Here is a 144179-nt window from a genome sequence, read left to right on the forward strand (position 1 = left end):
TCTTGATCCATTCATCTGTTGATGGACATCTAGGTTCTTTCCACAGTTTGGCTATTGTGGACATTGCTGCTATAAACATTCGGGTGCACGTGCCCCTTTGGATCACTACGTTTGTATCTTTAGGGTAAATACCCAATAGTGCAATTGCTGGGTCATAGGGCAGTTCTATTTTCAACATTTTGAGGAACCTCCATGCTGTTTTCCAGAGTGGCTGCACCAGCTTGCATTCCCACCAACAGTGTAGGAGGGTTCCCCTTTCTCCACATCCTCGCCAGCATCTGTCATTTCCTGACTTGTTGATTTTAGCCATTCTGACTGGTGTGAGGTGATATCTCATTGTGGTTTTGATTTGTATTTCCCTGATGCCGAGTGATATGGAGCACTTTTTCATGTGTCTGTTGGCCATCTGGATGTCTTCTTTGCAGAAATGTCTGTTCATGTCCTCTGCCCATTTCTGATTGGATTATTTGTTCTTTGGGTGTTGAGTTTGCTAAGTTCTTTATAGATTCTGGACACTAGTCCTTTATCTGATATGTCGTTTGCAAATATCTTCTCCCATTCTGTCAGTTGTCTTTTGATTTTGTTAACTGTTTCCTTTGCTGTGCAAAAGCTTTTGATCTTGATGAAATCCCAATCGTTCATTTTTGCCCTTGCTTCCCTTGCCTTTGGCGTTGTTCCTAGGAAGATGTTGCTGCGGCAGAGGTCGAAGAGGTTGCTGCCTGTGTTCTCCTCAAGGATTTTGATGGATTCCTTTCGCACATTGAGGTCCTTCATCCATTTTGAGTCTATTTTTGTGTGTGGTGTAAGGAAATGGTCCAATTTCATTTTTCTGCATGTGGCTGTCCAATTTCCCCAGCACCATTTATTGAAGAGCCTGTCTTTTTTCCATTGGACATTCTTTCCTGCTTTGTCGAAGATGAGTTGACCATAGAGTTGAGGGTCTATTTCTGGGCTCTCTATTCTGTTCCATTGATCTATGTGTCTGTTTTTGTGCCAGTACCATGCTGTCTTGATGATGACAGCTTTGTAATAGAGCTTGAAGTCCGGAATTGTGATGCCACCAACGTTGGCTTTCTTTTTCAATATCCCTTTGGCTATTCGAGGACTTTTCTGGTTCCATATAAATTTTTAGCATTATTTGTTCCATTTCTTTGAAAAAAGATGGATGGTACTTTGATAGGAATTGCATTAAATGTGTAGATTGCTTTAGGTAGCATAGACATTTTTCACAATATTATTCTTCCAATCCAGGAGCATGGAACATTTTTCCATTTCTTTGTGTCTTCCTCAATTTCTTTCATGAGTACTTTATAGTTTTCTGAGTATAGATTCTGTGTCTCTTTGGTTAGGTTTATTCCTAGGTATCTTATTGTTTTGGATGCAATTGTAAATGGGATGGACTCCTTAATATCTCTTTCTTCTGTCTTGCTGTTGGTGTAGAGAAATGCAACTGATTTCTGTGCATTGATTTTATATCCTGACACTTTACTGAATTCCTGTATAAGTTCTAGCAGTTTTGGAGTGCAGTCTTTTGGGTTTTCCACATATAGTATCATATCATCTGCGAAGAGTGATAATTTGACTTCTTCTTTGCCGATTTGGATGCCTTTAATTTCCTTTTGTTGTCTGATTGCTGAGGCTAGGACCTCTAGTACGATGTTGAATAGCAGTGGTGATAATGGACATCCCTGCCATGTTCCTGACCTTAGCGGAAAAGCTTTCAGTTTTTCTCCATTAAGAATGATATTTGCGGTGGGTTTTTCATAGATGGCTTTGATGATATTCAGGTATGTGCCCTCTATCCCTACACTTTGAAGAGTTTTGATCAGGAAGGGATGTTGTACTTTGTCAAATGCTTTTCAGCATCTATTGAGAGTATCATATGGTTCTTGTTCTTTCTTTTATTTTTTTTTTAAAGATTTTATTTATTTATTTGACAGAGAGATCACATCACAAGTCGGCGGAGAGTCAGGCAGAGAGAGAGAGAGAGAAGCAGGCTCCCACTGAGCAAAGAGCCCGATGCGGGGCTCGATCCCAGGACACCGAGATCATGACCTGAGCCGAAGGCAGCGGCTAAATCCACTGAGCCACCCAGGCGCTCCAAGTTCTTTCTTTTATTGATGTGTTGTATCACATTGACTGATTTGCGGATGTTGAACCAACCTTGCAGCCCTGGAATAAATCCCACTTGGTCGTGGTGAATAATCTTTTTAATGTACTGTTGAATCCTATTGGCTAGTATTTTGTTGAGTATTTTCGCATCTGTGTTCATCAAGGATATCGGTCTATAGCTCTCTTTTTTGGTGGGATCCTTGTCTGGTTTTGGGATCAAGGTGATGCTGGCCTCATAAAATGAGTTTGGAAGTTTTCCTTCCATTTCTATTTTTTGGAACAGTTTCAGGAGAATAGGAATTAGTTCTTCTTTAAATGTTTGGTAGAATTCCCCCGGGAAGCCGTCTGGCCCTGGGCTTTTGTTTGTTTGGAGATTTTTAATGACAGTTTTCAATCTCCTTACTGGTTATGGGTCTGTTCAGGCTTTCTATTTCTTCCTGGTTCAGTTGTGGTAGTTTATATGTTTCTAGGAATGCATCCATTTCTTCCAGATTGTCAAATTTATTGGCATAGAGTTGCTCATAGTATGTTCTTATAATAGTTTGTATTTCTTTGGTGTTAGTTGTGATCTCTCCTCTTTCATTCATGATTTTATTTATTTGGGTCCTTTCTCTTTTCTTTTTGATAAGTCGGGCCAGGGGTTTATCAATTTTATTAATTCTTTCAAAGAACCAGCTCCTAGTTTCGTTGATTTGTTCTATTGTTTTTTGGTTTCTATTTCATTGATTTCTGCTCTGATCTTTATGATTTCTCTTCTCCTGCTGGGCTTAGGGTTTTCTTTCTTGTTCTTTCTCCAGCTCCTTTAGGTGTAGGGTTAGGTTGTGTACCTGAGACCTTTCTTGTTTCTTGAGAAAGGCTTGTACCGCTATATATTTTCCTCTCAGGACTGCCTTTTGTTGTGTCCCACAGATTTTGAACCGTTGTATTTTCATTATCATTTGTTTCCATGATTTTTTTCAATTCTTCTTTAATTTCCCGGTTGACCCATTCATTCTTTAGAAGGATACTGTTTAGTCTCCATGTATTTGGGTTCGTTCCAAACTTCCTTTTGTGGTTGAGTTCTAGCTTTAGAGCATTGTGGTCTGAAAATATGCAGGGAATGATCCCAATCTTTTTGATACCAGTTGAGTCCTGATTTAGGACCGAGGATGTGATCTATTCTGGAGAATGTTCCATGTGCACTAGAGAAGAATGTGTATTCTGTTGCTTTGGGGATGAAATGTTCTGAATATATCTGTGATGTCCATCTGGTCCAGTGTGTCATTTAAGGCCTTTATTTCCTTGCTGATCTTTTGCTTGGATGACCTGTCCATTTCAGTGAGGGGAGTGTTAAAGTCCCCTACTATCATTGTATTATTGTTGATGTGTTTCTTTGATTTTGTTATTAATTGGTTTATATAGTTGGCTGCTCCCACATTGGGGGCATAGATATTTAAAATTGTTAAATCTTCTTGTTGGACAGACCCTTTGAGTATGATATAGTGTCCTTCCTCATCCCTTATTATAGTCTTTGGCTTAAAATCTAATTGATCTGATATAAGGATTGCCACTCCTGCTTTCTTCTGATGTCCATTAGCATGGTAAATTCTTTTCCACCCCCTCACTTTAAATCTGGAGGTGTGTTCGGGCTTAAAATGTGTTTCTTGGAGGCAACATATAGATGGGTTTTGTTTTTTTATCCATTCTGATACCCTGTGTCTTTTGACAGGGGCATTTAGCCCATTAACATTCAGGGTAACTATTGAGAGATATGAATTTAGGGCCATTGTATTGCCTGTAAGGTGACTGTTACTGTATATGGTCTCTGTTCCTTTCTGATCTACCACTTGTAGGCTCTCTCTTTGCTTAGAGGACCCCTTTCAAGATTTCCTGTAGAGCTGGTTTGGTATTTGCAAATTCTTTCAGTTGTTGTTTGTCCTGGAAGCTTTTAATCTCTCCTTCTATTTTCAATGATAGCCTAGCTGGATATAGTATTCTTGGCTGCATGTTTTTCTCATTTAGTGCTCTGAAAATATCATGCCAGCTCTTTCTGGCCTGCCAGGTCTCTGTGGATAAGTCAGCTGCCAATCTAATATTTTTACCATTGTATGTTACAGACTTCTTTTCCCGGGCTGCTTTCAGGATTTTCTCTTTGTCACTGAGACTTGTAAATTTTACTATTAGGTGACGGGGTGTGGGCCTATTCTTATTGATTTTGAGGGGCATTCTCTGAACCTCCTGAATTTTGATGCTCGTTCCCTTTGCCATATTGGGGAAATTCTCCCCAATAATTCTCTCCAGTATACCTTCTGCTCCCCTCTCACTTTCTTCTTCTTCTGGAATCCCAATTATTCTAATGTTGTTTCGTCTTATGGTGTCACTTATCTCTCGAATTCTCCCCTCGTGGTCCAGTAGCTGTTTGTCCCTCTTTTGCTCAGCTTCTTTATTCTCTGTCATTTGGTCTTCTATATCACTAATTCTTTCTTCTGCCTCATTTATCCTAGCAGTTAGAGCCTCCATTTTTGATTGCACCTCATTAATAGCTTTTTTGATTTCACCTTGGTTAGATTTTAGTTCTTTTATTTCTCCAGAAAGGGCTTTTATATCTCTCGAGAGGGTTTCTCTAATATCTTCCATGCCTTTTTCGAGCCCGGCTAGAACCTTGAGAATTGTCATTCTGAACTCTAGATCTGACATATTACCGATGTCTGTATTGATTAGGTCCCTAGCCTTCGGTACTGCCTCTTGTTCTTTTTTTGTGTTGAATTTTTACGTCTTGTCATTTTGTCCAGATAAGAGTAAATGAAGGGGCAAGTAAAATACTAAAAGGGTGGCAACAACCCCAGGAAAATATGCTTTAACCAAATTAGAAGAGATCCAAAATCGTGAGTGGGGAGAAAGGGGATATTAAAAAGAGGTTCAAAAAGAAGAAAGAAAAAAAAGAAAAAAAAAAAGAAAAAAAAAAAAAGAAAAAAAAAAAAAAAAAAAAGAAAAAAAAAAAAAAAATTTTTAAAAAAAGAAAACACCTAAAAAAAAAATGTAAAAATATATATATATATATTAGATAAACTAGTAAAAATCGTTTTAAAAAAGAAAAAAGGTAACAGTTAAAAAAAAAAAATTTTTTACCCGAAGGCGAGAAAAAAAAAAAAAATGAAAAAGAAAAAATTAAATTAACTGCAAAGACTAAAAAAAAAATCACAGGAAAAAAAGCCATGAGTTCCGTGCTTGGCTTTCTCCTCCTCTGGAATTCTGCTGCTCTCCTTGGTATTGAAACCGCACTCCTTGGTAGGTGAACTTGGTCTCGGCTGGATTTCTTGTTGATCTTCTGGGGGAGGGGCCTGTTGTAGTGATTCTCAAGTGTCTTTGCCCCAGGCGGAATTACACCGCCCTTACCCGGGTCCGGGGTGAGTAATCTGCTCGGGTTTGCTTTCAGGAGCTTTTGTTCCCTGAGTGCTTTCCGTAGAGTTCCAGAGGACGGGAATACAAATGGCGGCCTCCTGGTCTCCGGCCCGGAGGAGCCAAGAGCCCAGGGCCCCACTCCTCAGTGCGCCCTCAGAGAACAGCGCCCAGTTACTCCCGTCTGCCTGACCTCCGGCCGCGCTCCGAGCTCACCGAGCCTGCGACCGGTTCAAGGTAACACGGAGCTGCGAGCTTACTGTCAGCTCTGTCTCTGTAGCCGGCTTTCCCGTTCCAATACCCGCAAGCTCTGCGACACTCAGACACCCCCGATCCTTCTGTGACCCTGCGGGACCTGAGGCCACGCTGACCCCGCGTGGGCTTCGCCCTGGTTTAGCCTCTGGAGCGATGTCCCTCAGCGGAACAGACTTTTAAAAGTCCTGATTTTGTGCGCGGTTGCTCCGCCGCTTGCCCGGGAGCCGGCCCCTCCCCCCCCGGGGTCTATCTTCCCATCGCTTTGGATTCACTTCTCTGCCGGTCCTACCTTTCAGAAAGTGGTTGTTTTTCTGTTTCCAGAATTGCTGTTCTTCTTCTCTTCGATCTGCCGATGGATTTTCAGGTGTTTGCAATCTTTAGATAAGCTATCTAGCTGATCTCCGGCTAGCTGAATCAGTCTCAGCTTGCTACTTCTCCGCCATCTTGACTCCTCCCTGGAGACATGTCTTGAAAGTAGTTGCTGTGGCTGATATCGAAGAGATTACTGGCTATGTTCTCCTCTAGGATTCTGATGGATTCCTGTCTCACATTGAGGTCTTTTATCCATTTTGAGTTTGTCTTTGTGTACGGTGTAAGAGAATGGTCGAGTTTCATTCTTCTACATATAGCTGTCCAGTTTTCCCAGCACCATTTATTGAAGAGACTGTCTTTTTTCCACTGTATATTTTGTCCTGTTTTTGTCGAAGATTATTTGACCATAGAGTTGAAGGTCCATATCTGGGCTCTCTACTCTGTTCCACTGGCCTATGTGTCTGTTTTTATGCCAGTACCATGTTGCCTCGGTGATCACAGCTTTGTAATGAAGCTTGAAATCAGGTAACGTGATGCCCCCCTTTTATATTTGTTTTTCAACATTTCCTTAGCAATTCAGGGTCTCTTCTAATTCCATACAAATTTTTGGATTATTTGCTCCAGCTCTTTGAAGAATACCGCTGGAATTTTGATCAAAATAGTATTAAAATCAACAACAAATCAAACCAAATCCACACATAAGAAGGGAAATAATCAAGATTAGAGCTGAGATCGATGAGGTAGAAACCAGAGGTACAGTAGAACGTATCAATGAAACTAGAAGCTGGTTTTTTGAAAGAATCAATAAGATTGATAAACCATTGGCGACACTAATCCAAAAGAAAAGAGAGAAAGCTCAAATACATAAAATTATGAATGAAAAGGAGAGATCACATCTAACACCAAGGAAGTAGAAACAATCATCAGAAGTTATTATCAACAGTTATATGTCAATAAGCTAAGCAACCTAGATGAAATGGATGCATTCCTGGAAAACTATAAACTCCCAAAATTGAACCAGGAAGAAATTGACAACCTGAATAGACCAATATCTAGTAACGAGATTGAAGCAGTGATCAAAAACCTCCCAAAAAACAAGAGCCCCGGACCTGATGGATTCCCTGGGGAATTCTACCAAACTTTCAAAGAAATAACACCTATTCTCCTGAAGCTGTTTCGAAAAAATTGAAGCAGAAGGAAAACTTCCTGACTCTTTCTATGAAGCCAGCATTACCCTGATCCCCAAACCAGGCAAAGACCCTACCAAAAAGGAGTATTTCAGACCAATATCACTGATGAATATGGATACTAAGATTCTCAACAAGACAAGATCCTAGCAAACAGGATCCAACAGCACATTAAAAAGATTATCCACCATCAGACCGGAGGAGTCAAGATGGCAGAGAAGTAGCAGGCTGAGACTGCTTCAGCTAGCCGGAGATCAGCTAGATAGCTTATCTAAAGATTGCAAACACCTGAAAATCCATCGGCAGATCTAAGAGAAGAAGAACAGCAATTCTGGAAACAGAAAAACAACCACTTTCTGAAAGGTAGGACCGGCGGAGACGTGAATCCAAAGCTACAGGAAGATAGATCCCGGGGGAAGGGGCCGGCTCCCTGTAAGCGGCGAAGCAACCGCGCACAAAATCAGACTTTTAAAAGTCTGTTCCGCTGAGCGACATCGCACCAGAGGCTAAACCTGGGCGAAGCCCACGCGGGGTCAGCGTGGCCTCAGGTCGCGCAGGGTCACAGAAGGATCGGGGGTGTCTGAGTGTCGCAGAGCTTGCAGGTATTGGAACAGGAAAGCCGGCTACAAAGACAGAGCCGACAGTAAGCTCGCAGCTTGGGGTGACCTTGAACCGGTCGCAGGCTCGGTGAGCTCGGAGCGCGGCCGGAGGTCAGGCAGACGGGAGTAACTGGGCGCTGTTCTCTGAGGGCGCACTGAGGAGTGGGGCCCTGGGCTCTCGGCTCCTCCGGGCCGGAGACCAGGAGGCCGCCATTTGTATTCCTGTCCTCCAGAACTCTACGGAAAGCGCTCAGGGAACAAAAGCTCCTGAAAGCAAACCCGAGCGGATTATTCACCCCGGCCCGGGTAAAGGCGGTGTAATTCCGCCTGGGGCAAAGACACTTGAGAATCACTACAACAGGCCCCTCCCCCAGAAGATCAACAAGAAATCCAGCCGAGACCAAGTTCACCTACCAAAGAGTGCGGTATCAATACCAAGGAGAGCAGCAGAATTCTAGAGGAGGAGAAAGCAAAGGACGGAACTCATGGCTTTTTCCCTGTGATTTTTTTTTAGTCTTGCAGTTAATTTTTTTCTTTTTCATTTTTTGTTTTTTTTTTCTCGCCTTCGGGTAAAATTTTTTTTTAACTGTTACCTTTTTCTTTTTTAACGATTTTTTACTAGTTTATCTAATATATATATTTTTTTCTTTTTTACATTTTTCTTAGGTGTTTTCTTTTTTTTAATTCTTTTCTTTTCTTTTTTCTTTTTTCTTTTTTTTTTTTTCTTTCTTCCTTTTTGAACCTCTTTTTATCCACTTTCTCCCCCCTCACGATTTTGGATCTCTTCTAATTTGGTTAAAGCATATTTTCCTGGGGTTGTTGCCACCCTTTTAGTATTTTACTTGCCCCTTCATATACTCTTATCTGGACAAAATTACAAGACGGAAAAATTCAACACAAAAAAAAAGAACAAGAGGCAGTACCGAAGGCTAGGAACCTAATCAATACAGACATTGGTAATATGTCAGATCTAGAGTTCAGAATGACAATTCTCAAGGTTCTAGCCGGGCTCGAAAAAGGCATGGAAGATATGAGAGAAACCCTCTCGAGAGATATAAAAGCCCTTTCTGGAGAAATAAAAGAACTAAAATCTAACCAAGTTGAAATCAAAAAAGCTATTAATGAGGTGCAATCAAAAATGGAGGCTCTAACTGCTAGGATAAATGAGGCAGAAGAAAGAATTAGTGATATAGAAGACCAAATGACAGAGAATGAAGAAGCTGAGCAAAAGAGGGACAAACAGCTACTGGACCACGAGGGGAGAATTCGAGAGATAAGTGACACCATAAGACGAAACAACATTAGAATAATTGGGATTCCAGAAGAAGAAGAAAGTGAGAGGGGAGCAGAAGGTATACTGGAGAGAATTATTGGGGAGAATTTCCCCAATATGGCAAAGGGAACGAGCATCAAAATTCAGGAGGTTCAGAGAATGCCCCTCAAAATCAATAAGAATAGGCCCACACCCCGTCACCTAATAGTAAAATTTACAAGTCTCAATGACAAAGAGAAAATCCTGAAAGCAGCCCGGGGAAAGAAGTCTGTAACATACAATGGTAAAAATATTAGATTGGCAGCTGACTTATCCACAGAGACCTGGCAGGCCAGAAAGAGCTGGCATGATATTTTCAGAGCACTAAACGAGAAAAACATGCAGCCAAGAATACTATATCCAGCTAGGCTATCATTGAAATAGAAGGAGAGATTAAAAGCTTCCAGGACAAACAACAACTGAAAGAAATTTGCAAATACCAAACCAGCTCTACAGGAAATCTTGAAAGGGGTCCTCTAAGCAAAGAGAGAGCCTACAAGTGGTAGATCAGAAAGGAACAGAGACCATATACAGTAACAGTCACCTTACAGGCAATACAATGGCACTAAATTCATATCTCTCAATAGTTACCCTGAATGTGAATGGGCTAAATGCCCCTGTCAAAAGACACAGGGTATCAGAATGGATAAAAAAAAAAAAACCCATCTATATGTTGCCTCCAAGAAACACATTTTAAGCCCGAAGACACCTCCAGATTTAAAGTGAGGGGGTGGAAAAGAATTTACCATGCTAATGGACATCAGAAGAAAGCAGGAGTGGCAATCCTTATATCAGATCAATTAGATTTTAAGCCAAAGACTATAATAAGAGATGAGGAAGGACACTATATCATACTCAAAGGGTCTGTCCAACAAGAAGATTTAACAATTTTAAATATCTATGCCCCCAATGTGGGAGCAGCCAACTATATAAACCAATTAATAACAAAATCAAAGAAACACATCAACAATAATACAATGATAGTAGGGGACTTTAACACTCCCCTCACTGAAATGGACAGGTCATCCAAGCAAAAGGTCAGCAAGGATATAAAGGCCTTAAATGACACACTGGACCAGATGGACATCACAGATATATTCAGAATATTTCATCCCAAAGCAAACAGAATACACATTCTTCTCTAGTGCACATGGAACATTCTCCAGAATAGATCACATCCTCGGTCCTAAATCAGGACTCAACCGGTATCAAAAGATTGGGATCATTCCCTGCATATTTTCAGACCACAATGCTCTAAAGCTAGAACTCAACCACAAAAGGAAGTTTGGAAAGAACCCAAATACATGGAGACTAAACAGTATCCTTCTAAAGAATGAATGGGTCAACCGGGAAATTAAAGAAGAATTGAAAAAAATCATGGAAACAAATGATAATGAAAACACAACGGTTCAAAATCTGTGGGACACAACAAAGGCAGTCCTGAGAGGAAAATATATAGCGGTACAAGCCTTTCTCAAGAAACAAGAAAGGTCTCAGGTACACAACCTAACCCTACACCTAAAGGAGCTGGAGAAAGAACAAGAAAGAAACCCTAAGCCCAGCAGGAGAAGAGAAATCATAAAGATCAGAGCAGAAATCAATGAAATAGAAACCAAAAAAACAATAGAACAAATCAACGAAACTAGGAGCTGGTTCTTTGAAAGAATTAATAAAATTGATAAACCCCTGGCCCGACTTATCAAAAAGAAAAGAGAAAGGACCCAAATAAATAAAATCATGAATGAAAGAGGAGAGATCACAACTAACACCAAAGAAATACAAACTATTATAAGAACATACTATGAGCAACTCTACGGCAATAAATTTGACAATCTGGAAGAAATGGATGCATTCCTAGAAACATATAAACTACCACAACTGAACCAGGAAGAAATAGAAAGCCTGAACAGACCCATAACCAGTAAGGAGATTGAAACAGTCATTAAAAATCTCCAAACAAACAAAAGCCCAGGGCCAGACGGCTTCCCGGGGGAATTCTACCAAACATTTAAAGAAGAACTAATTCCTATTCTCCTGAAACTGTTCCAAAAAATAGAAATGGAAGGAAAACTTCCAAACTCATTTTATGAGGCCAGCATCACCTTGATCCCAAAACCAGACAAGGATCCCACCAAAAAAGAGAGCTATAGACCGATATCCTTGATGAACACAGATGCGAAAAATACTCAACAAAATACTAGCCAATAGGATTCAACAGTACATTAAAAAGATTATTCACCACGACCAAGTGGGATTTATTCCAGGGCTGCAAGGTTGGTTCAACATCCGCAAATCAGTCAATGTGATACAACACATCAATAAAAGTAAGAACAAGAACCATATGATACTCTCAATAGATGCTGAAAAAGCATTTGACAAAGTACAACATCCCTTCCTGATCAAAACTCTTCAGAGTGTAGGGATAGAGGGCACATACCTCAATATCATCAAAGCCATCTATGAAAAACCCACCGCAAATATCATTCTCAATGGAGAAAAACTGAAAGCTTTTCCGCTAAGGTCAGGAACACGGCAGGGATGTCCATTATCACCACTGCTATTCAACATCGTACTAGAGGTCCTAGCCTCAGCAATCAGACAACAAAAGGAAATTAAAGGCATCCAAATCGGCAAAGAAGAAGTCAAATTATCACTCTTCGCAGATGATATGATACTATATGTGGAAAACCCAAAAGACTGCACTCCAAAACTGCTAGAACTTATACAGGAATTCAGTAAAGTGTCAGGATATAAAATCAATGCACAGAAATCAGTTGCATTTCTCTACACCAACAGCAAGACAGAAGAAAGAGATATTAAGGAGTCCATCCCATTTACAATTGCATCCAAAACCATAAGATACCTAGGAATAAACCTAACCAAAGAGACACAGAATCTATACTCAGAAAACTATAAAGTACTCATGAAAGAAATTGAGGATGACACAAAGAAATGGAAAAATGTTCCATGCTCCTGGATTGGAAGAATAAATATTGTGAAAATGTCTATGCTACCTAAAGCAATCTACACATTTAATGCAATTCCTATCAAAGTACCATCCATCTTTTTCAAAGAAATGGAACAAATAATTCTAAAATTTATATGGAACCAGAAAAGACCTCGAATAGCCAAAGGGATATTGAAAAAGAAAGCCAACGTTTGGTGGCATCACAATTCCGGACTTCAGGCTCTATTACAAAGCTGTCATCATCAAGACAGCATGGTACTGGCACAAAAACAGACACATAGATCAATGGAACAGAATAGAGAGCCCAGAAATAGACCCTCAAATCTATGGTCAACTAATCTTCGACAAAGCAGGAAAGAATGTCCAATGGAAAAAAGACAGCCTTTTCAATAAATGGTGGTGGGGAAAATTGGACAGCCACATGCAGAAAAATGAAATTGGACCATTTCCTTACACCACACACAAAAATAGACTCAAAATGGACGAAGGACCTCAATGTACGAAAGGAATCCATCAAAATCCTTGAGGAGAACACGGGCAGCAACCTCTTCGACCTCTGCCGCAGCAACATCTTCCTAGGAACAACGCAAAAGGCAAGGGAAGCAAGGGCAAAAATGAACTATTGGGATTTCATCAAGATCAAAAGCTTTTGCACAGCAAAGGAAACAGTTAACAAAATCAAAAGACAACTGACAGAATGGGAGAAGATATTTGCAAACGACATATCAGATAAAGGACTAGTGTCCAGAATCTATAAAGAACTTAGCAAACTCAACACCCAAAGAACAAATAATCCAATCAAGAAATGGGCAGAAGACATGAACAGACATTTCTGCAAAGAAGACATCCAGATGGCCAACAGACACATGAAAAAGTGCTCCATATCACTCGGCATCAGGGAAATACAAATCAAAACCACAATGAGATATCACCTCACACCAGTCAGAATGGCTAAAATCAACAAGTCAGGAAATGACAGATGCTGGCGAGGATGCGGAGAAAGGGGAACCCTCCTACACTGTTGGTGGGAATGCAAGCTGGTGCAGCCACTCTGGAAAACAGCATGGAGGTTCCTCAAAATGTTGAAAATAGAACTGCCCTATGACCCAGTAATTGCACTATTGGGTATTTACCCTAAAGATACAAATGTAGTGATCCAAAGGGACACATGCACCCGAATGTTTATAGCAGCAATGTCCACAATAGCCAAACTATGGAAAGAACCTAGATGTCCATCAACAGATGAATGGATCAAGAAGATGTGGTATATATACACAATGGAATACTATGCAGCCATCAAAAGAAATGAAATCTTGCCATTTGCAACAACATGGATGGAACTAGAGCGTATCATGCTTAGCGAAATAAGTCAAGCAGAGAAAGACAACTATCATATGATCTCCCTGATATGAGGAAGTGGTGATGCAACATGGAGGCTTAAGTGGGTAGAAGAATAAATGAAACAAGATGGGATTGGGAGGGAGACAAACCATAAGTGACTCTTAATCTCACAACAAACTGAGGGTTGCCGGGGGGAGGGGGTTTGGGAGAAGGGGGTGGGATTATGGACATTGGGGAGGGTATGTGATTTGGTGAGTGCTGTGAAGTGTGTAAACCTGGTGATTCACAGACCTGTACCCCTGGGGATAAAAATATATGTTTATAAAAAATAAAAAAAAAAAAAAAAAAAAAAAAATAAAAAAAAAAAAATAAATAAAGTGAGGGGGTGGAAAAGAATTTACCATGCTAATGGACATCAGAAGAAAGCAGGAGTGGCAATCCTTATATCAGATCAATTAGATTTTAAGCCAAAGACTATAATAAGAGATGAGGAAGTACACAATATCATACTCAAAGGGTCTGTCCAACAAGAAGATTTAACAATTTTAAATATCTATGCCCCCAACGTGGGAGCAGCCAACTATATAAACCAATTAATAACAAAATCAAAGAAACACATCAACAATAATACAATAATAGTAGGGGACTTTAACACCCCCCTCACTGAAATGGACAGGTCATCCAAGCAAAAGATCAGCAAGGAAATAAAGGCCTTAAACGACACACTGGACCAGATGGACATCACAGATATATTCAGAACATTTCATCCCAAAGCAACAGAATACACATTCTTCTCTAGTGCACATGGAACATTCTCCAGAATAGATCACATCCTCGGTCCTAAATCAGGACTCAACCGGTATCAAAAGATTGGGATCATTCCCTGCATATTTTCAGACCACAATGCTCTAAAGCTAGAACTCAACCACAAAAGGAAGTTTGGAAAGAACCCAAATACATGGAGACTACACAGCATCCTTCTAAAGAATGAATGGGTCAACCGGGAAATTAAAGAAGAATTGAAAAAAATCATGGAAACAAATGATAATGAAAATACAACGGTTCAAAATCTGTGGGACACAACAAAGGCAGTCCTGAGAGGGAAATATATAGCAGTACTAGCCTTTCTCAAGAAACAAGAAAGGTCTCAGGTACACAACCTAACCCTACACCTAAAGGAGCTGGAGAAAGAACAAGAAAGAAACCCTAAGCCCAGCAGGAGAAGAGAAATCATAAAGATCAGAGCAGAAATCAATGAAATAGAAACAAAAAAACAATAGAACAAATCAACGAAACTAGGAGCTGGTTCTTTGAAAGAATTAATAAAATTGATAAACCCCTGGCCCGACTTATCAAAAAGAAAAGAGAAAGGACCCAAATAAATAAAATCATGAATGAAAGAGGAGAGATCACAACTAACACCAAAGAAATACAAACTATTATAAGAACATACTATGAGCAACTCTACGCCAATAAATTTGACAATCTGGAAGAAATGGATGCATTCCTAGAAACATATAAACTACCACAACTGAACCAGGAAGAAATAGAAAGCCTGAACAGACCCATAACCAGTAAGGAGATTGAAACAGTCATCAAAAATCTCCAAACAAACAAAAGCCCAGGGCCAGACGGCTTCCCGGGGGAATTCTACCAAACATTTAAAGAAGAACTAATTCCTATTCTCCTGAAACTGTTCCAAAAAATTGAAATGGAAGGAAAACTTCCAAACTCATTTTATGAGGCCAGCATCACCTTGATCCCAAAACCAGACAAGGATCCCACCAAAAAAGAGAACTATAGACCAATATCCTTGATGAACACAGATGCAAAAATACTCAACAAAATACTAGCCAATAGGATTCAACAGTACATTAAAAAGATTATTCACCACGACCAAGTGGGATTTATTCCAGGGCTGCAAGGTTGGTTCAACATCCGCAAATCAGTCAATGTGATACAACACATCAATAAAAGAAAGAACTAGAACCATATGATCCTCTCAATAGATGCTGAAAAAGCATTTGACAAAGTACAGCATCCGTTCCTGATCAAAACTCTTCAAAGTGTAGGGATAGAGGGCACATACCTCAATATCATCAAAGCCATCTATGAAAAACCCACCGCAAATATCATTCTCAATGGAGAAAAACTGAAAGCTTTTCCGCTAAGGTCAGGAACACGGCAGGGATGTCCATTATCACCACTGCTATTCAACATCGTACTAGAGGTCCTAGCCTCAGCAATCAGACAACAAAAGGAAATTAAAGGCATCCAAATCGGCAAGGAAGAAGTCAAACTATCACTCTTCACAGATGATATGATACTATATGTGGAAAACCCAAAAGACTCCACTCCAAAACTGCTAGAACTTATACAGGAATTCAGTAAAGTGTCAGGATATAAAATCAATGCACAGAAATCAGTTGCATTTCTCTACACCAACAGCAAGACAGAAGAAAGAGAAATTAAGGAGTCCATCCCATTTACAATTGCATCCAAAACCATAAGATACCTAGGAATAAACCTAACCAAAGAGACACAGAATCTATACTCAGAAAACTATAAAGTACTCATGAAAGAAATTGAGGAAGACACAAAGAAATGGAAAAATGTTCCATGCTCCTGGATTGGAAGAATAAATATTATGAAAATGTCTATGCTACCTAAAGCAATCTACACATTTAATGCAATTCCTATCAAAGTACCATCCATCTTTTTCAAAGAAATGGAACAAATAATGCTAAAATTTATATGGAACCAGAAAAGACCTCGAATAGCCAAAGGGATATTGAAAAAGAAAGCCAACGTTGGTGGCATCACAATTCCGGACTTCAAGCTCTATTACAAAGCTGTCATCATCAAGACAGCATGGTACTGGCACAAAAACAGACACATAGATCAATGGAACAGAATAGAGAGCCCAGAAATAGACCCTCAACTCTATGGTCAACTCATCTTCGACAAAGCAGGAAAGAATGTCCAATGGAAAAAAGACAGGCTCTTCAATAAATGGTGCTGGGGAAATTGGACAGCCACATGCAGAAAAATGAAATTGGACCATTTCCTTACACCACACACAAAAATAGACTCAAAATGGATGAAGGACCTCAATGTGCGAAAGGAATCCATCAAAATCCTTGAGGAGAACACAGGCAGCAACCTCTTCGACCTCTGCCGCAGCAACATCTTCCTAGGAACAACGCCAAAGGCAAGGGAAGCAAGGGCAAAAATGAACGATTGGGATTTCATCAAGATCAAAAGCTTTTGCACAGCAAAGGAAACAGTTAACAAAATCAAAAGACAACTGACAGAATGGGAGAAGATATTTGCAAACGACATATCAGATAAAGGACTAGTGTCCAGAATCTATAAAGAACTTAGCAAACTCAACACCCAAAGAACAAATAATCCAATCAGAAATGGGCAGAGGACATGAACAGACATTTCTGCAAAGAAGACATCCAGATGGCCAACAGACACATGAAAAAGTGCTCCATATCACTCGGCATCAGGGAAATACAAATCAAAACCACAATGAGATATCACCTCACACCAGTCAGAATGGCTAAAATCAACAAGTCAGGAAATGACAGATGCTGGCGAGGATGTGGAGAAAGGGGAACCCTCCTACACTGTTGGTGGGAATGCAAGCTGGTGCAGCCACTCTGGAAAACAGCATGGAGGTTCCTCAAAATGTTGAAAATAGAACTGCCCTATGACCCAGCAATTGCACTATTGGGTATTTACCCTAAAGATACAAACGTAGTGATCCAAAGGGGCACGTGCACCCGAATGTTTATAGCAGCAATGTCCACAATAGCCAAACTGTGGAAAGAACCTAGATGTCCATCAACAGATGAATGGATCAAGAAGATGTGGTATATATACACAATGGAATACTATGCAGCCATCAAAAGACATGAAATCTTGCCATTTGCGACAACATGGATGGAACTAGAGCGTATCATGCTTAGCGAAATAATTCAAGCAGAGAAAGACAACTATCATATGATCTCCCTGATATGAGGAAGTGGTGATGCAACATGGGGGCTTAAGTGGGTAGGAGAAGAATTAATGAAACAAGATGGGATTGGGAGGGAGACAAACCATAAGTGACTCTTAATCTCACAAAACAAACTGAGGGTTGCTGGGGGGAGGGGGTTTGGGAGAAGGGGGTGGGATTATGGACATTGGGGAGGGTATGTGCTTTGGTGAGTGCTGTGAAGTGTGTAAACCTGGTGATTCACAGACCTGTACCCCTGGGGATAAAAATATATGTTTATAAAAAATAAAAAATGAAAAATGAAAAAAAAAAAGATTATCCACCATGACCAGGTGGGATTCATCCCTGGGCTACAAGGATGGTTCAACATTCACAAATCAATCAATGTGATAGAACAAATTAATAAGAGAAGAGACACGAACCACGTCGTCCTTTCAATTGATGCAGAAAAAGCATTTGACAAAATCCAGCATCTGTTCCTGATTGAAATGCTTCAAAGTATAGGGATAAAGGGAACATTCCTGAACTTCATCAAATCTATCTATGAAAGACCCACAGCAAATATCATCCTTAATGGGAAAAAGCTTACGTCCTTCCCGTTGAGATCAGGAACACGACAAGGATGCCCACTCTCACCACTCTTGTTCAACATAGTATTAGAAGTCCTAGCAACAGCAATCAGACAACAAAGAGAAATAAAAGGTATCCAAATTTGCAATGAAGAAGTCAAACTCTCTCTCTTTGCAGATGACATGATTCTTTATATGGAAAACCCAAAAGATTCCACCCCCAAACTACTAGAACTCATACAACAATTCAGCAATGTGGCAGGATACAAAGTCAATGTACAGAAATCAGTGGCTAATAATGAATAAACTAATAATGAAAATACAGAAAGGGAAATTAGAGAATCAATTCCATTTACTATAGCACCAAGAACCATAAGATACCTGGGAATAAACCTAACCAAAGAGGTAAAGGATCTGTACTTGAGGAACTACAGAACACTCATGAAAGAAATTGAAGAAGACACAAAAAGATGGAAGACCATTCCATGCTCTTGGATCGGAAGAATAAACATTGTTAAAATGTCTATACTGCCTAGAGCAATCGATACTTCTCTATTCTTTTTTAACATTTTATTTATTTATTTGACAGAGAGAGATCACAAGTAGGCAGAGGCAGGCAGAGAGAGAGGAGGAAGCAGGCTCCCCACTGAGCAGAGAGCCCGATGCGCAGCTCGATCCCAGGACCCTGAGATCATGACTGGAGCCGAACGCAGAGGCTTTAAACCCACTGAGCCACCCAGATGCTCCTCTTCTCTATTCTTTATTACTTACTTCCTTCTACTAAATTTGGATTTAGTTTTTTTCTTCCATTTCTAGGGCATTGTGGTATAAGTTTAGGTTATTTGAGATCTTTCTTTTTTCTTCAAATAAATTCTTTGCCCCTTTTCTCTCTCCTTCTTCTTCTGGAACTCCTAGAATGTGAATGTTATTATGTTTGATGGAGTCACTGAGTTCCCTAAATCTATTCTCATTTTGCCTCTTTTATTCAGCTTGATAACTTTCCATCACTCTGTCTTCTAGGTCATTAATTTGTTCCTCTGCTTCTTCTAGGCTGCTGTTCATTCAAAAGTGTTTCCTCATTTTGTTAATTGAGCTCTTTATCTCTGCTCTGTTATTCCTTATCCCCGTGTTACTGGTCTCACTGATGTCCTCCACTCTTTTTCAAGTCCTGCATGTAAGCTTATGATCATTGCTTTCAATTCTCCACTAGGCATGTTACTTATATTTGTTTTGCTTAGATCTCTGGCCATGGCCTTGTCTTGTTCTTTCACTTGGGAGAAATTCCTGTCTTCTCACCTGTGTAAGTCTCTGTGCCTGCTTCTCTGTGTTAGGAAAGTCAGCTACATCTCCTGTTCTTCAGGTTAATGGCTTTATGAAGAAGTCCTGTAGTGCCCTGCAGTGTAGTGTCTGCTGTCATTGCCACCTTATCTGAGGCCTTGCAAAACTCCCAGGTCAGGAGGTGTGGTGTTGGCCGGAGTTTAGGCTGGTCTTCTGGCAGAGGGGGCTTGCCATGCTGGACTGAGGTAAATGTGACTAGAAGAGGTGGTTCCACCAGACCACTGTGGGAAGAGAGGCTTAGTGTGAGCAAGTTACGTAACAAGTGTCAGAGCTATGTTGTTTCTGTGTTGTTTTCCTGCATTCACTCGTTGTCTACTTGTGTTATCTTGAATTTCATTAAGCTTCCTTAAAATATTCTGGCTTCTTTTTCAACTAATTCACAGATCTCCATTTCTTCAGGATCAGTCACTGGAAAACTATTTGGTAGTGTTATGTATCCTTGTTTTTCCATGTTTCTGATGCATTTGTATGGATGTCTGCATATTCGAGGGTGCAGTTATCTTTTCCTGGGAAAGTACAGCAGCACAGCTCTGTGCAGCTCCATCAGCTGAGGTCAGTGTCACCACAGACTGTGGCCGTCCTCTGTCGCCAAGAATGTGCTGGTCCTACAGTGGCAGGTTTCATCACAATGACAACTCCAATTCCAGAAAGTGGATGAAGTGGAAGGAATCCAGGCATCTCCATCAGCTGGGATCAACATTGATGTAGATTTTGGGACACCTCAATAGCAAAGGTTGCCAATGGCCACAATGGTGAGTCTTGCTGGGGTTTTCCTGCTCTCCTTTTTCTTATGAGGTGAGATTCCTCTGAGGGTAGCCCTCATGGAGTCAAGCTGCTCTGAACCGTAGGACGGGATAACTCAGGTAAAATCTGTCCTGTACTTCGTATGTGGCATTCTCAGTTTTTGAGGATGTTTTTGAGCTCTACAGGATTTTTGCTTCTTCTTTGTTACAGTCTAGAGCTTTCCCTAAGCTATTTTTGTTGGTGTGTCATTATTTATGGGTTTTGTTGTTTTTATAATAGAAATAACTGTTAGGATGTTCTTGCTAATTCATTTCTTGATCACATTTTTAAAATTTTCCGTGACTTGTATGGTCATTAATTTCACATATTTTTAATTATTTAACTTTTCATTGATTTATAAGAAATTTAAGTATTGAAGATATTAGGAATTATATTTGTTACAAGTAAATTTTTTCCCACCACACTGAGTATTAGCTATTAGTAATATTGCCCAAACCTTACATTTTTTTATGCAAATAGTTGGCAGAGTAGAATAAGTACTTACTTGGAGGTTAACCACTTACCTAAATTCTGGCACAGTTTTCACCATTTACTTGCTAAGTATGACATTGAGCAAGTAAATTAACCTCTAATTTCATTTTCCTCATCTGTAAAATTAAATGTTTAGTAGATAGCCTATGGTACCTCCCAACTCTAAATTCCTGAGGCCTTTTGTGAACATTTACCTGGTGTCCAATTTCCTAGGCACTTTGGAAAACCTTCCCCATAACCTTCATATAATTAATAATGAATTTTCTTCTCTCTAAAGATGCTCAGGTATATTCATAGTATTCTAAGAATCATAACCACATTATACAACTTTCTACACTTTTTTAAAACAATTTAAAGCATCACAGATTATCAAAGCTATAAGAATCTTTTTTTAAAAAGAGTTTATTTGTTTGACAGGCAGAGATCACAAGTAGGCAGAGAGGCAGGCAGAGAGAGGAGAGAAGCAGGCTCCCTGCTGAGCAGACAGCTTGATGCAGGGCTCGATCCCAGGACCCTGGGATCATGACCTGAGCCAAAGGCAGAGGTTCAACCCACTGAGCCACCCAGGCGCCCCAAAGCTATAAGAACCTTAAAGATAATATCCCCCAACCAACTCATTTGACAAACAAAAGAATGCTGGCTCAGAAAGATTAAGTGGATCACTCAACATCACCCAGCAGTGATATCAGATTAGAACCTGCATCCTAGAATTCTTATTCCAGTGTTATTTTCACTGTACTACACATTACCTCTGCTTTGGAGCCTCACATTCTGTTATTATAGTTGTCTTTATCACTTTAATCATTATTATATATCCAAAACTACTATTAAAACTATTTCATGTTTATTTCTAGGTAAGAATTTCCAAGGAACTGGGCAGTGTCCATTTTAGAGATTGGACATATTTTCAAGAAGCCTACACTATGAAATAAACTAGTCCATTCTCTGCTTATTTATTAACCTTTAAACCTCTTTCATGATTCTAACTTGATTCCACAGGAAACCCCAAGTCAAACTTATTCCCTCTGTTTAAACAGTTATCTAGACACCTGACCATGTAATACCTGAATCTCAGAGTTCTAGAACAATTGTGATCAGCTGTAGATGTGATGTTCACAGTTAGCCAAAGGTCCCCTAGGCTACTATATCAGGTCCTATTTAAGTTCTAATCACTAAATACTCAGAGTGAAACCAAAGAAGACAGATTATATATATATATAACCCAAGGACAAATAGTACAAGGGGCCAGTTGTGATAGGATGTCTACCATGGGTAGCACTTGGAGTTAGGAATATCGAGACATACGACATATATCCTGTTCACAAACTGATCAGTCTGATGGAAAGAACCCCCAAATAAAACTAAAATCAAGTAATAATGTGATTTCTCTATGACAGAATAATAGTAACACCATGTGCTAATCTGTTAAAACATTTATGTAAAACATAAAGATGAACATTAAATTACAAATAGTATTAAGACATGAGAAGGTAGAAGCATGCTACCGTAAGGTGGAGTTCATCTCCTGAGAGCTTCCCAGATGAAGCAAAGCTTTTGTAAAAGGAAACAGATATGAATTGGTGAAGACGACTGGATAAGGAGGACAGCACATTCCAAGACAGGATAACTTGACTGCCTCAAGTCCATCTTGACAAGTGACTATAAAGAAGGGAAGGCAATGGTAGGGATCTAAAAGCATGGGAAATGAAAGAAATAACTTCTCTTTTCCCTATAGTTTTATCTCAGAATGTAAAAGCATATACCTAGATGAATTCAAATTAGTGCAAAGTCCTTAATAAGATATTCAAATATTGCTAAGGAGCATTTATCTCATAGGTGTACTCTTTAGGTGCTAGAATTTATTCTGTCATCTGTGACCTTCATTTATTTTCAAATAAACATTTGCCTTGAGACTTGTGTTTAAAAAAAAAAAAAAAACCTATGAAGTGAAGCCAAGATGTACAGTTTGAGCTTCACTAAATTTATTTAGACAAGAAAATATTTCTTTCGGGAGAACTCTTGATCACAGACACAATTAACTTAGCATAATAAAGCAGGACAGTAAGAACCCTTCAAACTAATTGAAATAATAAATATTGCAAAATCACAGTTTTGAAGTCTTCCTATCTAATTTGAAACAATTTTTTTCAAAATTGTTAACTTCTATCTTCTTTCCAGCACTATGGTGACAAAATGGACTTATTTGTGACCATGAGCAAATTGCAATGACTAACTTGGAAGCTAGGAAACTGGGAACACCAAACTTCTAGAATCATGAGAACACATATTTTGGCAACCTATCACTGATACATAGCACTCCACTCATAAAAATAAAATTACAAAATCCTCAACGCAAATACACAGACCTATATGTAAGTCAACATAAATTAAAAGTATATAAATAAATAAAATAGAGGGCACCTGGGTGTCTCAATTAGTAGAGTGTCAGACTCTTGATTTCAGCTCCAGCCATGGTCTCAGAGTAGTGAGATCAAGCCCCACATCAGGCTCTGCACTGAGCACGGGGCCTGCTTAAGATTGTCTCCCTCTGCCTCTCCCTTCCACCCCACATGCTTTCTCAATTAAATAAATAAGTGAAATAATTTCATGTGCCCTGCCAATGAAACAAGGTTGTTATCCAGAAATCCTAACCTTTTTCACATATACATGTTCCAGGTTTTTCTCATTCTCTAATGCCCTTTCTGGAACATTATTCTTCCATCTGAATGCTTCCGTGAAGCTCATGTCACTTGTCTATCTAATCCTCAACCTCTGATTTTTGTGTTACCTACCAGGTCCTCCTTCTCTACCAACCACTGAATACCTGGTTCAAAGCTTTCTTCTCCATCCCCAAGTCCAACATGATTTCCAAAAATTTTAACTTCCTCTTGGCTTATCCAACATTATGGCCTTCCAGCTCATTCATGTTCACATTTCCAGAGACCTCCATCTGATCTCCACACATCCAGAGAAATGTGTTGGCCATGCCCTAGACATGACCATTAACTGGATAGTTCCATTTCTACAAGTGTCATTACAGAGCCCTTATTTTCTAATTAAACTTCTGTGCTTCTTTCCTCTTATTTACATATTTTCGGTTCTTTGCACAGGATCTGCAATGGTGTGACCCTTCTACTTTCTCCTCTGGTCTTTAGTCTTCAATTATACTTATTGGCTGATCATTATACCATTCTTGTTAGTATTTCAAATCTCATGATGAATTATCCTTCTGTAAAGTAAACCCTGAAGTCTAAATGAATGAAATTAACTGTGTTTTTCAAACCTGTGTGGCTGAATGTTACTATACCTCTTAACATAAAATAGAAAGATATACCCCTTAACATAAAATAGAAAACAGACAAACTAATGTTACCATAAGTTGATGATATATAGCCCAAACTGGGTCCTCAGGGGCTCCTGGAAATTCTTTTTTATCTTTTCAGTTCTCTGTAATTCCATTCTCCACTATTTTTATTTTCTCTATTTAACTCAAGCCCCAAATCCAAATACCTGTCTCTTCATTCACACCCAACCTCCCGCTCTTCAGAATACTAGAAGCCTAAAGAAAGGAACCCACCTGGGGTGCCTGGGTGGCTTAGTGGGTTAAAGCCTCTGCCTTTGGCTCAGGCCCTGGTCTCCAGGTCCTGGGATGGAGCCCCACATCAGGCTCTCTGCTCAGCAGGAAGCCTGCTTCCCCCCTCTCTCTCTGCCTGCCTCTCTGCCTACTTGTGATCTCTCTCTCTCTGTCAAATAAATAAATAAGATCTTTTTTTTTAAAAAGCATTAAAAAAAAAAAGAAAGAAAGGAACTCACCCAACTTCTAGGTGCCTTCAGACTTACTTCAATCCATACCCATTCTGTCTGTTATAAAAGAAAAATTGTCCATCATCCTATCTGAAGTCAATCTTCCTGTTCTCTGGATCTTAGTCTTACCTTAGGCTCAAAGAACCATTAGTCATTGCTTTGCATGCCTTGAATTTCCTCATAATTCAATCCCTGGATCTCCATCTCTATCAAAAAAAATCTTTCAAACTCATACTCCCCTTTGGATTTCCAGACCATATATTACCCCCTCTAACAATTAAATTTTTAAAAAAGTTTTTGATACTTTGTCTTCACTTCCTTATTTTCAGTTCAGCCATTACAATCTGATTTGTCTTTATATGATTCCACAGAATCCAGCCCCAAAAGTGCTCTTAAAAAGACATCTTTATTGCTAAACTCAGTGAATATATTTTATTAATTATTTAATATTCAGCATCTCTTTTTTGCTGTTCACTTCTTTGAAACACTTTTTCCCCCTTCAGGATGTCGTAACTATAGGATTTTCTTTCTGTTTTCTTAAAGCTTCCTATCAGTTCCTTATTTGGGTCTATTTTTGCCTGCCCTTAAAATGTTCTTCCTCCATCCATCCCTCTTTTATTTTATAACTCTTTATGAGTGGCTCATCTGCTCCCATGATTTCTGATCATTTATATATGGTGTTATCCAAAATCCCTGATCTCTCCCCTCAGCTAGAAACCATATATCCAACTTTCCACTGGGCATCTCTACCTGCCAGTCCACAGATGCTTCCAATTTGAACATGTTGTACATGAACATCCCATCATTCTACCAGAAACTTCTGTTTCTCTGTTATCCTCTAACCCCATAAATCATTAGCTGTACTAGTTGCCCACACAAGAAATATGAGCATCTTATCATATGATCTCCCTGATATGAGGAAGTGGTGATGCAACATGGAGGCTTAAGTGGGTAGAAGAAGAATAAATGAAACAAGATGGGATTGGGAGGGAGACAAACCATAAGTGACTCTTGATCTCACAAAACAAACTGAGGTTGCCGGGGGGAGGGGGTTTGGGAGAAGGGGGTGGGATTATGGACATTGGGGAGGGTATGTGATTTGGTGAGTGCTGTGAAGTGTGTAAGCCTGGTGATTCACAGACCTGTACCCCAGGGGATAAAAATATATGTTTATAAAAAATAAAAAAATTTAAAAAAAAAAAAAAAGAAATATGAGCATCTTAGTGGATTTTATGCATCCCTGACTACATCCATTCTATTATCAAATCCAGTTAATACTATATCCTAAATATATCTCAAATCTGTTCAGGGCCTCTGTCACCAGAAACACTACCCTAATTTAACTCATAGCCGTCTCTCTCCTCCACTACTCCATCACACTCATCTCTGAACTTCTCTTTCTAGTCTTGGATCCCATCCATCTATTTTCCATAGAGCAACCAAGTCAAATTTTCTAAAATTCAAAACTGATCATATCATTCACTTGCTTAAAATTATTGGAAGGATCATGATTACCCTTGAGTTAAAATTCCAACTCCTTAATATAGTGTTCAAGAGTCTTCACAATATTTAACTACTCATTACGTTTACATGGTCATTGAGTCTCTCTGCCTTGTAATCTACACTTCATCCAATAATAACTCTTTTTATTTCCTCAGACTTGTCCATCTCTCATCATCCAAGTCATTATAACATGTTATTTTCTCTACTAGGAATACTCTCTCTTGCCTCTTCATCTAAGAGCAAATCATTCTCTAGACATCAACTTAATGACACTTTTATAGAAAGCCTTTATTGATCTTATCAAATGTGATTAACATACTCTTCCTGTGAGCTTCAGAACACCTCTCAAGGACAGTTATATTTTTCTTACAAACACATTTGTCACATTATAAGTGTCAAGTTGCATATCCAGCTTACCCCACTAGTGTCCAAGCTTCTTAACACCAAGGAGTCTGCGAATCTTATTCACAAATAACTAGTATAATTTTTTGTATATAATATTTGAGTGAATGAACAAATACAAAATTTTTTTTTTAAACTCTACTCTTCCATTCTAAAACCGCCAGAAGCCCACTGGTGAGAGCTGTCCCTGTGCTAACACCATTACACTTCCTTTTCAGACTGTTAATTAATGCTGTTGAAGAAAAGTTATGAACATATATGCCAGCAAGAGCCAGAAGAAAGCATCAATTAATGTAACCAAAATGAGTGGGAATATAGTAAGGAAAACAGTTCTTATCACAGGAAAAACAATGTTATTATGTATAGTGATGGATGTTAACTAAACTTATTGTGGTTAACAGTTCACAGTATATACATCTATCAAATCATTATATTGTACACCTAAAACTAATACAATGTTACATGTCAATTATATCTCAATTTTAAAAAAGAAAGGGCACTTTGAAAAAAGGTATCTTTTCTAGGTCTCCTTCCTATACAGATGGATTTTTAAAGATAGTTAGATATAAACATAATTCAACATTTTTACTTTGTCTCAACTCCCTCACAATGGGATAAGCAACATATTTTCCCCCATGTGCATAGATATAGTCATTTGCATATTAATATGTGACAGAAAAAATAATGATAAAGGAGCTGCCAAACACATGATGCTTCTGAAAACTTTATCTTCCTGATTGTCTTTGCTTAGTCTGCTCCCTTCTTGTCTTCTCACTATTGTAGGTTCTTGTTAATTCCTAATGACTTTTTACTAGTATCCCATTTGAAATCTTCATCTGTTTCTTTCCAACCTCCTTGCTGGTTCTTTTTGTATAACACACCAGCAAGCAGTTAAGAATTTTGGTAGAATTGGGGCACCTGGCTGGCTCAGTCATGGAGTATGCAACTCTTGATCTCAGGGTTGTGCGTTCAAGCCCTGTATTGGGGCAGAGATTACTTTAAAAAATAAAATCTTAAAAAAAAATAAGAATTTTGGTAGAATTTGTATGTATTTAAGAATAGACGTGCACATTCATGAATATGTAAACTTGAATGCACAGAAAAGCCAGACAGCCTGTAATAGCAATTAGAAGGGCTGTTGGGATATTCTAATACTGAGAGCCACCCCCACTATAGCACTACTTTTCATCCACTTTACGTCTCAGATGTCATTATACTAGAATACAATTCTAAATGAAAAATTCATTTGGGTTGTCAAACCTGGTCTCACTTTACTTCTCTGACTTTTTAAATAAAGTATAGCAAGGCTTCCAGACCAACAATTGGTCCAATTACTTCTGTTATGTCCAGACTTGTTCTACTATAAGGCACAAAATGATTGGCAATTTGACCAAGGCATTTTACGTCTTTTTTTTAAAATGTAGGATATTCCTGAAGAATGAAAAGAGTCTCAGATCTGTACAGAAGTAACATAAAATTAAGTCTTGGCATTTAAGCAAAGAAATCTTCAGTGCTAAATTATTACATTTAATTAGCTTTCATTCCAGAAATCACTGACATTTAGAACAAATCATTAGATAGACAATACACATATAAATGGATGTGTAGACAGATTCAGTTTTATTATTATATCTCTAAACTGACTGTATTTAAGAGAACCTCTTACTATCCACTTATTATGTACTCTTACCCAGATCTTATGCCTTTGACCTTATAATTATCAGAATCTACAGTAGGCACATTTTCACATAAAATATACCTTTAATGTTTTTCTCCATTCAAGCTAATATTAGTTAAAATTCATTTAATGCTTACTATCTGCCAGGCATGATGCTAAGTGCTTTGCAGACATTATTTTAATTTTTATACTAGCCCTCTTTTTGCTTTTCTTTTTTATTATCAAGGAAATTAAAGTTCAGAGAAACTAAAAAATTGCCCAAGATTACAAAATAGTAAGTGCAAAGCTAAGATTCAAACTTGTGTTGTATTAATTTCTCGTGTCCGCCATAACAAACATCACAAAGTAGGCAGCTTGAAACAAGAAAGATACATTGTTTCACAGTTCCTGAGGCTAGGAGTCTGAAACCAAGGTGCCAGCAGGGCCATGCTCTCTGAAGACTCTGAGGAAGGATCTTTCCTTGCCCAGTCCTAGCTTCTGCTGGTGATTGGCAGTCGATGGTGTTTCTTGGCTGGAAGATGTATCATGGTAGATGGTCTCATTCCATGCAATGCTAGTTTCCTTTCACTTAGCCAATGTGAAAAGTGAGCCCATAGCTTAGGTCTATAGCAGGAAACTAGCTCATCATGAAAATGTTGTCAATTTCTTAGAAAGTGGTCCCTCTTTTTTGATTTGGGAAATACTCCATATTCCCTGATATTGCAGGTAGAAAGTAGTTTCTTAATCCATTTTCAAAGCATTAATCCATTTTTACAGATCAAAGAATAGGTCAGTACGTCTGAAACACGGCACAGGTAATGTCCCACGCCAAACTAAAGTATTCTTATAGAGGGTATTAGAAAAATTGCAAAAGTGCAAAGCCACCCCAACCCTCTAAGCTACACTACATCTTGACCTAGAAATTGAACCAGAGGTGCCTGGGTGACTCAGTTGGTTAAGCGTCCAACTCTTAATTCTGGCTCAGGTCATGATCTCAGGGCCCTAGGATAGAGCCCCACATTGGGTTCCGCGCTCAGTGAGGAGTCAGCTTGCGGATTCTCTCCCTCCAGCTCTGCCCCTCCCCCTGCTTATGTGTGCTTGTGCATACCCTCTCTCTCTAAAATAAATAAATAAATCTTTTCAAAAAGAAAGAAACTGAATCATACTGACGTCTCCTTTTAGTCATATTAGCATTCTAGATACTAGATTTACGCTTCCTCCATGAACTAGATAATTGAATACATAAACAACAATTATTCACATTAGACAACAGGCATAAACAATAGGGCATGATCTCTGAGGAAAGTGAAACAAATGAAGCCTGCTTTATGACTGGCCTGGCTTACTGCCTAGAAGCACTTTTCAGCTAGCAACACTGGGAGAAAGAGCCCTGAGTCCTGCTGAGTTAAAGATCTAGAAATTAAGAGTCCAGGGAGCCTACGTTTAACAGAATTTGTGAGGTAAACCACCAGAGACCACCTGCACAGAGAAAACTTCAGAGATTGGAAGAAGGATTCCTTGAAGTCTTTGCTGAGTACTAATCTGAACATGCATGAAAAGAAATTTCCCAAAGCCATGGAAAGAGCCAGTGAAAAAAACCATAACCCATCAATTCCTGTAGGTCACTGAGGGCTCAGAATAGTTCACATTCCCACCAGCCAAGGTGGAAAAACCAAGTAATACATGGATTCTCAATATAGTCCTAAGACAGTATCTCTTCAGGAACAGGGATTATATCAGCCCTGAATTAAATAAGAATCAGGACCAAACAAAGTTTAGGAGTCTCAGCAAAGTCAATTAGAGGTGAATTTTCTCAATGTGACACAAGAAATCTAGGAAAAACTCAATTATCATCACACTTCATTGTGAAAGATTAAATGCTATCTCATTAAGTTTGGAACAAATTAAGGATTTTCTCTGTCACCACTCCTGTTAAAAACTATACTGGCCACTGCTATAATACAAGGAAAAATATGCATAAAGACTAGGAAAGAGACTGTCTTTTTTCCACTGTATATTTTTTCCTGTTTTGTCGAAGATTAATTGACCATAGAGTTGAGGGTCCATATCTGGGCTCTCTACTCTGTTCCACTGGTCTATGTGTCTGTTTTTATGCCAGTACCATGCTGTCTTGTTGATCACAGCTTTGTAATAAAGCTTGAAATCAGGTAACGTGGTGCCCCCAGCTTTATTTTTGTTTTTCAACATTTCCTTAGTGATTAGGGGTTTCTTCTGATTCCATACAAATTTTAGGATTATTTGCTCCAGCTCTTTGAAGAATACCAGTGGAATTTTGATTGGAATGGCATTAAAAGTATAGATTGCTCTAGGCAGTATAGACATTTGTCTTAAATAAATGGTGCTGGGAAAACTGGACAGCTATATGTAGAAGAATGAAACTCGACCATTCTCTTACACCGTACACAAAGATAAACTCAAAATGGATAAAAGACCTCAACGTGAGACAGGAATCCATCAGAACATAAGCAGTAATCTCTTCGATATCAGCCACAGCAACTTCTTTCAAGATACGTCTCCAAAGGCCAAGGAAACAAAAGCGAACATGAGCTTTTGGGACTTCATCAAAATCAAAAGCTTCTGCACAGCCAATGAAACAGTCAAGAAAACAAAGAGGCAACCCACGGAGTGGGAGAAGATATTTGCAAATGACAGTACAGACAAAAGGTTGATATCCAGGATCTATAATGAACTCCTCAAACTCAACACATGAAACAGGCAAACATATCAAAAAATGGGCAGAAGATATGGACAGACACTTCTCCAATCAAGACATACAAATGGCTATCAGACACATGAAAAAATGTTCATTACAGCCCTCAGGGAGATTCAAATTAAACCACATTGAGATATCATTTTACACCAGTTAGAATGGCCAAAATTAACAAAACAGGAAACAACATGTGTTGGAGAGGATGTGGAGAAAGAGGAACCCTCTTCCACTGTTGGTGGGAATGCAAGCTGGTGCAGCCTCTTTGGAGAAGAGTGTGGAGATTCCTCAAGAAATTAAAAATATGAGCTTCCCTATGACCCTGCAATTGCACTCCTGGGTATTTACCACAAGGATACAGATGTCGTGAAAAGAAGGGCCATCTGTACCCCAATGTTTATAGCAGCAATGGCCACGGTCGCCAAACTATGGAAAGAACCAAGATGCCCTTCAACGGACGAATGGATAGGGAAGATGTGGTCCATATACACTATGGAGTATTATGCCTCCATCAGAAAGGATGAATACCCAACTTTTGTAGCAACATGGACGGGACCGGAAGAGATTATGCTGAGTGAAATAAGTCAAGCAGAGAGAGTCAATTATCATATGGTTTCACTTATCTGTGGACCATAACAAATATGGAGGACAAGGGGTGTTAGAGAGGAGAAGGGAGTTGGGGTAAATTGGAAGAGGAGGTGAATCACGAGAGACTATGGACTCTGAAAAACAATCTGAGGGGTTTGAAGTGGCGGGGGGATGGGAGGTTGGGGTACCAGGTGGTGGGTATTATAGAGGGCACGGATTGCATGGAACACTGGGTGTGGTGAAAAAATAATGAATATTGTTTTTCTGAAAATAAATAAATTGAAAAAAATTTTTTTAAAAAGACTAGGAAAGAAAAAAATAAAATTGTTTTTATATGCAGATGACATGATCATGTATGCAAAAAAATAAAGAATCTACAAAAAAGATATGAGAATAAATAAAAGTAGAAAATCCACAGGACACAGGGTCAATATACACAAATGTATTCTATTTCTATATGAAAACAATAGGAAATTGTTTTTTTGGCTCAGTTGTTTAATCGACTGTCTCCAGCACAGGTCATGATCCCAAAGTCCTGGGATCAAGTCCCACATTGGGCTCCCGGCTCCAGAGGGAGCCACCCAGGTGCCCCCGCATATAGGTTTTATTCTCCCACCTCTGGTATTAAAATCACTTAGTGGGATGACTTCTTACTCATATTCTAGCTGCTAGAATAACTTTTTTAGCATAGGTTTTTTTAATAAGTACAACATACTATGATCAACCTAGACCCATCATTAAGTTGTGGGAAATTAGTTACATAAGCAAAATCTATTAAGCCATTCAGATAATGATTTAACAAGGAACAAATGAGCACTGCTTGTGCAAGAGAACTGATAGATAAACCCTCCTCTTGAAGGCAAAAAGAAGAGAGAGAGAAAGGAAGAGGATGATAAGAGGGAAAGAGAGAATCAAGTTTCTCCAGTTTTCAAAAAATGAAACTGAAAAATGTCTTCAGTGAGTTGTACTTTACAGCAAGCAAATGGAAGATTTGAGACTAGAACATAACCTAGCACACAAATTCAAAACAGAAGCTAAAATTTTCAAGGTATTTATTAGGCTTACTGCCTCATTAAAAGGAAAATTGGATAATTGAAAGAAGATCCTTGAACAATGTAGGAAATTGGAGTTTTCTACTTCTCCTACCCACTGCAGGAAGGAGTCCTCGGTTAAACCCAAATAGTTTCAAGGAATGAATTTAACTTAAGAGTAGAAAGTAATCAGCGAGCTACTGTTTTCTTACAGGAAGGAAATCTGTCCAGTGACCCTTTTTACTGTAGTTAAGTAGGAAGAGCTAGACCCCACCCATCAAGGAACTCGGTACTCACACGACTTACAAGCTATCCAACGAGAGGGGATTGTAAATCCAGAGTGACAAGGAGAGATTTTAGTACTTGGAATTTCCCCAAGTTTCCCATTTGCAGATAGACCCTCATGAGGCTTCCTTGCTCCCTGTGGTGTGCTTCCCTCGGTGGGTTTGGGAATTTATGAAGGTCAAAGTAAGGTGAATAAAATTAAAGGAACAAAGCAGAAAAGGCTGAGAATTTTTACTATTGAAATCAAAATGAAAAATCTTCATGTATCAGAAAACAGAAGAGGAAGAGACTGGAAAAAAAAAAAAAACAGAGAGCCCTCCTCTGAACTTTTGATTTCTAAGTCAATAAAGAGAGAAGATATATTGTCTTTGTTGATTATACTATCTCACGCCATGATAAACGGAAGCTATCTCTCAAGCCCTTCAAAATATTTACACAATAGTGCAGACACAAGATGAGGAAATGTTGTAGTTGGTCCAGAAATGTTAGCCTTGGACAGAATCTGAATGATTCCTCCCACAAGTCAACTTATCTAAGCTCCTCACTTTTCAGGTGTGAACACCTAGACTCCCGTGAAGTAAAATGAATTGCCTCAGGTAACACAAGTAATTATCCGAGGAGCCAGGACCCAAAGCCTCATCTTCTGATACCTGGGCTTCTGCTCTGCTCTAATGCCACAGTAATGGCGGTGATTAGTGTTCAGTAGCTGTGAGGGGATGATACAAATAAAAATGTTAAAACTCGGGAAAAGTAAAAATTAATTTCAAGAAGAAAATTATTATAGAGGATTCAAAAACGCACCGATATTCCTGCTTCTTTAAAAACATTATACTTCAGGGGTGCCTGGGTAGCTCAGTCTGCCTTCAGCTCAAGTCATGATCCCAGGATCCTGGGATCAAGCCCCAAGTCGGGCTCCCTCCTCTGCAGGAAGTCTGCTTCTGTCTCTCCCTCTGCCCCTCCTCTAACCCCCCACTCATGCTCTCTCTCACTCTGTCTCTCTCAAGTAAATAAAATCTTTTTAAAATGTAATTTTAAACATCATACTTTAAATTCCAATGGAATCATATGGTTAGAAAAATGTGTGCCACACAATTCTGAATTAATGACAGGGCCTCCTGACATTATTCTGCTTTCCGAGAAACACATTTTCCTCTTTGCTTCTCCCGGTGCAAAAGCTCCTTAGTTTATCTTCCACAAATGAGCTACTCGAGGCAATGAGAGTTTTGACTAAATGGTTTGACCCACAATTCCTTATGAGGACATGGTTTCGACTAGTCTTTCTTGAGCACCACTAGATGCCAGGTCTTATGTTAGATGCTTCTGCGTGCATTTTCCTTTCTGAGCTTCTGAACAACACACTCTGTACATAGATTCTGGTGAACAATAAAGCCATAATTATGAGTTCTACCTCTTAATACACTTTTTTCTTATTTTTTTTCTTAATATACTGTATTGGCTCTTCAGATTTTTTCAATCTCAAGATCACAAACATAACAGACCTGTAACTTCCTTAATTCAACATTTTGTTCAGCAGATAGTTTGTCTGAAAAGGTAAAATACGGAGAAGCCTAGGTAAGCAAAGGGAATAAGCAGAAAATGATGAATTTGTGACTCAGGCCTGTGTCTTACCAGCCATAAGGCCTCAGGAAAATCGCTGGAAGTCTTTAAGACTTAGTTTCCTCATCTATAAAACTGACCTAATAACTTCTCCTCCTGTATTACAGGCAGCCTGTGAAGCAAATAAGATCATAATAACCCACTATTCAAAGGCAAGACATAAAATATTCTCATTAGGAAGAATAAATAAATTTAATGATCATTAAGATTTTAATAAATCTGGAAAATTCTTTGCCTATTTCATAATAGATTACATATGATCAGTTTGGGGTCCTTACTGCTGAAATTTGATCTTATTGCTATAAACTTCATCTCTTTATCATTAATGATCCTTGAAGTTGACTCTATTATGCAAAAGAGTTTTCAAATGACCTAATTTTTAAAAGTAAATACTGTCAAAGTTAGCAGGAAAGTGTGCTGGCCTAAGAAAACACCTCATGGATCAAGGAAGCAAGCTGAGAACGGGACTATCTCAGCTTTTTCCATGACCTTAAAATAATATTCTTGAGAATTAATAATCACATTCTTCTTGCTCATAAGAGAACACATCCAGCTGATTACAAGCTCGTGCATATTGAACTGAGTTCTTTGAGAACACATGATGCTATTCTCAACCTAAATACATTCTGTATTTTACATATATAGAACATTTAACTATCATTTCCTCACTATTTACCTAAAATGTAACAGAAGTCCCAAAAGAATCTGATAAAAACCTGGAGGAAAACATCAGGAAGGAATCAGTACAGATGAACTATTTTTCCTGGTTGCATTGACTCTTTTCTCATTGACTTACTCAGGGATCTTAACTAAATTAGTTTGTTTGTTTGTTTTAAGAGATTTTATTTATTTATTTGATAGACAGAGATCACAAGTACACAGAGAGGCAGGAAGAGAATGGGGTGGGGAGGAAGCAGGCTCCCTGCTGAGCAGAACCCAATGCGGGGCTCAAACCCAGGACCCTGAGATCATGACCTGAGCGGAAGGCAGAGGCTTAACCCACTGAGCCACCCAGGTGCCCCCGAAATTAGTTTTCTTATCTGAAATATCCATTTTCAATCTGTATTAATTAGGATAGCTTATTCCTTATAATGACTAGGCCCCAAATACATAATGACTCAAACAGCAGATACGTTATGTTTCGTTTCGTTTTTAATTTATGCTCACATAAAAGTACTTGACTGGGAAATACCTTGGTAGGGTTGTCCTCTTTCACACAGTTATTCACTGAACCAGACTGACAAAACTCTGCTATTCTCAACACATGGCTTTCAAGGCCATGCTGGGATCATGTCCATTTCAGCGAGTTGGAAAGAGGAAAGATTATACGTGAACACACATGGATGTTTCTTATAGGCCAGGCCTGGGAGTTGAACATATTGCTTCTACCCACTTTTCGTTGACTAGAACTCAGTCACATAGCCACATATAACTGCAAGGGATCTGGGAAATACATTCTAGCTGGGTTTCCAAGGGAAAAAAAGGCAAACGCAGATTTATTGAGAAGCTGGCACAGAATGACATCTCTGATTATCTCTATGTAGGTTATCTAGATTTTTGGTAAACAGATGAGCCTTTTTATGGTTCAATACTACATGTCATTCAATAAATACTTAACAAGGGACACCTGGGTGGCTCATTTGGTTAAGTGTCTGCCTTTGTCTCATGTCATGATCCCAGAGTCCTAGGATCCAGCCTGCACCAGGCTCTCTGTTCTACAACAAGCCTACTTCTCCCTCTGCCCCTCCCCCTGCTCCTGCGTACTCTCTTTCTCAAATAACTAAGTAAACAAATTCTTCTCAAGAATACACTACGTATCTTTTCTATGTAGGCAAAGATTTCACGTTGTAGATATGTACTCCAGACTCAATGAAAAACAACCCCAACAAGTCAAATTTATAGAGAACTCAAAGTAACAAAAACTGATGTTTCCACACTGACCTTATGTTTCCTGACCAAAAGCACTTCTTAGAACTCCAGTCTGTAAGAAGTAAAAGAGATCCCTATAGGTTTCTTGTTCTATCAGAAATTGCATGACCTCTTGTACTGATCATATTCTTGGTCATGGACTCAGCCAGGGCGTTTTGAAGGAGCATGGTGCTTTTGTTTGTGGGGAGAGGGAAGAGAAGATGAGGCCATCATGGTTGTTGGATGTAGGAATACTTTCTTCATCTTAGAAGAAAGCAGTATATTTCAAATGCACACAGTGAGAGTTTCATGTGTATCAATGAAGCACAACTTTCAAGGAATAACATTTGTGAATCACTAAAACTTTCTATTTTGTTTATTAACTTAAAAATACAAAACATACTTTCCAGGAAAGATGGAGGAGCAGGAGGATCCAAAGCTCAAATCATCTCATGAATACAACCAGGTTAACAGCCACATCCCCATAAATAACCCAGAACATGACCCAAAGCCTGGCCGAACAGATTTTTCACAGCTAAATGTAGAGAAGAGGCCCCATCAAAGAAGGTAGGGAGGGCAGAGATGGGGTCAGGAGCTAAATGGACCCATGAGATTGTCCATGAGACGAATGGAAACTGGGGGCATAGAGAGGGGCAAAAAACAGACTCTTTCACCAGACATCCTAGAACATGGGGAACCCACACAGGGAAGTTGAATCTCCACATTTGCCTTTGAAAACCTAAGAGGTTGAATTTCACAAGTTCTTACAATCAGTGGGGCTTAACACCCAGAAGTTTAAAAATCTCAGATGGAAAGTTATAGCAATATAGGCCTACTTCAAGAAGTAAGAAAAATCTCAACTAAACTACCTAACCTGACACCTAAGGGGCTAGAAAAAGAACAAACAAACAAACCCCAAATGAGTAGAAGGAAGAAAATAATAAAACTAGAGCAGAAATGAATGAAATAGAAACTAAAAAAAAAAAAAAAACAATAGTACGTCCACAAAATAGGAGTTGGTACTTGGAAAAGATCAACTAAATTGGTAAACATATAGCCAGACTCAACTACAACAAAAAAAGAGGGAGAAAGAGAAAAAGAGAGAAAGCACTGAAATAAACAAAATCCCAAATGAAAGAGGAGAAATAACTGATATCACAAAAATACAAAGAATTATAAAAGGTTGTGAAAAATTACATGCCAACATATTGGACAACCTAGAAGAAATGGATAAATTCCTAGAAATATATAACCTATCGAAACAGAAGCAGGAAGAAATACAAAATTTGAACAGACTGATTACCAGCAATGATATTGAATCAGCCATTAAAAAACTCCCAACAATGGGGCACTTGGCTGACTCAATCAGAAAAGCATGGGACTCTTGATCTCAGGGTCATGAGTTCAAGTCCCAGGTAGGGTGTAGAGATCACTTAAATAAAAAAAAGAACCTATAAACATTCGGGTGCACGTGCCCCTTTGGATCACTACGTTTGTATCTTTAGGGTAAATACCCAGTAGTGCAATTGCTGGGTCATAGGGCAGTTCTATTTTCAACATTTTGAGGAACCTCCATGCTGTTTTCCAGAGTGGCTACACCAGCTTGCATTCCCACCAACAGTGTAGGAGGGTTCCCCTTTCTCCACATCCTCGCCAGCATCTGTCATTTCCTGACTTGTTGATTTTAGCCATTCTGACTGGTGTGAGGTGATATCTCATTGTGGTTTTGATTTGTATTTCCCTGATGCCGAGTGATATGGAGCACTTTTTCATGTGTCTGTTGGCCATCTGGATGTCTTCTTTGCAGAAATGTCTGTTCATGTCCTCTGCCCATTTCTTGATTGGATTATTTGTTCTTTGGGTGTTGAGTTTGCTAAAAAAATGAAATCTTGTTGCCATTTGCGACAACATGGATGGAACTAGAGCGTATCATGCTTAGCGAAATAAGTAAGCAGAGAAAGACAACTATCATATGATCTCCCTGATATGAGGAAGTGGTGATGCAACATGGGGGCTTAAGTGGGTAGAAGAAGAATCAATGAAACAAGATGGAATTGGGAGGGAGACCAACCATAAGTGACTCTTAATCTCACAAAACAAACTGAGGGTTGCTGGGGGGAGGGGGTTTGGGAGAAGGGGGTGGGATTATGGACATTGGGGAGGGTATGTGCTTTGGTGAGTGCTGTGAAGTGTGTAAACCTGGTGATTCACAGACCTGTACCCCTGCGTATAAAAATATATGTTTATAAAAAATAAAAAATTTAAAAAAAAGAACCTAAAAAAAGTTTCAAGTCCCAACAAACAAAAGCCCAGAACTACATAGCTTCATACATCAATTCTACCAAACTTTTAAAAAAGAGTTAATACTTATTCTTCTCAAACTATTCCAAAAAAATAAGAGGAAAAATACTTCCAGACACATCCTATGAGGCCAGCATTACCCTGATACCAAGAACAGATAAAGACACTACAAGGCCAATATCTCTGATAAACACAGATACAAAAATCCTCAACAAAATATTAGCAAACCAAATCCAACAATACATTTAAAAAATCATTTACCACAATTAACATGGAACTTATTCCTAGGATACAAGACTGGTTCAGTATTTGCAAAGCAATCAACCTGATACATTACACCAACAAGAGAAAGGATAAAAACCATATGACCATTTCAATTACTGAAGAAAAAAGCATTTCACAAAGCACAACACATCCATTCATGATCAACCCCTCAACAAAGTAAGTTTAGGGGAACATACCTCAACATAATAAAGGCCATTTATGAAAAACCCACAGACAACATCATACTCAATGGTGAAAAACAGAGCTTTTCCCCTAATGTCAGAAACAAGACAAGGATGTCCACTCTCACCAATTTCATTCAACAATGTCCCAGAAGTCCTGGTCACAACAATTAGACAACATAAAGAGACAAACAGCATCCAAATTGGTAAGGAAGAAGTAAAATTTTCACCGCCTATAGAACACATGATACCATATACAGAAAACCCTAAAGACTCCATGAGAAAATCAACTAGAATTGATAAATGAATTCAGTAAGATCACAGGATGCAAAATCAATACAGAAATTCACTGCATGTGTATACACCAATCATGAAGTAGCAGAAGGAGAAATTTTTTTTTAAATGTCATTTGCAATTGCATCAAAAATAAAATACTTAGGAAGAAACATAACCAAGGAGGTGAAAAACCTGTGCTCTATAAATGATAAAACACTGATGAAAGAAATTGAAGATGACACAAACAAATAGAAAGATACTGCATGCTTGTTGTGGATTAGAAGAACAAATATTGTTAAAATGCCCATGCTACGCAAAGCAATCCATAGATTTAATATAAGTCCTGTCAAAATACCAACAGCATTTTTCACAGAACCAGAACAAATAATTCTAAAATTCGTATGGAACCACAAAAGACCCTGAATAGCCAAAGCAATCTTGAAAAAGAAGAACAAAACTGGAGGCATCACAACCCAGATTTTAAGATACACTACTAAGCTGTAGCATTCAAAATAGTATGGTACTGGCACAAAAACAGACACATAAATCAATGGAACAGAATAGAAAGCCCAGAAGTAAACCTACGATTATATTATATGGGAAGACTGCACAGTTACATGCATAAGAATGAAACTGGACCACTTTCCTACACACACACACACACACACACACACACACACAACCACAGGGATTAAAAATGGATTAAGGACCTAAATGCGAGATCTGAAATGACAAAAATCCTAGAAAAGAGCACAAGCAGTAATTTCTCTGACATTGGCTATAACATTTTTCTAGATATGTCTCCCTGAGGTAAGGGAAATTAAAAGCAAAAATGAACTATTGGGACTACATCTAAATAAAATCTCCTGCACAGGGATGGAATCAATCAACAAAACTAAAAGGCAACCTGCAGAATGAGAGAGAATATTTGCAAATGATATATCCCATAAAGGGTTAGTATCCAAAATAGAGAAAGAATTTACATAACTCAACATAAAAAAAATGATCCAATTTAAAAAATGGGAAAAGATATAAACAGACATTTCTCCAAAGACATGTTTCCAAGACATGCAGATGGCCAGCACGGACACATGAAAAGATGCTCAACATCATTCATTATCAGGGAAATCCAAATCAAAACCACAATGAGATATCACCTCACACCTATCAAAATGGCTTAAATCAAAAAACACAAGAATCAAAAAGTGTTGGTGAGGGTGTGGAGAAAAAGGAACACTCTTGCACTGTTGGTGGGAATGCAAACTAGTGTAGCCACAGTGGAAAACACTATGGAGTTTCCTCCAAAAAATTAAAAAGAGAATTGCCATATGATCCTGCACTTCCACTACTGGACATTTACACAAAGAATGTACAAACACTAACTCAAAAAGATACGCACCCTTATGCTTACTGCAACATTATTTACAATAGCCAAATCATGGAAATATATATATATATATATATATATATATATATATATGGAATATGGAAATAACCCATAAAAAAGAATGAAATCTTGACATTTGCAATAATATGAATAGATCTGGAGAGTATAATGCTAAGTCATAAAAGTAAAGAAAGATGACGACCATATTATCTCATTCCTATATGGAATTAAAGAAACAAAACAAATGAACAAAGAAAAAAAGGAGACAACCCAAAAAAGAGATTCTTAACTGTAGAGAACAAAGAGAGCCTGTACTGGGCTCTCTGCTCCGTGGGGACCCTGCTTTCCCCACTCTTTCTGACTGCCTCTCAGCCTACTTGTGATCTCTGTCTGTCAAATAAATAAAATAAAATCTTAAAAAAAAAAAACTTACCAACAATTTGCCCTTTCCTTGACATTATCAAAATGACCAGTGACCTTTCCCATGTGGAGGCTCCTTCAGCTTCTCTCTGAGTGAGAACAGCGAGGACCAGATCCCCCTACTCACCTGAAATGGGTTATAACATGAACTAAAAATTAATGTTAAGACCCTGAGAGTTGGGGGTTATTACCATAGCATAGCCTAGTATATTCTGACTGATTGAAACATAATTTTCCCTTGTTGATAGAAGTAATTCTATTAGGCTGTCATAACAAAGTACCACAGACTGGATGGCTTTAAACAACAGAAACTTATTTTCTCACAAATTGGGAGGCTAGAAGTCTAAGATCAAGGTGCTGACAGGGTTGGTTTCTTCTGGCATCTCTCTCCTTGGCTTATAAAGAGGCCATGTTTTCCCTGTGTCTTCCACATGGTCTTCCCTCTCTACGTGTCTGTGTTCTAATCTCCTCTTACAATGACGCCAGTCATATTGGACTGGGATTTTCACCCTAATGACCTCATTTTAATTTGAGGACCCCATCAAAGATCCTATCTGCAAATACAGTCACATTCTGATGTACTGGGGGTCAGGATTTTAACACGTGAATTTTGCAGGGACACAACTCAGCACATAACAATAATGTCTGTCCACTTGGCCTAAGTGCATTCTTTTATATCACTTACCTTAAAACCAAGCAAAAATGTACCTTCACTGTTACCTCAAGTTTGACCAGGATCTGATAATTAATTTGAGATGATACTCCAGGTATATCTAAACCAATTTACTTTATCAGTGTGGGTCCTAAAGACATAGGCATTTATTACTCCTTTTCATAGACCATCAATATCCAATAGCTGCATCCATCTAGATCCAAAACCACCAAAGACATATGAATAACTAATCAAATAAAGGTCTTTTTTCCCCATTTCATTTAATAGAATTTAACTTCTAGGAAAGCAAGGACCTCTTCTATTTTTATTTTCATTAAACAAAGATTATCTCATGGCAGATGCTTATATGAAATAGATAAATTCATTAATGAAAACCAAAAGCTGCCACTGAATTGCTTCATATAGCCTAGGAATATTAGGTGTAACTTCTCCCAAATGATATTTTTTATCTGAGGAGTAGGTATAAACATTACACTAATATGTCTCAAAAGGAAACATCCTGGGTGCCTGGGTGGCTCAGTGGGTTAAGCCGCTGCCTTCAGCTCAGGTCATGATCTCAGGGTCCTGGGATCGAGTCCCGCATCGGGCTCTCTGCTCAGCAGGGAACCTGCTTCCTCCTCTCTCTCTCTCTCTCTCTCTCTCTCTGCCTGCCTCTCTGCCTACTTGTGATTTCTCTCTGTCAAATAAATAAATAAAATCTTTAAAAAAAAAAAAAAAAGGAAACATCCTTCTAGAATGTTAACACAAACACCTTCATGAATTTTTACCAAAGCCTCCCTATCACTCCTCTTCTACCAATAATGTGTTGGGTAACCAAGACTGTTGAAGAGACTGAAAGTATAAAAAACGTTTCTGGTTCCTGAAAGGCAGCCAAATTAGAAGTATAGAAAGAATGTACAGAAAGAAAAGGAACCAACAGTTGTCACTAGTAGAATGACACTGTGTGGTAACATTGCCACAATACATGGTACATCTTTGGTGGTTCCCAACATCCACGTACTAGCACTGAATTATGGGCATTTCTCTGACCCACCGAGTAGAAGAGGAGCAGCCAAATAGCTCCCAGCCAAGACTACCATGGGAATGTGTTGGATTTTTTTTTCCCCCATTTCAACTTTTTTTTTTTCATTTTTAAACTCCTGTTGTTTTTGTAAGTTTTAACTCATCAAAATGACTTCAATAGGGAGGAGGCATACATATATATATATGCATGCCAGGTTTCAAGAACCTGGGCTTCTGCTTTATCTCTGTGATAAATTACCTAAATAATCTTGAATGAATCACTTAACCTCTCTGGGCCCCAATTTCATCATTCATAAAACCAGAAGCTCAACCCAAGGGTTACCAATGCTCTTCTTTGGTTGAAGTAATAGGTGCAGGAAGGTAGAGCCTGGCTCTTTTGGCCTATTTGCCCCCAGATCTTCCTTCAGCATCACCAGTGTTCCATGGTGGCCCTTCTTGGAACCTGGTGCTCTCAGATCTCTGAACACAGCCTGTCTAGAAGCTCTATATGGTCCTCTCACATACCAACATTCTGCAATCTGTATGAGTTTTTCTCTTGTCATGAAGTTCCCAAGTATAAGCTCATGTCCATTTTATAGTTTGAAGAAACAAATTGGCCCACTTTTAGGTGAGACATTACCTTATGCTTTTTCAAACATTTGGACATCTATTCTTCCCTTTCCCTAAAATTCATTCTGTTCCCTTTTATTCCCCCTTGGTATAACATATTCACTATTTCTGCCAGGAAAACTCCTTTTCAACCCTAAAAACCCTGTTCAGAGTTTCCTACCTCTACAGTAAGGCTTCTCTGATTACCATTCAACCCTTTTCTGATTCTCAAACCAGCGCCTCCATTTTACTATCTTTCTTCCATGTCTACCGCTGTTGTTACATGAACCTCCCTGCCGTGTGATTACTTCTTTATATAACCACTGCCTTCCTCTGACATGGGTCCTTCAAGGAAGACACTAAGTCATATTCATCTTTATATCTTTATTCCTCACACCTAAAACTCCTCAGTGGTTATCAATATGCATTCAAAAGAGATTTATTGGACTAGAGAGTCTAGACATAAATCAACTCTGTAACAGGAATACACAGAAGCCAGTTCAAGGTGAAGTTGAGTTCCTGGAAGCCCCCATATGGAGTTGAGTTTACTCATCTAACAACCACCAGATCTGATTTTTTTTTTTTTTCTCTAATCGATTCAGCATTAGGAAAGTGGAATAGGAATGAAGGTGGGTTAAGGAGAGATTTTTTAGCATTGCTAAATCACAATGTTAGAAAGAATATCCTTCCTTGTAAGGTTTTGCTTTATTTATTTCCCTTTAGTCATTCTATTTCTGGGAAATTGAGAATTCTTATTTGAAGACTTTTTTTTTTCCTCGAGTGCCCACCATGACCTTGAGCATGATGTCCTAGAACAAACTATTCCCTGGAGAGACCTGAATGAGGAGACAGAAATGAGGTCATTTTCAAAACAGCTTCAGAAGTTAGCCTGCCTCCAAGTCCTTTCCCAGAAACAAGACCCAAAAGCTAAAAAGGAGTGATCTAGGTTAAACCACTGATTCCCTAAATGTAGCTGCAGCTCCTACATACACAATGCTCATTATTAAAATGTGGAATACACTGACTTTTCTCTCAGGGTGAGGGGGAATGGGACCATAAAAGCATGCTATTAGTGTTCATTACACCTCATTAGAAAAGCACAGCTAAAATTTAAAGTCCTTAACAGAAGCAGTTTGAGCACCATTTATTTGAGTAGTCCATGATTTTTCAGTTTTACTACCAGAGACAAGACTCAACTTGTTTGAGGATAAAATGTCAAAACTGAGAACACTGCCATTGTTATAGTCTGGACCACCTGATTTATCCATCATCCAAAAAGCAGCCCCATCCTGGCAGCAGAATTCAGATCATTTAGCGACAAAGCCCTGACTTGTCTTGGAAATTAAGGGTGATCTAACAACAACCAGATCTGTAACAAATGTGGTGACTTCACTTAAAAAGAAGTCCTTGAAGAGTGGAGGGTATAGGTGGCCTGGCGGACAATGGATTTTATTTAATTATTTTTTAATTTTTATTTAAATTCCAGTTAGTTAACATACCGTGTCATATTAGTTTCAGGTGTACAATATAGTGATTCAGTAAGTCCATACAACACGTGGTGCTCAGTATGCCAAAAGCCCTTGTTAATCTCCATCCCCTAATTTTACCCATCCGGCCACCCACTTCCTATCTGGTAACTATCAGTTTGCTTTATATAGTCAAAAGTCTGTTTCTTGGTTTGCCTCTCTCTTTTTTCTTCCCTTTGCTCATTTGTTTTGTTTCTTAATCCACATTTGAGTGAAATCATATGGTATTTATCTTTCTCTGGTTTATTTTACTTAGCATAATACTCCCTAGCCCCACCCATGTTGTTGCTATAATGGCAAGATTTCATTCTTTTTTATGGCTGAGTAATATTCCCTTGTATATAGAGAGCACATCTTCTCTATCCATTCATCAATTGATGGACACTGGGCTGCTTCCATAATCTGGCTATTGTAGATAATGCTGCTATAAATATCAGTATACATATATCCCTTTGAGTTAGTGCTTTGTATTCTTTGGATAAATACCTAGTAGTGCAATTACTGGATTGAAGGGTAGTTCTATTTTTAACTTTCTGAGGAACCTCCATATTTTCCAGAGTGGCTACACCATTTTGCATTCCCACCAACAGGGCAGGAGGGTTCCCCTTTCTCCACATCCTTGCCAACACCTATTGTTTCCTGTGTGGTTGACTTTAATCATTCTGAGAGATGTGAGGTGATATCTCACTGTGGTTTTAATTTGTGTTTCCCTAATGATGAGAGAGATTAAACATCTTTTCATGTCTGTTGTCCCATCTGCTATCTTCTTTGGAAAAATGTTTATTCATGTCTTCTGTCCATTTCTTAACTGGATTGCTTTTTGGATGTTGAATCTGATAAATTCTTTATAGATTTTAGATACTAATCCTTTATCTGATATGTCATTTGCAAATATCTTCTCCTCTTCTCCTACTCCATAGGATGCCTTATAGTTTTATTGTTTCCTTCACTGTGCAGAAGTCTTTTATTTTTATGGAAAGAGCCAAGATGCCCTTCAACAGACAAATGGATAAAGAAGATGTGGTCCATATATACAATGAAATATTACTCAGCCACCAGAAAGGATGAATACCCCACTTTTGCATCAAGGTGGACGGAACTGGAGGAGATCATGCTGAGTGAAATAAGCCAAGCAAACAAAGTCAATTATCATATGGTTTCACTTATTTGTGGAACATAAGGAATAGCATGGAGGACATTAGGAAAAGGAAGGGAAAAATGAAGAAGGGGGAAAAGAACCATGAGTGACTATGGACTCTGGGAAACAAACTGAGGGGTTTTGTGGAGGTGGGGGTAGGGGGACAGGTTAGCCTGGTGATGAGTATTAAGGAGAGCACATATTGCATGGAGCACTGGGTGTCATATGCAAATAATGAATCATGGAACACTATATCCAAAAACTAATGATGACTAATATAACATAATAATATATATTATATGTTTTTTTCATTTTATATATATTTTTATATTATATTTATATTATATATGTATTTTATTTATTTCCAATGTATGTTTCTGCTTTTATTTCCTTTCCTTCAGGAGACTTAACTAGAAAGAAGTTGCTATGGCCAATGTCAAAGAGGTTACTGGCTTTATTCTCCCCTAGAATTGTTACGGTGTCAAGTCTCAGGGATAGAACTGTTAAGGAATTAATCCAATTTTTATCTTGGATAAATTGCTTTGGAGTAAATACATTTAATAAAATTTATTTGGAGTAAACAAATTAGACTCCAAAGTCAATACTTTGCTGCTTCCACAGGAAAAATGGTAAATATTGACTTTATATAAATTTCTAAGGAACATGTGAAATGAATATTGGGAAAAATACATTTTACTAGTGTTCCAAGCATCTTAAAGAGGCAACAACATAATTGGTCATAACCACCAAAAAAAAAAAAAAAAAAAAAATGGAAATTTACTCTGCCAGTGTCTTTTAAATATGTTAAGGAGACTCAAACCATGAAAATGATGGCATTTGTTTTAGATCATGCAATGGGAATGTATACAAGGATATCATTTAAAATAGAAGAGGGTGCCTGGGTGGCTCAGTGGATTAAGCCTCTGCCTTCACCTCGGGTCATGATCTCAGGGTCCTGGGATAGAGCCCCATATCGGGCTCTCTGCTCAGCAGGGAGTCTGCTAACCCCCACCCCCGCCGTCTCTCTGCCTACTTGTGATCTCTATCAAATAAATAAATAAATATTTAAATAAAAATAGGAAGAAGTGACACCTGGGTGGTTCAGTTGGTTAACTGTCTTCCTTCGGCTCAGGTCATGATCTCCAGGTCCTGGGATCAAGCCCCTCATCAGGCTCCCAGCTCAGTGGGAAGTCTGATTCTCCTTCTCCCACTCCCCCTGCTTATGCTCTCTCACTCTTTCTCTCAGCCAAATGAATAAATAAAATCTTTTTTAAAAATAAAATAATAGAGTAGGGAAAATTTTTCCTCTCAGAAAATATACTCTCTGTGTATATCTGAAGCTCTCAGTAAGACTGACAGTAGATAGATGTAAGGGGCTGAATGTGCCCCGTCTCCCTGCCCCAATTCACATGTTGAAGCTCCATCTCCCAGTGTGGTATATTTGGTTTTTTAAAAATATATTATACTGTATATCACTATGAATGTATATATTAAATACAATATATTTATTATAGGGAATTAGCTCACATGATTATGGAGATTGGCAAATCCAAAATCAGCAGGGCTGATTTCCAGTGTGGCTGTATTTGAAGATGGAGCCTCCAAGGAAGTAATTAAAGTTAAATAAATTCGTAAGGGTGGAGTGCTGATCTGATAAGATTAGATTCCTCCTACAAAGAGGCACCAAAGAGGTCAAAAGAAAGGCCATGTGAGGACAAGGCAGCCATCTACAAGCCAGGAAGACAGCTCCCACCAGAAAATGAACCTTGCCAGATATGTGATCTTGGATTTTTCAGCTCTCAGAATTGTGAGAAGATGAATCTGTATTGTTTAAACCACCCAGTTTGTGGCATTTCACTATAACAGCCTGAGCAGACTAACACAACATAATATTTGGAGAAATCACATTTTCAAGTTTTCACTCAAATATTTTTTCTGCTAGTCAATCCTTTTGTTTGCTGCTTGCAGAGGTAGACCTTGGTAGCAAGTCTCAGAAATCTAAGAAAAAATCAAAGACCGAATAAATAATACTCTGTATTAATTCAATTTTTTCTATAATTTTGGAAAAGAACATCATGTTTTAGTTCATGTCAATAAGTTTTATTCAGTTCCCGGAATACCACTGTCTCCTAGGGGATGACCAGGACCTACTACAGACAAGAAATGTCCTCAACTTTGTTAGTTTGAGAATACCTTCTGCTATTAAAGTTTTGTGTTTTTAAATTGTTATTCATTTTTAAAATCATTTTATAAATAACCAGTATTTACTGGAAATTTCCAAGGAATAAATTCACCCTTGATACCACCATGCAGACATGTTGTTAACACTCTAGAAGAATTATAGTCAACAGATATGTATCCTGTTTATATTATCCTTCTCTACAGATACTTCAGAGCATGGGTTTAGAGAATCTGAATCCATGCTGGGTTTTGTCACAAATTCTTTGTCAATTCAAGGAAAGATGCTCCTCATGATCTCAATAGAAAAATGATAGGAATCTATATCGCCTACCAATTCCGGGACTTGCCATATGAATGTATTTTTACATGAAAGTAGACCAGGAGCTCTCTCAAAAAGGGAATAACATGAATGCCATGTTATAATCAGTACCAGGCAGCCCCTAAAGTAAGTAGAACAGTATGATTTGTGTGGAGCCCAAATCATGTGTAGGTCTAAAACAATTAAAAAAAAAAAAAAACTCAACACAATACTAGAAATTTTCCAGAGCTAAACTCCTAACCCATAAATCAGTAAGTTAGTCAACATGGATGTAGTACCAGCTGTGTAATCATAGCAACCGTATCTTACTTGGTACTATTTATGGGAATGGAAGAAAAGGAAAAACTGAGAACCTAGTTTATTGTCTGACCTACTATTCCTTATATTTTTTCTTCTGTTTACTCCCAAATTAAATATCTTTGGAATTGAAGATCAACTCAAATTCTCCCCATTCCTGGGAGTCTTCAAACAATACATATAAAGAAAAGTGTGAGTGAGAAAAAGGCTGCTCTTTACTCTAAACCTAAATCTAGGAGTCTAGGGCTAACGCTAGACCATAGGGCAAGCTCAAGGGCATAATTCTTCAGGTCTCCTCAAGGACATTATGAAATAATAAAACCTGATTGTTTCTCAGTAAGGCTATCACGGTCGCCAAACTGTGGAAAGAACCAAGATGCCCTTCAACGGATGAATGGATAAGGAAGATGTGGTCCATATACACTATGGAGTATTATGCCTCCATCAGAAAGGACGAATACCCAACTTTTGTGGCAACATGGACGGGACTGGAAGAGATTATCTTTGAAGGTATTTTTAAAAGTGGTGGTAACAAATGCTTCTGGAATACATTGTTTCCAGCTGCTGTGACAGGAAAAACTACCGCACCCCCACCAGCAGCACCTGTTCCCCATGCATGAGAGACCACAAAGAACATGCTACACTGCAGTTTCAAACTCTACAGGAAACTATAAAAGAGCCAGCTTCAGAATAGTGTTCCATCATGAATTCTCTCACTAGGTTCTAGACTTAGGGGCAAGACACTTACTATCTCAGAGTCTCTGTCCCCTTGTTGTAGATGGGGAAAACACCGTCTTGCTCAGGATAGCTATAAGACTGAGAGAAAGAATGCTCCTGGGTCTATCAGTCAATGCCTATTCAGGAAAACAAACCACTCCAGAGGTTTCGAACAGAGGGCTTTAATGCAGGGAGTTGGCTCCGATGACATAAGAAAGGTGGTAAAGGCACGAGAGAGGGGTGGACAGTGGCAACAGGGAGGGCTGCTACCACTAGTGGCTGCCATCTCCTACTACGGCTACAGTAGTGAGGAAAGAACCTGGAGACAACACTCCCACAGACGAACCCATACGCACTGTCATGGCGACTATGAAAGGCACTGTTCGGCCACCAATGAGCAAGAACCCAAGCACTTACATCACCGCTGAGGAGCTCCTCTCCCAAGTGCTTTGAAAAGCACCAGGAAAATGGCTTCCTTCTTCTTCCTGCCTACTAATCTCCTACCAAAATATCACACAGAATCATCCATCCATAAACGATGTCTCCATTTTTCTTCTTCTCCAAACTGATCAGAAGAAGCAAGTCAGAAGCTGCTTCTCAAAGGAAGAGCACTTGGTTGCAGAAGAGGCCATGACTTTGCTCCAAACTACCCAGGAGATGGGAGGCATGGTTTGAGAGATGACATAAGTAGAAGTTAAAGAAGTCTGAGCCACTGGTCATTCAACTTGTATTGTACTTTTAGGATCTGCTCAGGTCTAATCTCATATATCCTGCTTCCAGTTAATGACAGAACACTGCTACCACTCCCCTTGTTTAAGGTTTGGTAAAGCAGGTAATACCCAATTTCTAATGGGCAGCTGGGGTATCCAATGATCAAGCATTGCTTTTCACCAGAGCCCAGAAAGCAGACTAGGAAGAGTTTCTAGAGAGGCAGTGGTAGTTTGTAAACGTGGAGATAGCTTTTCCCCCAAGCCCCTCAAATTTTTCCATAGACGATCCTGTTAGAGCACGTCAGAACTTCCACAGAGCATCGTAATTTATGAAAAGACACTTGGACAATCACTGGATCTGCTGGTCATATAAGCCAAATGGCAGAGCATTGAGGCCTACTATTTGGTAGCCTTGCAGGTTGCTCAATAAGTACTCAAAACACAGTAAGTACTAAATAAGCACAAGGAAACACAGTATTATCTATACCAGCAATTCAAACGAGAACACAGTATGTTGTGTCTCTTCCACAATGGTTAGTAGCACAAGGTGCAGCAACTTGTCTTTTTTACTTGGAGGAGATACCCCACAGGACTGGACTCCAAGGTACCAGAACTTGGAATTTTCAGTGAGGCTGACCTTCTCCCACACACATGTGATCTTCAAAGGTGGTAATTCTCAAGCTTTAATGTTGATCAGAACTGCCCTCAGGGATTGTTAAAAAATAGATTACTCCACCCCTAACTTCTGACAGTCAGTTTTGGATGGGGCTGAGGCTAGAAAATTTTCTTCAACACATTCCCAGGTAGCACTGATGCTGAGGGTCCAGGGACCTTGCTTCGTGAGTCGCTGTTCTAAGTCATCGAGAGGAGTTGTTACTTCCCCATCACCAGGATCAATCAAATCTTATAATCTATGAAATGAATCATCATCATTGTTCATGGACTGTCGAGATAGTCAAGGTCCTCACAGACTAGATTATGATCAAGAGAACATGAGAATTAAGAAGCCTTGAGTTAAGATATATTCCTGTCCTTGCCAGATGGAAGTGAATTTGGCATAGAAAGGGAAAAATTTTTTTGCCAGGTCAATAATTATAGAACATGTTCCAAAGGCTATATTGATTTTTTTCTACCTCTTGTATTTATAATTTATAATTGACATTTATAGTTGAATTATTTATCACCTGATCACATTTATAGAATTCCACATTCCCCAAGATCCATCTGCCTTTTTCACAAAAGGCAATATTAATTAGGTTGGTGACAAGAATCAATACTTCTACATTTTTCAAATTTTTGATGGTGATATTAACCTCTGTAACACCCCGCATGGGTGAGATAACTACTTTTAGTTTATATCTTGGTCAGGATGGGAATTTTTAAGGGCTTCCACTTGGTGCTATCTATAATAATTGTCTCAATCCACAGTTCACAAATCTACAGTGAGAATTTTACCTAAAAAATGTCATTTCAACTATGCACATGGGAACTGTGAAAAGCACATTAACATGGTTTCACAGACTTACTAGACCCACTCTGAGATCTAACCAGCCCCAAACACCATATACTTTTACTGGTTTTTGACATACCAGGGATTAGCAATTCAGAGCCATTAACTTACACAGCTCTAAAATCTGGGTATTTCCCTCTCCTCAGTACACAGTCATCCTGGAATATAGAGTCAAATTCCCTTGGGGAAGGATTTGAAGAAGACTTACATTATTTACTTATTACAGAGTCCCAGGAAACTTCTTCAAGGATACCTAATTTTCCCTTCATTTAGGTAGGCCTGAGTCTTTGAACTGCCTCATGCCTAGAAATTGAGAGAACATGACTTTGTTTTGTGCAGACTCAAACCAGTGTTTTCTCCTTAGTCCTAGAGTTTTGCCAATTATAAGGTAGGCTGCCATTATATTTTGTACTTTGGGGTACCTGGGTGGCTCAGTAGGTTAAGCATCCAACTCTTGGTTTAGGCTCAGGTCATGATCTCAGGGTCATGAGATCAAGGCCCAACTTGGGCTCTGCGCTCAGCGGGGAATCTGTTTGAGATTTTCTCTCACCTTCTGCTCCTCCCACAACTCATGTGTGCACTCTCTCTCTCTAAATAAATACATAAATAAGTCTTTAAAAATATATATTTTATATATATGTATAATTTTTAGATTTTATTTATTTATTTGACGGAGAGAGACACAGCAAGAGAAGGAACACAAGCAGGGGAAGTGGGAGAAGGAGAAGCAGGCTTCCCACTGAGTGGGAAGCCTGAGACAGGGCTTGATCCCAGGACTCTGGGATCATGATCTGAGCTGAAGGCAGATGCTTAACAACGAGCCACCCACGTGCCCCCCAAAATATTTTTATTTAAAGACTTTTTTTAAAAATTAGCAATTGCCCTCTCTCTCTCCCTCTCTCTCAACAAAAAGGCAGGGGGAGGGGAACCTGGGGAGCTCAAGCCTCCAACTCTTGGCTTTGGCTCAGGTCCTGGTCTCAGGATTGTGAGATTGAGCCTCCCTCAGGCTTCACACTGGGTTCAGAGCCTGCTGAAGCCTCTCTCCCTCTCCCTTTGCCCCTCCCCCTCCACTCCTGTGCACATGTGCACTCTCTCTTGCTCGCTCTCAAAAAAAAAAAAAAAAAATTTTAAAAATTGCCAAGAATCTCAGCAAGCTGAAACTGATTGTCACTGTAGCCCCCCATGCAAATATACCTAGTAGTTAAGCACTGTTATAGGGCCTCTGCCTCAGTCATTTGGGTTCCTATCATCCCCACTAAACAAGATGGTCCATTAAATTCAGCTCTTTTGAGCTAGTCACTAAAAAGCCATTATCCCAATGTACTCTAGGTTTTTCCAACATAAGCTAGCAAAATGCTATCATTTTTTCAATGTTCATCCTTTGGAACATTTTGCGATCTATTTCTAATTATGGGTATAGAAGCAAGGATAACTGTTAAGGATAGATGATGAGGAGAAAAAGCAACTGAGTCCTGCGGGTTAATTGCTGGCTGTTCAAGGTAGATTGCTGATAAGGGAGGAGGAAGCTTCTGAAAACAAAGGATGCTCAGGTGTTTTAGGGATTCAAGTTTCTTAGACTCATCTGAATACTCTCCAATGTCCCCACTCCCATTCTAGTTCTCAAGGTTCCCTTCCTTACCAACCAGCACCGCAATTGTAAGACACTTGGTGAAATAGTGAAGTCTAATTACATTGTGGTTGTACAGTCCATGGGACAAATTTTGGGTCTGATTCTCAGATGCATCAGTCCTGAGTTTATGTGCTACCAGAAATAGAAGATTTTTTCTGAGCTACCAGTAAAGATCTCTGATTCTCTAAATGTGGAGCTAAGAGTTTAACCTACTGAGCTTTTTATTTTCTTTCTACAACTCTCCCGTGAAGTCAGAAGCAGCCAACAAATCCTAGAATCCTTGTCATCATTACTTCTAAGCTAGTCACAATAAACAGTCATCTTCCTAAAGTCCTGCCACTAAGAAACAATTTATCCCAGGCCACTACAAGTTACAGATTCTGAGTATTTCATTTTCTTTGTCATTTGAGGTTACTTCATGGTCAAGCACCATCAAGCCAATAACAGATTCCAAAATTCATCACTGAGGTTTTGTTTCTTAGGATCACAACTATGTAGTATATCTAGACTAGTCCAAGGACAAAACTCCCTTTAGATTTATCAAACAGAAGAAAGATTTAACAAAGGAGTTGTTTATAAAGGTATTTGGGCAGGGTTGGGAGTGGATGCCTGGGTGGCTCAGTCAATTGAACATCCTGAATCCTGATTTCAGCTCATGCCATGACCCTGGAGTCCTGATTATCAAGCCCCACACTGGGCTCCACACTCAGCACGGAGTCTGCTAGTCCCTCTCCCTCTGCTCCTCCCCTTGCTTGTGCACTCTCTAAAATAAATAAATAAAAACTTTTTTTTTTTAAGGATATTTGAGAGGATGGAAGAGCAAAAAGGAGAAAGGAATTACTTAAAGGTCAGGACACTACTGTTGCTTCCAAACATAACCTGGTATGAAGTCATTGGTACTGACGTATTGCCACAGCAAATGAAATTGCACAACCAGAGCTGAACAGGAATCCAGGAGCCTGCATTGTTGCTGAGAAGCTACACTCTCCAGGTGGCTACAGCTGTCGCCTGAGCACCACCAGAAGCAGGGAATTAAAAGGAGGAAGAGGAGGAGGATGAAGGGGAAAGGTAGACCGGGGGAGGAGGGGGATGATTTCCCCTTCCTCCCAACTTCCAGTTTTTCATTCATACCTCCCAACTAAAAGCTAGTTTGCAAAGTAGTCTTAGAAGTGGAGGTATGCTGTTTTCAGACTTCTACATCATGCCCATGCCCATCGTAGGGCAAGAGAGTTGGAAATGGAGCTGTTTAACTTGAGAGAAATGGCCAATAACACAAGAATTCTACTCATATATGTTAGCTCATATCCTTCCCATAACCATACCCATGATGGACATGTGATACAGGCTTATCTTCAACATTCTGACAGCCCCCTTGGCCTGGGGCAAGGCAGGAAGGAAGTTAAGGGAAAAGTTGACCAAGTAGCATGAAAGTATAAGATTTTTTGGTATTTTTAGAGTAATGAAATTTCTGTTTAAATGCATACCGGTAAAGAACCAGGAAAAACTCTACCAGTATCACCAGTACAATGCTTTAAATAAGCACCTTTGGATATAATGAATATTTCCTGGATATCCACTGAAGCATATTCTTCTGTTAAGTGGTGTTTTGTGACAGAAATAAAACAAAATGGTGCTATAGATTAACTTTTTTTTTAAGAAGATTTTATTTGTCCATTTAACAGAGAGAGAGAGAATACAAGCAAGGGGAGTGGGAGAGGGAGAAGCAGGCCCCAAGCCGGGAGCACGATGCGGGACCCACTCCCAGGGCCCCGCGCATGACCTGAGCCGAAGGCAGACGCCCAACGACTGAACCACACAGGTGCCCCTGTTAGATTAACTTTTATGAAGCATAAGCCTCTGCTTCAAATTCTGGTCATTAAGGTTGTCAGTCAGGCACCCCATATCCCAACTTATTTGGTTGAAAACAACACCTGACAAAATTCATGTCACTTTTGTGTGTGTGTGTGAGTCCAAAGATGAATAATACCTTAATCAATCACATTATATAAATTCTTTTCTTTACAGACATGAAAATATGATTTCTGTTCTGTGATTCAGAGAGTAAATAACTTTACAATTTAACAGGAAATCATAGATCTCTGACTCAGAATTGTCAGAATTTGCAATCAGTTATACTTCAGAGACATAAAAATAGTCTAGTTCATTGTATTAAAAGCATAGTCTGTTCTGATTAGATGAGATCAAATGGGCACAAAATTTTTACTCAAGTACCATATACAGTTTAATTGGTCAAAAACCCATTTAGAAAATGAAACAAGATGGGATTGGGAGGGAGACAAATCATAACAGACTCTCAATCTCAGGACACAAACTGAGGGTTGCTTAGGGGTGCGAGGGGTAGTGACAGGGTGGCTGGGTGATGGACATTGGGGAGGGTATGTGCTATGGTGAGTGCTATGAAGGGTGTAAGACTGATGATTCACAGACCTGTACCCCTGGGGCAAATAATACATTATATGCTAATTTAAAAATCCATTTAGATTTCAAAATCAAAAAAAATTCTTAATTTAAATTTAATTAGCCAACATACAGTACATCATTAGTTTTGATATAATCTTCAATGAGTCATTAATTGCAAAAATTTCTTACTAAAAATTCCAGGGGCACCTGGGTGGCTCAGTCAGTTAAGCAACCGACTCTTGGTTTCAGCCCAGGTCATGATCTTGCAGTTGAGGGACTGACCCCCATGTCCAGCTCCACGCTCTGCAAGGAATCTGCTTCATTTTCTCTCTCCCTCTCCCTCCCATTCACTCTCTCTCTCAAATAAATAAAACCCCCTAAAAATGAATTCCAGCATCAAACTCTAAAAACCCTAGTTCAAAGGCACTATTTCTTTCCTTTTCCCATTCTAGGAGTCGAATTTTTTAAATTCAAATTTAGTTTAAATTAAATTTAAATAAAATCCCTCTTACTTCAATCCTATGTATATATTAAGGGCCCACTGTACACCTGGCTCAGATCCAGGTACTTCAGCTTCATCGTTAAATAAAACCAGCAATGTTCCCTGAGCTCTGCCCTTGTGGGATCTATATTTCAACACAAAGTGAGACATCAAAAATGCATAATAAAGAAATATATGGTATATTAGAAGATTACAATACTTGAAGGGGGGAATAAAGCCAGAAAAGAGAGATTAGGAATATTGTTTTAAAGTTTACAACTTTAACTAGAATAGGTCAAAGAAGTCTCAAGAAAATTTTTAAAATATTTTAGCCAAATGAAAATGAAAATATAACTTCTCCAAGTTTGTGGGATGCAAGGAAAGCAGTGCTTAGAGGGAACTCATAACATTAGATACATTTTTAGGAAAGAAGGCTCTAAAATTAATCATCTAAGTTTCTACCTTAGGAAATTAGATAAAAAGAACAGTTTAATCTTCAAGCAGCAGAAGAAATAATAAAAAATTAGAGCAGAAATCAATAAAATTAAAAACAGGAAAACAACAAAGAAAAATCAATAAAACCAAAGGCTGATTCTTTAAAAAAAAAAAAAAAAAAAATAAAAATAATAAGCCTGTAGTCAGACTAACCAAAGGAAAAAAAAGAAAGAAAGTGCAAATTGCCAGTATCAGAAATTAAAGAGGGGTCATCACTACAGATTCCAGGACATTAAAAGGATAATATGCACCTTAAATACATACAATTGTGGTTGTTAATTATTCTGCAATAAAGCTTTTTAAAAAGGAATATATAATAAAGAAATGCTATGAACAACTCTATGCCAAAAATTTAATAACTTTGATGAAGTAAACCGATACCTTGAAAGAAAAATTACAAAAATTCACACAAGGAGAAACAGACTATCTGAATAGGCCTATATTTGTTAAAGAAATTGAATCAATAATTAATAACCTTCCAAAAAAAGAAAACATTTTATGTCCAGTTGATCTCACTAATAAATTCTACCAGATATTTAAGGAATAAATGATATAAACCCCTTATAGTCTCTTCCAGAAGACAGAAGCGAGAATATTCCTTAACCCATTCTAATGCTGTCACCATTATCCTGACAGCAAATTAAACTGTTAGGACTTAGTTTGCCACTCCTCCAAGGAGATCTGTAATTCGAAAATAAAGATTAGATCTCTACGAGTGTGACTATCACTGTTTGTGGTATCTGAATGTCTTTGGATGTCACAGAGGTGACCCTGGCAAAAGGCTGATCTTTGAACAAAGACTCTTCAGTAACACAGGACAAAGCTAATGAAACTAGTTTCTTGACTTCTCATTTGTTTAAATGGTGTGAAAATCCTTGGTCCATTCTTGATAACATTACAGGTATTGCTCCTGCATTTCAGCAAGACCAAAACCTGACAATAGCCTGACTCCATTGGCCTTGCTCTGACCTTCAGCCCAACATATGCCCCACCTCTCATCTCGGACCTTCATATCTCAGAAACTTCCTGCGTGTAGTCTGGTCTACTCCCTTTCTCCTATTCCTCATTCCATGGTTTCCCTTTGGTTCTCTCAGTCCTGATTCTTCTCTTTCTCCTTAACTTCTGCTGCCACTCACGGTCCTGGCACGCAGCTCACCACCCAGATGTATTATCTTTCCCATATCAAACATCCAGATATCTGGATGTCATACAATGGACTGATTTTTTTTTAATTTTCCTTCCAAGAGTTGGCCTATAATTCAGACAAATTCTCTGTATTGTCTGGATCAGCTCTGCATATTATCAAATTATTTTTAAAAACAGACATAGGGTGAGGGAACCCAGGGGGTTTAAAGAGATCACCCTAAACCTGACCTTTAAAGTCAGTTTTACTGAGATAAGAAACATGTGCAAAATCTGTATCTCCATACCAAAGTGCCTTTTGTTCAGACCCAGGCTTTGAGGGGGTGAGATCAGGGAACAGTTGGGGAATTGCTTCTCCTTTGTAATATGCTAAAAACTTCAACCCAGAGAGGGGTAGGAGGATAAACTCCCTCTTTAAAAGCCATTAAGCATATGCCTGGAAATAGCAAAAGCTCAGACTAAATGAGAAAATGTGATGAAATTCCATATTTTTGGTTGATCCTGGGAAAAACACTGATGGTGGATATAGGCAATGGATCATGTCGTTTCCATCTGACTTTTCCAAATATGTTGCCACCATAATTGAAAACTGAAAATGAAACTTGAGAAAATGCTCATCTGGGAATTACCCAAAGAAGTCATTCATGAATTTAAAAAAATAATCCTAAGAAACTTATATAAGCTTTGCAAACATCAGATTAATTCGATTCCTTGCTATTTGTTCAAAAAAAAAAAATTTATCCCTATTCTCTCTCCAAAAATCAATTATCCCACACACATACAAACAATAAAGCCATAAAACACTGAAACAATTCTTGGTATGAATCTCACAGGGATTTTTGGATTTACTGGAGCCAGTTACAGATTACAACTACCATTGCCATCTGCAATCTCCATAAACTTCTTAATTTTATGCTTTAAGTACTTGGCAATTTTACACATAAAATAAGTATCTAAATCCAGAGATAAAATATGGGCTTTCTGCTCCAACCAGTCACTAGTCTTTGTGTAATTTACATTTTCAAATATGTTTGTAAAACACAAAAACAGAATGACAAACTTCACAGTGAACTAGTGATCTTGCAAGTGGCTTAAAATTAGCAAGACGAAGCAACATGTGTTGGAGAGGATGTGGAGAAAGGGGAACCCTCTTCCACTGTTGGTGGGAATGCAAGTTGGTGCTGCTACTTTGGAGAACAGTGTGGAGATTCCTCAAGAAATTAAAAATAGAGCTTCCCTATGACCCTGCAATTACACTCCTGGGTATTTACCCCAAAGATACAGATGTAGTGAAAAGAAGGGCCATCTGTACCCCAGTGTTTATAGCAGCAATGGCCACGGTCGCCAAACTGTGGAAAGAACCAAGATGCCCTTCAATGGACGAATGGATAAGGAATATGTGGTCCATATACACTATGGAATATTGTGCCTCCATCAGAAAGGACGGATACCCAACTTTTGTAGCAACATGGACGGGACTGGAAGAGTTTATGCTGAGTGAAATAAGTCAAGCAGAGAGAGTCAGTTATCATATGGTTTCACTTATTTGTGGAGCATATCAAATAGCATGGAGGACATAGGGAGATGGAGAGGAGAAGGGAGTTGAGGGAAATTGGAAGGGGAGGTGAACCATGAGAGACTATGAACTCTGAAAAACAATCTGAGGGTTTTAAAGGGGCGGGGGGTGGGAGGTTGGGGGAACCAGGTGGTGGGTATTGGAGAGGGCACCGCTTGCATGGAGCACTGGGTGTGGTGCAAAAACAATGAATACTGGATTGCATGGAGCACTGGGTGTGGTGCAAAAATAATGAATACTGTTATGCTGAAAATAAAAAATAAATTTAAAATAATAAATTAAAAATTTTTTTAAAAAAAAGAAAAAAACAATGAATACTGTTATACTGAAAATAAATTTTAAAAAAAAGTTCTATGCTGTATCTGTTCTATTGGGTTAATATATTCTGGAAATATCATCTCAGAGCTTTTAAATTTTGTATAAGCAGATATACTTAGCAAAATATTTATGCTACCAACACTCAGAACATTTGTTCCCAACCAGAGCTTCTAGGGAAGAAGTTCTAATTTAGCTTGAGACCAATTACTTATCTTTAAAAATTCTGAAAGAATTAAATATTGCCTACTGTAGATAGATATTTCTTTTAGGTGGTTTTACCCTTAATGTTACAAAATATGACCACAAGCTAAAATCCAAAACATCGAGCATTTGAGTTTCAGGTGATGATAGCTGATACGCACCATTTCAAGTATGAAAATTAAAAGATCATCATGCCCAGAATTTGGAGGCAACTGCAAAGTCCTTGAAGTACACTGGTCTCTTTATTTCTTTTTTTGAAATTTTGTTATTTTTGTATTGTGTTTTAAAAAAAACTCATGAATTTACCATCTTAACAATTTTTAAGTGCACACTACAGTACTAACTGTATGTACAATGTTGAATAGGTCTCTAGAACTGACTTTATGACTAAAACTCTCTACCTCTGAACAACTCCCCATTTTCTGACAACCACATTCAACTTTATGTTTCTATGCGTTTCATCACTCTAAGTACCTAATGTAAGTGGACATAGGTCTCTTTTTGTAATCTTCTACTCTGTCATGAAAAGTAATATTGAACATGCACTCACTATGGTATAGTTTTAACATCAGTCGTAATGGGTATGATGGACTGGTTTGCTCAACTCTATTTCTTGTGAGATGTGTCTCATTGAACTATAGACAATAGAAAACTAAAAGCAAGATTTCTCACACTCACAGCTGAGTTCTGGAAGTGGTCCTGCCACTTAGATCCATTTATTTAAGATCTGGAAGCAGAAATGAGACAGAGGAATGTTCCTGGTGTTTTTGGAGGTTGCTTCTGGCAAGCAAAGATACGGAGACATACAGTTTTCCGCAATGGCATAGCAATGTCCAGTCATGTTCTTTTTGGGTGTTGAAAGACAGTTGTTCTAGTGCTGGTGGCCACTGGAATCCATGTTCCAGCATCCAATTGCCAACTTTGTTGTGGTCAAGAGGTATTTGGAGAAACAGGTACAGAAGCTTCCTGACCCTGGACTGCAAGTACGGAAGACTGCTCTTGAACTCACCAGTTCTAATGGGTCCTCCTGATCCTCCAACTTCCTGATTGTGGTAGAGGACAGCTCTACCAGGCAGGTAGTTACCTATTTTATTCACTGGCAGGTCAGTTACCTATTTTATTCTAGGAGTTTTTCAGAGAGACTCAGCCTACTGTACTATCCTTCAACCCCTGCCATAATTTTTTAAGCATCTGATTCTCTGTAGTCAAAGTGTTCCTTTTTCCTTCAACTGACCCCTGGATGATTCACCACTTGAAAAGATAACAGTGTGTTTAACTAGATTCAGTTTCAATGCCCCTCCCTCTGGCCTCACTTTATTAGATGAATTTGGCTTTAATTAATGCCAAGCAGAAATGGAAATTAATGATCAGTCATTTTAATGCTAGACACTCCAATTAATCTGATTATATTACTGCAGAAAAAATGATAAACTGGCATTTCAGTATTTATTCTTTATAGTTCTGAAATATTACACTAATACCAGTATTTCATTTTTTAAATATTCAGAGCTCATATTTTTTAAAATATCAGTGAAACTAAAAATATAATATATTTTAAGTAGACCCCTAACCTAAGGAAGAACATAGACATCCAGGTTCAAGAAACACAGAGTGTTCCAAATCCAGACGATGAATCCACCCTGGTACATAACAATTAAAATGTCAAAGGTTAAAGATAATGAGATAATCCTAAAAACAGCAAGAAAGAAACAAAAAGATACTAATAAGGGAAACCCTACAGGAGTACCAACTGATTTTTCAGTAGAAACTTTGCAGGGCAGAAAAGAGTGGCATGACATATTTAAAGTGCTAAAAGTAGAAAACCTACAATAATACCCAGCAAAGTTATCATTCAGATTTAAAGGAGACATAAAGAGTTTCCCAGACAAACCAAAGATAAAGGAATTTACCACCATTAAACCAGAATTATGAGAAATTTTGGAGGGATTTCTTTAAGTGGAAAAGAAATGACCAAAATATAAATTTAAAACATTTTTTAAATCTAAAAATATAAATTTAAAAAGACATAAAATATGACAACATGTGGAGAAGGGAGTCAAAAGGGAAGAAAAGATAAAGAAAAAAACCTCTTTTCTTTCATTTTTTTCTCTTTTGTTTTTTTAGAATGTGTTTCAACTTTAATAACCATCAAATCAATATAGACTCCTGTTTACTTAGGATGCTATATATGAACCTCATAGTAACCACAAACCCAAAACCTACGATAGATACACACACACAAAAAAATAAAAATAAAAAAAAAATAACGAAAGAAAGCTAACCAAAGCACTAGAGATACTTATCAATCACAAAGAAAGGGCAAGAGAAGAAGAAAGAAACAAAGAACTACAAAAACCAGACAACAAACTTTTTTTAAAAGATTTTATTTATTTATTTGACAGAGAGAGAGATCACAAGTAGGCAGAGCAGGAGGCAGAGAGAGAGGAGGGAAAGCAGGATCCCTGCCAAGCAGAGAGCCCATTGTGGGGCTCGATCCCAGGACCTTGAGATAATGACCGGGGCTGAAGACAGAGGCTCAAACCACTGAGCCACCCAGGCGCCCAGAAAACAAATTTTTTAAATGGCTGTAAGTGCATATCTATCAATAATTACTTAGAATGTAAATGGCCTGAATGTTCCATTCAAAAGACATAGAGGGCATAATGGAGTTTAAAAAAATAACAAGACCCATAAAGACTCATCTCAGTCCTAAAAAGAATACAGACTGAAAGTGAAGGGATGAAAACACATTTACTATGCAAATAGAAATGCAGGGGTTGAGGGGGAGGCCAGGGTAGCAATACTCACATCAGACAAAAAACACTTTAAAACAAAGACTGTAGCAAAAATGGCCAGAAGACTTGAACAGACACTTCTCCAATAAAGACATACAAATGGCTATCAGACACATGAAAAAATGTTCATCATCACTAGCCATCAGGGAGATTAAAATTAAAACCACATTGAGATACCACCTTACACCAGTTAGAATGGCCAAAATTAATTAAGACAGTAAACAACGTGTGTTGGAGAGGATGTGGAGAAAGGGGAGCCCTCTTACATTCTTGGTGGGAACCCTCTTACACTGCAAGTTGGTGCAGCCAATTTGGAAAACAGTGTGGAGATTCCTTAAGAAATTAAAAATAGAGCTTCCCTATGACCCTGCAATTGCACTACTGGGTATTTACCCCAAAGATACAGATGTCGTGAAAAGAAGGGCCATCTGTACCCCAATGTTCATAGCAGCAATGGCCACGGTCACCAAACTGTGGAAAGATGCCCTTCGACGGACGAATAGATAAGGAAGATGTGGTCCATATACACTATGGAGTATTATTCCTCTGTCAGAAAGGATGAATACTGAACTTTTGTATCAACATGGACAGGACTGGAAGAGATTATGCTGAGTGAAATAAGTTAAGCAGAGAGAGTCAATTATCATATGGTTTCACTTATTTGTGGAGCATAACAAATAACACGGAGGACATAGGGAGATGGAGTGGAGAAGGGAGTTGAAGGAAATTAGAAGGGGAGATGAACCATAAGAGACTATGTTCTCTGAAAAACAATCTGAGGGTTTTGAAGGGGTGGGGGTGGGAGGTTGGGGAGCCAGGTGGTGAGTATTATGGAGGGCATGTATTGCATGGAGCACTGGGTGTGATGCAACAATGAATTCTGTTACGCTGAAAAGAAATTAAATAAATAAAAAATAAAATGAAATTTAAAAAAACAAAAAACAAAGACTTTAACAAGAGACAATGAAGGGAATTATATAAGGATAGAGGGCTCAATCCAACAAGAGGCTATAACAATTGTAAATATCTAGGAACACAACACTGAAGCACCTAAATACATCAGCAAATATTAATGGGCATAAAGAGGGAAACTGACAATAATACAATAACAGGAGGGGATCTTAACACTCCACTTACATCAATAGACAGGTTATCAAGACAGAAAATCAATAAGGAAACAATCTTTCAATGACATATTGGACCAGACAGACATATACAGAGCATGCCCTCTAAAAACAACAGAATACACATTCTTTTTTTTAAAGACTTACTTATTTATTTGAGAGAGAGGAGGGTGAAGCATGAGAGAGACTCTTTAAATAAACTCCCAACCTAGCATGGAATCTGATGAGGGGCTTGATCTCCTGACCATGAGATCATGACCTGAGCAGAAAACAAGAGCCATATGTTCAACTAAAAGAACTAGAAAAGGAATAAACAAAACCCAAGGTGAACAGAAGAAAGGAAATAATAAAGATCAGAGCAGAAATAAATGATATAAAGACTAAAGAACAATATGAAAAACATCAGTGAAACCAAAAGCTGGTTCTGTGCAAAAGCAAACAAAATTGACAAACCCTTAACCAGACTCATCAAGAGAAAAAGAGAAAGAACCCAGATAAGTAAAATCAGAAATGAGAGAGAGAAGTAACAATTGATACCACAAAAATACAAAGGATTATAAGAAAATACTATAAGAAATTATATGCCAACAAACTGGACAACCTAGAAGAAATGTATAAATTCCTAAAAATGTTCAATATTCCAAACTGAACCAAGAAGAATGAGAAAATCTGAATAAACAATTACAAGTAATAAAATTGCATCAGTAATCAAAAACAACCAAAAAATAAGTCCAGGACCTGATGGATTCACTAGTATTCTACCAGGGATTTAAAGAAGAGTTAATATCCATTTTCTTCAAACTATTTAAAAAACAAATTGAAGAGGAAGGTAAGCTTTCAAATACATTCTATGAGGTCAATATTACTCTGATACCAAAACCAGAAAAAAATACTACACAAAAAGAAAACTACAGGCCAATATCCTTAATGAAAACAGATGCAAAAATCCTCAACAAAATTTTAGCAAACCACCTACAGTGATATATTAAAAAGATCACCAAAATATATATATATATATATATATATATGCTTCAGGATCAGATGGGATTTATTCCTGGAATGCAAGGATGGCTCAATATTCACAAATCAGTCAATATCATAAACCACATCAAGAAAACGAAGGATAAAAACCATATGATCATCTCAATAGATGCAGAAAAAATATTTGATAAGATTTAACATATATTCATGACAAAAACTAAAAAAAAAAAAAAAATGGGGTTAGAGGGACCATACCTCAACATAATAAAGGCCATACATGAAAAACCCATAGCTAACATCAACCTCAATTGTGAAAAACTGAGAGCTTTCCCTCTAAGGCCAGGAATAAGACAAGAATATCCACTCTTGCCATTTTTATTTAAGATAGTACTGGAAGTCCTAGTCACAATTACATAAGAAAAATAAATAAGTGGTATCCATGTGGGTAAAGAAGTTAAACTGTCATTATTCACAGATAACATAATACTATACATAAAAAATTTTAAAGATTCCACAAAAAAAAAAAAAACACTATAACAAATTCAGTAAAGTGGCAGGATACAAAATTAATACCTAGAAATCAGTAGTATTTCTTTACATTAACAATGAAGTCACAGAAACTGAAATATAAGAAAAACTCCATTTACAACTCCATCAAAAAAAAAATAAAATAAAATACCTAGAAATAAACATAAACAAAGAAGTAAAAGACCTGTACTCTGAAAACTATAAAACACTGATGAAAAAAATTGAAAATGAGCCAAACAAATGAAAAGATACTCATGGACTGGAAGAATTAATACTGTCAAAATGTACATATTACCTAAGGCCACCTACAGATTCAATGCAATCCCTATCAAGATACCAATAGCATTTTTCTCAAAACTAGAACAAATACTACTAAAATTTATATGGAACCACACAAGACTCTGAATAACAAAAGAAAACTTGAGAAAGAACAAAGCTGGAGGTATCACAATTCTGTATTTTAAGATATACCTCAAAATTATAGTTATCAAAACATGAAACAGACACAAAAGTAAACACACAGATCAGCAGAACAGAATAGAGATCCAAGAAATAAACCAACATATATATGGCCAATTAAGCTATGACACAGGAGGCAAGAATATACAATGGGGAAAAAACAGTCTTTTATTATTATTATGTTCACTTAGCCAACATACAGCACATCATTAGTTTTCTATGTAGAGTTGTATATAAGACCCAGTGTTCAAGACAGTCTTTTCAATAACTGATGCTAAGAAATCTGGACAGCTACATGTAAAAGAATGAAACTGGACCACTTTCTAACACCATACACAAAAATAAACCCAAAATGGATTAAAGACTTAAATTTGAGATATAAAACCATAAAAATCCTAGAAGAGAATAATTTCTTACAGTGAAGTAATTTACAGAGAAGTAAATTACAGAGAAGTAATTTCTCTGACATCAGTCATTCCAATATTTTTCTCCTAAGGCAAGAAAAATAAAAACAAAATAAACAAAAAAACCACTAGGGCTGCAACAAAATAAAAAGCTTCTGCACAGGGAAGGAAATAATCAACAAAACTAAAAGACAACCTACTGAATGGGAAAAGATATATGCAAATGTTTTATCTGATAGGGGTTAATATCCAAAATGCATAAAAAAATTCATTCAGTGTATCACAAAAAAAAAAGTCATACAATCCAATTAAAATATGGGCAGAGGACCTGAGTAGACATTTTTCTAAAGAGGACACCCAGATGTTTTAAAATATGCAAGCTTAAAAGACAAAGTGCAACGAGCAAGGATGCATCCAGGTGTCAGCTCTTTTGTGCAAAATATTTTAGTTTTGGCTAAAAATTCTGATTCTTTGCCTGTAAGTAGAATGCTGGGGCGATAGTGTTCTGTCAATTCAAGCATCAAAGTTCAATTTAAGCCTTTTCCATTTTGTGTGTCAATTATAGAGCCTTCTTGGTGAAAAAAATTGTAGTGGGCTTAGCCTTGGAATTGGATTCCATTACAAATGGGAATTAATAGGGCAAGACTATCCCTGCAAGCATGACTAACACAGATATCAGGAACCTGGGTGACACAGTTGGCTGGGCATCTGACTCTTGATCTCCGCTGTGGTCCTCAGGTAATGATCTCAAGGCTATGATCTTGGGTAATGATCTCAGGGTCCTCGGACTGAGCCCCAGGTGAGGCTCTGCACTCAGCCCAGAGTCTGCTTGTCCCTCTCCCTCCCCTTTCCCCTCTGCTCCTCCTCTCTTCCTTTCTTGCTTTCATAAATGAATAAATAAATAAATAAAATCTTTTATTTAAGTGTACCCTACTTATTTTTTTAATTTTTTAATGTACAACATACAGGAAAATGCACAAATCTTAAGTATACGGCTCAAAGAATTTTTAGGGAGGAAACACAACCATCCAACTACCACACAGGTCAAGATGTAGAATATTACCAGCATCCCAGGAATCTCCTTTGTACCACATTCCAGGAAATACCACTCCAAAGGAATCTTCTCATCTAATTATAATCTCCATGAGATTAGTTGTGACTCTTTTTGAACTTCAAATAAGACAATCATACAAAGTATACACACAACACGTGCTCTTAGGTGTCTGAGTATAATATAATATAAATTTGTCAGATTTATCCATGGTGTCCCTATAGTTTTCACTGTTGCATAGGTCATTTGCAGAAATATATCCAAATTTATTTATCCATCCCATTTACAAGCATTTGAGTTCCATGGGGTTATTACAAACAGTGGTGCTCTGAACATTCTGGTACTTGCCTTTTTTTTTTTTTTTAAAGATTTTATCTATTTGACAGAGAGAGAGAGATCACAAGTAGGCAGAGAGACACGTGGCGGGGGGGGGGGGGAGCAGGCCCTCTGCTGAGCAGAGAGCCTGATGCAGGGCTCGATCCCAGGACCCTGAGACCATGACCTGAACCAAAGGCAGAGGCTTAACCCACTGAGCCACCCAGGTGCCCCTGGTACCTGTCTTCTAATGCACATATATAAGCGTTTATATTAGGAACAAATGTAGGAGTAGAACTGAGTTAGAGTTCAGTTCACTATCAGTTTTCCAAAGTGGTTTTGCAATTACATTCCCACCAACAGTACACAAAAGTTCTAGGTGTTCTGTATCTTCTTCAATTCTTGGTATTTCCAGATTTTTAATTTTTGCAATTCTGGTAGATATACAGTTGTATTTCATTATATTTTAACTTACACTTCCCTGATGACTAAAATTTTGAGGGGTTTTTTTTAATGCTATTGGTCATTTGGATATATACCCCTCTGGGAAAGTTTCTTATACAGTAATTAAATTGTTCTTTCTCTTACTGGTTTGTTAGACTTACTAAGTAATTCGCAAAAGTCATCTATTGTATGTACTACATATTGCAAATATCTTCTGTGGATTGTCTTTCACTCTCTTCATGGTAATTTTTATAAAAATGAGCTAATTTTAATTAAATCTATTAAACTTTTATGGTTATTGTTACTTGCTTTCTGCTTATCAAATCTTTAACATATCTTTGTCATAAAAATACTCCCCCTCCTATATTATCTTTTAGAAGCCTTATTGTTGTGGGTTTTTTTTTTAATTTCACCTGAATTTGATTTTTGTGGCTTGTCTAAGGTGGGGATCAGTTCTTTTTTTCCACATGAATATCCAGTTGGTCCAGTACTATCTATATATGAGACTATCTGCTTCAGTAATATTTTGTTTTAATCAAGTTTCCAATTATGCATGGATCTGTTTCTGAATTACTCTGTTTTATTCATCAATTTGTCTATCCTTGGGCCAATACGATAATCTTGATTGGTATAACTCTTAAGCCCAATGCAGTGCTTGAACTCATGACCCTGAAATCAAGGCTGAGCTGAGACCAAGAGTCAGATCCTGAATGGACTGAGTCACCAGGCATCCCTCCTATAACTCTTAGTAAGACTTGATAGCCAGTAGTCTAAGCCTTCCAGCTTTGTTCACATAGGTTACCTTATCTATTCTCAATTCTTTGCTTTTTGATAAAAACTTTAGGATCTACCTTATATTTCCTCTAAAAAAAAAAGCTACTGGAATTTTAACTGGAATTGCATTAATTTATAGGTTAATATGGAGACAATGATATCATTGTAAATTTAATAATTTTATCCATGAACACAACATATTATTCTACATATTTCAGTCTTTAATTTCTCTTAGTAATCTTTCAAAGATATTATTTATTTGAGAGAGTGCACGAGAGAGAGCACAAGTGGGGCAGAGGGAAAGGGAGAACCAGACAACCCTCTGAGCAGGGAGGCCAACAGGGAGCCAACCCCAGGACCCCGGGATCATGACCCACGCCAAAGGCAGATGCTTATTCGATTGAGCCACTCAGGTGCCCCCTCTTAGTAATATTTCAAGGCTTCTGTGCTCTTGTATGGCTCCCATTAAATTTATTACTAGATTTTTGGTATTTAAATTGTTCATTAAAAAAATAAATTTATAATTTAAAAAGTTTTTGCCTCCATCTTATTATTATTACTATTATTACTATTTAGTAATACCACTGATTTTTAAATGCTGATTTTATACCACTGACCTTTCTAAGTACACTTAATAGTTCTTTTTTTTATTTAAATAGAATTAGCCAGGATATAGTACCTCATTAGTTTTTGATATAATTCTAATAGCTTATCTGTAAATTATTTTGAATTGTCTACATACATAATCATATCTAAAAATGATAATATATTTCATTTATTTTTTTCAACCTTACCTTTGATTTTGTTTTCTTACTTTATTCTACTTGTCCAGAACTTCTATTAAAATGTCAAATAGGTGGGACGCCTGGGTGGCTCAGTTGGTTAAGCAGCTGCCTTCGGCTCAGGTCATGATCTCAGCGTCCTGGGATCGAGTCCCACATCGGGCTCCTTGCTCAGCAGGGAGCCTGCTTCTCCCTCTGCCTCTGCCTGCCATTCTGTCTGCCTGTGCTCGCTCTCTCCCCCTCTCTTTCTCTGATAAATAAATAAAATCTTTAAAAAAAAATAAAAATAAAAAATAAAATGTCAAATAGGAGTTATAGACCAGATGGGACTGGGGAAGGAGACAAACCCTAAGAGACTAGTAATTTCAGGAAACAAACTGAGGGTTGCTCGGGGTGGGGGGGAGCGTGGCTGGTTTAATGACATTGGGGAGGGTACGTGCTATGGTGAGTGCTGTGAATTGTGTAAGCCTGATGATTCTCAGACCTATACCCCTGAAACAATTAATACATTATATGTTAATTTTTTAAAAATGTTAAATAGGAGTTATGGTAGCAAATCTCCTTGTCTTATATCTGATCTCACAGGAAAATCTTTTAATATTTTATCTTTAAATGAATATTAGTTTGTTGTGTCTGTAGATATCTTCTGTCAGATTGAAGAAAGTATTTTCTATCTTAATTTTCTGAGACTCTTTTTTGTAATTAATGAGTAACAGATGTTATCAATTGTTTATACATATTTAGATGTTTAGCATATATGTATATTTAGAAAGGGGGAAATATGGTTTCCTTGTTTTATCTCTTAATATGGTAATCAGCATTGACTGATTTTCATGCGGTGAACCAACATTACACTTGTACAATAAACCACCTGGGTAATATATCAGCAGATATTATTTGCTAATATTTGATTCAGTGTATTTTCATCTGTGTTCCTGACATTGCCTTGTAATTTGATTTTCTTATAATATTCATGTCAGGTATTGGTATCAAGATTATGCTAGCCTTAGAAAACAAGCTAAGAATTGTTTTGTCTTTCTTTATTCTACTGTCTGGAGGAATTTGCATAAGATTAGCATTATTTCTGTCTTAAAGGTTTCCAATAATTTACCAGTAAAGCTTTCTGGGTTGAAAATTTTCCTCCTGAGAGGTTCTTAATTATGGGTTCAATTTCATCAATAGATATTAAATTATTCAGGTTTAAAATTTCTTAAGTCAACTCTTGCATGTTATGTTTTGCAAAGAATTTATCTACTTTATTTAAATTGTCAAATTTACTGGCGAGGTGTTGCAAAAATTTATATAGGATCCAGGGATGCCTGGGTGGCTCAGTAGTTAGGTGTTTGCCTTTGGCTTAGATCATGATCTCAACCTGCTCAGGGGAAGCATGCTTTCCCTCTCCCAATATTCTTGTTTTTGTTCCCTCTCTTGTTATGTCTCTGACAAATAAATAAAATCTTTTCACTCTAATTCTATAATTAAGCTTCTATGTAATTAAAAAAAATTTTTTCTAAAGGATCCATAGTGATCTCCTCCTTTACCACTCCTGATACTGGTAATTTAATTTGTTTTTCTTTTCTTTCTGAACAATTTTTCTGGTACTTACAATTTAAACTCTTAACTTTGTTGAAACTTGTTTTGGAACACTTGAAAAATGTATATTCTGCAGGGTTTATTGTTGTTTTTAAGTAAGTCTCACATCCAATGTGGGGCTTAAACTCAACCCTGAGATCAAGAGTCATATGCTCTACCAACTAACCAGCCAGGTGACTCTACATTCTGTAGTTTTAGGTACTCCATTCCATATATGTCACTTAAGACAACAGCAATCAGACAACAAAAAGAAATAAAAGGTATTCAAATTGGCAAAGAAGAAGTCAAATTCTCTCAATTTGCAGTTCACATGATACTTCATACGGAAAACCCAGAAGACTCCACCCCCAAACTACTAGAACTCATACAGCAATTCAGTAATGTGGCACGATACAAAATCAATGTACAGAAATCAGTTGCTTTCTTATACACTAACAATGAAAAAATAGAAAGGGAACTTAGAGAGTTGATTCCATTTAGTATAGCAACAAGAACCATAAGATACCTGGGAATAAACCTAACCAAAGAGGTAAATGATCTATACTCAAGAAACTACAGAACACTCATGAAAGAAATTGAAGAAGACACAAAAAGATGGAAGAGCATTCCATGCACATGAATCAGAAGAATAAACATTGTTAAAATGTCTATACTGGGGGCGCCTGGATGGCTCAGTGGGTTAAAGCCTCTGCCTTCAGCTCAGGTCATGAACTCAGGGTCCTAGGATCGAGCCCCTCATTGGGCTCTCTGCTCAGCAGGGAGCCTGCTTACTCCCTCTGTCTCTGCCTGCTGCTCTGCCTATTTGTGATCTCTCCCTCTCTGTCAAATAAATAAATAAAATCTTTAAAAAAAAAAATGTCTATACTGTCTAGAGCCATCTATACTTTCAATGCCATCCCGATCAAAATTCCACCGGCATTTTTCAAAGAGCTGGAGCCAACAATCCTAAAATTTGAATATAACCAGAAGAGACCCCGAATTGCTAAGGAAATGTTGAAAAAGGAAAACAAAACTGGGGGCATCACATTGCCTGATTTCAAGCTTTACTACAAAGCTGTGATCACCAAGACAGCATGGTACTGGCACAAAGATATGTAGACCAGCAGAACAGAGTAGAGAGCCCAAATACAGACCCACAACTCTGTGATCAACCAATCTTCAACAAAGTAGGAAAGAATACACGGTGGAAAAAAGACAGTCTCTTCAATAAATGGTGCTGGGAAAATTGGACAGCTATGTGTAGAAGAATGAAACTTGACCATTCTCTTACACTATACACAAAGATAAAGTCAAAATGAATAAACGACCTCAATGTGAGGCAGAAATCTATCAAAATCCTAGAGAAGAACATAGGCAGTAACCTCTTCGACATCGGCCACAGCAACTTCTTCCAAGATAAGTGTCCAAAGGCAAAGGACAGAAGTGAAAATGAACTTTTGGGATTCCATCAAGATCAAAAGCTTCTGCACACCAAAGGAAAGAGTCAACAAAATAAAGAGGCAACCCACGGAATGGGAGAAAATATTCGCAAATGACACTACAGACAAAGGGCTGATAGCCAAGATCTATAAGGAACTCCTCAAACTCAACACACACAAAACAAATAATCATGTCAAAAAATGGGCAGAAGACATGAACAGACACTTCTCCAATGAAGACATACAGATGGCTAACAGACACATAAAAAAATGTTCATCATCAATAGCCATCAAGGAGATTCAAATCAAAACCATACTGAAATACTTTACACCAGTTAGAATGGCCAAAATCAACAAGACAGGAAACAACGTGTGTTGGAGAGGATGTGGAGAAAGGGAACCCTCTTACACTCTTGGTGGGAATGCAAGTTGGTGCGGCCACTTTGAAAAACAGTGTGGAGATTCCTTAAGAAATTAAAAATAGAGCTACCTTATGACCCTATAATTGCACTACTGGGTATTTAACCCACAGATACAGATGTAGTAAAAAGAAGGGCCATCTGTACCCCAATGTTCATAGTAGCAATGGCCACAATCGCCAAACTGTGGAAAGAACCAAGGTGCCCTTAAACAGAAGAATGGATAAGAAGATATGGTGCAGGGGCACCTGGGTGGCTCAGTGAGTTAAAACCTCTGCCTTCAGCTCAGGTCATGATCTCAGGGTCCTGGGATAGAGTCCCATGTTGGGCTCTCTGCTCAGTGGGGAGCCTATTTCCTCCTCTCTCTCTCTGCCTACTCCCTGCCTACTTGTGATCTCTCTCTTTGTGTCAAATAAATAAATAAAATCTTAAAAAAAAAAAAAAGAAGAAGAAGAAGAAGATATGGTACAGGTATACAATGGAGTATTATGCCTCTACCAGAAAGGATGAATACCCAACTTTTGTTTTAACATGGATGGGACTGAAAGAGATTATACTGAGTGAAATAAGAAGAGAAAGTCAATTATCATATGGTTTCACTTACTTGTGGAGCATAAGGAATAACACGGAAGACACTGGGAGATGGAGAAGAGAAGTGAGTTGGAGGAAATCGGAGGGGGAGACAAACCAAGAGAGACTGTGGACTCTTGAGAACAAACTGAGGGTTTTGGGGGGGTGGAGGGTTGGATGAGCCTGGTAGTGGGTAATATGGTGGGCACCTATTGCATGGAGCATGGGGTGTGGTGCATAAACAATGAATTTTGGAACACTGAAAAAAAATTAAATTAAATTTTTAAAAACCAGATGAATAAATAAATAAAATTCAGTTATTGAAATCTTAAATCTCCTCTTCATCTGACAGTTTGCTTGGGGGGGGGGGGTCCTATATGTTTGTTTGTTAGCATGCTAACTCTCCCACTCTAATAGTGAATTTGTGTTTTCCTTCTTTGTAGCTCGATGTCATACGTATTCTTGGTCTTTATGTCTAAATGTAGAGAGAGAGAGACAGACACAGAGAGGAGGGAAAGGGAAGCAATAGGCAACATTGCCTGGATACAGATGTGAAATTTGCTGCATCTTCCTGATAACTGACACTTTATCACTAACAAGTGTTTTTCTTTGTCCTGAATGCTAATTGGTCTTTGTTCTGTAACACTAATTTTCTGTCTCTAGAAGCAGTTAATTCTTTGGTTTTTGTCTTTTAATCCAATCTGCAGAGCTTGCCACTTTATTTAGTCAATTTATATTTAATGCTGCAACTGCTACACTTGAGTTTTTTGTCTTACATTTTACTATTTAAGTATTTGTTACCTTTATTTTATTTATTTTTACTAACATATAATGTATTATTTGTTTCAGGGACACAGGTTTGTGATTCATCAGATTTACACAATATACCCTCCCCAATGTCCACCCTCGCCAGCCACCCCACCCATCCCATCCCCCTCCACTCCAGCAACCCTTACTTTCTTTCTTATACTTGACTTGTTTTGTTTCCTATTTTAAAAATCTCTTACATCTTTTAATGAACCACTTTTATTTTTTAACTGTTATTAATGTGGTAATGATCTATGTTTATATTACTGGTTGGAGTTTACCTTAGAGATCTCAGGAGGCATCCTCCACTTAGAGTCATCTTAAATTGTACTTTTACCATTTCCTGTTTTCCTGCTCCCAAACTGGTGTTATAGTTTTCATATGCTTAAGTTCTACATATATTTGAAAGCACATAAGACCATTTTTAATTGTTTTTAAAAGTCAATATTCATACAGATTTACCCAGAGATTTACATTTGCCATTGTTCTTCATTCCTTCCTGCTTTGCTGCAATTCCCTTGGCCATAATTTTCCTTTCACATTTCTTTTAGTATGTGTCTACTAATGATACATTCTCTTAGGGTTATTCGGTTTTTTTAATTCCACCTTCATTTTTTTAAAAATATGTGTATGGCTCAGCACATTTTTAAGACCTTAAAAATTGTTTCTGTTGTCTTCAAGCTTTGAAAAATTGTGCTAAGAAAACTTCTTTCAGTCTTATTAAGTTCCTTTGACAATGTGCCTTGGTTTTCTCTGGATTGATCGCTTTTACAAATTTCCTTTTTTGATAATGTGCCCTGGTGTGCTTTTAAGTTTGTTCCCTGTAGATTTTCTAGAGCTTTTTTAATCTGTCTTGACACTAGTTTAGAATTCCTTTTTTTAAGATTTTATTTATTTATTTATTTATTTGAGAGAAAGAATGCATGAGCAGGAGGAAGGAGAGAAGGAGGAGAGAATCTCAAGAAAACTCCATGCTAAGTGTGAAGCCCAGTGTGGGGCTGGACCCCACAGCCCAAGACCATGACCCAAACTAAAAACCATGAGTCAGCCACTTAATTGACTGAGTCACCCAGGTACCCCTATCAGCCTTAGAATTCTTAACGATTATCTCTTCAAATTTGGGTATGTCTCCTTCTTCCTTTGTGGGACCCGATTATGTTAGATCTTTTTACTCCATCACATTTGTCCTTAGTTTTTCCTGATGCCTCCATATGGTTACATTCCATAAACTTATTCTCCAGTTCACTAATCATTTCTTTTGCTATATCTAATTGGTTATTAAATCCATCTACTAAATTTTTAATTTCAGTTACTAAAATTTTAAGCTCTAAAATTTTGTTCCTTTTTTATATTTTCCAGATTTCGGGCTGTAGTTTTAATATTTCCCCTAGCTTTACGAACATATTAATTACCATTATGTAAAGATCATCAGGTAATTCCAATATCTGGATCATTTATGAGTTTATTTCTACTGTATTTTTTCACTTGGCTCTCACTCATTTGGTCCTGTTTTCTGACATGCCTATCAATTTTGAATAGGGACATTTTATGCAAAACTTCAGACATGATAGATTATAGTTCCTACATCCAGAGAGGATTTAATCTTCTTCTGGAAATCAAATAGATCCTGGGTAGATTGCTTTGATCCAGTCAGGGTTTGAGATGATTTAAAGCAGTATTTCAGTTTTTGTGAGGGCTCTTCTATATACTGTTTTCCCTTACATTCCAGGCTCCAATGTTTTAAACATCTCTGTTGAATGCTCCCAGAAGTGCTCATTATGGGCAGCTCTGAAGTCAGTCACCTCCTCACCATCATGAGACTTCAGCAATGACAATGAAACTCTGCTTACAGGTTTCAGTCCATTAGCAGTACCTTTGCTTATTTCTTGACCTCTCACCTCACGTGCACATCTTAAGAGTTGGTACTTTCCTTGAAAGGAGATTGTCTAGAACGTTGAGCTTATTCCTCTACAGTTCCTTTTCTTCAAGTGTTGATTGCCTTGACAGCCTTGAACTCCAGTGATTATCCTCCCAGACCAACTAGTTTGCCACAAGCCCTAGGCCACCATTTCCTGCTCTGCTTCTATCATCCTCAATATTAACTGGCAAATAATTGATAACAGAAGGCACTAGGGCTAAAAGGCTTTTGAAATAAATATGTCTTTTCCTTGCCTCCACTTGACTGCACAAGTGCTCTCTGTTCACTTGTTCTATATCACACTTAAACAGCTGGGATGTTGCTTATGATTTTATGAATTTTATCTGTCTTTTGTAGTTATTCACGGTGGGAAGTTTGGTCTGATCCAACCTACTCTCCATTGCCAAATCCTATAATTAAATCAGTATGTTCTCTTTCCACAACATTTTTAATAGTAATAAATAGATATTTATTGAGAAATAAATTCCACATTTATTTTTAAAGAATGCATTTTATTACTGCAAGTGGAAACCTCTATATTGCTCAAATCAAGTAATCCACATTGTTGATTTTTTTTTATTGGACCACATAGCAGAGATGGAATATCAATGGGTCTAATTTTGATATAAATGCAAGTACTAATTGTCTATTTATAATATTAACCACTAAATAGAAAGATATAATTTCTTAGAATGAAAATACAGTTTGGCTGAACATTTGCTAATGTGGAAATCCCCTTAAAAAGAAACCCCCTAATAGGGCACAAAATCTCTGCCTTAATTTTCTGTAACTTTCTTCAGGTGACAGGTACTATTACAAAGACAAATAAACTAATGAAATCTTCTACTGTTTATAATTTTCTTGGAGAAGAAAAAAACAGTTGCACATGAAAAAAATCTCAAGCAAAATAAAATAAATGTACATAAAATGCAAATAAAATAAAACACAAATAAAATAAAATCCACATAAAATGCAGTATAAATTAGCACCACAAACAGAATATGAACACAATTAAGAAGACTGAGTAATAATTCACATCTTTATGAAATGTAAGGAGTTTCACCTATACGATCTCATCTGATCCTAGCAACAACCCTCACAGCAAGGTATCTTCAACACTATTATAAGATGATGAAAGTTATTGACAGAGTCAACAAATAGAGTAATGTGAGATCAAACACAGGTCATTTCATACATTCACCCAATCTCCCAATATTTAATGACTATTTACCACTGGTAGGTATTATCTGTGACAGGAGGCCTAATGAAGAGAATAAAACTGAAGTGGGTAGTGCTTTCATGGAGCTTATGGATCAAGAGGGAGGCAGAAAACAAATCAGTCACAATACAGAGTGTTCAAGTCCACAATGGGGGCAGTGTGCGGTGTTATGAAAAATTAGGGGAACAAAAAAAAAAAAATCAGATCTGAAAGACAGGTCAGGGAAGTCTTTCCAGAGGAAGAAATCTTCTTCTGGAAGAGGGATGAAATAAAATCTAGAGGTGGGAAAGTACAGCCTGTCTGAGAAACTGAAGGGAAATCATCGTGGCTCAAATATAGACTGTAGGGATCTGGTGGCCATGGATATGGCCAGACATTTCCAAGTCTGTATTGTTCCTCTATACTATAGAGGTAATAATGAATAAACTACTAATTATAACAAGTGTTTAAAAGATTTATAAGAATGCTAAGTGTATTAGATTGTATTAACCAACTATAGTTCTCAAAGCATATTTACTTAATTTCTAGTTATGCACTTATAGATAAAAATTCTAAAAGGGCTGTTTAACTCAGATGTCTTGGATGCCCTGCAGAGATTAGCAGAAACATGGAGGGGGTTCTTGATACATATTTGTGATGTTGAATTATCAGATTTTTTTAATTAAATTGATTTATTTTCAGAAAAACAGTATTCATTATTTTTTTCACCACACCCAGTACTCCATGCAATCCATGCCCTCTATAATACCCACCACCTGGTACCCCAACCTCCCACCCCCTGCCACTTCAAATCTCTCAGATTGTTTCTCAGAGTCCATAGTCTCTCATGATTCACCTCCCATTCCAATTTACCCCAACTCCCTTCTCCTCTCTAGCACCCTTTGTCCTCCATGCTATTTGTTATGCTCCACAAATAAGTGAAACCATATGATAATTGACTCTCTCTGCTTGACTTATTTCACTCAGCATAATCTCTTCAAGTCCTGTCCATGTTGCTACAAAAGTTGGGTATTTGTCCTTTCTGATGGAGGCATAATACTCCATAGTGTACATGGACCACATCTTCCTTATCCATTCGTCCGTTGAAGGGCATCTTGGTTCCTTCCACAGTTTGGCAACCGTGGCCATTGCTGCTATAAACATTGGGGTACAGATGGCCCTTCTTTTCACGACATCTGTATCTTTGGGGTAAATACCCAGGACTGCAATGGCAGGGTCATAGGGAAGTTATATTTATAATTTCTTGAGGAATCTCCACACTGCTGCACCAACTTACCATTCCCACCAACAGTGGAAGAGGGTTCCCCTTTCTCTACATCCCTCTCCAACACATGTTGCTTCCTGTGTTGTTAATTTTGGCCATTCTAATTGGTGTAAGGTGATATCTCAATGTGGTCTTAATTTGAATCTCCCTGAGGGCTAGTGATGATGAACATTTTTTCATATGTCTGATACGTTTGTATGTCTTGATTGGAGAAGTGTCTGTTCATATCTTTTGCCCATTTTTTGATATGTTTGCCTGTTTCGTGTGTGTTGAGTTTGAGGAGTTCATTATCAGATATTTTATTTTTTTTCAGATTTTATTTATTTATTTGATAGATCACAAGTAGTCAGAGAGGCAGGCAGAGAGAGAGGAGGAAGCAGGCTCCCCACTGAGCAGAGAGCCCAATGCGGGGCTCAATGCCAGTACCCTGAGATCATGACCTGAGCTGAAGGCAGAGGCTTTAACCCACTGAGCCACCCAGGTGCCCCTGAATTATCAGAGATTTTAAATGAGACATATTGAGACACACCCTGGGAGGACTAGGTGAAACTCAGAATAGGCAAGACCCAAGCATGGTACACATTTCTAGAACACTACCTCAGTCAGTCAATGGGAAATTAACAAAGCAGGCATCAAAACCCAAATTCCAGGAAGCACGGATGAAGTTGAAAAAATTAAGACTTGGACTACAAAGGCAGTTACTGAAAACAGGGACAGCCCTCTACCTCTTTATAATAAAGCTGCACTATTCCCAAAATAACTGGGTAAATCCCTTTAAGAGACTGCTTATGAATCAAAGACACCTGGCCGTCTTTAGATCCTGTATCTCAGCCACAAAATGTACAAAGGCTTTTTTGCCCATTTTCAGTCAGGCTGCCCACCCAGAGAGCTCTTCTGGTAAAAGTATGCTCCTGGGAGCAGAAAGGGTCCCTTTATTGGGCAGCTCTGGGAGTGCGTAATGCTGGACTAGATGGGCCACTTTAACCTGAATCTCATCAAGGTTGATAACCTGAAGCGAGCAAGCAGTGCTTTGCAGAGGAAAAGAGACTGTTACCGAAACAGAGAAAGGAGACCATCAGCCAAGCCCACGTTTTAAATCCTGTTCATTTACTTTACTTCATAATCTATTACCAGTTTCCATTGCTGAACAGAGCTCTTTGTGATGTTCCAATTACCTTCCAGGAAATCTGTACCAAACCTCTCCCATCATCAACCTTCCAGCTTCCCAGAATTGGTGCAAAGGTCACTAGCCATACTCTTCTTATTACATCCTAAAGTCCTAAATGTTATTCCTGAAATTTACTATGAGGTAATATATAGCTTGGATTTAGAAAATACAACCTGTTAGAATAAATAAAAACTTCAACCTCTAATTTTAGACTCTGAAGCTTATTTTAATAAGTCAAGATAATAAATGTTTTCCAAAATTTTAATTCAGCCTCACGTCCATGACTTGTAAATCACTGTAGTGCAATCTATGCTTACATCCTCGAAGCAATCAGGAGAGTTTTTAAAGTGATAAAGTAATATAAATGCTCACACAGTGAAGGTTTCATAATGCTTTTTAATTCCCTCTTGAGTGGATTTCATATCAGGGAGGTTGTGCCTGAGTGATACCTAAACAAACAACCTTCCAGTCACTTACTATCATGAACCTAAATTGTGAAAAACCAGTGAGTTGACCTCTCTGTAACAACAAGTTGACTGGTTTACTCACTCATTAAGGGTCTTTGTTAAAACACTTTCGGTGTCTATGTGAAGGTATTGGGTGCACATCCAATGACAGGCAGACTGTTATTTCTGGACATAGACAGGGGGCGTCAAGGGCACTGAGAGGCATCTTGATTTAAAGCCCCCAAGACAGCTGACGTGATTAAGTTCCTTGGGTCTTTCCTATCATATTACTCTAGTGTAGACCAGCACGGAGTCCAGCAGAGCAGATCTGAAATCTGGCTCTGTCACTTCATTAGCTGTACAACCTGATAAATTTCTTCACCTTTAGGAATCTGAGTCACTTCATCTATGAAATAACAGTGATATCAGTAACTACCTTGCAGAATGCTGGGTGGATTGAATGAGGTATCTAAGAATGCTCCAACAAAGTATTGGGTACAATATAGGGAGAAAACAACTTATTTTTTTCTGCCAATGCCTAGAATCTCCACCCTAATCTCTTCTCTTGATGCTTTCTCCACCTCCCTTGCCTTAAATACAACAAGCTCTGGGCGCCTGGCTGGCTCAGTGGGTTAAAGCCTCTGCCTTTGGCTCAGGTCGTGGTCCCAGGGTCCTGGGATCAAGCCCCGCATTGGGCTCTCTGAAGCAATGAAACTGCTTCCCCCTCTCTTTGCCTGCCTCTCTGCCTACTTGTGATCTCTGTCAAATAAATTTTTAAAATCTTTTAAAAAAATATAAATAGGGCGCCTGGGTGGCTCAGTGGGTTAAGCCGCTGCCTTAGGCTCAGGTCATGATCTCAGGGTCCTGGGATCGAGTCCCGCATCGGGCTCTCTGCTCAGCAGGGAGCCTGCTTCCTTCTCTCCCTCTCTGCCTGCCTCTCAGTGTACTTGTAATTTCTCTCTCTGTCAAATAAATAAATAAAATCTTTAAAAAAAAAAAATATATATATATATATAACAAACTCTCCCCAAAAGCCATCACTTGAATATTTATTCCTTCTTATTCCCATTCGACCTAATAAAGGGAAGAAGCGCTTTTTCCATCTTCTTACTAGGGCTTCCAGGCCTCATTCTTCTACCCGCCCTTGAAGACCTTCCTTCCCACAACTTTATCCTCTCCCTCTCTGTTGATTGATTTCCTTCATCTGTGGTCATATTCAAACATTTCTTACCATAAAAAAAAATGTCAGAAAGCATTTCCCTCGACTCTGTGTTCCTAATTACCGTAACAATCTCCTTCCTGACTTGACAAATATATTCCTTCTTCCAGTTCCTGTGCTAAAGCTGTAAATGAAGTCAGTCAGCATGCTTGTCCTCAGTGTGTTCATAGTACTGGAAATATTATCATGTTTAGTAAATTACATTGTGATTCTGTTTCCTCGCTAGTAAACAGGAGAAAATAAAGGTTTATTTCTTGCTTATGTAAATCTAATGGGGATCTGGCAGCCATCCACGGATGCCATGGCTAGGAAAGAGAAGGCACCAGGATGTTCTGGAGACCTGGTCTGCCACCAGCTTACATGGTTTATACCCAAAATCCAACTGACCAGAACTAAGTCACATGTCCCCAAACCTAATGACATGGAAATGGGAGCTTGTACTATTTATGTGTTCCAAGAGGTGGGGGGGGAACTATAATGAACATACACCATTATCTCTGCTTCATAGTGGATTATAACTTTTTAAAATACGATTTCTTTCATTAATATGTAATGACCTCAAGGATATGGGCTAACTTTAACATCTTTTTTGATTCTCTGGTTCCTTACACAGTACCCCATATACTGGCAAGCACTTAAAGTTTTGCTGAACGACTGACTCTGAATAAATGAGTTACTGACTCATGGAGAACAAATGGTTGGTTGTCTAAAGTCATATGCTAATGGTTAAGACTAGAATCCAATATCACAAATATTCCTATCGGAAGACAATCCTCCGTGGGTTTCTCATAATCCTTTTTCCCTTTTTATAATGACGTATTACTGCCATACATCATTATATTAGTTTCAGGTATAAAACATTTGTTAACATTGCAGATGATCACCACCACAAGTCCTATCATCTGTCACAATACAAAATTAATACAATATTTTTCTTACCATATTCCCCATGCTGTCCATGATATCTCCATGACTAATTTATTCTATAACCCGAAGTTTACACCTGGTAGTCCCTCTTTCCTCATTTGGCCCCTCCCCAAGCGTCAACCTCTGGCAATGACCAATCTATTCTCTGTATTGGAGTCTGGGTTTTATTTGGTTTTGTTTTGTTTCTTAGATTTCATGTAAAAATTAAATCATACAGTATGTCTCTCTATATCTGACTTAATCACTAAGTATAATGCCCTCAGGATACATCCATGTTGTGGCAAATGGCAAGATTTCATTCTTTTTTATGGCAGAGTAGTATTCCATTTTGTGTACATGCACGCATGCACACATGTGATACACACACCACTTCTTTATCCATCCATCCACTGATGGATAATATCTTGCAAATCCACATTTTCATTTTTTTCAGATAGATAGCCACTAGCGGAATTTCTAGACCACAGAGTAGTCCTATTTTAATTTTTAAAGGAAACTCTGTTTAGTTTTGCATAGTGACTGTGTCAGTTTACATTGCCACGAATAGTGCATATCCTCACCAACACTTGCTATTTCTTGTCTTTTTAATAATAGCCGTTCTGACAGGTATAAGGTTACATATCTCATTGTGGTTTTGATTTGCATTTCCCCAATGATTAGAGATGTTTAAGATGTTTCATATGACTGTTGGCCAACTGTATGTCTTCTTTGGAAAAATGTCTTTTCAGATCCTCTGTCCATTTGCTGCTCAAATTGTTTTTGGGTATTGATCTCTTTATATATTTTAGATATTAACACATTACTGAATAAATGATTTGCAAATATTTTCACCCATTCAATAGGCTATCTTTTCATTTTGTTGATGGCTTCCTTCACTGTGCAAAGCTTTTTAATTGGATGTAACCTTAATTGTTTATTTTGGATTTTGTTACCATAGCCTTTGCAGTCCCTAAATCTGGGGAAGGAAAAAGATATCCAGATCTAGGAGGCACAGAAATCTCCCAAGAAAATCTACCCAAAGAGGTACACACCAACACACATTCTAATTAAAATGGCAAAAATAGTGAAAGAGAGAAAATGTTAAAAACAGCAAGAGAAAAACAGTTACATACAAATGAAACTTCATAAGGCTATCAGCTGATTTTTTAGCAGAAACTTTATAGGCCAGAAAGGAGGGGCATGGCATACTCAAAGTGCTGAAAGGAGGGAAAAAATGCAGCCAAGAATAATCTATCTAGCTGAGCTTCCATTCAGAATAGAAAGAGAGATAAAGAGTTTCTCAAACAACAAGAAGTTAAAGGAATTCATGACCACTAACCTAACCCTACAAGAAATGTTAAAGAAAACTACATGAGTGGAAAGAAAAGATCACAAATAAGAGTAAGAAAAGTAGGAAGCAGAAAAACAACAAAATAAGTTTATCTGTAAAAATTCGTCAAGAGACCCACAAAATAAAAGGAAATAAAGTATGACACCAAATACCTAAAACATGGAGAGGAGAAGAGTAAACAATGGTCTGAAACTTAAGCAATCATCAACTTAAGACAGACTGCGATATGCAGAGGTTATCTACAAACCTAATGTAGCAACAAATCAAAAAATCAGTAATAGATATGCAAAAAGAGAGAGAGACAGAAAGGAATTCAAGTACATCACTAAAGAAAGCCAACTAATCTTGAGAGAGTAAGAGAGGAAAGGAACAGAGAAAAACTATAAAAAACAACCATAAACAAGTAACGAATGGCAAGAAATACATACCTATCTGAAAGGTCCCCCAATAATGGGTCCATGATTAAAGGAGCGAGACTGATACAAAGTGAAAGTCAAGCAAAGCTTTATTTTGCGCCAAGTATCAAGAAGCAAACCGAACATTCGCGGTCACGCCTCTTACAGAGACGGCAACCTCTCTCTGCTTTACAGACTAGCTTTTAAGGGCAAAGGCCATGTGGTTGGGCCTGGCCACACACAGGTGGCCAGTGAAATTGTAACACACAGAGAAAGCTGCACAGTTATGCTAGGTCACACAGAAGTGATCAACTGAATTACAATTTACCCTCATAGATATTTGAACTAGCCTATCACCTTGGTCAGAATTGGTGCCCAAAAGGCGGGGCCCATACTCCTTGGTAACTAGGGAGACACTATGTGCCTCCTCCTCCCACTGACTGGATGTCTCCACCTGGCCTGGCCCACCCATGTATTTGGGCTTTGTTACCTGGGACTGGTTTCTGGGACTTGTTTTTAAGTAAGTCCCCTGGGGGAAGAGGGGCAGGGTCAGTTTAAGTTTTACTACATAAACAACAAAATCACTGTTTAACCCAAGATGGAGTCCCTCTGGCTAAATAGTCCCTTTATCAATAATTACTTTGAAAGTAAATGGACTAAATGCTCCAACCAAAAGACATAAGGTGGGGGAAAAAAAGACAGAGGGTGACAAAATGGTTGAAAAAGCACGATCCTTCTATATGCTGCCTGTAAGAGGCTTATTTCAGACCTAAAGATACATGCACAGTTTGAAAGTGAAGGGATGAAGAAGCATCTGTCATGAAAATCAAAGTGAAAAGAAATCTGGAGTAGCAATACTTCTATCAGACAAATCAACTTTTTATCTATCCATCTATTTATTTATTTTTATTTTTAAGAAATCTCTATACCCAATGTGGCTCAAACTTACAACCCTGAGATCAAGAGTTGAATGCTCTAGTGACTGAGCCAGCCAGGCACCCATCAGACAAAACTTTAAAACAAAGGCTGTAACAAGTGACAAAGAAGGATGCTATATAATCATGAAGAAAAAATCCAACAAAAAGATATAAAAATTATAAATATTTATCTACCCATCATGGGAGCACCCAAATACATAAGGGAGTTAATAACAAATTTAAAGAAAATAAGATAGTAATACTATAATAGTAAGGGAACTTTAATACCCCACTTACATAGACAGATGATCCAAACAGAAAATCAACAAGGAAACAGGGGCTCTAAATGACACATTGGACCAGATGGATCTAACAGATATATTCAGAACATTCCATTCTAAAACAGCAGAATACATATTCTTTTCAAGTGCACACTGAATATTCTCCAGAATAGGTCACATATTAGGCCATAAAACAAGTCTCAACAAATTCAAAAAACTGAAGTCACACCATGCCTCGTTTCTGACTACAAAGCTAGGAAATTAGAATTTAAAGACCAGAAAAAAATCTGGAAAGAACACAAAAATATGGCGGTTAAATAATTTGCTACTAAACAATGAATGGATCAACCAAGAAATTAAAGAGGGAATAAAAAAATACATGGAATAAAAAATTATTAAAAAAAAAAATACATGGAGACAAATGAAAATGAAAATACAACATTCCAAAACCTTTGGATGCCACAAATGCTATTCTAAGATGGAAGTTTGTAGCAATACAGGCCTACCACAAGCAGCAAGAAAAATCTTGAATAAACAACCTAACCTTATACCTAAGGAACTAGAAAAAGAAAAACAAAAGCCAAAACCAGTAGAAGGAAGGAAATAATAATGATGAGAGCAGAAATAAATGAAACAGAAACAATAGAATACATGAGTGAAACCAGGAGCTGGCTCTTTGAAAAGATCCAAAAAACTGATAAACACTAAGCCAGACTCAAAAAAAAAAAAAAAAAAAAGCCACTTAAAGAAAGGCTGGCCTCAAATAAAATCAGAAATAAAAGAGGAGAAAAATAACAACCAACACCATAGAAATGCAAACAATTTTAAGAGATTACGAAAAATTAAATGTCAACAACTGGACAACTACCTACAAGAAATGCATACATTCCGAGAAACATATAACTTTCCACAACTGGATCAGAGAGAAATAGAAAAATTTGAACACACTGATTGCCAGCAACAAAACTGAATCAGTAATCAAAACTAAACAAACATCTAGAGCACACAGCTTCACAGGTGAATTCTACCAAACATTAAAGAAGGCTTAATCCCTATTATTCTCATAACTATTCTAAAAAATAAAAGATTCATTCTATGAGGACAGCATTACCCAGATACCAAAACCAGATAAGACACTAAAAAACAGAGAACTATACGGGGCTCCTGGGAGGCTTGCTCAGTAGGTTAAGTGTTTGACTGGATTTCGGCTCAGATAATGATCTCAGGCTTATGAGACTGAGCCCCACATCAGGCTCTGAACTCAGCAGGGGGTCTTCTTGTCCCTCTCCCTCTGCCCCTCCCACTTTCTTTCTCAAATAAACAAAATCTTTTTTTAAAAATGGAGAACTACAAGCCAATATCTCTGATGAACACAGATGGAAAAATCCTCAACAAAATATAAATACACCAAATTCATCAATACATTTAAAAATTATTTACCACAATCAACATGGGATTTATTCCCGGGATGCAAGACTGGCTCAATATTTGCAAACTGATAACCTAATATATCACATCATTATGAGAAAGGATGAAAACGACATGATCATTTCAATTATTGCAGAAATAGCATTCACAAAGCACAACATCTATTTTTTAAAAAATGAACTTAAAACATCTATTTTTTAAAAATTGATTTAAAAAAAAAAATGAGCAAAGGAGACCTAGAAGGAACATACCTCAACATATAAAGGGCATACATGACAAACCCTCAGCTAACATCATACCCAAAAACCTTGAGCTTTTCCCCTAAGGTCAGGAACAAGACAAGGATGTCCATTCTTACCACTTTTATTTAACATAATCCTAGATGTCCTAGCCACAAGAATGAGACAAAGTAAAGGAATAAAAGGCATCCAAACTGGTAAGGAAGAAGTGCAGCTTTCGCTGATTGCAAATCACGTGATATTATATAGAAAATTCTAAAACTCCACCAAAATACTACTGGAATTGATAAATGAATTCAGTAAGTTCACAGATACAGCATCAATGTATAAAGAAATCTGCTTCCTGTCTATACATTAATAATGAAGCAGCAGAAAGAGAAATTAAGAAAACAATTCCACCTACAACTGCACCAAAAATTACTACATACCTAGGAATAAATCTAAGCAAGGAGTTGAAAGACTTGTGCTCTGAAAACAGTAAAACACTGATCAGTAAAATTGAAAATGACACCTGCAAAGAAATGGAATGATATTTTATGCTCATGGATTGGAAGAACAAACATTGCTAAAATGTCTATACACCAAAAGCAATCTACATATTTAATGCAATCCCTATCAAAATACCAATAGCATATTTCACAGAACTGGAAGAAACAATCCTAAAATTTGTATGGAACCACAGAAGACCCTGAATAGCCAAAGCAATCTTGAAAAAGAAAAACAAAGCTGGAAATATCACAATTATGATTTCAAGTTATACTATAAAGATGAAGTAATCAAAACAATATGGTACTAGAACAAAAAATAGACACATAAATCAATGGAACAGAAAATCCAGACATAAACCCACAATTATACGGGTAAACTGCACAGTATATGCAAAAGAATGAAACTGGGCCACTTGCTTACATAAAAATAGATGCAAAATAGATTAAATACCTAAATAAAAGATCTGAAACCATAAAATCCTGGAAGAGAACACAAGCAGTAATGTCTCAATACTGTGACAACTTACAAATATGTGTCCTGAGTCAAGGGAAACAATAGCAAAAATGAACTTTCAGGACTACATCAAAATAAAAATCTTCTGCACAAGGAAGAAAACAATCAACAAAACTAAGAGGCAACCTACTGAATGTAAGAAGGTATTTGCAAATGACCTATCCAATAAAGGGTTAGTATCCAAAATACAGAAAGAACTTCTACAACAACAACAAAAATAACCCAATTTAAAAATAAGCAGAAAACATAAAGATATTTCTCCAAATAAGACATACACATGGCCAAGAGACACATGAAAAGATGTTCAACATCACTCATCAACAGAGAAATGAAAATCAAAACCACAATGAAATATCACCTCACACCTGTCAGAATAGCTAAAACCGAAAACAAAAGAAACAAAGTGTTGGTACGGATGTGGAGAGAAAGGAAAACTCCCACTGTTGTGGGAATGGAAGCTGGTACAGCTACTATGGAAAACACTATGGCAGTTCCTCCAAAAATTAAAAATAGAATTACCATATAATCCAGTAAATCCACTATTTGATTATTTACTCATGGAATATGAAAACACTAATTCAAAAGGATAGATGCACCCCTATGTTTACTGCAGCATTACTTATAATAGCCAAATGATGGGAGTGACCCAAATGTCCATCAATAGATCAATGAGTAAAGAAAATGTATGTACGCATGCGTGCACAATGGTATAGTATTCTACCATGAAAAAGCATGAAGTCTTGCCATTCACAACAATATGCATAGATCTAGAAAGTATGACGCTAAGTGAAATAAGTCAAAGAATGACAAATATCATGTGATTTCACTCACATGTGGAATTTAAGAAACAAAACAAATGAACAAAGGAAAAAAAGACACACCAAAAAACAGACTCTTTACTGTAGAAAGAAACTAGTGGTTACCAGAGGGGAGGTGGGTGGTGGGAATAAATGAAATAGGTAAAGGGGATTAAGAGTACACTTGTCTTGATGAGCACTGAGCAATGTATAGAAACCTTGAATCACTATATTGTACATCCAAGACTAATACTGTATGTTAACTATACTGGAATTAAAATTTTTTAAAAAGTGATGGGCACGGGCATCCTTGTCTTGTTTCTGGTTTTAGAAAAAAAACTTTCACCTTTTCACCATTGAGTATAATATTAGCTGTGGGTTTGTCGTATAAGGCCCTTATTATAGGGAAGTATGTTTTCTCTATACCCACTTTGTTGAGAGTTTGTATTATAAATAGATGTTGAATTTAGTCATAAGTTTTTCTGCAACTATTTTTATCCTTCATTTTGTTAATATGGTATATCGCATTAATTGATTTGTAGATGTTGAACCATTCTTGCATCCCTGGAATATATCCCACTTGATCATGGTCTATGATTCTTTTAATGTATTGTTGGATTTGCTTTGGTAATATTTTGTTGAAGATTTTTGCATCTATGTTCATCAAATATTAGCCTATAATTTTTGTACATCTGTATGTGGTGTCCTTTGGTTTTGTTATCAGGGTAATGCTATCCTCATACAATGAGTTTGCAAGCATTCCCTACTCTTCAGCTTTTTGGAAGAGTTTAAGGGTAGGTATTTTTTTTAAAGATTTATTTATCTATTGGGGGGGGTACGGTAGGAGGAAGAGGGAGAGAGAGAATCCTAGAATAGGCTCTCAGCTGAGCACAGAGCCTAATATGGGACTCAATCCTAAGACCCTGAGATTTTGACTGGAACCAAAATCAAGAGTTGGATACTTAACTGACGGAGTCACCCAGGTGCCCCAAGAAAGATAGGTATTAAATCTTCTTTGAGGGGCACCTGGGTGGCTCAGTGGGTTAGAGCCTCTGCCTTCAGCTCAGGTCATGATCTCAGGGTTCTGGGATCGAGCCCCACGTCGGGCTCTCTCCTCAGCAGGGAGCCTGCTTCTTCCTTTCTCTCTCTGCCTGCCTCTCTGCCTACTTGTGATCTCTGTCTGTCAAATAAATAAATAAATAAAAATCTTTAAAAAAAAATCTTCTTTGAATGGTGGAATTTACCAGTGAAGCCATCTGGTCCTAGAGTTTTTGTGTGTTGGGAGGTTTTTGATTACTAAGTCAATTTCCTAACTAGTATCTATTTATTCAGATTTTCTATTTTTTTATGATTCAATTTTGGAAGATTATAAGTTTCTATGACTTGATCTATTTTCTAGGTTGTCCAACTTTATTGTTATATAATTATTCATTATGATCCTCTGTGTTATCAGTTGTAACTCTCACATCTGAATTAAGTTTGAGCACTCTACTTTTCTTGTTGAGTCTAGCTAAAGGCTTGTCAATTTTTTTAATCTCTTCAAAGAACCAGCTCTTATATTGATCTTTTCCACTGTCTTTTTAGTATTTATTTCTGCTCTTATATTTATTATTTCCTTCCTTCTACTAACTTTGGACTTCATTTGTTCCTCTTTTCCTAGTTCCTTTAGATGCAAAGTTAAATTATTTGAGATTTCTCTTGTTTCTTGAGGTAGTTCTATATTGCTATAAATTTCCCTCTTAGAACTGCATTTGCTGCATCCCATAATTTGGGATATACAGTTATTTTTTCTGTATATGTCTATTAAGTCCATATGATGTAATGTGTCATTTAAGACCTATGCTTCCTTATTGATTTTCCACCTGAATGATCTAGCCATTGATGTAAGTAGGGCCTTAAAGTCCCCAACTATTATGTTGCTGTCAATTTTTCCCTTTGGGTCTGTTAATATTTCCTTGGTATATGTTGGTGTTCCTATGTTGGGTGCATATATATTTATAAATCTTGTATCTTCTTGCTTAATTGTCCTCTGTATCATTTTGTAGTTCCCCTCTTTATCTTTTATTACAGTCTTTGCTTTAAACTCTCTTTTATCTAATATGAGTATAGCTATACTACTTTCCTTTTCATTTACATCTGCATGAACGTCTTTTTCCATCCCCTTACTTTCAATCTATGTGTGTCCTTACTTCTGAAGTGAGTCTCTTTTAAGCAGTATATAGATATGTTGTGGGTTTTTTTAGCCATTCAGCCACTCTGAGTCTTTAGACAAGAGACTTTAGTCTATTTATATTTAAAGTGATTATTGATAGGTATACATTTATCTTCATTTTGTTAATTGTTCTCTGGCTGTTTTCACAGTTTCTCTCTGTTCCTTTCATTTACTCTCTCCTCTCTTATGGTTTGATGATTTTCTTCAATCTTATGGTTGGGTATTTTCTGTTTTTCTGTGTATCTACCAGAAGTGTTTGGTTTGTGGTTACTGTGAGATTCATATATATCATCCTATGTATATTAAGAGCCTTTTTTAAGTTGATAGTAACTTCCATTTTAGGGTGCCTGGGTGGCTCAGCGGGTTAAGCCCCTGCCTTCAGCTAGGGTCATGTTCTCAGAGGTCCTGGGATCAAGTCCCTCATCGGGCTCTCTGCTTGGCGGGGAGCCTGCCTCTCTCTCTCTCTCTCTCTGCCTGACTCTCTGCCTACTTGTGATCTCTCTCTCTGTCAAATAAATAAATAAAATCTTTAAAAATAATAATAATAACTTCCATTTTAACACATTCCAAAACTACATTCTTACTATTCTCCCCATGTGTTATGTTTCTGTTTTCACATTTTATATCTTTTATTTTATGTATCCTTTAAAAATTATTGTAATTTTAGTTAATCTACTACTATTGCCTTTTAACTTTCATAGTAGCTTTCTAGTAATTAAGCTACTATGTTTATTATAAATTTACTTTTTCTAGTAAGATTTTCACTTTTGGAAATTTTTTTATTAATCGGGTTTTTTCACCTTAAAGTTGTCCCTTTAACATTTTTTGTTAGGCTAGTTTAGTGGTGTTAAACTCCTTTAGGTTTTGTTTATCTGAAAAACTCTATCTGTCCATCCATACTGAATTATCATTCAATATTATCATCTTGCCAAGTATTTTTGGTGATTTTTTAAAAAATTTTTATGAGTATAGTTGGCACACAATGTTACCTTAGTTTCAGGTGTACACCATAATGATTCAACTTTTCTACATGTTATGCTATGCTCACCACAAGTATAGCTACAGCTACATCTGTCCCTATACAATGCTACCACAGTAACATTGATCTATGTTGTAACTTTTATTCCCATGACTTATTCATTTCATAACTGTAAGCTTGTATCTCCCACTCCCTTCACCCATTCTGCCCATCCTTACACCCACCCTTTCCTCTGGCAACCATCAGTTTTCTTCTTCATATTTATAGGGAGATATATTTTGTTTATTACATTGTTTTTTTAGATTCCATGAGTGAAATCGTATTTGTCCTTCTCAATCTGACTCATTTCACTTAGCACACATACACGCACGCGCGCACACACACACACATATATATCAGGTAGAGGATTTGGGGACAGAAGTACTTTTCTTCAAGCACTGTATGTCCTGTCACTCTTTTCTGCCCTGCAAAGTTTCTGTTGAGAAATCTGCTGATAGCTCTATGGGGTTTCCCTTGTACATAACAAATTCTTTTTCTCTTCCTGCTTTTAAAATTCTCTCTTCATAGTTAAGTTTCAACAACATATTTATAATGTGTCTTGGTGTGGATCTTTTTGGGTTCATCTTATTTGGAACTCTCTGGGCTTCATGGAATTCAATGTCTATTTCCTTCCCTAGGTTAGAGAAGTTTTCAGCCATTATTTCCTCAAATAAATTTTCTGTCTCTTTCTCTTTCTCTTCCCCTGGGACCCCCCTCTAATGAAATGTTATTCCACTTGATGTTGTCTTATAGGTCCTTTAAGTTATCTTTACTTTCTTAATCCCATCTTTCTTTTTCCTGCTCTGAGTTCCATTGCTTTGTCTTCCAGCTCACCTGATCTATTCTTCTGTTTCATCCAGTCTGCTATTGAACACCAACACCACCCAACCCCATAGTGTATTTTTTCAGTTCAGTTACTGTTTTCTTCAGCTGTGTGACTTTTGTCTGGGACTTTTTTATATTTTCTACCTCTTTGTTCAAGCTCTCACACTGTTCATTCGTTCTTTTCCCAAGTTCAATGAGTATCTTTATAACCACCATTTTGAATTCTTTATCAGATAGATTTATCTCCATGTCATTAAGGTCTATTTCTAATATTTTCTCTTATTCTTTTGTTTGGAATTTATTTCCCTATTCCCTCGTTTTGCTTGATTCTATGTTTACTTCTATGTAGTAGGTGAAACAGTTACCTCTCTCAGTCTCGAATGAGGGGTATTGTATAGGTGATGAGACTTCTCTTTCAACTTCACTCTTAATTTTCTCTCAAAACTTTGTGATCATTAAATTGCCTGGTTTATTCTTGATATGACTCCATTGCTGAGGGTGTGCCAGGATCTGTCCGTGTTCCAAGGTGAGGAATCTCATTTAGCACCTAGTTTCAGATTAACTGGCAGACTGAATCTCAGGCAACGGCTTTCAAATTATATAAATATCTCGATCCTGTGGGGCCACAATAGTATTCCCTACTCTGGCCTCCAGACCAAGAGATCTGGAAGTACTTCTTGGGTGACAGTTTCAAAAATCAAGGCTCCTGACAAGGGTATAAGCTCTTTTCTGGGAGGTTTTGTTGGGCCGCTGCAAGGCCAAGAGGGTGTCAAGAATGGGTTCTCCCTGTTAACATCCTCTAGGGGTGCCTCTGCAGCTTCTAGTTGTGGGGGAAACCTGAAGCCTCTCTTCCTCAAGCTGCAGTTCCAGGAATACTAAATAGGCCTTTTTTAAAAATATTTTTTATTCATTTATTTGACAGACAGAGATCACAAGTAGGCAGAGCAGCAAGCAGAGAGAGAGAGAGGAGGAAGCAGGCTCCCTGCTGAGCAGAGAGCCCGATGCAGGACTCGATCCCAGGACCCTGAGATCATGACCTGAGCCGAAGGCAGCGGCTTTAACCCACTGAGCCACCCAGGCGCCCCCTTTTTTTTTTTAATAAGAAGAGTTGGTTGTATTTCAGTACTCTTTCTGGGCAGTGCCATGAAGGTGAGAGCCTCTCAAGAACTGTCTTTCCAATTGTTACATTCCCATGGAGCTCAGAAATGCAGGCCCCCAGACTCTCTCTCTCCTATCCCTCTCAGTGAGGTCTTTTTATCCTTTGTTGTGCAAAAGAAGTACACCTAGTTTTCAGACCTTTTTCAGAGGAAAATGATCCACATATGGCTATAGATTAGGTGTGTCATGAGCAAAGACGCATCCCACACCACCATCTTGCCATCCACCCCCCACTTCCCATCTCTCACATTTCTACACATCTTTTTTAAAGATTTTATTTATTTATTTGAGAGAGAGTGGGTGAGAAAGAACACAAATAGGGGGAGGAGCAGAAGAGAGGGAGCAGACTCCCTGCTGAGCAGGGAACTTGACACAGGCTGGATCCCAAGACCCTGGGATCGAGATCTGAGCCAAAGGCAGGAACTTAACTGTCTGAGCCACTCATGTGCCCCTATACATTTTTTTTCCCAAGGCTGGTGGGTTGGTTGGTTGGTTGATTGGTTTTAGAGAGAGAGCACAGGGGCAGGGGGCAGACAGAGATGGAAAGAGAGAATCTCAAGCAGACTCCCAACTGAGTGCAGAGCCCGGACATGGGGCTCAATCTCACAACCCTGAGATCATGACCTGAGCTGAAATCAAGAGTCAGATGCTGAACTGACTGAACCACCCAGGTGCCCCATCACATTTCTATACATCTTTCAAGTGAGTCATTGTCTGCCCTTTATTTCAGGCTATTATTTCAAGAATGTTTGCCTACCAGACAGCCTTGGAAGGTAGAGATAATAACTCTCTCCAGAGCTAAGAGAAGATTTGTTCATAGCCTAATAAGATAGAGATAATGCTCTGAAGCAAAGGGCATGCATACTGTTCAGCATAATAAAAGTAGTATCTAACTTGTAATAAAAAATGAAGCATGCTTACTATTAAGGTTCCCCAAATTCAGGATTCCCCTCCTACAGTCAATCCACTGGATGTGCAGGTATCATTTGGCTTTCTTCATATGAGTCTATGGGAAAAGGCCTCGGGGAATCAGCATGAAAATGCAGATACCCCGGCCACTGCCACTGCTGTAAAGTAATAAGGCCTTCATCTCTGACCCAGGAGTCTCATGTCTTCAGCCAGCATCCATGAAGCCATATCATGCTAAATTATGAGTTTATAAGTAGAGTAAAATCTCAAACCCTTCAGTTTTTGACAACTCCTTCCAGCAAAAACGTACATTGTTTTGTATTCATTTTGCTCTTCGCTTGCTCTATTTTGCATGACCTTTGCACATAAAGCTAAAAATCCAGCTCCAAAAACAAAATGTTTTGCAAATTGATTCTTGTTTTGAAGATAAATGCAAAAGCAGTTTCCTGTATTTATTTACCAAAAAATAGCCATCTTGTTATTGATGTAAAAAAAATTGTCATGCTGCTAACAATTATATATTTTTGAGGTCTAGTAAAAGCTGTTGATGTCATTACTTCTCCCTTGCTAAGGTTACAAAGGTTCCTGTTCACAAAAGGCATTAGCAGACATTGTGATTAGAATGATCTAACATTCAAGAAGGTCTGTGAATACAAGGCATGTTTCAAGCAATTTGGAATGTTTCAGAGTACTTTTCTGCCTCCCCTTTGTTCTGGTGAACAAAATCTTTGCTAGAGTGCAGGTGTGTTCCTGATATGGTCTTCTTGAAATGAAAAAGAACTACGCCAGAAGCCAGTGGAAACATTTTTCCAATTTCCCAAAGGAAAAATCAAATGGAATGGTAAATCGTTTGTAAAGCCCAAAGTACTGCATTTAATGCATTGGGTTTATACCATTCCTTGTTCTCTTGGATGCCCACTAGTTTGTCTTTTGCCACAAACTGCCCATTGGAGCAAAAGAGTCAAGAGAATAAATAAGAGTTCTAAAGAACCAAGTGAGTTCCCATTGGCTAACACTGATAAGTCTTCGGTCTCTAGGGAGTTCATCAAAATGAGTCTTCAACACTGATTCCCCCAGAATCTTACAGAGTGAAGCCCTTCTCTGTGGTCTTGGTAGGAATGGAAACTTTCAAGCTGTTACCTGGGGAAGTAGAAGAGAGATGATGCTGTTCCCTCCGAGCCACTACTGAGCAAGACTAAAACCACAGTGATGTATGCTGTAGTTCTTTGTAATAGAAAAACAATTTCCTCCACTCAGTGGAGTATTTTTACTTGTTAATTTCCAACGATGGCAATGTTGTTTTCCTAAAAGAAATTGAATCAGAGCAGCCACAAAAAACCTAGGATTTGGGGGGAAGTTCTTTAAAAACCTTTTTTCTCTTTTAATTTAAAATAAGAATGATAAGCCTATAATGTCCAAAAAACAGTCTCAGTAAGAAACAACTAGTTTAATTTTTCACAGATTAGGTTTCTTAAGACGGTATAAGAAATCATGTTTTTATCAACTATTTTGATGCTTCAAGACCCCATAAAATGAAAAACAAGTTTATGACATACAAATAAAGACAAGCTACAGTGCTTGATCTCTGGATTTACTCTTTGAAAACTACTCAAGGCTAACCTATATGCACATCCATAAGAATACTGATCTTCCTCAGCAGGAACCTTTTAGAAGCTGACTATTGTCTCCTTCACGATCTCGCTCTGGGGTTTGGACCAAGCTGCTAGCAAGTCTGCTTACTTAATTGCTGAAAGATAATCATATTTTTACATTACTCAAGAATGCTACTTAGTAAATAATTTAAAAATTGTGTTAAGATGTCTGAGCAAACTGCCTCCACTGGCTTTCTGCTTAGAGCTTATTCTCTTGAAGGACGACCATCTCAGGGACATGTCTATACTCTAGCAAAGATTTTGTTCACCAGAACAGAGGGGAGGCAGAGATATTCTCAAACATTCCTTTCTACTCTCCTGTTTGCACAAACACACTCTTGGAGAGCCAACTGGAAACAGGGTGGTAGTATGTGGTACCAGGACGGGAGAAAGAGGTAGTTCTTCTCAGATATTCTCCTGAGGCCCAGGAGATACAGACAACTTACTGGTTCTTTTTGTTCTTTACAGCTACACTCAACACAAGTTATTTGGGGGGTGGGGTGGGGGGTGGGGGGGTCCTTTCACTTCTTTACTTATATAACAAACATAAACTTATTGTGCAATGTAAAAATATATAGAAGTAAAAATATCTGGCACCTTCTGCAGATCATTTGATTTTTCCCAGCAGCATAGACAGCCACCATGATGTGTTGGCATCATAGAGTGCTGGAGTCTGTCTGGGCTGCCAGAGTATCATAGACTGGGTGGCTTATAAATAACTAAAATTGAGGGGCACCTGGGTGGCTCAGTGGGTTAAGCCTCTGCCTTCGGCTCAGGTCATGATCTCAGGGTCCTGGGATCAAGCCCCACATCGGGCTCTCTGCTCAGCAGGGAGCCTGCTTCCCACCCCTCTCTCTCTCTCTCTCTCTCTCGTGCCTCTCTGCCTACTCGTGATCTGTCAAATAAATAAATAAAATCTTGAAAAAGTAATAATTAAAATTCACTTTTCCAAAGCTCTGGAAGATAAAAGTCTAAGAGATCAGGACGGCTAGCCTAATTGGGTTCTAGCAGGGGTTCTCTCCTAGGTTGCAAAGAGCCATTTCTTCACTGTATCCTCACATGGCACAAGGGCGCTTTCTGGAGTCTCTTGTATAAGGTCGCTAAGCCTGTTTGTGAGGGCTCCATCCTCAACCTCATCACCTCTCAAAGGCCTCCCTTCTCAACACCACCACGTTGTGGCTTAGGCTTCCGTTAGGAATTCTGCAGGAACCCATTCAGTTCCTAGCAAAGAGTCATCAAGTCTTATGTGGCTATAGAGTCGCTACAGCTGCAAACACTAGAAAATTCCAGGCCCCATCTGCAAACACACTTCTCTACTTATACACTCCCCTGATTTTCCATTTCCTTTTTCTTTCCTCAGCCCCTCAGGAACAAAGGGGAAAAATGCCAGGGAAACAGCATCCTGCTGACCCCGTGGGGAGAGCCATTTTCACTGTCATTCTTGTTGTCTCCATTGGCTCAGGAGTCTCCCCTTCATCACGCATCCAACCTAGAGATGAGAGAACCAGGCTCCTCCTCTGTGCCTAAGGGAATGGAATTCTCCTGTCATATTTAGAAGTTCGAGATTTCCCTCTGTTCAGAGATTTAGTAGAACAGAAGCCAGCCTTACATGGGTGACTGAAATGCAAGAATTTGCTGTCTGCTTCAAACTCCCTCCTGTTCACTATGAACAGACAGGTACAAACCAAGTGATGCACCAACCACTGTATCCTACAGCAAGTTTGGCTCAGAGCAGATGGTGGTGCCAGACAGGAGAGATGCATAGGTTGAACCAGCCCCCTCTGGTTTTTGGATTAGAGTCAAGTGAAGCTTGTCTTCCCATCATGATTCTCATTCTATGCCAGGTGTACAGGCTTGATTCTAAAATATCTGTTTTGTGAGCCCCATTCTTGCTACCCTTTCAATACACCCTCATTTCTCACCTCCTACTCCATCAGGGAACTTTTTTTTTTTTTTTTCCGGTTCATGTAACCGAACCAGGAGCGTTCTCGCTAGCACATAAAGCCAGGAAATCAATTTGGTTTAGGACAAGCTGAACTCAACTCAGCGCCACCTTCCACTGCTACACTGTTCTCTGCGTTTTCCATCAAAGCACACATGACAATGGATTTGCCTGTTTTGAAAATGTTTCCTGGCCAGGCAGCCCAGCTTTCAGCATCACTGACCTCTGACTAAAGACACGCATCCTTTCCCTCTTTGCTTCTTTTTGGTTCCCTCTTCAGGTCCCAGAAGAACTTCCCTGCTGAAAGTGACCTGCCTTGATTTATCCTTACAAATCAGCAGCAGCAAAGGTAACACGTTGCCCTGCTCCTCATCATAAGCTTTTCTTTGGAGCAGTTCCCGTTACATTGGCAAAGCTGCTCTGCCAGGAAGGCAGGAGACTATGCCAGGAAGTCTGAGTCCTGGACTGTGCCATCTGTCACTTTGATGCCGAAGTCACTGCAGGGGCAACAAGCTGTTCTTTCCTACTAACATTCAATATAAGGTGGCCACACTCTATGCCTGGGTATTATCCTAAAGGGAAAAAAAAAAATGCATTCCAGCCTAAGATTTCTACCTATAGAACATGGTCTTATGCTTAGAAAATATGTTATGTATTTTTGTTGACACCCCTAACAATGCATGCATCACCAACACAACTATATTGTATTGTCTACTACAATAATCAGTTTTAATTAGGCACGTTTGTACATCAACATTCTAAATACAGTCACTGAAACTGGTGGAAAACTCGGAGTTTAAACAGACCCCAAAATGTAGCTGTTTCACGTGACTACCGAGACAGATTTAGAAACAGACAAGTCCAGGTTTGGGTACCAGCTCTGCCACTCAGCTCTCGGATGCTGGGCTCGTTTCAGATTCAGTTCCCACATCTATCGAACAGGGACGAGGACAATAACCACAGCTAGCACACAGCCCTACCGCATCCCAAACACGGTAAGTGCCTGATGCCCCTCATGTCCTGTGGTCCCCGTGATAAGCCCATGAGCTGGACCGTTAAGACCACACCCATTCTACAAAGGAGGACACTGAGACTCAAACATTAAGTGTCCGGCCAGGATGAAATAAAGTGAGCCACGTGACGTACTGTTTAGGCACAGTTATCGCTGTGGCTGTTGTCATCATCATTCCTGACCCCCTGCCCAAGTCTGTCCTCTCAACACTTGAGGTCAATCGTACCCTCACTTCTCGGAGCACACTCCCCCCCTTCCTCCCTCCTGGCTGCAGCTCAGTGAGGTTTCCATTTCCCCTTCTCTGTGAAACTTCCCTTAGCTCCTTGGCAGCTAAACGTTTGACATCTATGAAACAAAAAATACAATGTGTATTCTTCAGCTTCACATGTTTTCAAATACAAGGCCCTTTCTCTTGTAACTGAATATACAGTGCGTATGGAGGCACTTAAGCTGATGCATTTTGTGTTTCCTGATTTACAGATCTACCAGACATGCCTTCGCTCGGGCAGAGTTGGCAGAGTTGGTCCCCCTGAGTTTTATTATTTATTTTTCTGATTACCCAGATGATGCCGAATTCAAACACTACAGAAATAATTAATTTTGAATAGGACAGTCTTTACCACCAAAAATCCACCTTCTGGAGATAACAGCTGTTAACAGAATGGAACGTATCCCATCCCTTCATCTTTTTTCTCTCTGTACGCCAACCTATTATTGCTACTACTTACTTCTACACAAACACCCAAGTAGAAATGTACCTCATTCTTTTAAACAAGTGTTTAGTATTCCATGGTGGGAGTACACCTAATAATGCGTATTATTATTGTGATTTACCTCTTAGGAAGCCAAGCTATCTCTGGACCTCGTGTGCGTGTGCGCATGCGTGTGCGCACGCACGCGTACACACACTTTCTCTCTCTTTCTCTCTCTCACAGGTGAAAGCTCAGAAACCTGTCACTGCTGCCAGAGAACTCTATTGTCATTTCTTTGTTATTAAAATGCCTCATTTCTGGATGTGTTCTATTCAACTGCAGGTACCCTGAGTGCTCAGGTGCCCTAGTCAGTAACTCCTTAAATGACACACTTAAAGCCTGGTGCCTGGGTAAACTGAGGAAAAGAAGCAGAAGACAAAAAGGGGAGGTGCAAAAGAGAAACCTTTACCATTAGAGCTTGTTTTCTTAGTGGTTGTTGTCACTGGCCTTATAGTCTCTTTCATATCACGTCCCTGAAACATCCGACGGCACAGGCTACAATCATCTTCGTGCATGGCTCAGCAGTGCTGCAACTCATGCTGCCTGGAGGAAATGTTTCTTAGGTGTCCCAGGACCTGGTAACCCCGGTGATTATGTGCCACCCTTTGTAAATAAACAGAGGTTACTTGGATACCTAAAACATAGTCTGAGTACCCATCGTTCAGAAAGGAGCTCGATAAGGTACTTGAGGGATGAACCATTGCCTTGACCTCTGGAACACTGTTCTCCCTGCAAATGAGCTCTTTGGCCTGAACTCTTTAAGTGAAGTTCAACTCTGTTATTCTACAACCCTTGTCTCAACAAGACAGGCAAATAGTGGAGATGTCTCTGTTGCAAAAGATGAAAGGACAGAGCAAAGCCAGTATGCCCACAATTTTCCCGACCTAAGAATCACTTCGGATGCTTTTAAATTTAGATTTCCGATCCCATCCCCCAACAACTGAAGTAGAGCCCAAAAACTCCATTTAGTAGGTTATTACTCAGTAGATAAAGATGTAGGTGATCTACGGACCATACTTTGAGAATCACTAAAGGGTATGTGCTCAGCAGAAAATAATATTAATATGCTGCATCACAAACTTGTGTCACTTTCTGATTCTGCCTATGTGGAATAACTATAATGATACTTATCCTCCCCATGTAAACACTTGAAAACGAGACAAGATACGTTAAACAACTTTTTTCTTTTTCATAAAATGAAAAAGAAGAAATGAAAGAAAAGAAGAAATGAAAAGTGCTGACCAGATAGTATGGTTCTAAGTTACCCAAGAAAAAAGAAACAAGCAAAGTGAGTCCTCTGATCATCCCAGCTTTCCTCCCAAATGCTCTTCCCAGATCACGGTGCAAGAAGAGGGCTCCCATACAAAAGTAATGATCTCCAGAAGCTGAAAAGAAGAGGCTGAGGTGACTAAATTTACACAACAAGATACCAGGGAGGAAGGCTTTATCAACAAAATGCACCCAGATCTGCACAGCATTCCCCGTGTGTGTGCTGGAGCCCAAGTCATGAGGAGTGGAGTAAAATTCAAGAAGGAAGAGCCAAGAATGACTAGGGAACAACAAGTTGGGTCATTCCCGCTGCTCATTCAGTGCTGGGAGTAGGCTGAGCAAGAGGTCTCGGTGAACCCGGAGACATTCAGTAGAAACTCCAGAAGAATTATGTCTTAGTAGGAAGACACCAGCCTAGGGGAAAACTACTTTAAACCTACCCAAACAAGCTTGAAAGTATCAAGCTGATCCAAAATTAACTCAACTGCCTCAACAGTAAAGTCCAATATGCTTTAAGAAAAGACATATTATGCCGAGCGAAATAAGTCAATGAGAGAAAGACAAATATGGTATGATTTCCCTCATATGTGGGATTTAAGAAAGAAAACGAACAAGCAAAGGGGGCAAAGCAAGAAACAGACTCTGAATTAGAGAGAACAAACTGACAGCTACCAGAGGAGATGGAGGTGTGGGAGGATTGAGGAAACAGGTGATGAGGATGAAGACAGGTACTTGTGATCAGCACCTGCTGTCAGATGGAAGTGTTGTGTGGAAGTGTATGGAAATTGTACACCTGAAACTAATGTTACACGGTATGTTAACTGGAATTTGAATATTTATAAATAAAAAAGACAACAGATTTCAGCTCTCAATAATGTAGCATCCACAATGTCTAATAGCCAATTAAAAAAATTACTAGACATGTTAAGACACAGAAAAAAGATCACCCATGCCCAGGAGAAAAATTAGTCAAGAGACACAGATCCAGGAATGACAATGACAGAAAGAGCAGACAAGGATATTAAATTCGTTATTTTAAATATACTCAACTGGTTAAAGAAAACATAAGCATAATACAGAGAGATGTGAAAGATATAAAAAATAAACCAGACGAAAATTCCAGGGATGAAAAAAAATAAACAAGCTGAAACTAACTGGATGGGCAAAACAGCAGATGAGACTGTGAAAAAACAACTGGGGAACCTTAAGATACGGGGATAGAAAATATCCAAAATAAAGCACAAAGGAAAAATGACTGAATAACAGAGACTCAAATACCACAACATCAAGCAGTCACAGATAGAGGATAAATGAAGTCCTAAAAAAAGGATGGAATAAAAATCACTCTCAAAACGGATTCTAAAACTTATATGGACATTCAAAACACCTAGAATAGATAAAACAACTCTGAAAAGGAGAACAAAAAGGCTTCATTTACCCTTTTCAATGTTTATTATAAAACTACATTAATCAAGACAGTATTGTATCAGTATAAGGAGACACATAAAGATCAAGGGAACAGAACAGAGTCCAGGAATCGACCCACATTTAAGCTGTCAATTCATTTTCAACAAAGGTGCCAAGGTAATTCAATGAGGAATGAAGAATAAATAGGAAAATGCATGATTGAGCAGAATGGGGGAGGCTATCAAACCATAACGAGGACCTGACAATCTGTCAGCCCAGCAGAGAAAGCCAGAGCAAAGGTTTTCACTGGTGGAGTCTTATGTTGAGTGGCAATAGCTATGCCACTTTGCGGAGCCACTGGTTACAGATCACCCCAAGAGGAGCATGGCCTCAACTCTCATTACCTTGCTCAATTACTGGCCAATGAATGTGGGGGAATAGGGTATTCCTTGAGGAAAAAAAAAATGAAATTTAATTCTTACCTCACACCATACACAAACATTAAACCAAATGAATCCCAATCTCAATCCTTAATATATAAACTATAACTAAAAAATGCCTAGAAGAAAAAGAAAAAGCAAATCAAAACCCTGGAGAAAGTATTTCTTTGACCACAGAAACCACAAACTGTAAAGGACAACAAGTAGAACTACCTTCATCAAAGCTAAACTTTTGTTCTCTGAGTGACACTGTTAAGACAATGAAAATATTGCATATATGCCAGAAGACTTGATGCGGAGTACATTAAAAAGCATCCAACTTGGTAATAAGAAAATTAATCAGTTCTTAAATAAGCAGATGACTTGGGGGCACCTGGGTGACTCAGTCAGTTAAGCGTCTGCCTTCAGTTTAGGTCATGAGCTCAGGGTCCTGGGTTCGAGCCCTACATCAGGCTCCCTGCTCAGCGGGGAGCCTGCTTTTCCCTCTCTGCCTGCTACTCCCCCTGCTTGTGCTCTCGCTCTCTGACAAATCAATAAATAATCTTTTTAAATAAATAAATAAAATTAGCAAATGATTTGAACTTCAATAAAGAGACAAATGGCCAACAAGTCACACTAAGAGCTGATTAATCTCAGGAGCCATTAGAGAAATTCACGTTAGAGCCCCCATGAGATGAAGCCTACTACTACATTCCCATTAGAATGACTAAAAACAAAAGGACTGAAATAGGATTTATTATCAAAGATGGAGAATGTTAAACAATAGAGCCACTGTGAAAAACAGATGGCAGTTTCCTTTTAAACTCAAACATGTACTTACTAAGATCCAGGAATTCTACTGCTATGTCTTTAACCAAGAGAAATAAAAGCGTATGTCCACCCAAATACTTGTATGCAAATGTTCATAGCAGCTTTTTAAATAATAGCCAAAAAAGTTTAACAAACCCAATCAACAGGTGAATGGATAAGCTAACAGTGGTGTGTTAAGGCAATAGAATACTATTCAGCAAGAAGCAGGAAAGAGTAGATATTGCAAAACATAAGGATAACACTCAAAATCATTATGCTGTGGGAAAACATGAGATTAAAGGAATATATATTTTCATTAATCCATTTATATGAAATCCTGGGAAAGAAAAAACTGGTCTATAATTAAAGAAAGCATATCAGTGGTTGCCAGGGGGTGAGGGTATAAGAGAATGACTTCAAAGGGGCATGAGGGAACTTTCTGGGGTAAGAAAAGTGCTGGATATCATGATTGGGATAGTAGTTAAAGGAGTAGTTATACATTTGTCAGAATTTATCAACTAGTATACTTTAAATAGATACATTTTATTGCATGTAGATTATATTTTAGTTAAAAAAAATTTTTAAGCGGGCACCTGGATGGCTCAGTTGATTAAGCAACTGCTTTCATCAGGTCATAGTCCCAGGGGTCCTGGGTTCGAGTCCCACATCGGCTCCCCCTGCTCTGCAGGGAGGCAGCTTCTCCTTCTCCCACTGCCCGCCACTCCCCCTGCTTGTGCTCATGCTCTCTCTCTCTGTCAAATAAATAAATAAAATATTTTTTTAAAAAATTTTAAGTGATGAATTCTCTAGTATTTTCTTATCATCCTGGGCTCAACTTGTCTTTGTTGTCTATAACTAGGTAAGTCAGGGGCTGCTCTATAAACCTTTTGATGAAGATTAACACAGATATTTTTATAACTAAATGTTTGTTGATAATGACATCTCTCCTCATTCTGCAGAATTCTCCTAATTCTTCCATTTCCATATACTTCACCACAAATTCACACACAGCACTTATCTCTCTCATCACCTCAAGACCAGTAGTTCTTATCCTTAGAATGTGGTCTCAGCCTTGATCTCTCCCAATATCAGTCATGAGCTTTAATACACTTGTCCTTGCCAATTAGGCAACATATTGTATTTACAAGAGGTTCACATTTTCTTGACAGAGAAGCTGCGTGTGCTTTCCCCCCAAGCTTTCTGAATACTTAGAATATGCTCTTTGTCTATCAGTCCCCTTGTGACTTTGAGATTGCCTTAAATTTATCATTTTTTAAAAGATTTTATTTATTTATTTGACAGAGATCACAAGTAGGCAGAGAGGCAGGCAGAGAGAGACGGAGAAGGAAGCAGGCTCCCTACTGAGCAGAGAGCCTGATGCGGGGCTCGATCCCAGGACCCTGGGATCATGACCTGAGCCGAAGGCAGAGGCTTTAACCCACTGAGCCACCCAGGTGCCCTTAAATTTATCATTTTATTCAGGAAGAACCGTCAGCTTTTTAGGATTAACATATTCGGTCGTCCCATCTGGGAATCTGGTTTGTCTCTCTCCTCAAGCTTTCTTTTATGTGATTTGGAAATGTTTCATTAACTTTCTTAAGTATTTTCATACATATTGCTAAATATTTTATATATTTCTTACTGCTACTGTACTTGAGGATTTTTCTATTATACTTTTGATTTGGATTTTGCTATTATGGAGGAAACTGTTGTTTTTATGCCAGTATATTCATTTTGTAGTTATTTTTTTCATAGCCTGCATCTCAGTCATATTATCTGCAAATAAAATTTTCATTACCCTTCTAATATTTAATACCTCTTATTTATCTGCTTACAACATTAACTAGACTTTCCAAAATAATATTAAAGTGATGATATCATTGCCTCTGACTGTAATGGCAATCAACGTCTACCGTGTTTATCATTAAATAAATGTTGGCTGTGAGGCCAGAGTTATTTTCCTTAACAAAACAATTTAATAGCTTACAAGGCCATTTTATCGGAACTGATGTTTTAGAAATACTGTCAGCACTCAGACAGATCACATCACTCTGGTGCTTTAATTGTTCTAGTACCTTCCCATGATACTGAGAAGAAAATCCCAAACTGCTTACCACAGTCTATACAACCTGAAGTGTTCCTAGTCCCTAACGAGCCCTCCAACCCCATCAAATCCCTCTGACTCTGATTTCATTGACTCCAGCTGACTGACCTCTTTCTACTCATAGAATGTACCAAGTCAAAGTAGCCTTTGTACCTACTATTCTCTCTGCCTCTAGCAAATTACCTTCAGATTATTTCATACCTAAATCTCTCTTTTCATTTAGATCTACTTCTAACATCCTCTACTTAGAAACAACCAAAGAAACAAAACTTGGCCACTCTTGAACACATTTACTAGTTTATTTAAGTCACTTGACACAATCTGATATTATCTTATTTATTTACATCTTTTCCCGCCCCAACAGCTTCCCAACTCCTCCCATCTAGAATATAAGTTCCAATAAGAACAGTGTAGGCCAGGGTTCAGCAAACATTTTTTTAGAAGAGGCCAGATAGATTTTGTAGGAAGTGTGTATGAGCCATGTGGTCTCTGTTGCAACTAGTTTGCTCTTGTAGCATGAAAGAAACCGTAGGCAATACATAAATGAATGGTCATGGCTGTGCTCCAATAAAACTTTATTCAAAAAACAGATGGTAGAACAGATTTGTCCCCTGTACCACAGCTTGCCAACTCCTGTCTTGTCAGTCTTGCTCTCTGCTTCATCCCCAAAGCTAGAAAAGTACCTGACTCATAGCAGGTAATCCATTCATGCTTCTCATACATTTATATTTTTACACAGTTACTTAGTCTTGCACAACCATGTACATTTACACTCTTGGTTTTAATTAATTTTATTTTTAAAATAAATTTTAACATTTTTAACATTTTTGCACTTGAAAGTTATTTTATTCTGAAAAAAATTATTTTGTATTTAATTTCAGTTTCTTTTTAATTCTTATTTATTTATTTAAGTAATCTCTATACCCAATGTGGGCTCAAACTTACAAACCCAAGATCAAGAGTCGCAAGCTCTTCCCACCAAGCCAGACAGGTGCCCCTAATTTTAATCAAGGTTTTAAAATATGGTACTGCTGTACTAAGAAAATTTGATCAAAGTATTATTTTGAAAGTGTTTAAGCAGTGTTCAGCTGCTTACAGAGTTAGCAGCTTACAACTGATTTTGTACAGAATTGTGCAAAATCACTGAGTATTTTTGAATGAAGACAATAATGACATTATTATTACGAATTAAAGTACAGCTTAAACTAGTTTATTGTGCTCATTGTGTTACACCCTGTACAAAGCAAATTACAAGCCTATCATTTTACTATTATTTGTTAAAAGCTCTTAAGAAATAAAAATCAAATTTGCTTAGTCTATCCCAGCACGGTTTTATACGTTCTGAGTAGGGTATCTTCTTTCAAGGATACCGGCTACAAATGTAATTAAAATTGATCTCTAAATGATCTCTTTTGTTCTTGAAAAACAAAAAAATATACATAAATCAATATAAATTTAGCTGCCCTACTGCTACTGTTTTGTAAAAATTAAATATGCTGAAATAAGCTAAATGGTCATTCAACTGAGGACAGACCGGAGTGTACAGTTTACGAACTATTCCGGGTCCGTCATCTCCTCCCTCCTGCTCCCTCCTTTCTCTCTCTCACCTCCTCTCCTCCCCACCCCTCGCTCTTATCTGGTTGCTGCAATTATCAGAAGAAGTAAAACATGTAAAGATAATACTAGACACCTGTCAATATGCCAATAGTTTTGACAAGATAGTAGATGGGCAGCAGCCCTAATGAGGCCTTAAATGAGATTTTATGTGTGTGCATCCCCCAGATACCTAATGTGCATTTCTATTTTCTAAGCTTACTCCATTATGAGTTGGTATGTGTTGCCAAAAGGCAAGAAAAGTATGTAATAATATATATAACAAAATGAGTTTCAAAAACTTGCATATTGCATCACCACTTCCTCGACCTGTACCCCTGGGGATAAAAATATATGTTTATAAAAAATTAAAAATTAAAAATTAAAAGTCAAAAAAAAAAACTTGCATATTGGAGTGTCTGGGTGCCTCAGTTAGTTAAGTATCTGACCCTTGATTTCAGCTCAGTCATGATCTCAAGGTCATGAGATCGACCCCTGGGTTGGGCAACACACTCAGCAGGCAGTCTGCTTAAGCTTCCCTCTCCCTTTGCCCCTCACTGCCCTGCTCATGCGCACATGTGCTCTAAAAGGGGGGGGGCACCTGGGTGGCTCAGTGGGTTAAAGCCTCTGCCTTGGGCTCAGGTCATGATCTCAGGGTCCTGGGATAGAACCCCACACAGGGGCTCTCTGTTCAGCAGGAGCCTGCTTCCCCCTCTCTCTCTGCCTATCTCTCTGCCTACTTGTGATCTCTGTCAAATAAATAAATAAGTAAATAGATAAACAGATAAATCTTTTTTAAAAAAAAAAAGTTCTTTTTAAAAAGTGTCTAAGTTTTTTTTTTTTTTAAGATTTTATTTATTTATTTGACAGAGATCACAAATAGGCAGCGATGCAGGTAGAGGTAGAGAGGAAGGGAAGCAGGCTGCCCGCTGAGCAGAGAGCCTGATGTGGGGCTCGATCCCAGACCCTGGGATTATGACCTGAGCCGAAGGCAGAGGCTTAACCCACTGAGCCACCCAGGAGCCCCTAAGTTTTTTATATTTTAATCTTTAAATTTATCAACCAAGAAAAATACTGTTAGAAAGTAAAACTAATCTGGGTACCTTCATAATACGACAAAGGAACAAAGGGCATGAGTCAGATTAGCTAGATTTGTCACTAATGAAAACTTTAATAATAATACATTTAATGATGACTAACTTAAGGGCATACAATACTGCCTATTATATAATATTTGTGTGTATATTTTAGAAATTTTATCTCTAAAATAACTTTTATGTCCTGTATAGGACCAGCAATCCTACTCCCAGGTATTTACGTAAGAACAATAAAAACTTGCTTCCATTCAAAAACCTGTGTATGAATGCTACAGTAGTCAATACACCGTGGTGCTGGTGGCAACACAGACAAATCAATCAATGGAACAGAATAGACAGCCCAGAAACACACCCACATAAATATAGTCAACTGATCTTAGACAAAGCAGCAAAGGCAATACAATGTAGTAAAAAGTCACCTCATCAGGTGATTCTGGAACATGTGGACAGCTACAGCATGCATGGATGCAAAATCAATCAACCAATCCAGACACAGACCTTACCCAAAGTGAATCACAGACCTAAATGCAAACACAAATCTGTAAAACTCCTAGATGACAACATAGGAGAAAACCTACATGATCTTGGACATGGTGATGACTTTTAGATAAAACACTGAAGACACAATCAATGGAAGAAATATTTGCTGAGCTAGACTTCATTAAAATTAACAACTTCTGCTCTGCAAAAGACAATGACAAGAGAATGAGAAGGCAAGCACAACCGGGAGAAAATATTTGCAAAAGACACATCTGATAAAGGACTGTTACCAAAAATATATAAAGAACTTTTAAAATTCAGCCATAAGAAAACAAACAACGGGAAAGAAAAATGGGCCAAAGATCTTAATGGACAGCTCACCAAAGAAGATACACAGATGGCAAATAAGCATATGAAAAGATGCTTCACATCATATGTCATCAATCAAAGGCAAACTGAAACAGCGATGCAATACCACTATACACTATTAGAATGGCCAAAATCCAAAACACTGACAACACCATATGCTGGCAAAGATGTGGCGCAACAGTTACTCTCAATCACTGCTGGTGGGAATGCAAAATAGAACAGCCACTTTGCAAGACAGTTGGGCAGTTTCTCACAAAACTAAACATATTCTTACCATTTGATCCAGCAATTGAACTCTTTGGTATTTACACAAAGGAGCTGAAAACTTATGCCCCATACCAAAACCTGCACATGGATACTTATAGCAGCTTTATCCATACTTGCCCAAACTTGGAAATAGCCAAGAGGTCTTTTGGCAGATGAGCAGATTAATAAATGGTACATTCAGACAACAGAATATTATTCAGCACTAAAAAGAAAGGTGCTGTCAGGCCATGAAAAAAACATGGAAGAATCTTAAATGCCTATTACTAAGTGAAAGAAACTGATCTGAAAAGGCTACATACTGTAGGATTCTGATTATATGACATTTTAGCAAAGGCTAAACTGTGGAGACAGTGAAAAGATCAGTGGTAGCCAGGTATTGAGGGGGAAGAGAGGGAGATGAAGAGGGAGAGCACAGGGGATTTTTAGGGCAATGAAAATATTCTGTGTAATATCATAGTAATGGATACAAGTTCTTATACATCATAGTAATGGAACCAAATTATTACACGTTTGTCTAAGCCCACAGAGGCCCCACACCAGCAGCAAACCATAATGTCAACTGTGGACTTGTGTGGCTCACCATTTGTAACACATAGTAGCACTCCGGTGAGGGATGCTGACAATGAGAAGCCGTGCATGTGTGGCAACAAAGGTTATACAGGGGTAAATCTCTAATTTCCCTTCAGTTTTACTATGAACCTAAAACTGCTCTACAAAACAAAGTCTTTTTTTTACTTTTTATTTTTTTAAAGATTTTATTTATTTATTTATTTATTTGACAGAGATCACAAGTAGGCAGAGAGGCAGAGAGGAGGAAGCAGGCTTCCTGCCGAGCAGAGAGCCGGATGCGGGGCTGGATCCCAGGACCCTGAGATCATGACCTGAGCCAAAGGCAGAGACTTTAACCCACTGAGCCACCCAGGCACCCCTATAAAACAAAGTCTTAACTGAATATAGAGAATAAAGAGAATATGTAAGATATGTAATATAATTATATATAATCATATAGACTATATTATAAATAAGTCTACATAATTATATTAATTAAATATAAAATATAATTAATAATATAAATAAGATTATTTTAGAGCAGTTTTTATTCTGTATATTACTATTATATATCATATATTATATGCAATATATTATATATTACATGTTACATATGTAATATATTATGTATAATGAATATATTTTCTGTAATACAAAAATTATATATATTTATATATAATTATATTACACATATAAATAAAATCAGTGGTTGCATGGGTTAGGAGAGGGGAGATGATGACTACAAAGAAGCAGAAAAGAATTTGGGGGTGTGATGGGATTGTTTGATACCTCGATTGTGGTGATGATTAAATGACTATATGCTTTTGTCAGACTCAGAACCATCATTAGAAAGAGTGAACTATACTGCATGTAAATTATACATAGAGCTAACTAAAAAAAATTGAAATAGTTAGAAATAATTATTAAATAATAGAAAAAATAGAAATAAAAGTAGGGCTTTTTTTCATATAATAGCTATTTACAACTACAAGAATTATATTTTGATTATAAAGCACACATATCAGGAGTTTCATTTGCTTCATCTTTGGTTGTCACTAGTATTTTTCTGCATTTCCAGATTGTTTTGAATCAATCAAATACATTTGCTCTACAAACATTAATAGCATAAAACTCAGAATAAGTCTATTTAGCTGAGTAGTGAGGAGTGAAATGAAAAACGATTTCCACAGTCAGTTATAATACATAGGTGCTGTTGGTTTGTGTTGTCAGCCAAACATGAATGTTGATTCTTCCTTTTGTGGACTGGCATAACCTTGCGCTCAGCTGTGTATGAGCTCCTCAGTCCTTCTGGACCCACATAGAACTGACAGCAATTCTCCCCTATTAAAAAAAAAAAAAAAGCTCCCCAAAGACATAGTTCAGTGGAAAGGAAAGCAGAGGAAACTTTCCAGCAGTGTAGGTTGCTGGTACTTTTCCAATGCCAAGCATTTTTTTGCACCAATAATTCTAACTACAATTGTGTATCTTAGCAAAACTATATATATATATATATATATATATATATATATATATATATTTATTATTATCGCAGTCACTGATATAATCAACTTTTGCAGTTTCATCTTCCAATCTCGGTTGCTAAAAAAGATTGCAATGGTTAAATTTGCTCATTCTATGGGATTCATCTCTAAAGTCAGAGAGACAACATAAGACCCACTGAAGACTGAGAGTTCCACACCATCAAATGACCTTGGAGTGTAAATATTGTGAACGCATGGTGCCCCCCATGATATTTCTATAGAATCTTCTCTTTACTACTGGATAGTCCTAATCCTGTTTCACTGGGAAAAAAAATAAATGAACTGCCTTGACATCCTATGTGGAATGTTTTAACTAAGCACATATCAAATGGGCTGTAAATTTCTCCAAAAACCACTAAAGAATTTCTGAATAAATCGTCTGAATAAATTCTCAAAAAAATTGTCACAAAAAGATATAAAGCTGTTATTTTGAGATAATGTCTTTTAATTCTGTAGATATGCTTCTCTTCAGGAGCACTTGTATTGCACGGCCCAGTGTCAGTTTTGTGTTTGGGTTTTCAAGGAACACCAAAGCCAACTATGTCTTCATGTCTTTACTACAGGACACCAAAACTAACTTCACAAATGAGTAAATATCATGTCAATACAGAGCCATGCTTACAGATCAATGGGACATGTGACAACAGAAAAATGCTACCTGGCTCATTGGAACCACCCAGAGGACAAATGGGTATTACCAATTTATCCCAGCAAAGAACTAGGGCAGTAGACACTCTTACCAAGAGTAGCACAGGCAAGGCTTAGACTAAAAATATGAGTAATGCTGCAGCACACGAGTGCCTGAATGGAGGTCTGAAAATGCGAAACACTGACCCTAAGTCATGTTCAACTAGAGGCTTCATTATAAGGAGTTTACTTGAGATTCTCTTCGCTATCAGTTTTGTGACCATATTATTCCTTGGCCGTTAAGGTGATCTGCACTGGCTCCTAGAGACCCAGAGGTTTGCTATTCTAAACTGCTTTTACAAACTGTAAGATATTGAAGCCAAGTTGCAAAGGAAACTTGTACATTTATAAATCTTGACCAAGTTACACTCCCAGTCTCACACTGTGTGAGATAATGATTTGGCCAATTTTTGTTCCCTCTTTCAATTTACCCAATGACAGTTCCTTTATGATGACAACAATGAAATGAAAACAAACTGAAAACGTTCACATGTTATGGACATTTCACATAGGTCACATTTTAGAGTCAGCCAAAAAAAAAAAATCTAGAGGAGATTCAGAATGCACAGTACAATGTCAAAAAGTTAAAATGACAAAAATAACTACCAATAGGCTTCACATTGACTGAAAAGGCAGTCAGTATTTTTAAAAATATTTTAGTAACATATTGGTTCGTAACTACCAATATTTAAGAATATACTGATAGGGCGCCTGGGTGGCTCAGTCAGTTTAGCATCCATGTCTTGATTTCAGCTCAGGTCACGTTCTCAGGGTCATGAGATCAAGCCCGGCTAGGGCTTCATGATCAAGGCAGAGCCTGCTTGAGACTCTCTCCCTCTGCCCCTCTCCCCACTCAAGTGCTCACTCTCTAAAAATAAATAAATAAAATTTTCAAAAAAAAAAATTTTTTTTACTTGTTTTTTCTTTCAGCTACTTCATAAAAGTGAACAGTGTTTTGTCTTTTACTAAACAAATGGAAGTTAACAAAGATCACACTGGGGTTACCTGTAAGGACAGTAAAGTATTGATTCGGTTATCTGTGTAAGAGCGGATGTGATATGCACTCTGACAAAATTAAAATGAAGCAGCTTTTCCAAACTCTACCCAAGGTCAGGTTTTCAGGGTTAGAATTCTGCTATATTCTAGGACTTCATAGTATGTTCCTAAAATACATATTTTTAAAATCTTGGCTGGCTTTTCAGTTAATCCGTTGGTTATTTCTAGTGATTTTTTTTGCTTTTTGACATTACAACACGCATCCTGAATCTCCTACAGAATTTTTTTTTTTTTGGCTGAGTGACTATTTTTAAGAATAGTCTAGTGAAAGTTCTAGCAAGGTCTAGCAGTTTATTCAAAACATAACATAGAAGACGTGACGAAGGACTGGACACCTGTCCACTCGGGAAAGACTGGAATAGGAGCCATGCCCACATCGTGGTGGGTGACACATATTTCCATATGGTCTTGGCAACCTCCAATCACAGTCTGGGCAAAGAATGACCTCCCAGGAGTCCATCTGGAAGCTGTAGCACTCCCCTTCTGGCAGGGGACAGCAATGGGGAACCTAAAATGGAGGCCAAAAGAGAAACTTGTCTTGTGAACTTGGCTCAAGACTAACTTAGGTCTTGGATGTAAGAGCACTGAAAATAAAATAGAAAGAAAGAAAGAAAAGAAAATAGAAATAATGCATAGTCCTGGGGATTTGGGCAGTTGGAAGGAAGAATGGCAGTTACGGGCAGGGTAGGGGATGATGAAGGTGGCAATGGGAAAGCTCTGGGTGAGTTCCAGCTCAGTCTCTACGGCAGTGACCTCACTGATAAGATTTAATCAACAGCATTCATTCTGTAACAAAACTCATTTCTGATTCTATTTGGTAGGTAATAAAGGGCATGATAATATAATAAAAAGAGGACAGACTTTGTAGGCAGAGAACTTGGATTCAAATTCTGAATCTTCTACTTACCAACTGTGACAAAAGATGCTGACTATTCACCAAAATCCCCTCTCTCTTTCCTGGACACCCAGCTAGGCTGAATTTCTCATCTTCTCTTACGGTTTAGTCATCACCACTTATGGCTGAGTTCTAGCTCACAGAACGGCCAAAGAAGCAATGTTGATGTGATTTTGACCAAACAAAGTTGATTAAGAATTTTCTCAGAGGGAAGTTAGGCATTTGCCACTGGTCTGTTGCTGGGCATACGCTGGGCACATATTCAAAAAAAAAAAAAAAAAAAAGGAACAACTCTCCCAGTTCTCCTGAACTCTAGGTTCTTAATCAAGAACAAGCCAGAGTACATGCTGCTCATCCCTCTTCCCACCATTAACTACTAGGAAAGAGAGTTGGTTTTTAATGTACAAATCCGTAAGAGGAGTCACCAGCAGGGATTTCTGCCTTTCTTTAATTCCCTGAAGGGCCTTCTTATCTTACGTATGGAACAGAATTAAAGAAAACAAGAATTTCAAGGCCGCATAGAAGATGATGACGAGTAAGACAGGGCCAGGTTCAAGGGTTTTCTGGTGATTAATGAGGGTACGTCAGTAGAAATAGCCAACTTCACATCATCATGTCTACTCATGAACAAGAGAGAGCCCCAGACATATCCTCCCCATGGAGGAACCAAGAATATGGGTATATGGTTCAAGAGGCAAGATGGATTCCTCAGTCTCTGGCACATCCAACAAGTTCAAAAGAATGCAGAGCCCAGTGCTTATAGTTTTTGAGGCCACCGCAACCAAAAGCCAATGATATAGCTATAAAACACCAGCCTGAACAGATTATTATGAACCAAGTCAACAACATGTATTTGAGGAAAAACTAAACATGAACTTCATTAACTGATAAAATGTGTCCACAAAAGGCCCAAAGTAAACATCATCCAATATTTGATAAAATCAGAAACAAGGCAGAAATGTTTTCTTCTTAAATTAAAACACTGCAGTGAATTGTTTTTCCTGAGCAATGAGACAATAAATGAAGAGTAGTTTTAGACTCTCTAAAATAGAAATTAACTTAAAATATAGAAGGTTCTTTTTAAGGAAGCCATAAAATTATCCAGAATGACAGAATAATCTGAAGAAATGTATTATCATTCTCTAAAAGTCAGTCTTTAATATAATCCAAATTTCAGCAGGATTTTTGAAGGAATTAGGCTGATTCAAAAATTAACCATAAGAGGGGAGGAGTCAAGATGGCGGAGAAGTAGCAAGCTGAGACTGCTTCAGCTAGCCGGAGATCAGCTAGATAGCTTATCTAAAGATTGCAAACACCTGAAAATCCATCGGCAGATCGAAGAGAAGAAGAACAGCAATTCTGGAAACAGAAAATCAGCCACTTTCTGAAAGGTAGGACCAGCGGAGAAGTGAATCCAAAGCGACGGGAAGATAGACCCCGGGGGGAGGGGCCGGCTCCCGGCAAGCGGCGGAGCAACCGCGCACAAAATCAGGACTTTTAAAAGTCTGTTCCGCTGAGGGACATCGCTCCAGAGGCTAAACCGGGGCGAAGCCCACGCGGGGTCAGCGTGGCCTCAGGTCCCGCAGGGTCACAGAAGGATCGGGGGTGTCTGAGTGTCGCAGAGCTTGCGGGTATTGGAACGGGAAAGCCGGCTACAGAGACAGAGCCGACAGTAAGCTCACAGCTCCGTGTTACCTTGAACCGGTCGCAGGCTCGGTGAGCTCGGAGCGCGGCCGGAGGTCAGGCAGACGGGAGTGACTGGGCGCGGTTCTCTGAGGGCGCACTGAGGAGTGGGGCCCTGGGCTCTCGGCTCCTCCGGGCCGGAGACCAGGAGGCCGCCATTTGTATTCCCGTCCTCCGGAACTCTACGGAAAGCGCTCAGGGAACAAAAGCTCCTGAAAGCAAACCCGAGCAGATTACTCACCCCGGCCCCGGGTAAGGGCGGTGTAATTCCGCCTGGGGCAAAGACACTTGAGAATCACTACAACAGGCCCCTCCCCCAGAAGAACAACAAGAAATCCAGCCGAGACCAAGTTCACCTACCAAGGAGTGTGGTTTCAATACCAAGGAGAGCAGCAGAATTCCAGAGGAGGAGAAAGCCAAGCACGGAACTCATGGCTTTTTTCCTGTGATTTTTTTTAGTCTTGTAGTTAATTTAATTTTTTCTTTTTCATTTTTTTTTTTTTTTTTTTTTTCTCGCCTTCGGGTAAAATTTTTTTTTTTTTTTTAACTGTTACCTTTTTCTTTTTTAACGATTTTTTACTAGTTTATCTAATATATATATATATTTTTTTTACATTTTTCTTAGGTGTTTTCTTTTTTTAAAATTCTTTTTTTTTTTTTTTTTTTTCTTTTCTTTTTTCTCTCTTCCTTTTTGAACCTCTTTTTATCCCCTTTCTCCCCACTCACGATTTTGGATCTCTTCTAATTTGGTTAAAGCATATTTTCCTGGGGTTGTTGCCACCCTTTTAGTATTTTACTTGCCCCTTCATTTACTCTTATCTGGACAAAATGACAAGACGGAAAAATTCAACACAAAAAAAAGAACAAGAGGCAGTACCGAAGGCTAGGGACCTAATCAATACAGACATCGGTAATATGTCAGATCTAGAGTTCAGAATGACAATTCTCAAGGTTCTAGCCGGGCTCGAAAAAGGCATGGAAGATATTAGAGAAACCCTCTCGAGAGATATAAAAGCCCTTTCTGGAGAAATAAAAGAACTAAAATCTAACCAAGTTGAAATCAAAAAAGCTATTAATGAGGTGCAATCAAAAATGGAGGCTCTCACTGCTAGGATAAATGAGGCAGAAGACAGAATTAGTGATATAGAAGACCAAATGACAGAGAATAAAGAAGCTGATCAAAAGAGGGACAAACAGCTACTGGACCACGAGGGGAGAATTCGAGAGATAAGTGACACCATAAGACGAAACAACATTAGAATAATTGGGATTCCAGAAGAAGAAGAAAGTGAGAGGGGAGCAGAAGGTATACTGGAGAGAATTATTGGGGAGAATTTCCCCAATATGGCAAAGGGAACGAGCATCAAAATTCAGGAGGTTCAGAGAATGCCCCTCAAAATCAATAAGAATAGGCCCACACCTCGTCACCTAATAGTAAAAATTTACAAGTCTCAATGACAAAGAGAAAATCCTGAAAGCAGCCCGGGAAAAGAAGTCTGTAACATACAATGGTAAAAATATTAGATTGGCAGCTGACTTATCCACAGAGACCTGGCAGGCCAGAAAGAGCTGGCATGATATTTTCAGAGCACTAAACGAGAAAAACATGCAGCCAAGAATACTATATCCAGCTAGGCTATCATTGAAAATAGAAGGAGAGATTAAAAGCTTCCAGGACAAACAACAACTGAAAGAATTTGCAAATACCAAACCAGCTCTACAGGAAATCTTGAAAGGGGTCCTCTAAGCAAAGAGAGAGCCTACAAGTGGTAGATCAGAAAGGAACAGAGACCATATACAGTAACAGTCACCTTACAGGCAATACAATGGCACTAAATTCATATCTCTCAATAGTTACCCTGAATGTGAATGGGCTAAATGCCCCTGTCAAAAGACACAGGGTATCAGAATGGATAAAAAAACAAAACCCATCTATATGTTGCCTCCAAGAAACACATTTTAAGCCCGAAGACACCTCCAGATTTAAAGTGAGGGGGTGGAAAAGAATTTACCATGCTAATGGACATCAGAAGAAAGCAGGAGTGGCAATCCTTATATCAGATCAATTAGATTTTAAGCCAAAGACTATAATAAGAGATGAGGAAGGACACTATATCATACTCAAAGGGTCTGTCCAACAAGAAGATTTAACAATTTTAAATATCTATGCCCCCAATGTGGGAGCAGCCAACTATATAAACCAATTAATAACAAAATCAAAGAAACACATCAACAATAATACAATGATAGTAGGGGACTTTAACACTCCCCTCACTGAAATGGACAGGTCATCCAAGCAAAAGATCAGCAAGGATATAAAGGCCTTAAATGACACACTGGACCAGATGGACATCACAGATATATTCAGAATATTTCATCCCAAAGCAACAGAATACACATTCTTCTCTAGTGCACATGGAACATTCTCCAGAATAGATCACATCCTCGGTCCTCCTAAATCAGGACTCAACCGGTATCAAAAGATTGGGATCATTCCCTGCATATTTTCAGACCACAATGCTCTAAAGCTAGAACTCAACCACAAAAGGAAGTTTGGAAAGAACCCAAATACATGGAGACTAAACAGTATCCTTCTAAAGAATGAATGGGTCAACCGGGAAATTAAAGAAGAATTGAAAAAAATCATGGAAACAAATGATAATGAAAACACAACGGTTCAAAATCTGTGGGGACACAACAAAGGCAGTCCTGAGAGGAAAATATATAGCGGTACAAGCCTTTCTCAAGAAACAAGAAAGGTCTCAGGTACACAACCTAACCCTACACCTAAAGGAGCTGGAGAAAGAACAAGAAAGAAACCCTAAGCCCAGCAGGAGAAGAGAAATCATAAAAAGATCAGAGCAGAAATCAATGAAATAGAAACCAAAAAAACAATAGAACAAATCAACGAAACTAGGAGCTGGTTCTTTGAAAGAATTAATAAAATTGATAAAACCCCTGGCCCGACTTATCAAAAAGAAAAGAGAAAGGACCCAAATAAATAAAATCATGAATGAAAGAGGAGAGATCACAACTAACACCAAAGAAATACAAACTATTATAAGAACATACTATGAGCAACTCTACGGCAATAAATTTGACAATCTGGAAGAAATGGATGCATTCCTAGAAACATATAAACTACCACAACTGAACCAGGAAGAAATAGAAAGCCTGAACAGACCCATAACCAGTAAGGAGATTGAAACAGTCATTAAAAATCTCCAAACAAACAAAAGCCCAGGGCCAGACGGCTTTCCGGGGGAATTCTACCAAACATTTAAAGAAGAACTAATTCCTATTCTCCTGAAAACTGTTCCAAAAAATAGAAATGGAAGGAAAACTTCCAAACTCATTTTATGAGGCCAGCATCACCTTGATCCCAAAACCAGACAAGGATCCCACCAAAAAAGAGAGCTATAGACCGATATCCTTGATGAACACAGATGCGAAAATACTCAACAAAATACTAGCCAATAGGATTCAACAGTACATTAAAAAGATTATTCACCACGACCAAGTGGGATTTATTCCAGGGCTGCAAGGTTGGTTCAACATCCGCAAATCAGTCAATGTGATACAACACATCAATAAAAGAAAGAACAAGAACCATATGATACTCTCAATAGATGCTGAAAAAGCATTTGACAAAGTACAACATCCCTTCCTGATCAAAACTCTTCAAAGTGTAGGGATAGAGGGCACATACCTCAATATCATCAAAGCCATCTATGAAAAACCCACCGCAAATATCATTCTCAATGGAGAAAAACTGAAAGCTTTTCCGCTAAGGTCAGGAACACGGCAGGGATGTCCATTATCACCACTGCTATTCAACATTGTACTAGAGGTCCTAGCCTCAGCAATCAGACAACAAAAGGAAATTAAAGGCATCCAAATCGGCAAAGAAGAAGTCAAATTATCACTCTTCGCAGATGATATGATACTATATGTGGAAAACCCAAAAGAATGCACTCCAAAACTGCTAGAACTTATACAGGAATTCAGTAAAGTGTCAGGATATAAAATCAATGCACAGAAATCAGTTGCATTTCTCTACACCAACAGCAAGACAGAAGAAAGAGATATTAAGGAGTCAATCCCATTTACAATTGCATCCAAAACCATAAGATACCTAGGAATAAACCTAACCAAAGAGACACAGAATCTATACTCAGAAAACTATAAAGTACTCATGAAAGAAATTGAGGAAGACACAAAGAAATGGAAAAATGTTCCATGCTCCTGGATTGGAAGAATAAATATTGTGAAAATGTCTATGCTACCTAAAGCAATCTACACATTTAATGCAATTCCTATCAAAGTACCATCCATCTTTTTCAAAGAAATGGAACAAATAATTCTAAAATTTATATGGAACCAGAAAAGACCTCGAATAGCCAAAGGGATATTGAAAAAGAAAGCCAACGTTGGTGGCATCACAATTCCGGACTTCAAGCTCTATTACAAAGCTGTCATCATCAAGACAGCATGGTACTGGCACAAAAACAGACACATAGATCAATGGAACAGAATAGAGAGCCCAGAAATAGACCCTCAAATCTATGGTCAACTAATCTTCGACAAAGCAGGAAAGAATGTCCAATGGAAAAAAAGACAGCCTTTTCAATAAATGGTGCTGGGAAAATTGGACAGCCACATGCAGAAAAATGAAATTGGACCATTTCCTTACACCACACACGAAAATAGACTCCAAATGGATGAAGGACCTCAATGTACGAAAGGAATCCATCAAAATCCTTGAGAACACGGGCAGCAACCTCTTCGACCTCTGCCGCAGCAACATCCTCCTAGGAACAACGCAAAAGGCAAGGGAAGCAAGGGAAAAAATGAACTACTGGGATTTCATCAAGATCAAAAGCTTTTGCACAGCAAAGGAAACAGTTCACAAAATCAAAAGACAACTGACAGAATGGGAGAGAAGATATTTGCAAACGACATATCAGATAAAGGACTAGTGTCCAGAATCTATAAAGAACTTAGCAAACTCAACACCCAAAGAACAAATAATCCAATCAAGAAATGGGCAGAAGACATGAACAGACATTTCTGCAAAGAAGACATCCAGATGGCGAACAGACACATGAAAAAGTGCTCCATATCACTCGGCATCAGGGAAATACAAATCAAAACCACAATGAGATATCACCTCACACCAGTCAGAATGGCTAAAATCAACAAGTCAGGAAATGACAGATGCTGGCGAGGATGCGGAGAAAGGGGAACCCTCCTACACTGTTGGTGGGAATGCAAGCTGGTGCAGCCACTCTGGAAAACAGCATGGAGGTTCCTCAAAATGTTGAAAATAGAACTGCCCTATGACCCAGCAATTGCACTATTGGGTATTTACCCTAAAGATACAAATGTAGTGATCCAAAGGGACACATGCACCCGAATGTTTATAGCAGCAATGTCCACAATAGCCAAACTATGGAAAGAACCTAGATGTCCATCAACAGATGAATGGATCAAGAAGATGTGGTATATATACACAATGGAATACTATGCAGCCATCAAAAGAAATGAAATCTTGCCATTTGCAACAACGTGGATGGAACTAGAGCGTATCATGCTTAGCGAAATAAGTCAAGCAGAGAAAGACAACTATCATATGATCTCCCTGATATGAGGAAGTGGTGATGCAACATGGAGGCTTAAGTGGGTAGAAGAATAAATGAAACAAGATGGGATTGGGAGGGAGACAAACCATAAGTGACTCTTAATCTCACAAAACAAACTGAGGGTTGCCGGGGGGAGGGGGTTTGGGAGAAGGGGGTGGGATTATGGACATTGGGGAGGGTATGTGATTTGGTGAGTGCTGTGAAGTGTGTAAACCTGGTGATTCACAGACCTGTACCCCTGGGGATAAAAATATATGTTTATAAAAATAAAAAAAATTAAAAAAAAAAAAAAAAAAAAAAAAAGAAACCTTAGAATAAATGTAACCATAGAAGTAAAGGATCTGTATTCTGAAAACAATAAAACACTGATGAACAAAATTGAAGATAACATAAAAAAAAAAAAAAAAAAAAAAAATTAACCATAAGATATCACATTTTTCAAAAGATAGATCAAAGGGGATTATCAAAATATATTAACAATGCAGGGAAAATTAAACCTGGCTAATAAGAATAGCATATCAATAAATCCAAAGAATCCAGGAACATATACATCTATATAGAAAGATTTTGTTAAAAAAAAAAATTAAGTTCATGTTTCAAACCACTGAGAAAATGATATTTTATTCCAAATGTGGGGTTGGAGGAGTTGAGTATTAATTTTAAAAAATAATAAAGGTAAGACTCTAACTCAGAAATCTCAAGAACAAGTTCCAAATTAATTAAAGAGATAAATATGAGGCAATTTTTAAGATAATTATAAAAAAATCTGTAAGCCTGGAATAAGGGAGGTCACCTTAAATAAGATATAAAAGCAAAATATTTAAGGATTAATAAATTTAATATCAAAATTAAACCTTTATCTGTGCTAAAAGGAGCATCTGGGTGGCTGAGTCGGTTGGGCACCCAACTCTTGATTTCAGCTTAGCTCATGGTCTCAGAGTGGTAGGAATGGAGCCCCACGTCAGGGTCCAGGCTCAGTGGGGAATCAGCTTGGGATTCTCTGCCCTCCTCCTTCTGGCCCTGTCCCCATTCATACATTCTCTAAAATAAATAAATAAAATCCTGTTTTAAAAAAAGATGCCATAAATGTTTAAACCAAACAACAGAAAAGGGAAATATCCTTGAACTGTATATAACAATCATAAATTAGTATCCAGTATATAAAAATAACTCTTAACAAATTTATATTTTCAGGGCCCACAAAAATGGGAAAAGAACACAAAGAGGCCACTTCAAAAGAGAAAACCTGAATACCCAGCAAATGTGACAAGACACGCAGGCTGGTCAATCAGGAAGGAAAAGGGAATTAAAATAGGTTGGGGTACCATTTTTTTTTTTAAACAATCCAATTTGTGGGGGGAAAAAAGTTATAATATCAAATGCCACTGAGGTTTAAGAGGAAAAGGAACCCTCTCAAATTGTTAGTGGTAAAGTGTGAAGTCACTTTGGAGAGCAACTTTGCAGCATTTGCTAGATTGTTGGATGCACAAATCCTGTCTTGTCACTTCTAGTCCTAGAGATCTCCAGAGAATCCCTCCAGTAAGTGTGCAAAGAGGCATGTGTGAAGGACTGCAGCATCAACCAAAACTGCTTATTTTAAGAAAAGGAAATAAGAAGCATACATCTCAACAGAGGATGGAGAATTACACCAACTTACTATATCCAGTCGATGAACTTTTTTTCCAAGATTTTATTTATTTACTTGACAAAGAGCGAGAGAGCACAAGCAAGGGGAGCAGCAGAGGGAGAGGGAGAAGCAGTCTCCCTGCTGAACAGGGAGCCCGATGTGGAGCTCAATCCCAGGACTCTGGAATCATGACCTGAGCCAAAGGCAGAGGCTTAACTGACTGAGCCACCCAGGGGCCCCAACCAATCTGTGAACTTCTAGTATACTGTGAAGAAATATAATGTGAACACAAAAATGTACAGTATGTTACCATTTATACCTTTTAAAATTATGTCCCATTTTTGTACAGAGGTATGTCTCCAGGCAGCCACATAGAAAGGCCTCAGAGCACACAACAGTGCTCCTGGAGAATAATGGTTTCTTTGAGGGGAGGGATCAGAAATTAAGTGTGATGGTAAAGTAAGTCTCGATTTTATAATATTTGCATACCTTACCATGAGAATGCGTTCATGTATTCATTACTAGCCATGTAATGAAATAAAACATTTTGGCATTTACACTCAGCTAGAATGGGTTTCAGGAGATGCCTATATCCAGCAGTTTAGATAACATAGCAGACAGCAAAATGGTCCCCCATAGATGTCCACATCCTATTCTTTACAACACATGAACATGTTACTTTATGTTACAAAAGAGATGGGCAGATGTGTTCATTTAAGAATTCTGAGATGTAGAAATTATCCTGGATTACCTGGGTGGGCCCAAGAGTCCTCAGAAGAGTGGGGTAGGAGGGTCAGCCACAGGACTATGGAAGTAGAGACTGGAAGGTGCTGGCTGCTGGCTATGAAGACAGAGGAAGGGGCCACGAGGCTATGAAAGCAGGCAACCTCTAAAAGCTAGAAAGGGTAAGAAGCCAGATTCTCCAGGATTACAGCCTTCCTGACCCATTTTGAACTTCTGACCTCCGGAACTGTGATACAAGAAATCCGTGTTTGTGTTAAGCCTTTAAAACCTTTGGGGTGCCTGGGTAGCTCAGTTGGTTAAGCACCTGCCTTCGGCCCAGGTCATGATCCCGGGGTCCTGGGATCAAGCCCCACATCGGGCTCCCTGTCCACGGAAAGCCTGCTTCCCTCTCTCCAGCTCCCCCTACTTCTGTTCCCTCTCTAGCTGTGTCTCTCTCTGTCAAATATCTCTGTCAAACACCATCTTTAAAAAAAATTTTGTTTAATTTTTAAAAAGCCTTTGTTACAACAGCAATAGGAACCAATACAACTAGTCGTAATAATAATTTATGAGTCAGTAAATAAACAGTCTCAAAAGGTAAAAAGACAGGTCACCTTAATTATTAAGTACCTTCCACTCTATCTCATACAAAAAGGTGTGCATTTCTATACACAGAAATAATACATCAAGATAGAACTAAAGAGTGAATGCAAATTATTAACATCAGCAATGGCTTCCATTAAAAATTCTCATATGTCATATTTTTATTCCTGTCAGGGAAATTTCCAGTGATGGTATCTTGCCTCTGGTCAAATTATGGGGATTTTTTTAGCACTATCCATGAAGAAGCTCTCTCAGCTCCAACAAACCTATATCTTTTTTTTTTTAATTTTTTATTTTTTATAAACATATATTTTTATCCCCAGGGGTACAGGTCTGTGAATCACCAGGTTTACACACTTCACAGCACTCACCAAAGCACAAACCTATATCTTACTTGATAATTTGTTCATCTCTTTATCAAATATGGGTCTCACTGAGATTGAGGACAAACAGGGCAATCTTTCTTCACAGGGCGATTTTTTCGACCTTCTGGCCAGGCCACTGGCACACAGGGTTACTGGGCTTCTACATGGCAGGGGGACATGGTCCTCAGCAAATCTTTTAAGTCACTCTCCATGACTTCAGCTTCTTAAATAACAGAAAGTCTAATTTTTTAAGACTTTTTTTTTTAACAGTTTCTGGTTCACAGCATCATTAAGAGGATGGTACAGGGAGTTCCTATAATATCTCTCACACACACACACACACACACACACGGCCTCCCTCATTATCAACATTGCCCACCAGGATCTTTGCTATAACCTATGAACCTACACAGATACATCATTATTCCCCAAAGCCCGCTCTCAGTGTTATACATTCTGTGGCTTTGGACAAATGTATACTGACATGTATCCATCATTACAGCATCAAACATAGAGCATTCTGCCCTAAAATCTGTGCTCTGCCCATCAATTCCTCCCTCCCCCCCCAGCCCCCCCCCCCGCAACCACTGATCTTTCTGCTGGACCCACAGTTTTGCCAAGTACAGTCTTTAAAAAAAAAAATTAATGAAAAAGACCTTTAAAATCCTGTTTGATTTTTGCCTCTGTTAAAATCCGTACAATCAACCAAATTCACCAGCTGAATTTTTTCCGCTGACAGACTTTTTCCATATTGTTGTCTCATTTATTTTCCATCATCAAAAAGCACTTAAAATGCCAATGACCCCCTCCAGAACAGGTTCATGGATAAAAGCCCAGTTGGCTCCTAATGCATCAGGTTTATAGGCTTGCTTTTTTTTTTTTTTTTTAAGCACTATTTTCAAGTCCAAGAGTTTCAAAAAGACTACTTTTTACAAAATATTTTGGAAAGTCTGGAGGTGAGGAATGCTATTTTGAGAGACAACAGATAATGAGGATAGTAGAGGTTGAAGATAATACTTTTCCATCGAGGGGATTAGTCTATTCTCATGAAATGGAAACATAAGGCAAATCACCCTCTTTTCCACTTCTGCTATGAATGTCATCTTTTCAATTTACAGCGTCTTATAGTTCTTGAGAAAACTTCTCAGCTGTCTCTCGGGCAGAAATCGCCCCAAGCATGGAGAAAGCAGGGAGGTTATGAGAATAACAGAACAGAGAAGCAGTCTGGATAAAGCCAACCTTGAGTCAGGAATATTTTTTTTTTTTAATTAAATGGGCACTACTATTTTTTATTTTCAAGAAAATTCAATTTAATCACTTTGTTGAGCTCCCCAAACAGACAAGGTTTTATTTACTCTTAACAGACTCAGCGTAAGCAGAAACGGAGAGCATATAGACGCCAGGAAGACAGAATGTGGAGTCCAGAACTTCAGATTTTTTAAATTCCATCTCCGCCAGTTCCTAGCTGACAGCCATGGACGTGTTTCATATCATCCTGTGCTCCTGTGTTTCTTCCTCTGTTAAATGGAAACACAAATACCTCCTGCACTGCGCCACGGTAAGTCTTATGTGAGATACTGTCCTCTGTGCCGACAGGCCGTATACTCAGGATTCACCAGATGACAGCTGCAACCATGTTCTTTGTATTTTTTAAATCACCACGAAGATCAGGAAAATGTATTGCTGTGACTAATAAAATCCAGTCACTCAGGCTAAGCCAATTTCTTCTTGCTTAAACATCTGCAGTCCTAGATGGAAGATACACCATGACACCTACTAACTATGCTAATTAGGCAAGAAGTGATTTAATCCACGTGAGGCTAGTCCATTCATTGATGGAACTGACTGAAAACAAACAGCTATTCTAGATGAGATGATAAATCTGGAGAAGATATCCTTACAGGTCACATTTCTCCAATACTGGAACACCCAAACTGAATTTCTATCAAGACTGTAGATTGAGAAGCTAACATTAAATTCTCTTAACTAAGCTACCCTCTGTTCAGTGACGCATTTATCCTCAAAGGAGGGAATGAATCAAAACGGACAGTACAGTGGCAGGCTCCGGGCTAAAGTACGGGTCTGTGAATAATTAGTCTCTTTTATCATTCATTCATTTAATCAGTTTGCATTTTTTGAGCAGGTACTACTTGTCATGCATGGTTTTAGGAGCTGGAAATAGAACAGAGCATGAAACAAAGCCCCTTCCCTTAAACACACTAGAGACAAATAAGCAAATAAATATCTAGGTCATATTCTAATATGTACTACTGTTTAAAATAACACAAGATGGGGTTGATACAGACTACCAACTTGGGAGAGGGGTGGGAAGCTAGACAAGGTCTTTCTGAAGTGAAAATTGAGCAGAGATCTAAAGGAGTGTTTTGTGCAAGTATCTAGAGACAGACAGCTCCGAGCTAAAATCCTTGGATGAAAACCTCTGAGTGGTTTAGTGACCATGACTCAGCTTCAATTAAAAACTTCCAGAAAGAGTGAAGCAACATTCTGAATGTATCTAATTCATGACTCTAAAAAACGTATTTCCAACTTCACAATTCAATGAGAGAAACAAATCCCCAAGAATGGAATCTTACTTAGAACATGTGTAACTGTCAGCACATTGTCATGAAACTGATCTGCACTGAGGAGTACAAAGATCAGAGGCAGACCATGCCCAGGAAGCTGTTTTACTGTGGACCGAAGAGAGGGGACTCCAAACCAGAGAACAGAAAAAAGTTCTACCGGGGCATGTAAAGAGATGACAAACTACAGCGGAGACAGGACACTTGATGTGAACCTTGAGGACGGCGCTGTTCTAGTGGAGAAAATTCTCCAGAATCAGAAAACTAAAACTAAAACGTCAACGCAAAGGCAAACACCTTAAACAGTCACAGCGGCTTTAGATGGAGCCACCACTGGTCATCCAAAATGGACCTACCACGCATTCAGTAAAAAAAACACAGCTACACAATAGTGCACAAATGCCCTTTCAAAATGCCCAAGCCCGCACACAAATTTATGCCATCACATAGGTCCTGGCCATGCACGTGATAGGGATTCAGCTCTCAATGATATAAGATGCTGCATAATATGAGACATTATGTTTGAAGTAGAAAGAACAATTTAGCCTTAACCGCCATGCAGTTTTGCTATGAGCAGTCTTGCTCTGAATCAGAAAAACTGTCTTGATGTTCTCAGCCACCATTTAACTGGAGAAGGCCTCTGTGTCTGTTTCAACTCAGGTTTAGATTTGTACATGTCCAGGTTGTATTTCAAGGGAAAACAGGTGGCTGCCCACCTAGTGGACACAGGCTGATCAGGTAACTCTACCTTAAGCAATCTGCCAATGCAAAATTTAATAATAGGACTGTGAAACTCTCCATATGTCCATACTAGAGAAGTTTTAGTTTTCTGATTCTGTACTTTCTTTCCAGGACTAATAAAACATTTTGCCTCTTTGTCCTCAGCTTCTTTCTATTCGACACCAAAGAATTATGAGTTTCTTGGGAAGGTTGTCGGGGCTGACTTAAACCATCGGAGCGATGCCAGTAGTTTCATGTTTGCTATAGATTTCCAGTTGTTGAAGATGGTACCATGCCTCTTAAGGCAGAAGTTATAAGGCAATCTATACATGACCAGTCACATGTTAAATCCAAAAAGTAGCACCTATAAGGAGCCCGGACCCGTGCTAGTAAAGAACAAAACGAGAGAGGGGAAGAAAAAAAAAAAAGCATCTCCTCTGAGGTTGACTATGTTGATTTAAACAGTTCAATAGATTCCAGCTTTGTTGGAAACCTCCTAAATATAAGTTTCGAACAACGTATTTTAAAAAACTAGGCCATATTACAGGTAAGACTATAACAAGGAGGACAAATTGAAGATGAAAGGGGAAAAATCGACGGAACGAGGCTCCTAGCCAACATATTGTGAGAATGTAAGACGATCACCAATTTCAGATGGTATTACTCTGTCAGACTTCACAGCCGTATTAAACGAGGAAGAACGGTTATCAGTGAGGTCATCTTCCATCAAACGTAATTTAGGACAGACCTAAGCATGGTGTTTGAAATTACTTGAGTTCTGCAAATTGTTCTAGTGGGCGCAAAGCCCTGGAAGGGATGGCGAAATGGTGGCGGCGTGGGACACAGGGTGTCTCATTAACCACAGACCACTTGAAGGACCTGAGAAAGCCAAACAAATTAGTGTCCTTAAAATAGTAAGATTTCCCTTCAGACTTCGAGAACATGGGCTTGTGAAGCAGACAGGATGAGGCATGTTCGAGGGATCAATTACAGAACACCTCGGACTGTCAGAGTCAAGACACCACTGCACCCAGGGAATTAATTGACCATTAAAACATGTCTGGTTCAAAATGGATTTTTTTTTTTTAAATTCATGGAGGCTCCTAGTATTGTAAAACTCTTCAAATAAAATCCAGTGAGGGTAAGTCCTACAGGAGGGGATCATTATTTAATGTAGAACTTAAGAAAACATACTTCTAAACTAGCATTTTTCCTGTCTGGCAAAAGAGGAAAATGAATTTTAAAGCTACAAACATACATACACACATCGCACCAGTCTTTTCATTTATTCAAGCCATTCTCTTGAATTATAATTCTTTTTTCTTTTTTTAAAGATTTTATTTATTTATTTCACAGACAGAGATCACAAGTAGGCAGAGGCAGGCAGAGAGAGAAAAAGGGAAGCAGGCTCCCGGCTGAGCAGAGAGCCCGATGTGGGGCTCGATCCCAGGACCCCGGGATCAGGACCTAAGCTGAAGGCAGAGGCTTTAACCACTGAGCCACCCAGGTGCCCCGAATTATAATTTTTTAACTTCAGAAATATGCTAGCCTATATTTAAAGAAACTTCATAATGCAGAAAGATTAGAGTCAGAGCAGATCAGTGAGGACTTAATCTAGAGCATCTTGTTAATCCTCACAATAAACCTGTAAGATATTACCATACCAGTCCTGTTGGATGGGTCATTCAGTGAAAATATGCTTGGCTGGAACAGCATGATTACTACCAAGTGTGGCACCTAACAGATGGCCTCTTGTATCCAGCAAGGAGCCCCTGCTAGATCGTGACATCGCTTAGTTTTACAGTTCACAGCTCAGTAAGGACGGCATGTTCCAGCAGTTAATTCCCTTCTAGATTTCTTCTGTACATGTATAATTTAAGCACTAGTATTCAAAACATGAGATTCAGACCAGGGAAAATCCAGCAATGTGAACAACGGAATGTCCGTTCAATGAAGGCAGGGACTCAGTGATGTCTTCCAGATCTCCAGGATAATACCGGCCACACGGAGAGTAGGGGCACAATAAATATTTAATAAATGAAGAAATGACAATAGAAATGTAAATGTTTTGTTTGAATGTAAAGTATTATGGTGTGTGTGCTTGGAGCGATGACCTGGATTTTTCACCGGATTCTCAAAAGGGCCTGGGAGATGAGTTAGGATCCCCTGCTCAAAGAAAGGAGGGATTCCTCTGTTAAACTACAAGTAAGATGTCTTATGACCCTCAAACATCTGATTTCAGTTAACATCTGACTTCAGAATACCTGTATTGTTACAATGTCACTATGTTTATACGTCACAGAGTATCAGCCCTGAAACCCTGACTTCTAGCTGTGAGATTGAAGGTTCTCTTCCTATAAGGGAGAATTACAAATTGTCTTGAACCAGAGGGGAGCCTGATGAAATCCCCAAAACCCATCGTAGAGGGACCTCCAGCTCTACTAATGCAGGAAGCCCCACCCTCTGTCTGTTTTCTATCAAGGTCAGGCCACCAGCAGTGATCCATGTGTTGTGAATTTCCAGAAGGAGGTGTGGATTTAATGTGCAGCAATATTTCGAGACTACTGCTTCCTGTAACCAATGACATTATTATGTACACTTCCTAAAAAACAAATTAATAGTCTACAATCTATACTTTCCTGACTTGTATTCATATCAAAAGCATACTTCACAAAAACTCCTTATTGTAAAAGAAGGCTAGATTCGTGGTGACTATAAATTCTAAACCCCAAATCTGGGGTGCAAAGCCTAAAAACAAATTTTGATTTATGAATTTTTACTTTATACTACATGTAATAAAAAATATATATAAAATGAAACATTAAATTACACCTTATGTATCTGTGTGTGCATTATGGTTGACAGGGAAAGAAGAGAAATTACAGACTGCTTTTTTCATACACATAGCTTCAAATGTTCTTCATGTGCCTGATTCTGATTCCAATCTCCTATAAAAGCTAGGGGAAGAGAAAACAGCAGGAAGTCAGGACATCGAGATTTCTCTAAAGTTTGGATTGAAAAAAGCCAGAACAATGAGCAGGACAGGAGGGAGGCCTGGGATGTCAGGCTACAGTTCCGCTAGACAAGCAAGAATTTCTCTGAACCCTCTGGCTCCAAGTTCAGTCCCTCCCTCAAGACTGGCACAGTCTCCACTGCCTCCTGGGGGGTTCCCTTCCCTCCACTGCCTCCTGGGGGATTTCCTTCCCTCATTCTTCATCTTCCCCACTTAGTTCTTAAGGAAATTTTCCTAGCCTAGCCTCAAGGTCTGTATTCACAGTGCAAGCTCCATATATACATGCGGTTCAGTTTATTTTAATCCTAGTATGCAGTCCTAGGCTCAAATTTTTACAAAGCATGTATTATTCCCACAGTGTGAAAGGAGTGTTATCCTTGAACTTGGAGCTTCATAAAAGAAAATCAGGTGAAAGGGTTGTATCTCTGTGAGTACCTTATTATCTCAGCCAAGGAAATGAGTATTTTCTGATTATTCTCTACTGTTCTCCAGCATGAAGTCTGGGTTTCATATTTATTGATACTTTTATAGTTGACCTTCAAGCTGGTTGACAGATTTCAGCCGTGATGTTTAACAATGAGAAATAAATCATTCTCCCTCCCAGCACTGTGCTGTTGATGGCTCCCGCTCATTTTCTTAGCTCCGTTATTTATTATCATCTCCCAGTATCAATAAAGAACTAAACGTGGATTAATGTGATGTCAGCCTATGAACTGTATTAGAAAAAGTGTAGTTTATTCAATATTACCGGAAAAATAAAACACTAAAGACAAGCAATTGCTTTTCTTAAATAATAAAGTATAAATCAGATGCTTCTGATTCTTTATTTAAGATTTTATTTATTTATTTGAGAGAGAGAAACAGTGAGAGAAAGCATGAGAGAGGAGGTCAGAGGAAGAAGCTCCCCGTGGAGCTGGGAGCCCGATGCGGGCCTCAATCCTAGGACTCTGGATCATGACCTGAGCTGAAGGCAGTTGCTTAACCAACTGAGCCACCCGGGCACCCTGATTTTTTATTTTCTGTTTACAGATCCCAACACATAGGGATCAGTCTTATCAATAGAGGCTTTTCTATGGCAATAGATTTTGTCATTGTTAAGAAAGCACAAATAAAGAAAACAGTGAATTTCACTTTTATTTTTATAACATCCAGGTTCTCCTAATCTTATGTTCTGCATGTATATACTGAATATATATATATATATATATATGTGCATCATCCTTTAAAAAAAATGATTTATTTACTTATTTGACAAGAGAGACACAACGAGAGAGGGAACACAAGCAGGGGGAGTAGGACAGGGAGAAGCAGGCCTCCTGCTGAGCAGGGAGCCTGATGCAGGGCTTGATCCCAGGACCTTGGGATCATGACCTGAGCCGAAGGCAGAGGCTTAACAACTGAGCCATCCAGGTGCCCCTGCGTGTATCCTCCTTAACTGTACATGTGTATCTACTAAATTCTATCTAAATTTTACACATGTGATTCTAGCATGTTTGCTATTAGAACATTTACAGAAATGTGAGTGCTTTAAAAGTTGAAAATTTAGGGGCACCTGGGTGGCTCAGTGGGTTAAAGCCTCTGCCTTCAGCCCAGGTCATGATCCCAGGGTCCTGGGATGGAGCCCTGCTTCGGGCTCTCTGCTCAGCAGGGAGCCTGCTTCCCTTCCTCTCTCTGCCTGCTGTTCTGCCTACTTGTGATCTCTCTCAAACAAATAAATAAAATCTTTTTTTTTAAAGTTGAAAATTTATTGGAAACTATCAAAATGTTACTTAAATATTCAAACTGAAGGAGGTGGTCTTTGAAAACAGTAAAGAGCTAACGGCATTCAGTTGCGTGTAATTTTGTGTGAATCCTCATGAATTTGAGTCCTTTCCTACAATGAGGATATCCTGTTGATAAATGTATTTGTATAGAAAATAAAATATGCTACACTGCACTGACATACCTAATATGCTAGGCAATTCTATTAAATTAATGATTTAACCTGGCGATTCACAGACCTGTACTCCTGGGGCTAATAATACATTATGTTAATAAAAAATTAAAAAATAAAAATAAAAAAATAATGAATTAAAACATTTAATGAAAGCATAGACTGTGGCTTCTGTGTACTTCACCAGAAGGAAGCAGAGAGCGAAGAAAAATATCTGATTTGAAAATTCATCCAAAACAGTCTAAATGTTAAAAAGGAGGAGGGATGTGAGAGACTTGAATGTCATGGAAGAAATTTAAAATTAACCAGAGCTATGACAGGTTTTAACTATACTGTTTCAATGTTAAAAATTCAATCGGTTGTTTGTTTTGTCTACTCAATGCTAGAGATGATATACAAAAGGGCTTTGAAAAATACAGCTGTATGTCTATACAGAACTTTTCTGATGGCAAAAATTTTTAGACCTTGAAACAGGTTGCCAAGAGAAAAACAGTGGAACTTCCTTCCCTGGATACTGCTTAAAGCAGAATAAAGAATAGTCCGGACCCCTTTCTGAACGGAAGGTATTCTTCTGCACGACTTTTGAGGTTCCTTTTCATTTTGCCATTGTATAAAATTTTCTAAGGCTACAGGATTAATATTGCCACTCTGCAAGCTCTCTTGACTTTGGACATTGATTTCCATTTTTTAAAGCCAGACAGAACTCCATCTAGGTAGTAAATGATAGCTTCAGGACTTTAATACTTCAAGATTTTTTTTTTCCTCTTTCTTTACTGTCTTATTGGAAGATAACGGAGCAGTGCCCCATAGAAGGAAGCTATAAGCTTTCCTGGAACAAATGAATCTTGCATGCTGTCTTTGGTATTCCCTTGCTTACTGTCTACTTCTCAAACTGCATTTCATTCAAGCCTGGCATCACAGAGCATACCTAACCCTTATAAATTCAGTATGGCTGTGATAGAGAACCATATAACCTAAATGTTCATGGGTTCCCTGACCAGGATGTGGAGAAGTCCAGCCATCATGTCCTCCAAAGAGACATAGTCTGTGGATGTGCTCTCATTCAGTTCGCCAACACAACGCAATTTCCACACATCAACCATAACTGTAATTTGGGTGAGAAATATTTAGAGGACAATGACCTTACATGGCTGGGTGTTTGGTTAGTTCCCTTTGACCACAATGACCATATAATTTACTGTCCAAATCAGGACCCTTTTGAGACTATAACAGAGGATGGGACCATTGGTAGGAATAACCCTGGGACCACAAAGACAGACAAATGTAGACAGGGACAGAGTCAGCGACTGTCCCAGAAAAATGGGGAAATATGTTTGCCCTAATTTGAACCCAAGCCCAGAGGCAGTAGCAGACAAGAAGGATTGCTAATGGAGGAACAGTGCCAGAGGGGTTCATCACTCCTACTTGTTCCCTGAAAAGGGAAACTACTAGGTGGGAAGACCTAGAACAAGTATATCCATCATTTTTCTTATGCTCTGCAATTCCTTTCTCTATTTTCACTAGATAGAATTTATAGCACTCTTAAATTTTAATTTCACAAATGCATTCCTTTTCTACAGTTAAGGCACTTGCACTTATTTCAATGGCTTTGAGTTGATCCAATGCTAACATCTTGCACAATGAACCACCGCAAATGTAGTAACATCAAACAACAGCAATCGTTTCTTATCTCTTCCAGTTCTGAGAGTTGACTGGGCGTAGCTGTCTAGTTCCACACACTTCCCTGAGGTTGCTAGCAGATGGTGTCTGGTACCAATGTCAACTCAAAGGCTAGCCACCTCACATGACTGGTACTCTTTGCTGACAGTCAGCCAAGACCTCAGCTGGGCTCCTCCACCAGAACCACCTACACAAGACTTGTGCACGTGACCCAGGTGTCCTCATAACACGCAGTCTCAGTGCCCAGCTCCAATTCCAAGAGTCAGTGTCTCAAGAATAAGAGCCAGGAGGAAGCTCCCTCTCCTTTTCTGGCCTTGTCTTGGAAGTCACATAGCATCACATCTACACCAGATGATGATAGGCACAAAGATGTAACCAGTCTCAAGGGGGAAAGGACACAGATACCACCTCCCAATGGGGAGTAACAAGGTCATATTGTAGCAAGAGCATGTGAGTTGGGAGATATTTTCACGGCCACCACTGGAAAATATACTATGGCCAGGGGCTATTCAAGAGATGCAGGAAGAAAAATAATAATAACTTGAAAAGGCAAACATTCCTGAATAGACGGAACAATAAAGTGCATATTTTTCTTGACTCAAATTCATACCCTGTAGCATTCTCATTCTATCCAAATGAGCTATTTGAGGTGGGACTATTGATAAATTTTACTTTAAGCAATATAGTTCTCAGAAAAGGTGTACAGCATCACACTAGTTCAAACTGCTTTCTAAAAATTTTGGTCTTGGTTAGCTCCAATACCCAGTGTCCTTGACTGAATTCCTGCCATTGTCCATTACCTGTAACCCTCGCTTCATGTTTCTGTCTCTGCAGCCCATTTTGACAGTGAATGCGTTAGCCTGTATATTGCAAAACACAGAAAACTCGAGTCAGGAAATATTTTATAATCAACACCCAGCGAATGAAAGTTAGTGTTTGGTTTATTGTACAACCAAAACAAATTAGAGAATGTTTTGCTTCCCTCTAAGAAACATAAAGCCCAAACAGAAGTTAAAATTGATTCAACATGCTTTTTCCATAGCCTGTAATAACTTTTATCTTCACACCTAAGGAGTCCCCAACATGAGATCCATTCATGAGTTCTCCCATGTGCCCAACCCATCGGATTAACAAAGCATTCAAAAAGAACAGCTGAGGAGCATACCTAGAGGGATTACACGAACTGAATCAACATCACGGTGCTTTGAAGATGCCCTTGGAAGAAACAAAGATTGCTGAAGGTGGCACATTTCACCTTGCTCAAGGAAGATCACAGAAATAATAGTTTGTAATGTATTCAACTCAAAACCCATGTTAATTGCTCTAGGGCAAACTTTGATTCTGACAACTAATTATAGATATGCTTTCCTAATTATAGATTTTGAAAAAACTTGTGTAACTGTTAAGTGAGGGGTGCAACATAGCATCTTTAACTTTATTAGACTTGATCAATTTCTCAGCAGTTGGTATTAAATCGTACCTGAAATCAGTGTTTAATTTTTGAAAAGTCATCACCTAAAACTGTGATAACTCTGAAAACACTTGTGCAAGGCTCCCCTTCTACATATTACACGACAAGTTTAAAGCTCAGAGTGACGGGTGGCTGGGAAGCAGGCACAATTGATGGGGGTGGGGATAATGGTGACAAAACTCTGAGGAAATGGCCTGTACATCACATGGAAGCAGGTGACTTGATGCCTGTCATCAGAGCAGGCTCTGGGGCAACAAGGGTAGACTGGAAATCATGGACTCCTAAGACCCAACAGGCTGACTGAGAAAACACGGCCCCGAAATGCCTGGCCTATAAACTCACGCTAATTTTGCCCAATCCTTGAGGATATATGAAAATAGACTGAAAAATTTTGTCTTTAAACCAACTGTTCCGCTTCCTAAATTCTAATTTGATTTAAATTGCGTACTGATGTATGAATTGCCCGATGCAACATTCTCATTTGCTGTCAGCTTGGAAATATACCATTTAGAAATTAAGTCCCTGTGCCTTTTTCCCTCATTATTTCATAATGGGAAGATCATCATTTTAATGTAAACACCTGGTCAAAAATCTTTCCAGTCTACCAGCATTCATATAGATAAATATCTGTAAAACTTGTTTGGTTTTTCCACTATTTTTTAATATAATATTTGCAATATTGTTTCTGGAATAAATCATTAATATTTTTGTTACAGGCAATATAACGCTGAGAAAGAAATTGAGTTAGAATTCTAAATTGACAACTCACTAGACATGTTCCTTTGAATAAGTTACTTAACCTGAGTTTCAATTTTCTTATATATAAAATCAGAATAACATAGTGTTTAATAGTGCTCAAAATTGTAACTACTAAATCTAGGTATTAGTGTGGTATCCTACCTTTGATCACATATGAGTCAAAGCACAGAAAATCAAAAAGTATGAAAAGCATAGAGCCATTTTCTACCCATAAACACTCAAGAGATCTGTTCTTCCAGTGGCCAGCAAGAGCTACTAAAGTCTGCTCTTGTTACCCTCTAAATCCATAAACCCAAAGCTCTTTCTCACTATTGTCCAATCAGTGAGGTTATGCCACTCAGATGTTTTTGATACCAAGTGTGTAAATCCTGAACTCCAATTAACTAAAAATGCTTTAGAAAAAGAGTAGTTCTGGGGTGCCTGGGTGGCTCAGTGGGGTTAAGCCTCTGTCTTTGACTCAGGTCATGGCCTCAGGGTTCTGGGATCAAGCCCCGAATCAGGCTCCCTGCTCAGCAAGGATTCTGCTTCCTCCTCTCTCTCTACCTGCCTCTCTGCCTACTTGTGATCTCCCTGTGTCCAATAAATCAATAAAATCTTTAAAAAAAAAAAAAAGAAAAGAAAGAAAATGAGTAGTTCTTCATATTGGTGGTTGCCAGAGAAGAAGGGTGTGGAAAGATGGGCAAAAATAGGTGAAGGGGACTAAGAGATACAAACTTTGGGTTACAGAAAAAGTAAGTCACAGAGATGAAAAGTACAGGATAGAGAACACAGTCAATAACACTGTAATAAGGTATGGTGACTATACTTGTCACGGTGGGTACCAAGTAATATATAGAATTGTTGATTCACTATGTCCTACACCTGAAACCAACATAACACTGTATGTTGACTATACTCCAATTAAAAAAAAAATAAAATGAATAGTTCTTTGTTCTAAAGATAATCTTCCTTTTGAGGAAGCAATTCTAAAGGTGAAAAGAAAGGGTTTCATTTGCAGAAGTCTGTTTAGTACGGGATAACTCAGACTCCCAGACCTTCCATTACAGAAGACTACATTCTCTTTCAAGAACTCTTTGCTAGGATAATATTCAAGATGGGCAGGGGAGGATGAGCAAGTTGCCTGATTCCATTTTCCAGGGTAGCTTCCAGTTTTTCTGAAGCCGTTGAAGCCAACCAAGCTAACAATGACTCTTCCTTCAACATTGGATCCGGGAGTCATGAATCAGTGCAGAGGAACCTGAGGTAATGATCATCAGTAATTTAGTGTATCAAGTTTTCCAAGTACTTCAGGACTAGATTTCTGCAACATATTTAGCCTGTGGCAAAGAATGGTCAGATCGTAATTTGTTGGGACTAGGGCAGGTTCAAGGTCTGAGACAGGATACACAAGACAGCAGAATGTTCCTCATTCTTCTTCCAGAGAAATCCAAGTGGAACAGTACAAAGGGAAAGGAGAATCAGGTTGACTGAGGGGAGGGAAAATGGAGAGAAAATAATCACCACACAATATCTTAAAAGGCTGGAAATTATGAATTTGTCATGAAACAGATCTCTCGTTTTCATATCTTTAGAGGACTTCCCTTCATTTCCTTTCCTTAACTGAACCTGGATCCTTCATGGGTTTTGCTTTTCCCACAACCTTGTACATGTGAAGTTCTTCCCTCAATGTCCCAGGTACCACAGGGTCCCAGTGCGCAGCATCTGCAGCCTCCCCACACCCACCTCTGCTTCCATTTCACTTCCACCTTCACTCAACACCCTCCCCTCTCCTTTGATGCTCAGGACACCTGACTATCCCACAGGTCAGTTGGATTTGTGCTAATGGGCTCCTTGACCTTGGGCCATGAAGAAAGGCCCACATTCTGCTAGCCCTGCACTGTAGGTCCCAGGCCTCTGGAGATTTATCTTCTTCCAACAAGAGCTACTCCTTTGAACCTCCTGCCTAAATACCCATTTAGCTTCTCTGTTCATTATTTCCCTGACTTATTTCTCTATGTTTGTTGAGGATTTTAGCACCTGGCATACCATTTTCGTAAGTCGGCTTCTTCCATCCTCCAGGGAGTTCTGGCTGTGGCTTGGGGTCTCTAGACTCACGGCCCTTCAATCTGCTCTACTGTCGTGACAGCAGTGATAAGTCAGTTTTACTTAAGTATAGCCCAACACAAATCTTTGTAAGAGCCTTGTGAGTAGATATTATCCCCCAACTCTAGATGAGAAAATGGAGATGAAGAGGTTTTTTGGTGGATGTTGTTTGTTTTGTTTTGATTTTTGAGATTGGACAGGTGCTAAGTAAGGACTTGAGATATATTCCCAACTCTGCTCTCAAAAGCAAATTTTTTTAAAGATTCTATTTATTTATTTGACACAGAGAGAGAAAGGGAGAAGGGGCACAATTGGGGGGGGGGGTAGCAGAGGGAAAGGAAGAAGCAGACCCCCTGCTAAGCAGGGATCCCGATGAGGGACCCCATTCCAGTGCCCTGGGACCCTGACCTGAGCCACAGGCAGACGCTTAACCCCCTCAGGTGCCCCAAAAGCAGATTTTTTTAACAACTAGACTATGCTACCCCCTACTTAATCTTTACCTGAATATAAATTTGTTTTCTTCATTCCTAGCTCCCTGTAGCATAAATTCTATCACTGTTCCATCCAATTCACTTTTGAAATACCGAACTGTGAAATCTGTAGTCTACCAACTTCTTCCTTGCCATCTGTCACTCATTCCGACTAAACCTCACTTTCAAGCTCACAATTTTTAGTTTCTTGACAACTCCCTGGTTTCCTGAACTTTCCTTTCCTTCCTTTCTACCTCATCCTGCATCTCACCAACAGAAGAATCCAGCTACGTTTTCCATCTTCCATCCCCTTACGTCATCACAACCAGTCTGCCAATCTCATCTCAACTGTCCTTTCGCTCCACTCCAGTCCCAGGGGACAAGGATGGTTGAAAGGAGTGTATGTTAAGTTAGTACATATTTAACGGGCATTTAATTAGTAGCTGCTGTAGAGCCACTAATATGTGAGGATTAAGAGACACAGTCCCAACCTCAAGGAAGAACATACAGTCTGGCAGGAAAAGGCATGCAAATTGTTAAGTGTTACAAGTCTTAATTAAACAGTTTGCATTCAGTGGAGACAAAGGTCCACTTAAGTCCAAGAAATACAAAACCATACTACTGGATAGTCATCGATGGGAACACTGAGGTCTCCCAGAAGGCCGGCAGAAGTTTGGGTGGAAAGAAAAACACAGTAAATCCTTCGTCAAAGTTCTACATGATTATGTTGGTGAATGAAGATGAGGCAGTTAGGAGGTGCAACTTCAGGATAAACAAACCTAGGAGTTACAGTGGAAATACTGGTGAGAATTATAATAGGAACCATCATTTTTCTTCTTCCAGCAACAATCTTGATATTCCTTTGGGAATTCACTCCACCACTCCCTGTCCAAAGCTGGTCCAAATGCAGTGAATGAAAGAACTCTGATAAGGGCTACCTAAAAAGAGACTCTCTCTTGCAAACTGAATTTAAACTTGAGCTACTGCAGTCATCTGACCATCACCTGAAGGCGGAGAATAAAAGCCAATGTGCCAAAGACAAGCATAATGTATCAGAGACAGAGAGACAGAAACTGAGCCTAAAATTAAACTGCTCCTGAAACTACCTCCAGCTCTGGACCACTTTTCAGGTTCATGAATAGGACCTGAATATTCATATTTGTACTCATGAATATGAATGTAACCAAATCTAATAAGGAGGGTAGACGAAGCCAGACCTCATTGAATGGTGTGTTTTTCTTGCATATACAAAAATTCAGAAAAGAGGTTAACAGCTTATACTCGTATAAGTAGGCTGTCTGGATTTAAATTCTGTATTTTTCACCTATTAGCTACGTCATTCAGGACAAGTTACTTAACTTCTCTGTAATTTTTTTTTGTAAAATGTGGATAATAACAGCTTCCACCTCATAAATTTGCTTGCTATGAGGATTAAGCAAGTTAAGCTCCTAGAACAATTTCAGTCTTATTTGTAAGATAAGGATCATCTGAGTACCATGAGGGTCCAGGGGCAGGAGAAGTAGAGATGAGGATTTACACCAGGAAAAGTGAAAATGTGTGTTATGTGTGTATCCTTGGAGAGAATTCTACAAGGTTACATGCCAGATTGTTATCAGAAGTTATTTCTCAGGATTGGTAATGGGTGTCAGCAGAGGGCTGTTACTTTAATACATAATCTTTATAACACATGGACTTTATTACATACTTAGTGTAAAACAAAACAAACTGGTAATAGAAACTTAAAAGGATATTTAAATAATTGTTTTTAAATGCTGTATTTTATAATTTTTTAAAAAGATTTTATTTATTTATTTATTTGAGAGAGAGAGAGAGACAGAACACAAGCAGGGGGAGGGGCAGAGGAAGAGGGAGAAACAGACTCTCTGCTGAGTAGGGAGTCCCCTGCATGGCTTGATTCCAGGACCCTGAGATCATGACCTGAGCCAAAGGCATACACTTAACCGACTGAACCACCCAGGTGCCCCTCAAAATTTTTAAGTAGTCTACGCACCCAATGTGGGGCTTGAACTCATGACCCTGAGATCAAGAGTCACACATTCTACCCACTGAGCCAGCCAGGCATCCCTAAAATACTGTATTTTAAAAACTGTGAAGACCAGTTTCCAAGACAATATGACTTGAAATGCCATTAAATCAATGCTTTTTCTATTAATAAAATAAAATGAAATAGTCATACATATGTCATAAGATTATATGTAAGAATCGGAGCAGTATGATAGTATAAACCATGTAACCGGGGATCAGAATTCATGCATATTAACTGTCAAGAGCATTTTCTGGATCTCTGATGTAATTGAGAGACCCTTGAGAATGAACTAGAATGATTACATACCACTCTTCTCTTTAGCCATCTGCCACTTTCCTCTTCCCCGGCAATTGCTATTTACAAAAATGAATCTGTTTTGATTTGGGGAATAATCAAGGGCAAAAATTAAAAATGGTGTCCACAACCAAAAAGCATAATAAAGTCTGAATACATGAATTCTCTAATAAGTTATTATTTTTAGGTTTAAAAATACAAATATTTTATTTAAAAGTTTTTATTTAAATTCTAACTAACGTACAGTGTAATATTAGTTTCAGGTGTACAGTATAGAGCGTCAACACCTGTACACCTGTGCTCATCAGAAAACGTGCCCTCCTTAATCCCCATCACCTGTTTAACCTTTCCTGCCACCTACCTACCCTCAGGTAATCATTAGCTCTCTACAGTTAAGAATCTGTTTCTTGGGGAAAAAAAAAAAAAAAGAATCTGTTTCTTGGTTTACCTCTCTCTCTATGCTTCAGTAATAAAAATTTAGGTTGACAATATTCAAGTGTACAACATAGTGATCTGACAATTCCATACATTATGTAATGCTCACCATAAATATAGTTCTCATCTGTCACCATACATTACAATATTAATGACTATCTTCCCTATGCTATACATTTCATCAATAACTTTTAAAAAACGGTTTTTCTTCTCCTGAAGTGCAAATGATTTGCCTTTGTACTACTGACCACATATGGCAGCAGTGATAAGTATTCTTCCAGCAATGATTATGAAATGCATCAACAATGGTAAAATCTGTATTTTCTCTTCAATCAGTATAGAAAATCTAAATGACCATGATGGTGTTATAATTAAAATACAAGTAAATTTCTCTTTCTGACTGCAGCTTTAGCTAAAGGTCTGTTTATTAGAATTTTGCCTCTTCCCACCACACACACACTCTTTTTCTAAGGTCTTAACCCTGAATACATTAGATATGTAAACTGAAAACATAAGAATTTTATAAACAAAATTATTTTGCCAAGTACAAACTTTATTCTCTTTGACCCTCAATTGAACTTACTGGAAATATTTTATTTTTATTTAAGCAGAACCATGAGAAAGATTATTTTGTTCTAAGTTGATAATATTCTGCACATTCAAAATTACCTTTTTCTGTAGAAGTATCAGAAGAGCTTCATAAATAATCAGAAAGTGAAGCAGAGACACTAAAATACAGAGCACAGGAGGATATATAGTGAATTTTTTATGACACAAATTTCTTGACTTACTTCTCATTTTGCAATATGTTTACATATTTATATATAGTTTGAGTAGTGTACTACAATGAGATTTTTTCCTCAGAATTGGGAATGAGAGCTGCATCTATTATTGAAAAAGAAGGTTAAATAAAAGCTGAATCTATGTTAGAAATAAAAGCATACTACCCAGGGGTGCCTGCCTGGCTCAGTCAGTAGAGCATGCAACTCTTGATCTCAGGGTTATATGTTCAAGTCCCCACTGGGTGTGGAGATTACTTAAAACAGAAAGAAGAAAGAACT

This window comes from Mustela putorius, unplaced genomic scaffold (genome assembly GCF_011764305.1).
Source record: "Mustela putorius furo isolate JIRA1106 unplaced genomic scaffold, ASM1176430v1.1 tig00537335_pilon_pilon_pilon, whole genome shotgun sequence".
NCBI classification, from domain to species: Eukaryota; Metazoa; Chordata; class Mammalia; order Carnivora; family Mustelidae; genus Mustela; species Mustela putorius.